This window comes from Rattus norvegicus, chromosome 19 (assembly GCF_036323735.1).
Source record: "Rattus norvegicus strain BN/NHsdMcwi chromosome 19, GRCr8, whole genome shotgun sequence".
Taxonomy (NCBI): domain Eukaryota; kingdom Metazoa; phylum Chordata; class Mammalia; order Rodentia; family Muridae; genus Rattus; species Rattus norvegicus.
The window spans coordinates 52101454-52204538 of record NC_086037.1 but is presented as its reverse complement, the minus strand read 5'-3'; the positions used below and the strand labels follow the sequence as shown (position 1 = coordinate 52204538).

The following is a 103085-nucleotide window of genomic DNA, read 5'->3' as shown; positions in this document are numbered from 1 at the left end:
ACCATGTGGTTGCTGGGATTTGAACTCAGGACCTCTCTGGAAGAGCAGTCAGTGCTCTTAACCACTGAGCCATCTCTCTAGCCCTCATATAGGTCTTATTATCTACAGTAAATAATTTTAAGACTGTGTGTGTGTTGGTGTCTAATGAATAGTCTTACGAATGTGAAGCTAGCATCCTACTGTTGAACTACATTCTGCGTTCCCAATTTTGGCATAAAATTAAGTGTTATTTAGGTGTGTGTGCACGCGTGAGTGTGGCATGCCTGTAGAGACTAGAAGGCAGAGTCACATCTCCTGGCTGGAGTTACAGGCATTTGTAAGCCCTGTGAGTGCTCAGAATTGAACTCCACTTGGTCCTCTGCTAGAACAGCAAGGGCTTTTAAATGTTGGGCCACCTCTCTAGCCGCTCGATTGAATTTCTTGAAATGCTTGCTGGGAATGCTGGTGGCACGTGACTATCATCAGACATTTAAGGTCATCCTGAGCTACATAGTGAGTTTGAGGCTATCTTGGGCTCTATGAGACCCTTTTTCTACAAACCTTGAAGGGTGTCTCTTTCCAACCTGGGTGCAATTCAAGGAGACGACAATAGTGCGCCCTCTTGTGGCAAATGGGAAGAAAATATACAAAATTAGGTGGCCAGGAAATCTGCAGACCTAACAATGCTGATTGCTTTGGAATTTATTTTAGCAAACCAACTCACTTCGTCTGGTAACAGGGTGATTAAGTCAGGATTATTTAGAGGAACAGAATTTATAGAATGAATCTAGGGGCTGGAGAGATGGCTCAGCGGTTAAGAGCACTGACTGCTCTTCCAGAGGTCCTGAGTTCAGTTCCCAGCAACCACATGGTAGCTCACAGCCATCTGTAATAAGGGAAGCCAGTTCCCTCTCCTGGTGTGTGTGAAGACAGAATGCTCATATCCATAGAATGAATCTAAATGGATGGATGGATGGATGGATGATGGATGGATGGATAGATAGACAGACAGACAGACAGATAGAAAAGGGATGTACTAGGTTGGTTTGCAGGCTGTGGCCCAGCTTCTCCAACAATAACTGAATTTTTGTCCGTGACATTAGATATTGTTAGTCCCACAGGTTGAGAATAAGACCACTGTCACAATCTTCTAGCCAAATTTAAGGCAAGCTTTAATTAAATAAAGGTTAGAGGCATTTCTGTTTCATTGATCTCTTAGGAACAGTAAGTTAAAACATAATTTTGGCTCTCACAGCGTCTCAGCTAATCTTCGGTGTACAGCAGAATTCCAGGGAAGGAATGGATTTGCCAATGAGAGTGAAGGCAGGCAGAAAAGAAAGCAACCTTCCTCCTCCTGTGTCCTTTATGTGGGTGCCAGCAGAAGGTGTGGCCTAGGAGGATGGATCTCCCTATCAAAGATCTGGATTAGGGGTTGGGGATTTAGCTCAGTGGTAGAGCGCTTGCCTAGGAAGCGCAAGGCCCTGGGTTCGGTCCCCAGCTCTGAAAAAAAGAACCAAATATATATATATATATATATATATATATATATATATATATATATATATATAAATCTGGATTAAAAAGGGGTCTTCTGGGGCTGGAGAGATTGCTCAGCGGTTAAAAACACTGACTGCTTTTCCAGAGGTCCTGGGTTCAAATCCCAGCAACCACATGGGCTTTAGTTAATTCCAGATGCCACACAGGCTGAAGGAGAATCCCCTGGGAGACCAGTTTAGAGATTCAGTAACAAATGATAACCAGGAGTTGGTAGCCTGAGCTAGCCCAGCAGGGCTGCTTCATATTAAAGCTCCTATCCCTGGTACCTAGATGGTGGAAGGAGAGAAATGACTCCTGACAGCCATGCTCTGACCACACACGTACCATGGAGTATGTGCTTGAGAGAGTGCAAACACACAGATACATAATGCAGTGAGACGTTTTAAGAGCACTGGGAAAGAAAGTGGTATAAAACTACAGGACGCAGAGAAAGCTGAGCGATAGATACCCCGAGTCGGGGTGGGGTAGTGCTGACTCTGACATACCTAACCAATGGGCCACTCTTCCAAGTGCCGGGCACACATCACTATGGGAAGCATGCACCCTTGAAGAATTGTATCATTGTGAAAAATAGCAGTTACAGACACCTATGCTGGGTGTTAGAAAATGCCAGGAAGAAGAAAGATTAAAGGGACAGACTTGGCACCAAGGTTGATTTCGTTTTTGTTTTTTTTTTTTTGTTTTTTTTTTGTTTTTTTTTTGTTTTTTTTTGTTTTTTTCCGGAGCTGGGGACCGAACCCAGGGCCTTGCACTTGCTAGGCAAGCGCTCTACCACTGAGCTAAATCCCCAACCCACCAAGGTTGATTTCGTACAGGCCAACCAAGAAACTGTCCGTTAAGCTCATACATGTCAGAGAGTCCAAGTGAGACTGCTTATCAGGAGGATGAACACGCCAGGCACTGGGGTGCCTTGAAGTAAGTTCAAGGATAGGAAAATTAGGAAGCAGGGCTACAGCGAAGAAGCTGGGAGACTGCCGGGTCAGACAAATGGGGCTGTGCAGTCACTGCTCTCATGATAGACCCTGGAGACTTTGAGCAGAGGTGCGCTAAGGCTTGTTTGAAAAGGGGAATCTGGTTGATCTGTGGGCAATGGAGTCTGAGAGAGGAGGGTGGGCTTTCCCTCCCAGGATGCTGTTACAACAGTAAAGGGACCAGGTATGTTTGACCAGATCAAAGGTTAGGCTTACCAGGGTTTGGTGATGAATCAGAAGTGGGTGCAGTCTAACCCTGCAGAGGTCGATTGGCTACGCTGCAGTGAAGAAGGATCTGGAAGGGGCATTTGGGATGCGGATGGGGAGGGACAGCGGTGGGACTAGCATTTGGCTTCCCTCATGTTATGTTTGAGGTGTCTGCTAAGACAGCTGAAGCTGACACACAAAGAGGAGGATCCCAGCAACATATGTAGCAGTTAAGGAATTTACTAGTTAGTGGCACACAGAGATGGTCCTAAAGAGTGCACACTGGGGAGATCTAGAGCTGTGTTCGGAGACCCGCTGACTGCTCTCTAAGGCTCGTCAATACTTGAGGTCAGGATGAGTTTGAGAAGAGGTTTGCACAAAACACAGCTCTCCCTCAAGTTTATTCTAGAGCCAAATTTGATTGGATTAAGGGTATCTCAGACTCCCTGTTCCAATACACTTTCGTCAAGTTCTAAAGTTTTTACGGTAACAGAACAGGTTATAGATCGAGGCATCTCAAAAATACACTGGTAGAAACATGAGGGAGGTAGATCACAGCCAGGCAGAGGGATCTCAACTGTAGGCCTCAGATGCTGTTTTAGCCCTAAGATTGGTGGATAATAGCGTTAATACATTCCAAATGTTGTTGTTGTTGTTGTTTTTAAATCTGTGTGCCAGTTAGTTTTTTGTCAACCTGACACAAGCTAGAGTTATCTGGGAAGAGGGTATTCAGTTGAGGAGTTGCCTCCTGCAGACTGCGCTCTAGGAAACTTGGGGTGGGGTGGGGTAGGGAAGCGGTGAACATTTTGTGTGACGATTGGTGTGAGAGGGGGCCCAGCTCACTGAGGGCGATTCCACACCTGGGCAGGTAGTCCTGGGTCGTTTAAGAAAGGTAGCTGAGCAAGCCAGTAAACCTCATCCCTCCTTCAGGGTCTCTGCTTTTCACTCCCGCCCTGGCTGCCCAAAACAGATTACAAGTGTAAAGCAAAATTAACCCTTTCTGCCCCAATTTGTTCTTAGTTGTGGTGTTGTATCCCAGCAACAGAAAGCAAGCAAACCCAGGCATTTTTTTGTTTTTGTTTTTTTGTTTTTTTTGTTTTTTGGAGCTGGGGACTGAACCCAGAGCCTTGCGCTTGCTAAGCAAGTGCTCTACCGCTGAGCTAAATCCCCAACCCCAAACCCAGGCATTAGTTATCAGGACGTTTCATCTGACAAGAGGTGGGTAGGGAATGGCTTTTTAGGGAGCTGAAGATAGTCCAAGAGAAACTCTGATTGGGTTCCCAACCTGCACCAGTCTCCGACAGTCACTGAGGTTTGTCTTCAGACAGCCTGGGTAGACACGGGACTTCTTCAGACAGCCTGGGTAGACACGGGACTTCTTCAGACAGCCTCAGTAGACACAGGAATTCTTCTTCCCATGGGGGAAGCAGAAAAGCAGACTTAGGCTGTCCTGAGAGCCAAGTGAAGAAAGTGTCAAGGACAGAGGCATCGAGTGTGTCAAATGCCAAGTCAGTGAGGTCTGAGGACCGACCAGCAGACTTGGCTACTCCTTGGAGATTTGGACAAAGGCTATTTCAGTACAGTGGAATGACACATACCAGGTAGGTTCAAGGAGATAGAGAAAGTGAAGACTACACAGAAGGTCTGTGACCAAAGAGAATTACTCATCTAATGTTGGACCAGACTATTTTCCAGGCCAAACTATCACCATCTTCAGTTCTGCTGGGCCGGCTCACAAGAGAGCCTCACAAGCGGGCTTGTGGGCTACCTTCTTTCATAGGAAGGCTAAGAGGAGTCATGGGACCTCACCTGAGTATCTAGCTGCCCCTCCCACACAACTGTAAATGATTCTGACTTAACTGCAAGTGGACCTGGAGAGGCTACAGGTTGCAGACCAGGGACAGGGGGCAGGGGAGCAAGAATGAGGGGGAGGGGTGAATTCATCTATGCAGCCCTGGGGTAAGTGGTGCAGACCTTCCAAAATGGCTACTTTACAGTCACCTATACTGCCCCCGTGACCCACTGCTCTGTAAGTAAGTCTCATAAACACATTGATTTCCCTCACTAAACCCCCAGGGACTCATGCATGCTGGGAACTCAGGGGAAGGGTTGTGCGTTGTTAACATCTCACCAAGGGAGGGGATTTTATTATTTATTTTTGATTTAGAGAAGTCTGTTATAGATTTCTAGATGAGGGGAGAGGAACAGCCATACCATTTGAGTCATGCATGGTAGTCAAGCTCTGACTTGAGCTGAATGGCAAATGGGAGGGGGAACTTCAGAGACAGTAAGGAAGCTGGAGTATTAGGGAAATATGTATGGCTAGGCTCCAGGAGAAACAGGCAGAAGGAAAGCATACGCAAAAGTTCCACCTGAGTCAGGACTCAGAACGGAGGCCGTGCTGGCTAGTTCTTATGTCTTCTTACCACAGGTTATCGTCACCTGAAAGAGGGAACTGCAACAGAAAATATCACCAGAATGGCTAGGCAGGAAGCACATGGTGCATTTTCTTAGTGATTGATGTGAGGGACCCAGTCCACCATGGGTGGTGCCATCCCCTAGGCTGGTGGTCCTGGGTTCTATAAGAAAGTAGGCTGAGCAAGTTGGTAAGCAGCACCCTCCCACGGCCTCTGCATCAGCTCCTGCCTCTAGGTTCTTGCCTGCTTGAGTTCCTGCCCTGATTTTCCTCAGTGATGCATTATAAGCTGTAAGCTGAAATAAACCCTTCCCTCCCTAAGTTACTTTTGGTCTGGTGTTTTATGACAGTAATAGGACCAAACAGAACTTGGTTCCTGAGGGTTAGGGTTAGGGCCCGGGAATTCTTTTCCTGATGTTTTAAGAAAACTGCACACCAATGAGACAACAGCCTTGGCGCTAAGGATAATTAAAGGACTTTATCTCTTTTAACAAATTAACCTTATTCTTGAGAATTTCATACACACATACAATGAAATATCACACCCACTCCAATTTCCACCCTCCAACTTTCTCCCTATGACACCCAACAAATCCGCCCCCTCATAATTTCCTGCCTTGTTCCATTTTTGTGATAAACCACTAAGTCCAATTAGTGTTGTTTTTGCATGGGTGTGGAGCCTTCCACTGGAACACAAAATATCTACCAGGGAAACACCCTAAAAGCTAATAGCAACATAGTAAGGGGTGAGGTCTGAAGAGTACCTCCCCCCATCTATGCTAGAACTTTGGCTGGCCTGATTTTGTGCAGATAATCTTAGCTGCTGTGAGTTCATGGTTTCCATATTGTGGGACTGGAAAATGGTACCTAGTGTATGGGACAATAGAGCAGGGTGGCATCAGAGCTAGTAATGCTAATACTGGTGTACTTACTGTGAACCAGGAACTTAAGTAAATTAATACACACATTACTGGCTTAGCTCTGGTGACAGCCCTAAGGGGACAGCCTCCTTTACGGGAGAAGTATTTGTGTACATACCAATTGGTGTATGGTTGCAAAATGTGCAAGTCAAGGCTCCACGCAGGAGCAAACTCTGGAGCCCCTGCTTTTGTCTTGACATTTGTGTTGTGTGCACGCATGCCACGGTGCATTTCTGGAGGTCAGAGGGTAACTGTACAGAGTCAGTTCTCTCTTTCCATGTTTTCCTGGGTTCAGAATTCAGATTATCAGGCTTATGAGACAAGAACCTTTACCGGACAAACCATCATGGTGGTCCATATTTTCGGTTTACAAAGACTAACTTTATGTGTATGTGTGAGTTGGAAACCTCTAGTTTCTTTGGAAAGTTGGTTATGTCAAATGATGTTTTTGCTGGGTACACAGGTGAAAGGACTTTTTGTTGGAGCAGACACAGGAGGAAGGATGTTCAGATACAGCAAATACATGAAAGGACCAGGGATGAAGGAAGTATATGACCCCAGATAGTGAAGACAGGTACTGAGCATTGGTTGTTTGCTCCACCTCACTATTCTTCGCTAACAATATGCATGTATTGGTTTGCCTTGCATAGCGTTGTTGAGCTCAACTTGTGGTAACGCCACTATTGAAAGAAACTCGCCCGGGTTGGGGATTTAGCTCAGCGGTAGAGTGCTTGCCTAGCGAGCGCAAGGCCCTGGGTTCGGTCCCCAGCTCCGAAAAAAAGAAAAAAGAAAAAAAAGAAAAGAAAAAAAAAAAAAAAGAAAGAAACTCGCCCAAGAATTGCCTGCAGCACTTTGTCACTTCTGCAGCTTCCCCTCAGGCCACTTGTCGAGCCTTGGGGTTTCTTCAGGATTGAACTACAGCTGCTGGTTCATGCCTGGTGTCTACTTGCTTAGAGGTATGGATTGAAGCAGCAGGCTCTGGTGTGGTGTCTACCTGCCTAGAGGACTGGTCTGCAGCTGCTGACTTGTATTTGGTGTTTGCTATGGGACGGAATGGCTGCCAAGGAAGATCGAGCTTGCCCCGGAAGAACTATTGCTGAACAGGTCCACTTCCCCCACATCCTAAGTTTTCCATTACCTAGGCTGAGTAGTGGGCTAAAGGAGAGGTTGAACCCTTATTAAAAGTAGGTTGCAAAAAATGTATGCCTACATATGTATGCATGCTCAGAAGCGCCTGTAGAGGTCAGAAAAGGGTGTCTCTGCATAGAACTGGATTTACTGGCAGCTGTGAGCTGCCTGATATGGGGCAGGAACTAAACTCAGGTCCTTTGCAAAGAAGTATGAGCTCGTGACTGCCGAACCAACTTTCCAGCCACCTTTTCATCTTGCTTATTATACCTTTTCCATGCTATTTAAGCTTATCAATGACAAATGTTTACATTTCCTGATCTTAGGTGTACATGTGTGGTGTTTGTACATCTGTGTGTATATGCAGGTGCACCTATGTTTGTGTGTGGAGGGCAGAGGTTGACTTCAGGTCTGTTTGGATTGCTTTGCACCTCAATCCCTTATTATCAGGTTCTCCACGGAAGCTGGAGCTCAGAGACTCAGCGACGCTGGCCGGCTGGTCAGTGAGCTCCTGGGAAGTCCTGTTCCCACCTCCGCAGGGCTGAGGGCAGGTGCCCAGCACATCGGACTCTCTCTGAAGTGGTGGGATCTCAAGGAAGCTTTTCATTTTTGTTAGCACCCATGCTTCTTACTGGCTTGCCTTGAAACCTCAGAGCTCTGCCCACTTCTGCTCACAGTGTCCTTGTAACACCTGTACTACTAACTTACTGTTTGCCTTTGATTCACTGGTTCCCACATCTGGTTGGTAGACATATTCTTTTTGAGATATTGTGACCTGAACCCAGGGCTTAGCCCCTGCTGAGTGAGTAATCAGAGGCTCCAGGCTGGGCCCTCACACACGGTTCCTTCCTATCTCTTCCCTAGTTGTCTCCAGTCTCTGACATTTCCCCACATTGCTGATACATTCAGGCCAAAGTCTGAGGAAAAAAGATTGACACTCACTGCGAAATGAAAACTTTCAATGTTTTATTTTTGACTGCAGCTGTTTACAGAAATATAATTGCGAGTATACAAATGTTCCAATAGAAGCAAAATATCTTTTTAATATTTAACAAGTTATCACAGATAGCTAAAAACATAGATGCAAATGAAATTCCCCCAGAGAACAAACTGAGAATATCTGGTGTCAGTGCTCTGAAATTCCAACTATAAAGCCATATACACAATGTCACTCTTACGTCATTGCAAGACAATGCAAGAAGGCAGGTCAGTGGTTGATCAGTGTGCTCAAGCAGATAAAATTAAACAAAAACTCAAAATGGCAGAATGGCAGCTAAATCACTTGAGAACACGTTAATGAAATATTCCAAGTTACTCATTAAAACAGGGAGGAAAAGAAGAGAGTGAAACTCAGTCAAGTTGTCAGGAAAGCAGCAATCACTTGGAGCGCATCCTTAAAGGGAACAAGGTGAACAGGTACATTCACTAGATACAAGGAGTCAGTTCAACTGCACTGCAGACCCCCACTCCCCACTTTTCTCTGGTTCCGGGGACTGCATCTACCTTGGGCCTTGTGTATACGAAGGCCTATCACTGAGCTCTTACTTCAGCAGGACAGGTTTTTATCTGTCACAGAAGTTTGATTCTAAACTCACTCTCAAGCATCTGGGGTTATGTGTGAGTGTAAGCTTTCTGAGGCACGCTAGCTAAAATAACAATAGGCCACCCCTACACACCATGCATATTATTACTGCTGGGTGGGTAGGTGCTGGGTAGGAGAAGGGCCAATGAGAGAGGACAGGCAGGGGTGACGTGGGTTGAATGCAGGATCTTTAAAGGTGGTATTGCAAACCTGGGTTAATAAATTGTGTAGAATGCTCTGGATCCAGTGACGGAAGGGGAAGGGAGGGTCTCCACAGCGTCCCAACAGCCTGCCTACTTACTTTCCAGCACCAGTGTGTAGAGTAAGCCACTTAGCACTGCTAGTGTGGGACAGACAGCAGTGATTCTCAGAAAGCAAGTATTCATTGAGTTTGATTCTGAAAAGTGGATCTTTCTTTCATGAGTTAACTCAGTGATTGTAAACAGAGGAAGAAGATCATTGATGGAAGTGCTGAACTGTAAGGAGACCAACAGCCCTGCTTGCTTGTACTTATTAAGATGCACACAACTGAGAGGGGAGACACCCACATTATAAAATGTGCTGTCCTTTTATTTTGTTAAGTACTTCACCTGGAGTGTGAGTTCCAAGAAGAACCATCACTTGACTGCAGTGTTCAAATGCCAAGTAAGCTATTTGAAAAGAATCCTTTCTATTAAGAGAAGAAAATAAACAAGGTGCTATGTTGGTCTGGCCAGCCATCTATCTGAGATCTCAGATACAAGAAAAATGGTATGGAATGGCAATTCTGTTCTGAGAACTGGTCTAGCCAGAGCAAAACCGTGGTCTGCTGCTAAATTAAGAGGCAACAAAGAGAAAGCTTGTATTATACTGCCCACAATGTACCCATGTTATGCATAAACAGGAGACTGTAGCACCCATCAATTATTTTTAGCTAAGTAAATGTCACAACAATTAAAGAAATTCAGAACATTGCACCTATATATTGAAATCAGTCAGTTAATGTAAACTTTTTAGTCAGTGGCAGGGAAATGCCAAATGAAGTTAAATGAATTATTAATAACTATACTGTATATACATAAAACACATGCATTTCTTAGGCAGTACTGTAAATAAATTATTGTTGATAAATGACCACAGATAACCAGTTAAGGCTGAACATACATAAAGAAGAAATAATTATCTCAAGAGTAGGGAAAAAATTCCCTAGCTTTCACTAGATAAGAACTCAGATCAGTGACTCTGAAACTAGGGGTGCATTGGCCTCCCCTGGGACTTAGGGCAGACAGATAGATTGCAGGGCCTCACTTCAGATCCAATTCAGTATGCCTGGGCTAACGCCCAAGAACGTGCACGTCTAACTAGTTTCCGGTTCATAGTGATGCTAGCTGCGGGGTGGAGGACCATATTAGTTTGCATAAACCACACAAGTAGAAACTATACACTATAGCATTCTTATATAAGGGACATAAAATACACAGAAAGGGGAATGGTTCTAAGTAGCTCTCCAACACACTCATCAGTCAGTCACTTTACTATTTCTAAAATGGTCTGCAAAATGTAGTCATTTTCCTACAGCTACATTTCAAGGTCTTAAGTCCTTTAGAAAATAACAATTTCACACTTATTGTAAGTTACTTTAAATAAGCAGGCACCTTACACACCAAGCCATCTATCTGGAATAAATGTGCAGTATTCTGAATAGTTAAGATGTACTCTTGTTTTTTTTTGTTTTTTTTTGGAATGATTAAAGTGCACAGTAGAGTATGAAAAACACTGCCTAAGCATGCCATCTTCAGCCCACCAACAGCTATAAACATACTTGCATGGGGAGCACAGCTCTGCCCAGAGTTTAAGTTACTACTGTCCTTTGTCACTGATGTTCCTTTCTTCAAGCACCACCATAAAGAGCTAGATCAGAAACAAAATGGACAAAACCCAGTGGTATCTGACACCAAGACCTTAGCTTTCCCTCAACTCAAATGACTTCTGAGGGTTTTGTGACATTAAGTTTTCCAAAGTCAATTAAGTTCTGATAGATAAGAAATAAACTACTTTGCCACATTTAATTAGGGAAAAAAAAATCAATGTCACCCCCAGGCCTTATAAAACCTATGTTTTAGATACTGCTCTTCTCCCCAGCTAATTAGGATCAGAGAAGAGGCTGTGAGTAGTGCCTTTATAACATTTAACACACATTTTTGTGCATGAAGTCTTGCAGACAGACACATTTTTATTCTTATTCAGGTGAGACCCATCTATAATTTGTTGGGATGAGAGAATGAGACTTGATTCATACAAGCCTAAACAGTATGCACTTGCTTACCCAAGCTACTCTGCCAAAGCACTTTCTCTGTTACTTTTAAGTCAAAGGAACGACAAAGCCATCTTCTATGGTGACCAAGAAATGAAGAAAAGAATGGCCACACGGGAAAAGTACAAGTTAGGACTTGATAAAACCAGTTGTTTGCATACTTTTGGCAATAGTGGAAGGTGGAGTTTTAAGAAGGGGGCACTGGCATGGTAAAAAGGCACTTTTCCATAACATTTCATCTACATATAAAATATTAATGTAAAAATTTGCCTGAAAAAGCAAGAGCAGTAAAAACAGAATTTTATTAATATATGAGGCTTAGAATGACAAGAAAATAGTTAAAAAGTAATTAGGGTATCGGGACAATTTGAAAATGATACTGTAGAGAGTCAATCTCCTGCATCATGAAATGTCACCTCCACAGTTTAGTTCTAATGACAAAAGCAAGCAGAAGGGGAAAGCTCTCAGTCTATGTGATGGATGTGTAAGTGCTACTCCTCTTGCTAGTGTGTATGCCCAAGGTGTGTGTCTCTCTCTCTCTCTCTCTCTCTCTCTCTCTCTCTCTCTCTCTCTCTCTCTCTCCCTCCCCCTTCCCTCCCTCCCTCCCTCCCTTTTGGTGGTGCTGGGGATCAAACTCAGGGCCTTGCACATGCTATGTAAACTCATTACCTCTGTGCCACACCCCCGGCCTGGGTTATTTCTCTAATATGTCTACTGAATTACAGTTTTCTTTTCACTGAGCCCCTCCAGGTAACCAAAAGCAGACATAAGACGGCATCTCAGTTAGAGATGGAGCCTGTGTAGAGATGCAGAGTAAAGTCACCAAGTCTTCCACAACTTTCAACTAGTTAAAAATAAGAAAATAGAGATAACAAAAAATTTTACTAGGAAATGAAAAATTCTCAGGCTAACACCTGTAAATAAGTATAACTCTGCTGAATTTAAGAATTATTCAGGGGCTGATGAGATGGCTCGGCGGTTAGGAGCACTGACTGCTCTTCCAGAGGTCATGAGTTCAATTCCCAGCAACCACATAGTGGCTCACAACCATCTGTAATGAGATCTGATGCTCTCTTCTGGTGTGTCTGAAGAGAGTGACAGAAAAAATACAAAAATAATTTAAAAAAGAGAATTATTCAGTTGTGGTTATTTGCTGACAGGTTTCATTTTCCCAAAACAAGCGTTTATACTGGTTTAAAAAGGGGTCCAGGTAAGGTGCTTCATACCAGCAGGCCCAGGACTTGGGCAGCATAGTGCAACTTTGCCGAAAAAAATAAAAACAGACATTCAAAATGGTCAAAAGGAATTATCCCTTTCATTCTGAAGGGACAAATGCACAATTTCTTCCTTCTATTTTTTTCTGGGTACATTAGTCAAAATTCTGATAAGCAATAAATCTACGATAATGCAATTTTAAACTATAACACAATATTATAGAAAGAGGGGGCAAGGAAGGATGGGAGAATGGGAGGGAGGGGAAGAGGCCTCTTGTTAATACTGCTTCTATAATAAAAGCCCTTTAAACACTTGGTCTAAGGAGATGGTGTAAGACAGGTAGGACTACATTGGCTAAATACCAAATAACAATATGATGCTAGAATCAGAAAAGCCCACAGCAAAGCTTAGGAACAAAGTGTCTAATGTCTTCTCCTTGGTGTGAAATGACAAGACACACACACAGGTGTGTGTGTGGAGAAGGAGGGAGAGAGGGAGATTAGAAGAGAAAGGAGAGAGGGAGGGAGAGATAGAGATAGAGAGAGAGAGAGAGAGAGAGAGAGAGAGAGAGAAGAGAGAGAGAGAGAGAGAGAGAGAGAGAGAGAGAGAAAGCTCCAAGCATTTCTGTGAATTGCTGAAAGCAAGAGCCAAATGTAACAAAGGAATAAAATGTAGTTCACAGTTTATTTAGGTCCTTCTGCCAGATATAAATTTAATAAATCATGATTTCCAAGGCCTTTGTTGGCTCATTGAGTCTTCCCATTGGCAGCTGTAACTTGTAACAGTAACTGGGAAGCTGCATTCTTAGCACAAATATCAACCACTGAGCTAACTCTTCAATAAGACGACAAACACTTTTTGTAACAAAATCATATATTCAGAACATTGTACTTAACATGGACCTTTAGGGGCAAGGAACAATCAACAATGTAAGAAAACAAACTCCATCGTATTGAGCAGGAATAGGTAGCACAGCACAGCCCTTGTATAAATAACCACACAAGTGATGAGACTGAAGTGGGGGTTTCTACCTCCATCCACTCAAAGCACTACAGTTCAGGTGATGTTCTGTTCTAAACTTAAACATTATAAAACAGAAATTGGTCCCGGTGACTTGGCATTGCCAATCAGCATTTTATAAGGATAAGCTGCGAGTATACAACGAACAGAAGCCACCACACAAGCCAGACTTCTTGCTGCCACTTCATCTACAGCATGGTAGTATCAAACATTTTAATTTGATCTTGGTGAACAAACAGATTTCCTGAGTCACCTACATGATCTCAGAAAATAATTCGGAAAACTCAGAAGTAAATGGTTTTAAACTTTGACTTCTGTTTTCCTAACGTCTGCTAGGTCTGCTCTCTATGACGCTTCAGACAACACTCTGGCATCCACTTTACCTTTTCAAACTGAAGCACTGAATTGTGTGGCTGACTCTTACTGTAACCCGAACTATGTTGGGTGATTTTTCCCTATAGGAACTGGGGGAGAAGGAAGATATCAAGGAAAATACTTTTGGCTTAGAGAATTTATAAAGTAGCTCTGGATATTAAAAGATGGGGAGATGTTATTAAAATTACAAACATGGTTTTTTTAGTGTCTTTATAAATAAAAGGCATAGGATACAGAAAGCCAATTAACAACAACAATAATAAAATATTAAATATATAGTGAACGAAGACAGAGTGGCTCATTCTTGTCAAACACCATTTGACACACTGCCTCAAATGAATTTCCGTGCTCTTTAACATCTCACTGAGTGAAAGATCCAGCAAACACACAGTAAGTCGCCTTCAGCTCCCTAGTAACATCGAGGAACTGCCTGATGGAATGGCTACAGATAAACAGGCCATTTACTTCAAAAGGTGCTTAAATACTCAAGAAAGACATAACAAACCCCCCTCACTGTTATCAGACGCCACGTTGTGGTAGAACATCAGACAAACTCACAAATTTACCACAAAAATGTGTGGCAAAAAAGAATAGTTTATATATGTATATATATATATATATAAATTTCTATATTTATGCCAATGTACTCACTTAGTACAAGTAGCAAAATAGTATACCATTTCCTAAATATAAAATATAGCTTTCCAAAAAAATGAAACACACATTAGATATAAACCATCCAAAACTTGAACGATTGAAAACTGTTTTCAAAATTAAATGACCAGAGTAGGTCTCTTTCTGGAAAGTTCCCTTCATATTGGCAAGAAGCCTGTACTACTGAAAACGTAATCCAATGCCTCTCAGAGAGAGAAAGGAAGGGCCAGGGCAGAGGGAGAAGGACAAAGAGAAAGCAAATGACAAGAACCACAGACAAATAACAAAGGAAGAGTCACAAAGGGGGATCTGGCTATATAAACTAAACCAACACCACAGCTCCACACCATGTAGGACGGGGGAGACAAAAAAAAAAAAAAAAAAAAAGATAGGAAAACTAAGGAAAAAGGCAACAACCATGAGCTGGTAATTTTTAAAAGCTTAGAAAGTAAAAGAATTAAACAGGAAACCAAAACATATCGACATACGGAAGCTGCATACATGACGGCCTAATGCTGCATTGACACTTTGCACATGCCAAAGATAGAGGAGACCTAAGCACGTGTCCGGGTGTGGGTGGGAGTGAGAAGCAGGCATCCCATGGGTGGCAGCACACCCAAAACTCTACAGCTAATGCTACAAATGCAAGTTCTGGAGTGTGTAATTTTGCTCTCTGTAGATGTAACACAAGTAAATTCTTCCTGTGAAATCAATGATATGACCCTGTAAAGCCCAAGGCTGTGGAAACCATCAAGTCAGTGACCACTTCAACTGTAAAGCACTGAGGTGACCTGTGAATGGTCACTGCGGCTCAGGGAGAAGTCATAGTTTGAGAAATGTTTGTCTGTCTTGTCTGTAAAATTAAAATTTGTACTATTTATCATCAAAGCGAGAATTTTGGAGACTTCAGAACAGCACCGTTCATGGAAGAAAAAAGAGAACTGTTTTTTCCCGGGAATCAAATCCCAATAACTCCTGAAGGAGCATTCCTGGCCCTGTGCTGCTGACTGCCAGGTCACTGGGTCAACGAGGCTGCCTTCTCTAATTACTACAGGGTCATAAAGCCAGTAGAATAATAACAAAGCTAAAAAGAAAAAAATGAGAACAACAGTACAGGTGAGGCATATAAGAAGGGAATACTAGCCTAACGCTGGGTAAGAAAACAGACTGAAGTACTGTCAGTTTAAACTGCCGGAGGAGAATATGCAAATGTAACACGTCACACATCACCCCCTTCATTTTCATAGAACAAAATATTTTTATGCAGTTATGGCTAAATCCCTTAGTAGAAATACAGAGAACTAACACCTCTCTGAACAATGAACTCAGTAACACACCAGCTGTACCCAGGCTGTAAGCATGTCATCTGCCTGTGTGTATGAGGAGGAGTCCTCGTATCTGCAGAGTTCTTAATACAGCTTCTTTTCAGTCAATTACTGCTTCAGCTTCTCCATGAAAACTGAAAGAAATTCTTCACTTTGGCCAACAGCCATGTCTTTATTTTACATCAACAAAAGCACAGCCTTAGTCACACTGAACTTTACTTTGTCCTAAGCCACTACTTGACTAAAATAATGCAGGAAGGGAAGTAAGAATGTAAGTAAACATGACAAATATGATTTCCTAATAGCAAGAATAACTGAGAGGCCAGCCTTGCATTTAAAAACAGAGGACAAAAGCAACAACTCTGTCAGCTGGAAAATCACAGACTCTCAGTCATCACTGTTATTAGAAACGAAAAGCACATTGGTGGCAAATCACTGCAACAGGCAGCATGGGTGCATTCTTACAGTCAGGAAATCTATCCATTTACTCAGATGTCGTTCTTCATAATGGTTTAATAATCTTCATGGAGCCACAAGTTCTCAGGATATCTTGGAATCACCATTACTTTCTTCAGGGAATTTCTGAAGAAAAAAAAAATCAGTTATCTCATTAGGGAAAAAAATTTTGTAAAGTGTCTATCACCATGAATGACTTCAACTGTCCTATGTAGGGAACATCACCATATTCAATCTTCCTCGCTTTTTTGGTGGTGCTGCGTACTGAACCTAGGGCATCAAATATGCTGGGCAAGTACCCAACTGAGATATAGTTCCAGATTATAAGATTTATTATTTATAGAATTTTCTCTTTGTTTTCTTTTTCTACTATGATTGGATCTAGAGCCTTATAGGCTACCCTGATGTTCTGTCACTCTAAAGGAAAGAAGCTCTCAGCCAGAAGGAATCCCCAGTATTTCCTACCTAACCTAAGCTATCATTCAGAGTGAAAGTCCTTTCTTAATTAACTGTAAAGGCTAAACAGTGTTATTAAAATTGAATAGAATTTAGTAATGCTTTTCACTAAGAGACCAAAATGTAATACTTACATATCTCACTAAAAGGAGCCGGTTAAATTGTTCCCTTGGCTTTGCAACGAAACAAGCAAATCGATCTTTTCCATGTTCTGACTGTTGTTCACCGAGGAGGCCAGTGGGGCAGATTCTGGCATTTGCTGAGAAAGAAGTGTTGTCACAGAAGATTGGCCCTCATTTTGTGGTTGGCCCGGCTGATTTATGGCCATCAGCTGCTCTGGCAATGTAGCTGGCCCAGAAGTTAACAGCTGACTACAATCTGAAAAGACAGCGAGATCAGAAAACAGCTGATTAGTTAAGATTTCTAAACTAACACTTTTTAGTGGCCAGGAGAAATGTATTACTATGCTGAGCTACATTAATAAAACTAAAGTACTTGACAGTCTAACAAAATGGTTTTCACGGGACAACACTGGAGTCTGTCTTGGGATTCCTCTAAACATATACAAAGGTACTACTGAGATTGGGCATGGTAGGCACACCTTTAATCTCAGCATTGGGAAGTAGAGGAGGTGAACCTTGTCAATTCAAGGCCAGTTGGTCTACACAGTGAGTTCCAGAACAACCACAACTAAATAGTGAGACCTTACCTCTAAATACATAATACAAATAAAAGTATCACTAATTACTTGACATAACAGATGAAAAATGGGTGTCTACATCTTGTTTTTTTTCTAAAGATTTATTTATTTATTATAGATGAGTACACTGTAGCTGTCTTCAGACACACCAGAAGAGGACATCAGATCCCATGACAGATGGTTGTGAGCCACCATGTGGTTGGTGGGATTTGAACTCAGGACCTCTGGAAGAGCAGTCAGTGCTCTTAACCGCTGAGCCATCTCTCCAGCCCCCGGGTGTCTAGATCTTTAGAAACAATTTATTTGGCTAAGTTATTTTCTGTCACTCTTCATTTTCTTTTCAAATTAATGTCATAATTTTGCACATCATTTCATTTAACATCTTAACATCTTTGTGAGGTATAAAACTATCGCTTTTTTTTTTTTTTTTTTGGTTTCTGTTTCTGAAATAAAGTCTCCTGTACTCTAGGCTGGCCTCAAACACACTATGGAGCCACAGATGACTTGAATTCCCAATCCTCCTGCCTATACCTCTCAAGGGCTAGGACTACAGGCATGGACCATTATGACTAGTCTAAAATGATTACTTTTGAAAATATGGAAATTTATGCCTATAAGGGCCTCAGTCTGTAGCTGGTGGAATTCCACTCTGCTTTGAAACTGCTGTGCCTTGTGCTTCCTCATAATGATCTGAATATTTCAACTGAGCACTGAGAAATTTGAGTTCCTTACTATTTTGAATGCCAAATAAGAACATTCCTGAAGTCTGCTGAGATGAGCCAGGAGAATTTTGTAGTTGGTTTATTGTGCCTCCTGTAGTGTTGTGAAATAAAGCAGCCTGTGGCTGGGGTGAAGAAGTGCTTCCTTGGATTCCAGGGATGTTGTTCTGTGGGGAATAAAGAGGAGACTGCTGCATGTCTGGTTGGTTTATACTGGTTTGCAATGCAGACATGGATGCTGGAGAGAGGAAGAGTGTTACTTGTTGCTCTTGAGAACTAGGTGACCCTTGAACCAACTGGATCTGAGGAGAACTATGGAACAAGGAGGTCTGTGGTGACTCAGATGGCGTAGGACCTGGGTTCTGAAGTGAGGAAACCGTAGGCTGATTCTGAAACTGCATGGGCTGCTGCTCTTGGTTCATTGGGGCCATATTACTTTGCTGGTGAAAAATTGACTGGTTCTGCTGCTCTTGACTAGCCATCGGGTTCTGGTTTGGGCTAAATATCATGTTTGGTGGTGGCTGCTTCTGGGAGGCCATTGTAGCCATGGCATTCTGATTACTAAATAAAATGCTCTGCTGCTGCTGCTGCTGCTGTTGTTGTTGCTGCTGCTGTTGCTGCTGCTGCTGCTCCTGGGATGGAGAGTTACTCTGCATGCCAACTATTGGGCGCTGTGTCTGGAAAATTGGGCCTTGCTGGTTCTGAGGCATTGGATTAGCAGGAAGGGAGCCCAGGGCCACCTGAGGCTGAAATAAACCTTGCTGAGAGGGCTGTGCCTGTTCCTGGGAAAGAAGAGGGGTCTGGATGTGCGAGATTGGAGGCTGCTGTTGAAAAGCAGCTTGCTGCTCAGTGTTTGATGTTGACTGAAGTGGAGAAATTGAGTTCTGTGCTGAAAAAAATGAAATCTGCTCTTCTTGGGCTACTGTGTTAGTTTGAAGATTACTGATGGAACTTTGGGAAAGATATATGTTGGGTGACTGCTGGTCCTGAGGGACTGAAGAGCCCTGTAGTACAGCAATGGTACTCTGCGAGTGAAACATGGAAGGCTGCAGCTGTTCGGAGGATGCTGTGGAAGTCTGACTGTGGACGATGGGATTGGCGCTATGAAACATTGGACCTTGAGTCTCCTGGGAAAGGCTCTGAGCATCAGCAATAGGGTTCTGAGGGTGAAAGAGCTGAGCCTGGGAATGAGAAGACTGCTGCAAGAAGCTCCCAGACTGAAGTGACAGCATCTCGCTCCCCTGCTGGAACAAGCTATTCCCTTGTTGCTGGGTACCATTACTCTGAACACTCATTATGTTTTTTGTAGATGAAAAGAGGTTTACTTGAGGTTGGCTGTCCCCACTGTGCTGCATCTGGACCATTGTCTGAAAGACACTGCTCTGAATCTGTTTTGCTTGTGCTCCCGTTTCTTCTCCATCGCCTGAATTTGGCGGCTGAAACATAGTAGAGCCGGGGGTTGCCACCTGCGGTGTGGTGGTGGTGGATGTTTCATTTCCAGAAACTGCAGGGGGGGAAGAGAACAATTCACACTGCATTTGCATGTCCTCGCTGGTAGGCAGGGCGCTCATCATGTGAGAAGGCTGCTGGTAAACTGGAGACTGCTGAAGGCTTCCATTTGCTGAAGCAGCTGAAGGAAACAGTTCTGACTGAATCTGGGCTGCTGCTTGGCAAATGCTCTGCTGCATCTCCATCACCATGGCAGCTGAAGACTCTATCACTTGCTGCTGCTGTTGCTGCTGCTGCTGCTGCTGTTGCTGCTGCTGACTAGACAGTGTGTTTTCAGTCTGCTGATGGACGCTGTCGGCCCTCCCAGGTAGTAAGTTATCTGGTCTGGTGTGAACTGCAGACTCTGTTGAGGAAAACATTCCAGGGCTTACACTATTTTGAATTTGACTGACTTGGAAAATGTCTGCATTCAGCTGTTCTTGAACATTCTCATTACCATCTGGAGTAGAAAACAGAACAGACGATAACTGTTGTTGTGCCTCTAAAACCTGCTGGACCAAGTCAACACTTCCATTGCTGCCACTAGCAGTGCTGCCTGTAAAACTTCCTGCTTGCAGCTGCTGAATAGTACTCTGGAGCTGGCTCACACTATTTGGCGACGGAAAAATATTTGATGGTATCTGTGCTTGTTCTTGCAGTGGGGACTGCTGCTGCTGTGGTGCCTCAGTCAACTGTGACAAGTTAACCACTGAGTCTGACTGCATTGTGTCTCTGGACTGAGCGTCTCTTGTCTGAAACTGTGCCGCCTGCTGCAGCAGTGCATCGCTGCTGGGCAGCTGACTAGAAGCAGAAACCGCTGGAAAAGTCCCTGGCTGTGAGATGTCTTGCGTTTGGATAGTTGTCAGAGTCTCCGGGTTGTATGCCTTGGGCTGAAGCTGCTGCTGATTTTCATTTTCAGGAGATAAGTGAGAAGATGATGGTGATGAAAAGGATGCATTTCCCGCTATGTTAGAAATAGTTTCTAAAGTTTGCTGGGTTGATCCGACTGTCTTTGTAGTCTAAAAAATAAAAAGCCACAAATAATATGTATATATAAATATTAAATAACCACATATATTACTCCAAAAATTATTTCTAAGGACACATGCAGAATAAGTTTTCTACTCTACAATATTAGTAGAAATCAGTGGGGCTGGAGAGATGGCTCAGCTGTTAAGAGCACCAACTGCTCTTCCAGAGGTCCTGAGTTCAATTCCCAGCAACCACGTGGTGGCTCACAACCATCTATAATGGGGTCTGATGCCCTCTTCTGGTGTGTCTGGAGACAGCTACAGTGTACTTATATACATAAAATAATAAATCTTTTTAAAAAAAGTAGCTTCCCTTCCCTCTCTCTTCTCGTGAGAATTGAGCATATCCAATTCTATCAGATCTTACTCTGACTTGTCACTTAAAAAAAATAGAAGTCAGTGTAAGACTGATTCTTTATGACAATGTCTGACTTTCAGTATTGTAAAGATAGTCAAACAAGCAGAATAATCAGTTATTGATATGGTTAGCCAAATTAAAAATAAGAGAACATTCATCTGATAGCTTGTGTGTAACCAAGTTCAAGACACTTCCGTATTGTAGATCATCAGTGACAGTGACATTGCAATGGGGAAAACAAGTGAAGAGGAGAATTAAAAAGATGGTAGAGAAGGAACCACAATCAAAATGTTTCTACTTCTGAAAATTCTAAAATTGGTGCTTTAATTAAATCAACTAAAAATTAAATTTTGGGGGGCAAGGTCTGTCTCTGTAGCCCAGGTTGGCCTTAATCTTACATCTTTGATTCCTCAGTCCCAAAACCAACTTGTAGTCCTTTTATAAATACACCTCATTTCATAGGGATGAATTCCTCCTCTTGCCAAATGTGACTGAAGTTACTTTGTGAGCAATTTTACTGACCTATAAAGCATTTGCTCTGAAAAGCAAAATTCATTAACCGTATCTGGAATGGAAAAAACAATAAAGGGGAATATAGCAATTTTTTTGTATGTGGGATAGATAGAGGGCATTTGTTACAAAACTCACCTGAAAAATTGGGGAAGATCTTTTCTCTGATGTTACTTCCATTGGAGTAACATCTTCAGTCTTAATCATGCTGCTCGATATGAGTGGAGTGATCAGGGCATTAGGAAGGATAGTTACCTTATCTACGTTACAGCCAGTCGTTTTCATTGCTACGCATATAAAAAAGAAGAGTTGTAAAGTGTAAGAAACAATCTATTTACTGAATGCCATGGTTTAAATCTAGTTTGTTTGACGTAGTCTCTCTCCACAGCCTAGGCGGGCCTCAAACTTGTCATCTTCCACCTCATCCCCTAAGAGCTCAAAGTATAGGTGTGCTATACCACCATACCTGGGCTAAATGTCTATCCTGGATAGATTATATCATGATTATAATGCATGATACATTTACTCCTACCCCATTTTTGAGAAACTCTCATGTAGTCCAGGCTAGCCTCAAACTAGATATGTAAGATATGTAACCTAGGATGACCTCAAATTTTCAATCCTCCTGTCTTTACTTGGAATTACATGTGTGGGCCACTATGCCTGATATATGCAGACAACGATCGAGCCCAGGGTTAATGTATCCTATGCAGGCATTCTGCCCGCTCTGCTACATCCGTACTCCTACCTAACCTCCCTTTATTGAAGTGTGATTGGCTTGAAGATTCTTGTTATGGACTGAGAAGGCAGGCTTATTTATGTGGTACCACGTTGGGGAATGAAACCTAGTGTCACCTGCAATCCAGAGGAGAGCTCCACCACTCAAGAAATATCTACAAGTAATAAACCGAATTGGTTCAGCTATCGGCTGTATCCCACAAGCCACATCTAAGTGTCTGGAGCTATACACCAATGCAACAGGGATAATATTTTAAGAGTATTTAGCATACAGAGATTGGTAATCTCTAAGAGGTTAAATACTCAGGTATAATCCAGCATTCCAACCTTTTGAAGACTGAGATTACTGACATATTTTTCAGCAAGAATTCAAGCATATATAAAGTAATTTACATTTTTTTTCTGAACCAATGTTTTACAAACTTGAACGATTATTTAAGGTGGTACATTAAATGTATTTCTAAACCATTTCACTTCCACATTCAAAAGCTATCTATCAACTTACAGTTAGAAGAGCCAATTACTACCTTTCCACTTAGCCCCCCATCCTCCCTTTGACTCTTTTTCTTTCTTCTTTTTAACTTTTACTTGAGTTTGCCACTGGTACTTTATGGAGCCAAACTGCTCATGCAGCTAAAGCCTGACTGATGGACAAGTGTGAGGCTCAAACTCTTATTACTGTGAGACTACGGAAAGAAGCACAGACACCTATGATGGGGTTTTGCTGTTGCACAGCTCATGCTGGTCTCAGACACTGCGTCTTCCTCTCTCAGCCTCCAGGGTGCCAGCATTCCAGTTCACATACCACTGCGCCTAGTGCCTCACCAACTTCAAATGCCATCATTTTCATCTTTTCATCAGTTTACTTCCAAATTTCCTTTTGATACCTCTGTTCTCTTTAACAAATATTTATTCATTTTTTTACTTTATTCATATGATGTTCTGCCTGCTAACAGGTAAACACACCATGCAACCATGAAGGTAAAGAGAGGGCATTGGATCCCTTGAACAAATGATTGTGAGCTGCCATGGGGTGGTGGAATGGAACCTGGATCCTCTGCAGGAGCAACAAGTGCTCTTAGTCACTAAGCCACCTCTCCCGCCATCTGCACTCTTCATTGAGATACTCTCATGTTTCCCAGTGTGGCTTAAACTCAAAGCCAAAGACAACCTTGATACTCCTGCCTTTACTCTTCAAACACTGGGATCTACATCATACCTGGTTTACGCAATGCTAGAGAGCCAACCCAGGGCCTCATGCTGTTAGCAGGCACTTGCTTACTACAAGCCGCATTCTCAGCTCAAAATTTTCTTTTGCCTCTGCTTTCTGAGCGATGGGATTAAAGCCGTGTGCTACCACCGGCACCACCGGCGCCGCCGCCGCCGCCACCACCACCACCACCACCACCACCACCACCACCACCACCACCACCACCACCACCACCACCACCACTACCACCAGGCTCAAAACTTTCTCTTAATGTGAAGATTTTCCTATTCTCTTTATTGCTGATTTCTTTTTTTTTTTTCACCCTTCCCTCCTTCCCTTGAGACAGGGCCTATGTAGTTCTGGAACTCACTATCAGACCAGAGTGCCCTCAACCTCACTCAGATCCTCCTTTCTCTACCTTTATTGCTCATTTCTTTTTTTTTTTTTTTTTTTTTGGTTCTTTTTTTCGGAGCTGGGGACCGAACCCAGGGCCTTGTGCTTCCTAGGCAAGCGCTCTACCACTGAGCTAAATCCCCAGCCCCTATTGCTCATTTCTTATTTGATTCCATTGTAAATTGGAAGACATAATTTCCCCCAGCTTCAATAAAATATAACTAGCAACAATAAAAAATTTGTAGTTTTCTGTTCTGTAATTTCTATTTGGTTCTTTAATATCTCCCCTTTCTTTACTAAAATTTTCTATTTTTAATTTCAACTTTCAAGAAATTTAGAATTATCCATTGCATTAATTTCATGGTCTAGCTATTGTTTTGTTAGATAGTTCTAATACCTTTCTTAATAATTCATATCAGTTATCTTTTCTCATTCAAACTGTAATTTTTTTCTTGGTTCCTAATTAACAAATGATTTAAAAAATTATTTCAAGGCCATGTTGGATTTTGTGTTAAGAGACGTAGTTACACTTAAACTACTTTAAGCATGTTTAATGTGCTCATTTTTTTAATTTGCTCAGATTACCTAAGTATACTGTAGTTTCAGTGACAACTTAGTTCTATTTTGGGTTATCTGGTCTGGCTATTCCTAACTACCTGATCTGTGCTTGATACTGCCTACCTAGTGGAAAGTGCTTCCCTGGGCTGTTGGTGTCTTTGGTGAAGTGAGGAAAGGATTTTTCCTGAATGTTTCTTTGGTAACACAGTGCCAACAGCTTTCTAATCTATCACTGCTGGTGTTATTAGGGTAGAGAATCATCTGCATGGGCTGCCTCTGTTACCTCTGGGTATGTGTGACAAACTGGGACACTCATGTCTAGTTGGTTTTCTGACACTAGGCTGACATTTTTATTTGTGTTTTTAATTGAGGTCTCTTCATAGCCCTGGCTGTCTTGGAACTTACCATGTAGATTAGGCAATTCACAAAGATCCATCTGTCTCTGCCTTACAAGTACTGGCATTAAAAGTGTACATGGGCTTCCACCCCTGGCTCTAATCAGCTTAGACTGGGCTTTTGTCAGTAGGAGGAGAGCTGTAAGATTCCTAGCTTTGATGCTCTACTTAGGTGGAGTGCTAGGAGTTGCTGGGCTGGGTAAGAGTAAGGAAATACTGAGCCTGCATGCACCATCAGTACAGAGAGGCTGACTTGCTGTTGTGTAGTCCCAATGAATGATGCATTGGGATCCACTATTGCCATCTCTGGAGGAGACCGACTCATGACTCAAGGAACTGTACCATTATGTAATCTGTATCTTCATAGATAAAGGCATAAAAGCACCATCACCACATACTTCAGTTGTGGACTATAATCTGCCTTACCACATTGTAACAAACCTAAGTCAGTTTGTCACCATCGCTTCTTTTATACTTGGGCTTTTTGAGATAGTCTTAGTATCAAGGATGGATGGGTCCTGAGCTCATGAAATTCCTGTCTCAGACACCACAGTATCAACACTGTAGGCATGTGTTATCACTCCTAGTCTTCAGTGTTTTGTTGTTTTTTAAATTGGTAGGGAAGTAAAGAAATATATCAGATTTAAGAGTGGTTAGATCCGGGGGCTGGAGAGATGGCTCAGCGGTTAAGAGCACCCGACTGCTCTTTCAGAGGTCATGAGTTCAATTCCCAGCAACCACATGGTGGCTCACAACCATCTGTAAAGAGATCCGATGCCCTCTTCTGGTGTATCTGAAGACAGCTACAGTGTACTTATATATAATAAATGAATAAATCTTAAAAAAAAAAAAAAAAGAATGGTTAGATCCTAACCATTAGGTAATTCTTCGAACACCTACAGTCCATATTTCAGTCTCATGAAAGTACAAACCTTTAAAGAAGGAAGCATCATAATCTCTGCTTCCCTTTTTTTGTATGACTTATTCTCATTACTTTTACGGGATTTGGGCTTTATTTTGTTTGTTTGTTTTTTTCTATTTATATATTTATCTTGTGTGGGTACCCAAGTGTCATGGTACATGTGACGGTCAACGACTTGTGGGAGCTGGTTCCCTTATTCCACAATTCCCATGGTTGTTTTAGGGATTAAACCCCTGTCATCAGGACTGGTGGCAAGTACCTTACCCACTGAGCCATCTTGAAGGCCCATCAGGGTTAAACTGAAGAAACTGAAGAAAACAAACTCCTCTACTCAAACATATTAATTGTTATTTTGAGATACGGTCTTGCTACGTAGCCCTCGATGATCCTGAATTCATGGTCCCCTTGCCTCCCAAGTGCTAGGATTACAAGTAAGCACCATCATGTCTGGTCTATTATGGCTTTTTTTTTTTTTTTAAAGTATACCTATATGCTAGATGAAAGGAAACATCAAGTTGAACAATAAGTCTCTGCATCAGTAAAGTTTTAAATATTTACTTTATAGTTGGAAAACACCTTGCTAAGTATATTACATCAGAGAAAACAAAGCATTAAGGTTTTGCTAGTAAACACCAAAGAGGACCAAATGAGAACAATCAAATTGATACCTTTCAAGGCTTCTTCAAAAGAGCAAGGTCTTGCTGGACTAGATATCTCCTTTTTCACATTTACACTCAAAGCACCAGCTGCTGATATTAAAAGCAAAAGTCATATATTTTGTTCAATATATTCATCTTGGTAAAATACATATTCTAATACTCTTTAATTGGAATAATTTCTCAGCACATCATTGACTTGTTTATTAGAACCCTAGGTTAATTTTTTATAACCAGCAGACTACCCTCTAAAATATACTCATCTCCAAGTAGATAAAATATATAATCACTTACCAGGACAGAAAACTTTAAGAATCCTTTTAACACATGAATGGAAGACTGACACAAATATCAGACATTTAACACTGAACAGCTACATCAGAGCACTAGCAAGAAAAAAAGGCTATCATTTACCTATATACATTTATTAAAAAGTACCAACTGGAAAACACTTGTCCATATTTAAAGTGAATGAGAACACATATGATGAACATACTAGGTCTATAATATTATGACTATTCTTCCAGTAAAACTTAGAAAAATATTTTTGCTAGCACTAACAGAGAACTACATAATATAATATAATATAACCTAGTCATATTGAGTAAATCTTCCATAACAGCTCTTGACTTAAGGAGCTGAAGAACAGAGGTCATTTCTAAATAATAATGTTAAACTGCAAATGAATAGGTTCTGCTTCAAATGGCCATTGCTTTATTATTGTCATATTTTAAATTTCATGGATTCCCCTCCACCTTGTTTTTTTGAGACAAGGTTTCCTAAGCCTGGTGGCTCTCAGTCTATGGGTAGGGACCTCCACAGGGGTCATAATAAAATATTCTGTATATTTATTTACATTATGATTACATAATGTAGATATTTACATTATGATTCATAACAGTAGCAAAATTACAGTTAAGAACTAGCAGCAAAATAATTTTATAGTTTGGGGTCACCACAACTTGAGGAAGTGTATTAGAGGGTTGCAGCGTTAGGAATGTTGAGAATGCTGTGACCAGGTGCAACCAGAAGGTCATAGATTTAGTCAACCTGGCTGGCTAGTAAGCCTCAGAGATCTTCCTGCCTCCATTTCCCCAGTGCTGTGATTACCACTGTATTTGTGTGAACCACAATGTGTGTGTGGGGAATTGAACCTGGGTTTTCTGCAGGAACAACAAGTGCTCTTAACCACTGAGCTGGCTAGTCTTATGTCAACTTGACACAAAATTAGAGTTATCTAAAAGAAAGAAACCTCAATCGAGAAGATGCCTCCGTAAGATCCAGATGTAAGGCATTTTCTTAATTATGATTGATGGGAGAGGGTTCAGCCCAACTGGTTGTCCTGAGTTCTATAAGAGAGCAGGCTGAGCAAGCCAGAGGAAGTGAGCCAGCAAGCAGCATTCATTCCTCCATGGCCTCTGCATCAGCTCCTGCCTCCAGGTTCCTGCCCTGTGTGAGTTCCTGTCCTGACTTCCTTTGATGATGAACAGCAATGTGGAAGTGTAAGCCAAATAAGTCCTTTTCTCTCCAACTTGCATTTTGGTCATAAGATTACATTTACTTATTGTTTATGTGCATGCATACACAAGTACAACAGCACATATGTGGGGGTCAAATTGGTTCTCTTCTACCACATGGGATTCAGGAACTGAACTCAGGCTGCTGTGTCTTAACCACACTGAGCAATTTTGCTGAATCTAGCCTGTTACATTTATCTAAAACACATTCTAATTTTTATTTGTCAAGGCTTGTTTGTTTTGTTATGAAGTGGCCCAGGATGTCCTCAATCTGGTAACCTTAATATATCAGGCTCTTGACTGCTGAGGTGACAAACTGGAATCACTCAGCCTGGCTTTCAGTGTTTTAAGCATTAAAAAAAAATTATTAGGGCTGGAGAGATGGCTCAGCGGTTAAGAGCACTGACTGCTCTTCCAGAGGTCCTGAGTTCAATTCCCAGCAACCACATGATGGCTCACAACCATCTGTAATGGGATCCCATGCCCTCTTCTGGTGTGTCTGAGGACAGCGACAGTGTACTCATATACAAAATAAATAAATAAAAATTAAAAAAAATTATTAGTGTGGGAGTGAGCAAGCCATGGTCCTCAACTTATTTACTTTGCATTCATAAACATATCCAAGATGGATTTGAGCTGGTTTACTTTTAATGCATTATTTCTCCTAACAGTATTGAGATGGTTATTTCTAATTGAATAAAAAGACAAAGTTCGGGGCTGGAGAGACGACTTATTAAGAGCATTTCCTGCTCTCACAAAGTACTCACATTCAGTTCCCACCATCTACATGGCCACTCCCAACCTATTGTCTAGAACTCCAATTCCAGGGGACTCCACACCCAGGACAGAAAGTGCTAATGACCTACTTGTCACTGCCTCCCCAGAACTGGGCTCACAAGAGTATGTCTGGCTTTTTATGTGGATTCTGGGAATCAATCAATCCTTGTGAGGCAAGCACTTTCCAGCCTGAGCTATCTCCTCAGTTCTGCCCTTTTTTTTTTTTTTGTGCAGGAGCTTTCTTTCTTAATCACTTTTCCTCACCTTCTGTTTCACTGGGTTCTGAAGTATGTGGGAATCACATTATCAATAAACTGCAGAAGTAGAACTGCTAATTCTGAACTAGTCCTCACGTTAGACAAACTGAACCAATAACAGCTACAGCAGAGACTGAGCCTCCTGGCAATGCAACAAGCCAACAATGTTCATTTCCAAAGCGGTCTTCCCATTTTGTCAGAGCTTTGTTAATTCTGCAAGTAACTAAACAAAATAGGCAAGTAACTTAGCAGTCACATTTTGCCTAAATAAATAAACTTTAAACATTTCAGTTGCTTTTGGGGTGTATTTCTAAATCACTAAATGCTTAAAATTATATTTAAAACATTTATCATTTCTGGGCAATGGTGGCACACATCTTTAATCCCGGCACTAAGGGGGCAGAGGCAATCAGATCTGAGTTTGAGGCTAGCCTGGTCTAAAGAGCAAGTTCCAGGACAGCTATGGCTATACAGAGAAACCTTGTCTCAAAAAACAAACAAACAAACAAACAAAGGGGGGGCACCAAAAATTTATCATCAGTCTGATAGTTTTATGTTATCATTTATTACTGCAATTATGTTATCATTTATCACTGCAACTTCCTCTTTTTTACCTGTTTCACAATGTCTACTGGGACCAGAGGTATACAGTCAGTGGTCAAGCATGTGGCTAGCATACACAAAGCCCTGGAATCAATCCCAACATGATGACAGGGGGTTGGAGGACAGCCCCACAAACCAGCCAAACTTTAGCAGTTTTCCAGTTTTGAGTTTCACCTTCCCGCATTTAAAAGGCACTCAGTAACAGTGATAATCACTAGAGAGTGACCTGGGCTAACTCTGGCGCATCAGAGCTTAAGCACTCACAGCTCTCTTATGAGAGAACAAGTGGAAATGATTCTCAGAGTAACAGTAGTATTTGGTAGCTGTCTTTTTATAAAGTATTACTCATCTCCAAATTAATAGGAATTTATGTTTTGGCTGTCTAGACTTCAAATTTTTTCAAAGAAATAGAATTTAATTACTCACTTTAGTTCAGAATTGTGCATTTTGACATACCTGGATCTGGAGTGTAAGTAAATGGCTGAACATCATGAGATCTTCCAGCATTGGTCACAACATATATTCCCACTGATACAGGCAAAGTTATATGTTGGTCATGATATGGAGGAACTTTCACAATAAGATGGTTCTAATCAAGGAAAAGTGTAAGAATCAGAAAGGAAGTCAATATTTAAGCCAAAAAAATTTAAGTAAATTTCCTGTTATGTGTATAATTTAGAAGTTTGATTAGAAAACAATGCATTGGATTTTTTGAGTCAGTCTTGCTCTGGAGCTCAGACCTGCCTCAATCTCCAGCTCTTCCTGCTTCATGTGTACTCTCAGGCCGGGACGAGGTGTGGGTCACTACACCAAACAGAAAAGGACGCTTTAAAGCTCAGGTTGACACATGCATGCCATTCATCTCAGCATGCCTGTCGTTCATGGTAAAGCCCCAATGCTCACAACAGTGCACAAGGTTCCTGCTGAGCCCACCTCATCCATTCCCACTCTCACCGTGGTCCTTTTAATTACTAACCTCAGCTTTATCTCAGGCTTGTTCTGTCCAGCTATAGTATTCTCATCCTCTCAGATGGCAAGTTCCTTACCTGTGCCCAGCTCTCATAAATAAATGCCACCTTCTCAGAAGTCTTCCATTCCCTGTCCACTCTTTTAAAGTACTATTCTTCAACTGGTCACATTTATTTTCATAACAGAACTTTTTAACCACTTGAAATTACTGACTGCTTTTTTCTCTCTCTTGAACAACAAAAACAGAAGCTCCACAAAGATCTAGGATGTCTATCCCACAATCTGTCAAGATAATAGTATCATACACAAATGTACTCAGATGTCATCTGTGAATTCTTACCAACTGGGCCTCAAAGGCTTACTCCTGCTTCAACCTCTAAATGCTGGATTTTACAGGTAGGTGTGTGTGTGTGTGTGTGTGTGTGTGTGTGTGTGTGTGTGTGTGTGTGTGTGTGTGCGCGCGCGCCACCATACCCAACTCCAAAGTTTTGTTTATTCCAACACCTTTTCTTCTCTGTAATATTTCACTTCTGTTTTCCATTTATTATGAGCTCTAGGTCAGTTCTCAAAATGCACTTAACTCATTCCTCTCTCTTTGAAAAAAATAAAATTTAAATATGAACAAAACCACAGAACCAATGACCTATCATGCTATGATTTAGTTTGTTTATAAATTCATTTGCAAACAAAATGTCCAAGTCTGGGCTGAGATGGCTCACTAGGTAAAAATGCTTGCTGAAAAAGCCTGATGATTTAATGTGATCCTGGAACCTATACAAAGGTGGAAGGAGAACTGACTACACAGAGTTGTCCTCTGACTGCCACTGCACACATACACCACACCCATCTATACCCTATACAGTAAACAAACAAATCCAACCCTCTAAGGACAATCTAGCATTGCACTTGTCACATAAACCTGATGACTTGAATTTGATACCTGGATCACATGGTGAAGAACAGAGTCAAGAGTTCATAAATCTGTCATGATTTACATATTACATGTCATGTATGCCTACACATACACATAATATATAATAGTAAATTTAAACTTTTTTACTATTTAATTATTCATCATTATCTTTTAAATATATTATTTATAAGTATAACATTATAAATTTAATTGTTTAATTATTATTTCATTATTGGACTAAAGATGGACACAGTTCAATTGGTAGTGTGCTTGGTTAGCATGCATGAATCCCTGGGTTTAATCCTCAGTACTGTAGAAACCAGGTTAATGATACATGTTTGTGATCCCAGCACTTGGGAAGCAGAGGCAGAAATTCACGGTCATCCTTGGCTGTATAGCAAGTTTGCAACCAGCCTAGACTACATCAGACCTTACATCAAAAGAAAAGAAAGGACATGGGGTAGGTAACATCCTCTTCCTCAGAAGACTAGACAAATGGATATAAGGGAAGGAAGGGGATATGGAAAGGACGATAAGGGGAAGAGAAGACTAAAATAAAGAGAGATTAAAGCACGTTCACAGCACACGAAAGTATTCTATGAAGGCTTCAATTGGTAGTGAAAACAGGTACGTAAGAAGTAAATTAAAACTACAGGTTGCTTAAGGACCCCAAAAGAACAGAGTTGAGATCAGAGTCCTTCCCCACTCAGCGAGAGTGGAGTAAGCTGGCAGCCTTCGATGGGCATCTTCACAAGCTTGGTACTGGGGTCTGACTGACAACAGTGCTCTAGAGGTCATGACTGCTCTCATGCATTATTTGAAGAAATAAATAAAGTCTCAGGACTGGAAGGAATCTCAAATAATTGAGCTAAGTTATCTGAACAAAAATGAATTAATTGCTGAATAAACAACAAAATTATTAAAAAGTTTAAATTGTACCTGATGGAACAATTCCATGTCAATTTCAGCTTCTGATTTCCAAGAGTTTTCATCTGATGGAAATAAAAACAGTGACTTATACATTTTTTTAACTTTTTCATTTTGTAGTTATGACTCTATTTTTATAACAAATAAAACATGGAACACTCCCTACCACTTATATGCCTACTTACCAGAAACATTTTCCTGGAAAATAACTTTAGTTCCTTTCAGAAAGTTCTTCCCAATTAAAAACACTTCTTCCTCTCCTTTCACTGAACAGCTATGCAAGCTTTTCTTTAAGATCTCAGGAACTCCTGCTGGCTGAGCTGTGGATATACACATGTAAGTTTTCCATAGAAGAGCCACCAACCCCTTAATTCTTCTCTGAAAACAACTTGTAATCATGAGTCCACTTTTATGAGTTGTTTTTGTAGATCATTAATTTTTTTTTTTTTTTGGTTCTTTTTTTCGGAGCTGGGGACCGAACCCAGGGCCTAGCGCTTCCTAGGTAAGCGCTCTACCACTGAGCTAAATCCCCAGCCCCATTAATTTTTGTTTTATCACCCAATTTTATTTATTTTAGATCACCTCTCTCTGTGAGTATGTGGGTATGTACACACACCACAGTGGGTGGTCACAGAACAAACTGTGGGAGTCAGTTCTTCTCTTCCACTATGTGGGTCCAGAGTATAAAACTCAAATTGTCAGGTTTAATTCCCAGCACCCACACAGCAGTTCACACGCATTGTGCTGTACAACCACAACTTTAACAAGAAATGTGACATGCCATTCTTTACAAAGTTTCTCCTCGTTTTACTTTAGTGTTCCAATTTGGTAAAGATGCTTGGAAACCCTAGAGCTTGGCAACTCACTTCTGGCATTCTATTTAAATGACTTATTTGGGGACACTGCTTGGAAACCAATCCAGGCCACGTTAAGTGTTACAATTTCCAGGTCAAACTACATAAAGTATTTTTAAAATTGCATTAAGGTTTATTTATTCAGTATATGTGCATTACGCCTGTGGGAGTCAGTTCCCTCTGCCACGTGGGTTCCAAGGATCCAACTCAGATCATCAGGTTTGGCAAAGAGTGCTTTAATTTTGTGAGTCATCTCGACAGCCCTCAAATTACTTAAATGTTTTTAAAATTTAATTGTATGTGTTTTGCTTGAATGTGTATCTGTGTACTACATGTTTGCAGTGACCATGGAGATGGCATAGGGCATCAGATTCCCCAGAACTGGAATTACAGACAGTTGTAAGCTGCCCTGTGGGTGCTAGGAATCAAATTTAGGTCCTCTAGAAGATCAACCAGTGTTCTTAACCTATGAGACATCTCTCCAGCCCTCAAATTACTTTTAAAATCAGTGTATGATAATAGGAAACTATAAATAGCTAATATCTTTCCAATGTATTTTAATATCTTTATATTCTGAGATAGATTTCCAGTAGCCCAGGCTGTCCTTAACCTCACCATGTAGCTAAGGATAAAGTGCACTCCTGATCCTTTTGCCTCTACCTCCCAAGATCACTTTTAGTTTTGCCTAAAAAATAACACAACTAATTTTTGTTAGTTTTTTCTGAGACAGATTTTGTCTTTCAGAGTAGGCTGGCCTACACTCATGGCAGTTTTCTTATTTCTACTCCTAGTCTCTACAAGTATAGTTTGTGCCAGCACCCCCAGCTTACTACAACTTTATTTTTGGTCAAAGAGACCGAGATTTGCTCTTTTCCCCAGCCTAGACTTTGATGCCTGGGTTCACATTATCTCCATGTCTTAGCATTCCAAGTGGCTAGGAGCATAAGTGCTTGCCACTCGTGCTGCCTTCGTGCAGCTTTTAAAATACTTCAACTTAAACATGACCATGTAACCCGAAGTATAACATTAAACTTTACAGATATCTGAAAAATTGACATGATAAACTTAACTCTTCATATATCTAGCATCTTCATATTTTCTTACTTACTGCATAAAATTGGGGAAGAAGGTGTCTGCAATGTCAGAGTAGAGCCATCTTTCCTCGTGATATTAACTCGAAAAACCAATCTGGCACGAGTGCTCTTTTTCTTAGAACCAGCAATTCCAATTCTGGCCTCAACATCAGCATTTCTCAGCTTCAGTATTCCTACACAGTCCACTCTAAAACAGAAAAAATATACCAGTGATACTGTTGTACAAACAGTAGAATAATGATTTCTGCCCCGAAACAGGGATTGTATGGTCTTGTTCTGGAACTTGTTCTGTACACCATGCTGGCTTCAAGAGATCCACCTGCCTCTGCTTCCTGAGTACTGGGATTAAAGGCCATCACCTGGCAATAGTCAACATTTTATGACAAATTTCTTTTTTAAAAAGGCTGACTCTTGGCCAGACATTGGTGGTGCACACCTTTAATCTCAGCACTCAGGAGGCAGAGGCAGGTTGATCTCTGTGAGTTCAAGTCTACCAGTAAGTTCCAGGATAGTCAGGGCTGTTACACACAGAAATCCTGTCTCACAAAAAAAAAAAAAAAAAAAAAAAAGGCTGGTTCTTATTAATTCTTTAAATATGTAATAGTCTTAAGGTTCCAAACTCCCAAATTACCAAAGGATAAATTTTAAATATTCAAAGCCCCTAATCTTGTTAATTTTCTGTTTAGGATACAAAAAAATCAGTAAACAAAATTATTTTTAAAATATGAACACAGTAATGGCCTATGATATAAATATAAGAATAAGACTTATTCTGTGCTTTTAAAAAATATTTATTGGGGCTGGGGATTTAGCTCAGTGGTAGAGCGCTTACCTAGGAAGCGCAAGGCCCTGGGTTCGGTCCCCAGCTCCGAAAAAAGAACCAAAAAAAACCAAACATATATTTATTTTTGATAGGCATGGTGTTGCATGCCTTTAATCCTAGCACTCAGGAAGCAAAGGCATGAGGATCTGAATTTTGAGGCTAACCTGGTCAAGATAGTGAGTTCCAGGACACCCCAGTTACATAGTAAGACTGTCTTGAAAAAAAAAAAAAGGACATACTATATGTATTTATCATATATTAATTAACTAGTTGATTGATTAATTTTACGTGTATATTTGCTTGCACGTGTGTCGGTGCACCACATGTGTATCTGGTGTCCCTGGACCTAGAGAAGGGCATCAAATCTCTTGGAACTAGAGTTAAAGCCAACTGTAAGCTGCCATGTAGATGCTGGGACCTAAAACCTTTGTCTTCTGGGAGAGTCACAGCGCTCTTAACTGTACACTATCTCTCTAGCCCCTGTTCTGTATTCTGGTGCTTAAAAAAAAAAAAAAGACTTTCTTCATGCAGCTAATTCAGGTATTAAATAAGAATGAAGGGGTGGAGAGATGGCTCAGCAGTTAAGAGCACTGGTTGCTCTTACAGAGGGCCTTGGCTCGGTTTCTAGCACCTGCATGAATGCTCACAACTGTCTATAACTCTACTTCCAGAGGATGTGATGCCCTCTTCTAACCTCTGTGGGCACCAGGCATGCAAGAGGTGCACAGACATACAGGCAAAACTTCTATATACATATAGCAAAATGTTTTAAAAAAAACCAGAATGGGTTATGCTTTATTTTTTTTAAATTAACAACTAGCTCCTGCATTAGAATATTATATAGGTATTAAAAAGTATTAACAGCTAATGAACTTGTAAAACATTCCTAAATTAACTAAAAAGCAGATTACAAAATAATTAACATCTCAATTTGTCAAAAACAAAACCAAACAAAAACCTGGAAAGATAAACATTAAAATGGTAGTTTGCTGGTTATGACAGTGCATACCACCTTTAATCCTAACACTCAGAAGGTAGAGCCAGAAAGATCTCTGTGAGTTCAAGGCTGCAGTCTACACAGAGAAACCCAGGGTAGCCAGAACTACAGAGAGAGACCCTGTCTGTCTGTCTGTCTATGTGTCTTCTTTCTTTCTTTTTTTCTTCCTTCCTTCCTTCCTTGAAAGCCTGTTTCAAAACAAACAAACAAACAAACAAACAAACAAATATAATGGCTATTATTTGTAGAATTTTTAAAACATCGTTTATTCATCCATTGTTGGGGGCATGTAGAGCAAGGTATGTGTGGGGCTCAGAAGAAAACCTTTTGTGACTCAGTACTCTCCTACCATTCGGGTCCTAGTATCAAAACCAGGTCATCAGGCTTGGTGGCAGGTGCCTTTACTCTCTGAGCCATCTGTCTAACCTCAGGTCAAATTTTGAAGGGTATATTTTTTCTGTTTTCTTTTAGAAACAGGGTCCCAAACTTATTATATAGTCAAGTATAACCTTTAACTTCTGGCTCTCTTGTCTCCACCTCAGGGTGCTTGGGCTATAGACATGCACCATCATACATAGGTCATATAGTATTGGGGTCCAACCTAGGGCTTTACTCATCCTAGACAAGTACTATCCCAACTAAGCTATACCCCAGGTCCTCAACTATGTAATTTTTATTTTTAGTACTATATTAAAAATTTCAATAAGTCAGTCTTGATGTTAGCTTCCAAAAAGCCAGCATTTTCTTTGGCCTTCATTTCCCTGCCTTGGGAATTATTTATTTATTTATTAGATTTATTTATTTATTATATATAAGTACACTATATATAGCTGTCCTCAGACACACCAGAAGAGGGCATCAGATCCCATTACAGATGGTTGTGAGCCACCATGTGGCTGCTGGGATTTGAACTCAGGACCTCTGGAAGAGTAGTCAGTGTTCTTAACCACTAGCCGTCTCTCCAGCCCCTTGGCAATTCTTTAGGAAAGCAAATCATGAATACAACTTAGTCCATCACCATTCTGGAAGAACACCTTTTGACGTTTTGGAGTGATTCTAGCCCTTAATAGCTGAGCCACCTCTATCGTCCTGTAGGAACCTTTATAAAAGATGTTCTATTTAAAACATTTAATAAGGCCCTCAAAAAAAATAGTGGTGGTGCACACCGTTAATCCCAGCACTCAGAAGGCAGGGGCAGGTGCATCTTTATAAATTTGAGGCTAGCCTGGTCTACAGAGTGAGTTACAGGACAGCTAGGACTATACAGAGAAACCCTGTCTCCAAAACAAAACAAAATTACCATATGCACACACGCACGCACGCACACACACACACACAGCTCTCAAAAATTTCTATTTTCTAGAACTAGAAATATTTTCATGATTATCATAAATGTATAATATAATAAAGTTCAGAGGCTAAGAGCACTTGCTGCTTGGTTGGGTTCCTAGCAGCTATATAGCTTGGTTCTAGTTCCAGGAGACCAAATATCTTCCTCTTTTCTCTAAGGGCAATTGCACACACATAATACACAGAAACTCACATAGGATACCCACATACACATAAGTAAAATAAATCTATTTTAAAATTTGCCAAGAGTCAGGTGTGGTGATGCACATCTTAAATTCCAGGACTCAGAAAGGCAGAGTGTGGTCCAGTGGTCTACACAGTAGTTCCAGGACAGCCAGGGCAATGTAGAAAGAGCCTATCTATAAAAAACAAAAACAAAACCCAAAATGAAACAAATAAGCAAACAACCCCCCCCAAAACAACAAAAACTCAAACAAATAAATAAATATAAATAAATGAAATATAAAATGTTGCCAGGCACAGTGGCCCACATCTTTAACTCTAGCATTCAGGTGGCAGGGCTCTGTGAATTGGAGGCCAGCCTGGTCTACACAGAGGGCCCTAGGCTGGTCAGAGTAACAGATAAAATACTGTCTCAAAAAGGGGGTGGGGTGGAGTGGAGAGATGGCTCAGTGATTGAGAGGCTGGTTGTTCTTCCAGAGGTCCTGAGATCTGGTGCCCTCTTCTGGTCTGCAGGCATGTATGCAGGCAGAACGCTGTATACACAGTACATACATCTTAAATAAACAAGAAGGGATAGGTTACTAAGCACTTACGCCAGCGTCATGTTGCTGCTAGGGTCGAGGCCAACCTCTATCACAGTGGTGCCTTCGATGTCCACTTCTTTGCACGGAGTTGTGTTTCGCCCGGTCACTCTGCAGGCCTGATAGAATCCGTGTGGCTTTACTCGACCAGAGTCATTGCCCACAAACACCTGCAACACCACTGGCTCATTATGACCTTCCAGCTGGAAACAGATGACACGCACCATAGACACTAGTCAGCCAGGCCAGTACTCTACCCACGCCACACACCTAGGCCAAACACTTTTGTATGAAGAAAAACAAGTCAGGTGCGTGGCATGCACCCCTAACCACAGCAGAGACGGGTAGATCTGTGAGTTCCAGGACAATATGGTCCTGTCTCAAAAAACAAGCCAGCAAGCAAACAACCAACCCTAAGAAATGAAAAAGGAGTGGGGGCTTGGGGAGCACTGCAGAGATGGCTTAGTTAAAGGCTAGGCTTACAACAAAAATTAAAGAAAAACTTTATAGAAAACTACTGTATTAGTTCTAAATAACTACATTTTAATTAATTTAGATGTTCTAATGCTAAACTGTCACATAACCTGTTTGTTTAAGGAATGGGAATAGACACACGATTGCCCAGACAGTATACAGATTACTCAGGGTCTGCTACCACCACTGGATTGTTAATGGCGACATCTTCAGCATCAACGAGAATATATGATACAATTTACAACTTAAGCAGTTTGAGGGAAAAGTATGCAGCCATACCGATGATGGGAAAATGGAGTTCAAAGACTGGATCATTAATCCAGGGCCAGAACATCATCTATGGTCAGAAGTGCTTGCTTAAAGTAAGATATGTGATCATTATGGACCTCCAACTAAACTCTCATAAATAAATGACAGTTCATATTCAGAATAATATTTATAATAGAAAATGTTTTTAATTTTGATTCTTGATATATATCTTACAATAAATGCAGATTCAGTTGTTGACAAAGGATGCAAGAAAAAAATTACAAAAAAATCACATCTTTTCTATCCCATTATATTAGCATATTTGTGCAGTAATTATGGTAATCAGGCAAATAATTAAAGAAATAAGAAAGTGTATATCCATTGTGGCCTCCTTCTACAAATGGATTATGTAATAGTTTAGCAGAGAACATGTAAAGTTTTAATGGAAATGTAGTTACTACAGAACTAGTTGGCAGTACCAGCACTTAAAGGGGACCAAGTGTCTGCTGAGTGAATGAACAAATGAACTGTTGAGGGCAGTCATTTCATTCCCTATCATAGTCAGGCAATCAATCAATAATATAGGTTAATGTTTAAGTACTTAAACCAAGCAGAGCTTAAAGGCAGGTAATCAGATTAAAAATATTGACTAAACTATAAAAATATCCAGCTAAATATATGTAAAACAAAACTTGAATTTCTCTCTCACCTGTTACTTGAGTCTTTTACTGGACTTGAGGGATTGGTTGCAGATGGATTAGTGTGGTAAGATGGGGACAAATGCTCAAAGACACATTTCCCAATAAATAATGATTTCATTCAAGTATGAAATGAATGGCAGTTCTTGTTTGCTTATTTTTTCTATTTTCAAATAATACTCTTTATAATAAAAGTACCAAGTGATAAAATTTTACTTTAAGTCAGAGTTCTGAAAAGGTAATTCTAATAATTTTAAGAATCTTATTTCCCAAGCTGAACAGTAGTGACACACACCTTCAATCCCAGCACTTGGGAGGTGACTCTGAGTTTGAGGCCTGCCTGGTCTACAAGTAAGTTCCAGGGCAGCCAGGGCAACACTGAGAAACCCTGTCTCAAAAAACCAAAAGAAAATAAACCTTATTTTCATGTTCTTATGTTTTGAGACAAGTGCTCACCGTGTAGTTCTGGCTAACCTGGAATTCTCTATGCTCTCTATGAAGACTATGCTTGGCTTCTAACTTATATTGGAGCTACCTGTCTCTGACTCCTAAATGCTGGAGTTAAAAGCATGTGCCAACATGCCTGGTGAAGTTCTTAATAATTTCTACTATGTTTTTTTGCATTTACTTTAAAATTTTTTCTTAAATAAAGCATTTTGGATGAATTTACTATCACTATTAAACAAAGGAGGAAGATAATTAATGACCTGCAGATATTTTTTTCTTTTCAGAACATACTCTAATCTCTCAAACTAAAATTTACCCAGGCATGCTAGTTCACATCTATAATTTAAGCACTCAGGAGTCTTGCCATGAATTCAAGGCTGGCGTGGACTACATATTGAGTTCCTGGTTAGTGAAACATATCTCAGAAAAACAAAGTCAACCAGCTAAAGAAACAATTCAAATGTTATCTAAGTATCACTTGACTTATGGCTCAATTAACATTTGTTTTCTATTATACTGAGCTAATAATTCTACCCTTCTATTTTAGGAAGCTTTCCCTGAGTTTAAAATAATTGAAGGAAATCATCACATGGATAAGTATTATTTTTACATGTATTTGATGGTTATACATGGAGAACATGTATGTGGGGCATGTGTGTGCCATGGTGTGGTTGCTGTGGAGGTCAGGATAACCATGTAGGGCCAGTTCTCTTATCCCAGCATTGACCAGGTTCTGGGGATAAACCTTCACCTACAAAGTCCCCTCATGGGCCAGTCTTCATACATTACTAAATAAAATGAGTACCTTCACCGTAGGAAAGCCTTGCTGTGTTCTATCTTTTACGGAGCCTCGGCTGCCCTCTGTCAGGTACCGGGCTCGGTGTTGGGTTTCAGGCTGTACCACTATCTTCAGCTCCTTCCCCTCACTTTTAACCGGATACTGTCCACACAACATAGGACTCTTCTTTACTCCAGTTCCCTTTTGGCTGTCCAATGTTCTGAGAATCCAAAGCACAACATGAAGGAAATATCAAAAACAGTCCTCTCTAAAAGCTATCTTAGATAAAGGAAGAAACAGAAGGCAATAATACTGAAAACAACTGCTTAGTCTATGGATAAAATAGAACACAGCCTAGAGGAGGAAGAAACATCTTTTATAACCAAAGTACCTTTAAAATATATATATATATATATATTTTTTTTTTTCAGAGCTGGGGACCGAACCCAGGGCCTTGCGGTTGCTAAGCAAACGCTCTACCACTGAGCTAAATCCCCAGCCCTTTTAAATATCTTTGAACCAAGTGTAACTACATGCCATGAAAAAGAAAGCTGGACAGGGAACAGAAAAAATACAGTTGGGTGGCAGGAGAAAAGACAGTGCAATAATTGTTTCCTCACTGCAATTCAGTTAAAATAAGGTATAAAAGTTACACATATCAGTCACATAAAACTAAAAGACTAATTACAATTACTTTTTAATCAGACTTGCAAAACCAAAGGAAAAAAAGGAATTAGCAAAAACAACCAAATCAGCACAAAAAGGAATTAGCTGAAACTACCTAAAGATTCAACAGTGAAGGTACATGTAGTATATTCTTTTGGACTGCTTTCTCGGTAAATTAAGATGAGAAATTTATAATAAAAAATCAGTGATTCAATTTTTATTGGGAAATAAGGTAAATAATGAGTGTGGTTTTTTTTTTAAAAGATTACTTTTATCTGTGACAGGTTAAATGATTAAAGTAAAAAAAAAAAATCTTATAACCTGAGCTCCATAGTACTGGTAATTCTATTTGGTTTTATTTTTTCAATTGTGGAAGTTTTGTTTTGTTGTTTCTTAGAGACAGGGTCTCATATACCCCAGGCTGTCTTCAACCTGCTGTATAGCTGAGGATGGCCTTGAGGTGCAGATCCTCCCACTGTCCCACCTACCTAAGCAACATCTAAGATATGTTAATTTAAGCATTTCTTTGCTTATAATACAATATCCAAAATAGTGTTTAGGACTTCTATAAAGTAGCTAATGTAATGAAAATACCTTATAAAAATAAGCAATATATCCCTCCCAGTAACATGAAATAGATTTAAAATTATCCATGTATGTTCTTGAAAAGCCAGGGCCAATCATGCTTTTTTATTCCCAGCAAGGTAACCAAATCCCCAGAGGAATATTATGATTTTAAAAACAGAAGGACAGCTTTAAACCTGGCCTTAAAATTTACCAATGCAGTTGTGCCCAAGTTGTTGCCTCAACCATTAGAACAAAGGGAAGGTGGTAGTCACTCAGCTGAAATGACTCCCCAGGAAAGGGGCAGAAGAATGGGGATGGGGGAAAGGACAGCACTGATAACTGACATGGGAATCCAGTGGGATGGACAGGGCAAGGTCATACGAGATATTTGCTGATGAAGACAACCAGGAAGGACAGATGAGAAAGCAAGGAGGAAAGGGAGTTTTTATAATGGTAAGAAGGGCAGGACCAGACCTTACTTGGACAAGAAACATCATTCACATAAGTGTGACAAATAGTTCAGTCAGAGGTAACCTGTATGTGTAAGTCATTTTAAAGGTACTAGCGCACTAAATCCATTAACAAAAGTATCAGGCTGAAGTAGAATAATGGGGGAAATGACGTTTTTCTTTTAGCATAATGAGTAAATTTAAATGTTAGGGTTGAAGAGTGTACAATTTCTTATACATGAGATTCTATAACCATCTGGTTTGTATTCATCTTATTACCAAAGCAAAAAAGAGTATAAATATCTCCCACATGTAAAAGAAACTATAGTGTAACGATAATAGCAGTTTACACGAGTGACTAGATTATGGGCTATTTACTTCTTTTCTTGTATTTTTCCAGATACTTATAATTCATATGTATTGAGCATAATAAAAATGAAAAATTTGAAACTGAAGTACTAAGAAAACTTGAATGACATAACTTATTTCATCAGGTGAGTCTTTTATATTTCATTTATACTAATCAACCTAATATTTTGAGAGTAAATCAAAATGATTCCTGTAAAACAAGTATCTTATTTGGAATAAAATTTTGTTGAGTGAGTTAATATACATATATATATTCATATATAATATATATATGATATATATCATATATACATTTTACACACACATATATATATATGATATATATACACACACTAAAAAGACCACAGGAAATTAAATAATTTCTAAAATATTGAAAATGTTCCTGCTGGGTTTTTTTTTTTTTGGTGGGGGATTCTTACCACATAGCTCAAACTGGTCTTGAACTCACTACAGGTCAGGCTGATCTCCCTCTCATAAACCCATAGCCTCAGCTTCCCAAGTGCTGGGCTTACATGAATTTACCACCCACCATACCTGGTTCTGAAACTATATTCTAATCTCTTTATTCTCTAAGATTAAATGTAAAAGTGGAAAAATATATATTTATATCTACAGACAAGTAAAACAATGAAATCAACTAATTCTTAGAAAAGTAGTAATTCAATTGATAAACTGTTAAGGTAAAACAGCCTCAGAAAAAGCAAGAAAATAGCAGTTCATTACATGGGGATTAACTGATTTATTTTTGCAGGGTTGGGTATCAAAGCCAGGGCTTCCTTGGGTTAGAAAGGGACTCCGTCACTGTAGTCTTATATCTAAATGACAACTACCAGAGACAATGTATTATGGCATATTCTACTTAGAAGTCTTAGAATGACATTCATGGTATTTTGTACTAGATATTCCTCCAGGTTTTCTGTCAAGAAAATAATTTTAACTAGAGAAAGGCTTAAAATGACTTTCCTATCCATATGGTATCATATTTAACCTGGAACTTTAAAGGAAATAGGGCTGCTGGTTCCCAGGTCACCAGTGAGGAATTTAAGATTGGCATAATCACCAATACTGACAAACAAAGAGGCTTTAAAAAAGATGGTTCCTTAACAAGCCCTAACTTTTGAGTTGTAAAAATAATCATCTTTCCGTTCATCAGTTATCAAGGCTTCAAGCACCATGAAGATAAATGAACTGCTTGTATATGCAACACATTGCAAGCTCACTTAATATTTAGCATTATATAAACTTCAAATTGTGTCACATCATATTGAAGACTTTAAAACTCATCTCTCAAAACATTTCAAAATTTCTTGTTTCTAGCACCTTTCTCATCATTAAAAAAAAAAAAGAGGCAGTTAGCTGCAGCTGAGGCTGTGTAAGGGAGGTCGGCTGCCCACGTATTTTACATTTGGTTTCATCTTTTCCTCAGTGTATCTTTTTTGTTTTTGTTTTTTTAAAGATTTATTTATTATATATAACTACACTGCAGTTGTCCTCAGACACACCAGAAGAGGGCATCAGATCCCATTACAGATGGTTATGAGCCACCATGTGGTTGCTGGGAATTGAACTCAGGACCTCTGGAAGAGCAGTCAGTGCTCTTGACCACTGAGCCACCCTCAATATATCGTATGAATTCAAATTTTAAATTTCTTTATCATTTCCATATACTATTGTTAAATAATTTTCCATTACCTAAGAAGATGGGTATTTCTTCTGCTGCTTGATGGAGTTTCTGCTTCATGAATTATTTCATGAAAGTTTTGTCTTGACCAATGTCATTCTACTTTCCCTGGTAACCTCAAATCATTTCTAAGATATATCTATCATACAAAAGCAGAAGCAGAAAAGATGTAGGTCAAGAAATCTCTTTAATCAGCAACAGTAAATCAGTGTTTGACTATTCCCAAGTCAAAACTTTACTGTTCTTAACTGGAAACTTTAATAACTACTTCAGTACAAATAGGAAAATATCTTTTACTGTAACTTGATAAAAAAAGACCTTTTTCACTGCAGCTACATATATCTACTGCCATGCATGCACCTTTCAGATCTATTCTATCAGTCACACTTCTTTACGTGACTTGGAGTGTCTACAACATTTCTGAGTCTTAATTTTATCTTTGAATAAATACTCCTTTCTAGCGTTCCTGAATGTGGAGCTGTAACATATTAGGAAAGGCTGAATCTTGTTTTCTTTTGGAAATTACCTTAATCTAGACTTTTTGAAACTTTAAAGCATTTAAATTATTTAACTATAGCATTCTAAAGTAGTTTTGATGAAAGTATAAAGAAAAAAAGTAGGCTAATTTTTTTTCAAATTTTCAGGTTCGACTATAAGAATATGAGTTTTATTATAGCTTTGAGTATAGACTTACTAATTTAAAATGTTCACAAGAAATATTTAAGGACACATTTAATCTTTATTATAATAAATGGAATACTGAGTTGGAATTTTAATGTAACAAATCAAAGATTTCATCACAAATTACACCAATCTAAGCTCTCAGACTATTTCTTTTTGTGACAGGAAGAAATTATAAATGACCCTGGATCACCTAAAGAGTCACACTCAGTGCCTCCTCAAAAACTAATTCTCAAAATCTAGTGAGTTAAATTTTATTGAATATATTGTAGAAAATTTTATTTTCAAAAGTCTAGCAACTAAATATTACAATTAAAATACTATAGGAATCCTAAGCCAGGCAGTGGAGGTGCACACTTTTAATCCCAGCACTTGTGAGGCAGAGGTAGGTGGATCTCTGAGTTTGAGAGGCCAGCCTGGTCTACAAAGCAAGTTCCAGGACAGACAGGGCTATACAGAGAAACCCTATCTCAAAAAAACCCCAAAACCCCTAAAAAAAGAAAAAAAAAGGGGGGATGCCCCACAAAACCACCAAAAAAACTGTAAAGGAATTCTAAAGCTATAGCAGACTATTTTTGGCATGGACTAGCGCGCCAATGGCGCAGATGAACAGGAAGCTCAATGTGTGCCACAACCCTGTTTCGTAATCCTTCAAATAAGAAACAGAATCAGAAGGAGAAAAAAAAAAAGGGTAATAATTTTTTTAAAAGTCCTAAACTGGCACAGTGTAGGAAAAAAAAGTTCACATGAATCTAAATGAGAACTGAGTCATCTTTTTTGTTTTCTTGATTTCATCAAGTAAAGATGAAAAACAAAAATAAAATGTAAAATTCTCTGAAAGATCTAAGGGAATGGCCCATGAAACAAACTGGTGGAAGAAGAGAGCAGCTTCCGGAGAGCACTTAAGGTGTTAGCTAGCATCATTATACTGTTCCTTGTTTCTGCAGGTAAAGGTATTTTAAAATATTTTTAAAATATAACTTCATTTGAAGTTTAAGTTATTTGAAAACAGATTATCTTTTTTCTACTATACCTAACCATACCCATAAAAGATTCCTTTGTTATAATCTACTGCTATTTTTGTATTATTTTTCTAGTAAAATTTGATTATTTTAAGTTAAATTTCTCATGTACTTCAAGGATAAAATTAGCATTTTTTGCTTTATATGCAAACTTGAACTGAGAATTAAGAAAATTTGGGAATGATTTACTTTTTTGTTTTGCATAATGGTGATAGAACTTTAAAAATGTGGATACCAACCCATTTCCAGCTTTTGAGTTGCCTTTGTTGTCCGTGGTAAGCTGAGAAAGCACATAGTGAGGTGCTTTGGCACTGTCGGCATCAAATATATCCATATTAGATTCTTCACAATCTCGTCGTTTGACCCCCGGCCTCTGCTTTGGATTTCGTTTTCGTGATTTACGAGGTACCTCAGTGTTATCATTGTAGGAACTGGTGCTCATGTTACTGAAGTTGGAGGGGGAATCCTCCATCCACATACTGCAGCTCTGCTCAGATTCCAATCCACACCCCTCATCCTGGCAGGACATCCGACTGTTATCCAGCAAGTCCTCAGGTGGTGGTGAGATGTACAAAACTGTGTGCCTCTTCGGGGTTGATGGATGCTGCTGAACTGTGTTACCGGTTAACTGCTTTTCACTTACCCCTCTGTTACTTACCCCCACGGCTGAGGAGCAGCTCTCCACTTGCATAGCCTTGCTGTCGGTGACTGAGGTAGAATAAATGGTAGGGCTGGAAGAGGTGGTAAAGGAGCTGCAAGCACCGCCCATGGAGGAGGAGGGAGCTGAAGAAGCATCTGCGGTGTACAATCCAAGAGTAAATACACTACACATGCTTTCACCTAGGCTGGCTAGCAGTCCCAATGAAAACGTGATTTGTGAACTGATTGTTTTCCCCAAAAATGAATAATTGGAATTTGGTTACGTTTTAGAATATGAATGCTTTAAGCAATACAAAGCCTAAAAATAGAATTTTTGGAAAATGCCCAAATAGTGTTATTTTACTTTTGCTATATAATTGATAGATTTTTGAAAAATCTAATTTAGTGTTTTAAGCTGTAAAGCAAGAATAAAGCTCTATTGCCTCAGCTGAACGTTCTGTTGAATTTTAATCATTTAAAGTAATACAGAAAACCCCAATATGAAACATATGTTTGTGGTCCACATTCAATGCCAATTAAATAATTCATTATAGAATTTGAAAAGTGGGACTGTGCTTAGCCACAAAATATTAAAATAAGTTTCTAACCTATGAAGCAGAGAACTACAGGTCATTTTTAATGCAGACACTCCCTGCTTCAGAGGCAAATCCTGGAATAAAAATATGAGAAAATAAATGAGAAAAGAGCTGCTGATTATTCCAGATACCAATTATAAAATGAAAAATAGAGAAAAAATATAGATAATTAACTAAAGTGGAGGCAAAATGGAACTGGTACCATCACTAGAACTGATTGTAAAATCCACAAGAATACAGATGAGAAAGGCTTGGTGTGGATTATGGTTGGCCACTGAGAATCTCAAAGTTGGAAATAGCAGATCAAATCCACAAGTAACAAAGAATCCATCCTTTACAAATGAATAAAAAGCAAAAACAGGGTGGCTACTAGGGTGGACTTTTCCTATCAAGTTCTCATGTGCTCAAAACTTGGCTATTCCTGCCCACTACTTCTCTTTCTAAAAGGCTTGCTTAATTGTGACTCTCAGGTCATTTCCCAGTATGGTAGTGAACAGTAAGTTTACTATCCAAGTCTGACAAAAAAGTAAGCACTAAATTATCTAGAATGTCAAAATTACTATAAAAATATTTTTAAAATAAATCATTTAGCAAGCAGAAAAAAAAAAGCAGATTTAAGTAAATCTCTGTAGACCAGACTGCAGCGAACGAGCAGTAGCAACAGCTGAGAACACTGCTGCTTCAGTCCATAGATGCATCGTCACTCAGCCACACAACATTGTTTAGGCTGAAGTTATCTGTGATTTCACAAATATTTTATCATGTTCAAGATATAATGTACATATAAGTAAAATTGGTAATGCTTAAATTAATTTGTACCATTTATGCCACAGTTTTAAAACTGCACAATAAAAATTTAAATTATTGAAATCATAATATGGTCAATTATAGAGCTCAAATGTAAGAAAGTCTGCACTTGGATAATAAAAAGCTATGCTATAAATTAATTGAACCCAACTGAAAGCATGTATCAAAACATGTAGATTACTTGAAATAACAAAAAAATTCTCATTGTTGCCAAGGTTTAAGAGCACAGTCATGTTAGCCACCCATAATGTGATCTATATAAAGCCACACTCTAAACTTTTCTAACTACCATAAGTCAAAGAGCCTGAGGGAGTAGACAATACCAGTTCCACTTTTAGTTTGTATCCTTGTCAAATGCAGTAGCTGAAAGTAGAAAATTCAGTCACTTTTAAACTGCATTCCAATTTAAAGAAAAATTTATCAAATTTGTATCATGCATTAATGCAATGTTTTCTTACTAAATAAATATTTGTAAAGATCTGTAAAAACTACAAAATCTAGATGCTAATCTCAATGACAGTTTAGGAGCTGATTTGTAGCCACTTTGGGTTTTAATATAGTTTTTTTCTTTCTTTTGTTTTGAAAATACTACAATGATCATTTTGGGCAAAAAAGGAAAGATATAGCTAATATTCCTCCATCTGTTCCAACTATTGGCCAAAATGAAACTAAAATGTGTGTGTGTGTGTGTGTGTGTGTGTGTGTGTGTGTGTATTCTTGATTTTCAGAGAAATACTAGTAGATAGCAGTGAATCACACAAAGCATGCAGAATGAATGCTGTGAACTTTTACTTTTATAAAGTACTTTCCTAATCCCTCCTTTCTGAGTCTAAGTACCATGCATATGAGAATGCAGACTACAAACATGTCAGGGATCCCTGTCAATGACAGAGAAAAAGTATATGTCATAATGAAGTCAAGAACAAATTATGAAGTTATGGTAGTTTAATATAATTGTTTTTTTGATTCAAGGTTCTTAGCTTACAGTTTCCAGCAACTTCCTAAGTGGAATAGAACAATAAGTGTTTGTGGTTAAAATTTTGGTCTTCTGCTTCATAGTGATAAGGTGAAGGACGGGTTTTATTTATTTATTTATTTATTTTGGACAGGGTCTTTCTTATTTTTTGGTTTTAATTTCTAACAAGCATATTTCAACCATCTGAGACTGTATTAATAAGGAAGTTTGGGTGAAGTTGTTAGATAACACGGATGGGGGAAGAGGGCTGGTTGCTACAAGAATCAACCATGTCCGCAAAGGGTTCGCATGCACAGCTCCATCTGCCTCTTCCAAGGAGCAGAGGAGCTGGAGTTTAGGTTGATAAACAACTGCCAATGATTTAATCAATCATCTCTATATAATAAAGCCTCTTTAAAAATTTTTTCTATATAAAGATTCAAACAAACTTAATTCAGGTGTCTAGGAAGGTGAACAAAACCACCACATGCCAATAAAGAGGCACAGTTAAACTCCCTCTGGAGGATGAGGCTCTATTCATTCTTTTTTTCTTTTTTTTCTTTTTTTTTCTTTTCTTCGGAGCTGGGGACCGAACTCAGGGCCTTGTGCTTGCTAGGCAAGCGCTCTACCACTGAGCTAAATCCCCAACCCCGGTTCTATTCATTCTTATGCTTTAAGATACTATTTATTATGAACCAGTAAATATGTTTGCTGAGTTCTAGGAGTTGCTGTACTAGTAAAATAATTGAACTTAAGGAGGGGATCATGGGAAGTTTAATTATAAGCAGTCAGATGAATATTGAATTCTATTAAGTTAAATTGGCAAATAATTAGACATTTAAAAAGGATTTAGTAATTAAAATGTGAATGCTTAGATTGCACAGCATTACAGCAGCAGTGCCTGATACAGGCGAACTACTGAGAGGTTAGAGACAACTATTTGCCCTCTCTCAAGAGAATGCTACAGCAGTCTTTCCTAATATGCCTGTGTATGACAATTATTTATTTACATTAACCCTAAATTTACTATGAAAAAATAACTTAATATTACTTCATTAAAATATAGAAACAATATGAAGGACATTTTAGATTTCTAAACACTAACCTGTCAATTTCAAGCATTTCCAGAAAAGTAATACAGAATTATTTCTGGGAATACTATAAATATACTTAAGTTACTTTTAAAGATCTTTCTGTCAAATCATATCAGCCCGAACAACACACACACACACACACACACACACACACACACACACACACACACACACACAAAATCCCACAAGAAACGCCTTGTCATTCTATAGAACTGAAGTGATAACAGAATCCTGTAAATAGTTATTAGGGTGTGTGGTGATGTGTTTGAAGCAATTAATATGTATCTCTGGCTGGCCTGGAACTCAGAGACCTGCCTGCTCTGCCTCTTCAGGGTGGGTTATAGGACTGTGTCACCACCCTCACACTGCTTTGTTATTTTTTTAGGCAGGGTCTTGCTATGTAGTCCAGGTTAGCCTTGTATTCATAGCACTCTTCTTGCCAAATTTTCCTGAGTGCTAAGATTTTGCAGGTGTGTACGACAATCCTGGCCTTGGATATTCATTTATAAGTTTGTATAAATGAAATATGGTAACTACTTCCCTAACCTATTTTCAGTGCAAAGTCTCTATTTTTATCTGTCAGAAATGTTCAGTCTCCGGGGTTGGGGATTTAGCTCAGTGGTAGAGCGCTTGCCTAGGAAGCGCAAGGCCCTGGGTTCGGTCCCCAGCTCTGAAAAAAAGAACCAAAAAAAAAAAAAAAAAAAAAGAAATGTTCAGTCTCTGTTAAACTAACTGCTGCATATTAAAAATACAGAAACCCCCAAATAAGTGTTTTAATAATTTTTTATTTCTTTTAAAAATATTTATTTTTATTTTAAGTATATGGGTTTCTGTAAATGGGTGTTTTGGCTGTTTGAATGTCATTGTACTATGTGCCTGAAGTGCCTACAGAGGCCACAACAGGGCACTGTTTTGTGTGAAACGGGAGGTACAGATTGTTTCAACCCACCGTGTGAGTGCTGGGAATCAAACTCTGGTCCCCTAGAAGAGCACTCTGCTTTTATTTCTTACAGAGCAAAATATTTATAAGGTATTTCCATGATTAACTATATAATTTTATTTGTTCCTTGATTCTCCTACCCATCTTTTATAACGGAAGTTTTTCTGAAAATTATTTTCTCATCTAAGTATCATGTAAATATGTTTTATTTTCTTTTATAAATAACTATTTTGAATTTAGCTTAATTTCTATATGCTAACTATTTTCTATAACACTTTCTGTGAGCACAAAGACTATCTCAAATCAATAGGAAAACTGACTTACTAGTCTGTAAGTTACTAGTGAAAATTTATAACATCAGAAGACTTATTAATTTTAAAATGTAGAAATAAAGGGAATCTGGGTATAACAGTATATGCCTTTAATCTCAAAACTTGGCAGGCAGAGGGCAGAGGTAGAGGTATAGGCAAGTCGATCTCTGTGAGTTCAAGGACAGCCAGAACAATGTAGAATGACTCTCAAAAGACAAAAACAAAAAACCAACCAACCAAACAAACAAACAAACAAATAAACAAAAACCTAAACAAAAAAGGGAATCATCAACATCATGTCTATAATTCTATTCTTTGCAAATTAAATGTCAGCCATGATGAACTGGACATAAGGATTATTTTTCTTAAAGTTAAGATTCATTTTGCTATATTTATTTACCTATTTATTTGTTTTGTCTGTGTTATGTATATGTTCACATGTCACTGCATATATGTATAGGTCATATAACAAATTGTGTGAATCCAACTCAAGTTGTCAGCTGCTTACTGAACCATCTCACTGGCCCTGTATGGCATCTTTTAATTACTGATGAAGCAGCATTAAGATTATAGCTTAGTGCAAAGCAATGCCCACCACTCATGAGGCCCTGGCTTCACATCCCACTTCACAACAAAGAGAACTGACATATCACTAAGCCATTATGACTGTTCAAGGTACTTGGGATAAAAAGATTGTCAGATAGTATGTCAGGAGATACAAATATTTAATTTGTTAAAAAAAATAAATAAAAACCAAACCAGAGGTCGTGGTGCACGACTTTAGTCCCTGTGCTTGGGAAGCAAAGGCAGGCAGATCTCTGTGAGTTTGAGGCCAGTCTGGTCTACATAGCAAGGTCCAGGCCAGACAGGGTTACATAAATGAGTCCCTGCCTCAAAACAAAACAAAACAAACAAAAGGAAAAACAAAATAAATAAAGCAATAAATAAATACTGGACTTTAAGTTTTATCACATAGAGAAACCTATGGATATTTTATATATTCCTCGCTTAAACTATACTTTAAAATGAAGACGTTAATTCTAGATGTCAACTATGAGTTATTTAATGACCATAATATTTTTGTGCTTAAAATGACATTAAAAAGAGCTTACATTTTATCTGGTTCTAATAATACTTAGTTCTGAAATCAGAACTATTCTTTAAGGTCCTCAAAATGAATAAAAATGTTTCACTGATTAGAACACATTTCATAAATGATATGAACCCTGAGTTCAGATTTGACACTAGCAATTAAATGCACACATGTATTTATACGTTTCAATTATCTGTGCAATAGTCGAATTGTCTAAAAGGTCACTACAGCAAAGCCCACGAACTTCTGTAGTGCACTATGTGAGCCAATAGTGGAACAGAGAAGGAGGCAACTGCCTGCCCAGAAATACTCCTAAAAACCAACAAAGGCACTTGGTACTGATCTAAAACATACCGAGACTTGGCTGTTCTTCATGAGGAGTAATATTTGTCTTACTGGTAAAAATGAATTCAAAACTAAACATTTTTGTCTGATAAAAGTCACCATATAAGAACATATTTTCAGATCATAGAAGAAAGACACACAGAAAAAAAATTTAAGAACAACATTTGAGTTGTCACTAGACTGAAACATGGAAGACACAAAGTGGCTGCAAACCTGCTTTGTTAACACCTTACATGCCAACCTTCATTTTCTACATTTCTTATTATAACACTACCGTAAAGTTTAAAACTTTACAAACAGATTTAGTTTTAATCAGTATCAACCCACTATTTAAAAACAAAAACAAAAAACAAAAAAAACAAAAAAAAAGGGAAGGAAGGAAGAAAGAAAGACAAAAATAAGACTTATGAAGAAGTCTGAAAACGAGACCGACCTAGACCCTGGGTGGGACTGGATGGGTCAAGTGTCTCTGGTACTATTTGTCTTCACTATTGACAGACACTGTCACACAACCCACCACACGATGCCTGTCTCTGAATGGCGAAGCTAGAATGCAAGTTAAGTGCATTAATAGAAAACAACTGCATCCCAGCACATAAAGTAAGCAACCCAGATTACTTTACAAAAAACAAAACCAAAAACTGTAGGATTGATCAATTTACATGTTTAAAACACGTTCCATTCCCCCATCTACTTTTCCCCCCAAATAAGTTTACATGCTACAATAATCAATGTAAGATAAACTTTAAAAACTCAATTAACATCAGATAAATGCATGTAAGAAAACTTTTTACTCAAAACATTGGTTAACTCATATTCACCAATTTATTTTACTGTTTATAAATGCAATCTAATCCATAAGCCAGAATACCCCCTCTTATGTGTTTGTTGTATGGCTGTGCCTTCACCCACACAGAAAGACAGAGGAGACAGATTCTGAACAACTCTAAACAAAGCACAAACAGCCACCCCAACATCCCTATCTTTAATTTCTTTGTCACATCAATGGCCACCTATTTCCTTATCCCAGTCTGGACTACATAGTGAGTTCTAGGCCAGCCTGATAGAGTGTGGAAGGGTCTTAACAAAACTGGAATTCAGAGTTCAAGAGACAAAGGCATGCAGACCTCTGTTAGGACAAGGCTAGCCTAAGAGCCATAGTAAGACCCTAACTCAAAAATTAATGTTGAGGGACTGGAGGGATGGCTCAGCGGTTAAGAGCACTTCCAGAGGTCCTGAGTTCAACCCCCAGCAACCACATGGTGGCTCACAGCCATCCTTAATGGGATCCAATGCCCTCTTCTGCTGTGTCTGAAGACAGCTAGAGTATACTCATATACATAAAATAAATAGTTAAAAAATGCTAAAACAAAGATTGCCAGTTCTGTGAATAAAACATAGTTTAAAGACATTTCTTAACTTTTCAGTCAACTTTGCAAAACTATCATATTTTTTTAAAAGAGAGAGGTGTCTTATTGTAGCCTAGGCTAGCCTCAAAGTCATTGTGTACCAAGGGTGACCTAAAATTTCTAATCCGCTGACCTCCACCTCCAAAATTGTAGGATTAAAGGACGCCACTATGCCCAGTTTATGTGGTTCAGGGGAACATACTACATAAGCCCTCTATTGAACTAAAATATAAAAGAGCCTTAAAATAAATTTGAGTTGTTATCAGTAAATATTTGCACTTAGTATATATAATCTGTTCATGTATCTATATAAGGTTAAGTAAAAAAAATTCTCTTCAGTCTATCATGGATGTGAGTGAAAAAAGCTTAAGAAACTTTGTCCTACCATACATCAAGGAGTAAAAGAACCTCATCAAGAAAGATAAAAGGTAATTGAAGCTAGAAGGATTGAGATGTAATTACATTCAATGATATACACACTGTTTAGTACAATTCTAACATTTTCCCACCTCCTTCCTATTTCTTTTGTTCTTTATTTTTGGTACTAAATATTGATCTCAGATCCATGTGTACATTAGGTATAACTAGACCACTGAGTTACATGTCAACTTTTGTTTTTATTGTTTAACAGTCTTACATGTAAGCTGGCCTTGAATTTGAGATTCTCCTATCTCTTCCTCCCAATTACAGGTTTATGCCAGGATGCTGGATGGCTAATTAAACAAAATTTTATTTTTCTCCCTGAGACAGAATTTCTCTGTGTTGACCAGGCTGGCCTCAAACTCAGAGATCCATAAAGATATGCCTCACCACTGCCCAAATTCCTATGGTTTTAATTCAGATGACTGGTCTAAAGTAATTTAAAGCATAGCTGTTCTCCTGTTACAGACCTTTAATTTTCTATTGTCCTGTCCTATAGTATAGGTAACACTCACTCAACAGGTTGTTTCAATGTAGAAAATATGTGTTAGCTACTTGAAATTTATCAAGTGCCACAGTATAGAATTCAAATCATTATCTAGTAAGGTTCTTTCAAACGAAGTTTATATTGTAAATGTTATATAAAGTTACAAACCTACATTACACATACTCTGGCCCTTTCCATGACACTGCCTAGAACTCTGCTTCCTCAACAGCTCCCCACCATGGCTGAGGAAGACAGAGTGGCTGGGGGTGTGATGGATGCTAGCATTGCTTCATCAGAGGAGCTGATAAAGTTGTCCTCATCTACAAGATCATGATTTGTCAAAGCCTTTAAAGCCTAAGACAAGAGCCAACGCCCACCTCTGTGCTAACATACAACTGAGATGAACCTAGGTATGCCAAGTTGGTGGAGGCCCTTAATGCTTAGAACCAAATAAACCTGATTAAGGTTTATGTCAAGAAACCTGGGGAATGGGTAGGCCTCTGCAAAACTGACCAGGAGTAAGAACCCATAAAGTGGCTGGTTGAGGTTGTTGCAGGGCTTAGGAATTTCCCAAGTCAAGGATGTCAAAGAGAATTTCAAATATAAAAAACAAACAAATAAAAAACCTTTGGCCTCTGTTACGGACTGTATTTGTCTGATGTACTGGGAGGAAGTGCATTCACTAGTGTGGGAGTGTATAGAGAACAGCCATTGACATAGGATTAGCTTCCTCAATCACTTCACTTTTTTTTTTTTTTTTTTTTGAGGCTTAAAAAAAAAAAAAAAAAGAACCTGAAACTTGCTGGTTTTGACTCCACTGGCTAGACATGGAGCCTCTGAGAAATCCACCTGTCTTTGCACACCCCAGGGCCAGGGCTACAGAAATGTACCACTGCACCACGGGTTCTACAAATCTGAATTCAGGTCTTCAAGCACTTTACCATCTCCCCAGGCCTCAAGAGATTCTACTGTACATGTTTTATGGGTGTAGCCACCCATACATGTTTTAAAAAGCTGCTTTAGGTATGACTGTACTGAGGCTATATTGAGTCTAAAAAAGACAAACTTGTAATTCCAGAACTTGAGAGGCAGATGCAGGAAGATCTGGCCAAGGTAGGCTTGTCTATGTAGAGAATTTAATATCCTGGGCTACATATTTAATATCCTGGACAAACAAATGCAAAATAAATACTAACTTAATTATACAAAGTAAAATACCAATTTTATAAAAACAAAGAACTGTATTCTAGTTATTAAGTTTCTTCCATTGAACTATAAAACCTACAGTTTAATCTATTCTTTGGTATCTTTTTGTTATTTTGGGTTTTTTGTGAGACAAAGACACTCTTAAGTAACCCAAGGCTGTCCTCAAACTAGCAGTCATCCTTGCAGGCAGACACAGATTCTATAGATTTTTAACTCAAATTCTTGAGCTAAACAATGAATTATTCACTGGATATATGGCACATACCTACTTTAATCCAGCACCCTACAGGCAAAGGCAGGAGGAGCCTCTGGAGTTTGAAGACAATCTATCCCAAAAGTAAACTGCGAGATATAATGCCAATTAAATATCCTCAAATGAAAAGACAAGTTAATTTGATTTTTTGGGGGGGAGGAGCAGGCTCATGTAGCTAATGCTGGCTTCAAATTCACTGTGTAGCAGGGATGACCCTGAACTACTAATCTTCTCCTGACTTCTCACATGCTGGTATTGTAAGTACACTACCTGGTTTCTCAAATAGATGAATACTGATCTCATGTAAATTTATTACTGTAAACAAGTAAATCTCAGGATTAAAAACTCTAAACGTATAACTAAAATATTTGATTGCTTTAACTTTTATTTCTCTTGGTCAACTCCTTATTTTGCTAATACTATTAGTTCATTGATATGTTTTTGATTTTTTAAGAAAATGGCCTATTTACAGAGCCTGAAACACTGTTTAGAAAGTTTTTATTTCTGAATCTATCATTCATTGACATACTGAACTTCAAATTCTTAACTATTTTCCCAAGAGAATTCTTAAACAATATGCAGGTAGACAAATTTCAAGCTAATGAAAGGCTCTGACCTTGTCTTCATACACAAGAGAACCTGCCTCCTGCCCTCATCTTTCTCTATCCTAACCTTGGGACTCACAGAGCAGAAGGAGTATGTAAAGGTATAATAGTACAAAACCCAAATCCTAACAATTTAAAGGGGCTGAGCAGCATCCTTTTACGCAGGATTCTGGATTCTGGATCAGCAGCATCACGTTTATTTATGTCCTCAGTAATGTGCGAGGCAAGGAGAAGAAAAACTACATTGGTGAATTTGAGAAACACATTTTTAATAATTAAATAACAAAGAATGTCATGAACATACATATTCCCAGTCTCTAAATTGTTTTTTAAAAAATTTAAACTGATTTAAAATGTGTGACACAAACCTTTATGGCAGAACTAGAAGTCTGTTCCCACCAGGCCCTCATACCTGATGGCAGCCAATCCAGCTCCTTCAAAACTCTGAAGAATTAACTATAGCAAAAGTCATCATTTTTATGCATTTCACATGTAAACAGCAAATGCTACAGATTTTTGTTTTTAAAAACATCAGATATTTAAATTATGTGGATTTCCCTAGCTATATAGCTTTTGGCCAGAAGCCAAACACGGTAGAATACTTCCAGCTTTCTTTTTGATAGTTGTATCACCAAGGCTATCACTGTGATAAATCAAAACGTGACTCCAATGATACATACTGATGCCCCTACGCTATTACTCTAATTTAAACTTTTATCTGTAACAGTATATAGTAAAGGAGTCTTCTCTATTAATAAGACATTAGAAAATAGAATAAACTATGTTGGCTACTTAAAAAGTAGATATGTAAATTAAAAGATTATTAATTATTAGGGTCACAGAAACTTTCTGTGAGAAGGAAACTTTAAAAGTTGCCTTTTCACTCTCCACTACTTTTATAATGTCAATGCTATCAAGACAATAATAATAATAATCTGGGATGCAGATGTGTCTTGGTAGTAGAGCACCTGCCTATCATGTGTGAGGTCTTGAATTAAATCCTCAGAGCCACAAATGTAAATACATTTATGAACATATATAGATAGCTTTAGAGCATTTCCTTTGGTCAAATTTTCTATTTTCATGTTTCAACTCATAGCTTTTAATCTAATTTACCTGTAAAGACTTTCTCAACTATACAGGAAGAGCAAAAATTTTCATTAGTGTCCCCAAATCAAAGACTTTAAATATTTATACATAAGAATTTCTGAAACATGTGGTATTATTTAAAGGAAACTGTTCTTTTTCTAAACTTTGCTATTTTTTTTCAGCTTTTAAAAGGAACTGGATCTACTGTAAACAAATGTTAAAAAAAAGCACAGAAGAAACAGACTTGTAGTTCTATGCAGATTCAACATGTCCTTACAGAAACAATCTCAAAACACAAAAGGAATCAGTTAGTCAATTTCTACATGTGGATTTAAAGTGAAACAATACTTTTTAAAAATATTTTCTATTTTATTATATGATTAAAGTCTTTAAAAACTAGACTTAAAGCTCCAAATTTCACAAAAATATTCAGAGCCATTTTACCAGAGAATCTGGTAGATATGAGGTGAACCAGATCATCTTATCAATTTGATTACTAAAAAGCTCACTAATTCACAGTTAAATCCACAGATGCTGTTAGAAAATGTCTGGCCACACATGAACAGTGAGGAGGGCCAATATTCTTTGCCATGTTTAAAGTTTTCCTGTCCTCGAGCAAGAAGGCTTCATACTGCACTCTTTAGCATGTAATTGGTATATAATGTATATAAGATTAATGTATATAAGAAATTAAATACCTGCAGCTAGAACACAGTACCAATACTGTCATTTAGACTACAGCCTTCTCTCTTTATTTCTCTTGGTGAAATTAAAAGAACTTACTGGAAATGATGTTTTGATGGACTTTAAATACCATTTAAAAAAATGATCAGTATCATGGGGCAAGAAACCTTTACAGGATAGATAAAACTTCAGAAAAGTAGACATAATGTATTCGTTTTTCTAAAGCAAATACATTTAGTAACTTATAATCCCAACTTTAAAAAAAAGTACTATAGTTGGGCAAGCTATTATTGTGGGAAGCATTCATACTAAATTATTACTAATCAAGACTACAAAGTGTATGATTTGAGAGCTGAGTAAAAATAAACTTAATAAATTTCAAACATTATTTTTAATATGTTTCATTGTTATAAGAGACTATAATAGAATGTATTTCATAAAGATTATATTCAACTTGGTCACTATTTTTCAGGAATTTAAAATAAGTATCAGGCTATATATATATATGTGTGTGTGTGTGTGTGTGTACATATATATACACCCACACATACACATATATACACATATACACATATACACACACATATATATACACACACACACACACACACATATGTGTGTATGTATGGGTGTGTATATATGTATGTATATATGTGTATATATGTATGATATATATATCACATCACTATGTAACTCTGACTGTGCCAGAGTTTTTTTTAATTGTAGGAGAAAGGCTATAGTTACATGCGATAAAGAGAAAGGAGACTTAAGAACTTGAGTCCTTTTTTTAGATCATGTAACATTTTTCCCTTTGGGCAAGTCTTTAAAAATATTTGTTAAGGGCTGGTGAAATATCAGTTAAGAGCACTGACTACTCTTCCTGACGTCCTGAGTTCAATTCCCAGCAACCACATGGTGGCTCATAACCATCTGTAATGGGATCTGATGTCTTCTTTTGGTGTGTCTGAAGACAGTGACAGTGTACTCACATACATAAAATAAGTAAATAATTCTTTTAAAAATTGTTAAATAAAAGGTCAATATAATTTTCTAGCCATAGCTTGGTGTTTATTATCTTTTTTTATGTGCACTCAACAAGGTCACTTTAAACTGGGTCCCATATTTGAACACAAGGTCCACTTTAGGAGATAGCATTTACAAATGGACCAAAATGTAAGATGTGTATGTGTGCATGCACGTATGTATATTTTTAAAAAAACACTGAAAACCTTTCAATGTAAAGGGTAAAATCTTTAAATCCTCAAATCATACTCTTTTTGATATGAACTTTGCCAAGACTGTTCATGTTGGCCAGAGAGTTCCCTAGTTTTCATTAATAAGTAAAATGAAATGCATACCGGCAGCAACTACAGCTGGAGGAGGCGAGCCTGCCTCGCCACCGCTTGTCTGACTCATTGATGCTGCAGATGTTTCTCTAGGTGGAGGTAACTGTAACTCCTTTGGGAGAAGATCATAGACAGATTCTGTAGGGAGGAAGAAAAAATTTTGGAAGAAAGTCAGTCAATAACATGTTCGAGAAATGAGTATGTTTCCTCTTTTGAGAATTGTATTTTCACAAAAATAACTGCATCATGAAGGCTGTAAATACTTATTAGCAAGTATTTGTTCTTTTATTATATAATATTTTTAAAACATTAACTTATTGTTTCTTCTATTACACCCTGGCCACCGTTTCCCCTCCTGCCTCCCCTATCTGCTCCCTCATCTCCTCCATCAGAGGTCTGCGCAGGAGCTCTAACACTAGAGGGCGCCAAACACCACTGTTCTGGCTTGCTGGCTGCCACCTCAGTACTGTCACACACAGGGACACCAAAGCTCAGCCCACAAAGTGCTTCTTCTCCTTGCCTACTTAAGATTTCTATCAAGGTAAAAACAAAAGGTCCCCCCAGTGTGATGACTGGAACCAGGGCACAAGGAAAGAAAATCAGCAGAACAGGGAGCATATTCAGAAGACTAAGAATTTGCTGTAATGGCCCAGACCAACTGGAAAGAAGGAATGAAATCAGTGTTTTCAGATACTGAAAATAATGTCTCTAGTTACAAACCCAACAATGTCAAAATGAGCTGGCTGGCTTGATCCTGTTCTACAAATTCTAATTGATCCACTTTTGTTACTGATTATTTCTGGGTCAATTCAGTTCTTTTTTCTTCAATGCTGCTGTGAAGAGGTTGAAGAACTTTCACCACAGTGCATATCAAGCTCAAAATAGAAATCCTACCCTGGGGCATACACAGTAAGAGGGGAAGAAAAACTGTGATTTTGTTTGTTTATTGAGACAGTATTGCTCTACATAGCCTGGAACTCACGATATAGACCATGGTGACTTTGAACTCACAGAGATCCACCTGCCTATGTCTCTCAAGTGCTGGGATCAAAGGCATGGACCACCATGCCTGGTTGAAACTGTGGTTTGTAAAATGGTGTGTGTGTGTGTGTGTGTGTGTGTGTGTGTGTGTGTGTGTGTGTGTGTGTACTTGTGAGCAAGCATAAGTGTGTGTACATGAACCATGTGCATACAAGAGCCCACCAAAGTGAGAAGAGGGCATTGGAGTCCCTGGAACTAGAGTTACAGATGGTTATGAGCCACCTTGAGGATATTGTGACCTGAACTCAGGTCCTTGCAAGGAGAACATCTGTAATTTTCAAGTGCACTTTCCCCTTCCTAGGTAGAACATCTGTAATTTACAAGTGCACTTCCCCTCCAAGGTAGAAGAACATCTGTAATTTACAAGTGCACTTCCCTTCCTAGGTAGGAGAACATCTGTAATTTACAAGTGCACTTCCCTTCCTAGGTAGGAGAACATCTGTAATTTACAAGTGCACTTCCCCTCCAAGGTAGGAGAACATCTGTAATTTACAAGTGCACTTCCCCTCCTAGGTAGGCATTCTGTGCCTACAGCTTTAGTTGGTTATCACTCATTCCAGAAAAAGACAAGCCTCCAAGCCCTATGTTCCCTCCTCTCTAGTTGAGTTAGAAAGACAAACCACAGTTGGATAACAACAGATTAGCCAGGCAGGACTGGTAGCTGCGGGATGCACACTTTAAGCCCAGCACTTGGGAGGCAGAGGCAGGTGGATCTCTGAGTACAAGGCCAGCTTGGTCTACAGAGTAAGTTCCAAGACAGCCAGGGCCACACAGAGAGACCCTGTCTAAAAAACAAACAAATAAATAAGTGATGAGATAAGAGGCAATGGTGATAAAATCTAGGACGTTAGAGTTTTCCTCATAAGAAACACGGAGATAGGACAAAGGAACAAAAAACAAACAGAAAACCCAAACTGGATCAGTCAGACTCATTTGTGCTCTTTTCAGGAGATCATATTGAATACACACAATAAAGGTTGTACGTGAGGATGGAGCACAGGTCACAGAACAGATCTGTTCTTAAGAAATAGGTTTATTAGTCTCCACTTCGCCTTTACTGACCTCAGGAATTTGTCAGAGAGTTCATTTCCTCTGTAACTTTTCTCAAGAATCTCTGATTTACTTTCAGGTAATCAAGTTGAACAGAACTAATATTGATTTATGTCTATGAAGAAATGAAAAGGGGGGGGGAAGCACAGTTTCTGTGAAGTATTTCTGACCAGAAGGGCATGCACACATACTTGCACACACACAGCATTTTTGTTTAATTGTAAAGTAAGCAACTAAATAAAAACACTGTGGTAGAAAGGATGAAAAAGGGAGGTCTCTGTGAGTTAAGTGTCATCCTGGTCTATACTAGGGCTACAAAGTGAGAATCTGTCTTGAAACAGGGTCTCTCTGTTGTGTATGTAGTTCTTGCTATCCTAGAACTGGCTATATAGATCACTATGGCCTTGACCTCATCGAAATCCATCTGCCCCTGCCTCCTGAGTGCACACTACTGTGTCACGGAAAGATGACACTTTGGGTTGAGAACACTTTTAAAATCTGACTAAGATGCCTCCATGGGTAAGAGCACTGCTGTTCTTACAGAGGACCAGGGTTCAATTTCCAGCACCCCATGGCAGCTCACAACAGCCTATATATAACTCTAGTTCCAGAGGACCCAATGCTCTCTTCTGGCTTCTTCAGGAACCAGGACACATGTGTACAGACATACATGCAGTCAAAAACCCATACACATAAAAAATTTAATGTACTTTAAAAATGTAGCAAAGCAAAGTCAGGCAGTGGTGGCACATGCCTTTAATCCCAGCACTCAGGAAGCAGAGGCAGACAGATCTTGACTTCGAGGCTAGCCTGGTCTACAAGGCTAGTCTAAGACAGCCAAGGCTACACAGAGACCCTGGCTTGAAACAAACAAACTAACTAACAAAAAAAGAACACCCCTCCCCAAAAGCAATACAGCATGAATTAATGCCCCAAGCAGGTACTACTACAGGAATAATACAAGTTCTCACAGTAGAAGTTGATTATCAGGTATGGACACTGCCATGACACCTGAAATGCCTAATCATCAGGTATAGACACCACACTGAAAAAAACCTACTTATAAACACTTTCATTTTGTTTAAGTATGAAAACAAAATCACATCTGCCATCCTTATAAATATGAAACTACCTACCATTAAGCATAGAAGTTTCCTTAACATGTCCCCCTTAAAAATGCTTAGAAAATATGTCTTACTCTTCCCTTCCTCCGCTCACTGCCTCAGTAAGCAGGTGAAGCTCCAAGCTAAGGTTTCCTATCAGACATTCTATGACAAAGTCCTAACAGCTCCAGTGTGCCAACAGTTAGTTCTACACTGAAGAGTTAGCATTCATTTTGTCTAAAAACAAGAAACACTTCACCCTTGACAGTCATCATATTTGGCATCTCCACTGGAAAAAATGTACTGGCTGCAGGTTCACTGGATATTTTGTTTCTCCAAGATTATAGAGTCCAAGAATAACTGGTAGGTGAACTCTGTTTTAACAAATTATTCTCAGTTTTAAGTATAAGGCAATTTACTAATTTGCTATCAAATATGTATTTATTCATATTATTTTTCCAGATTATATTGTTTTTTCCAAACATACTAGTGTTATATTTAGGTAATATAAAATAGTTTACTTTATCCAATTGCGTGGGCGGAGTTAGAAAACTGAAGTGTTCCATAGACATTACCTGGCTTTTTAATTATCTGTTATCTTAGGATGGGGATGCAGTTCAGTTAGTACAGTTAGGGTACAGTCGATCTCCAAGGCAGTATAAACCTGGCTTGGTGACACGGTAATTCCAGCACTCTGCAAGTAGAAGCAGGGGACTCAGGAGTACTAAGCCAGCCTGGACTAGAACAACAACAAAAACAAAAAGAAACCCACCTACACTTTAAATCTGCTGTTATTTTGTGTGTTTTACTAAGTGGCAGTGAGGGAGAAGTTGTATGTGTTCACATGTGTCTATGAACCTGTGGAGGCAGAGGTAATGTTGGGTGTCTTCTTCATTTGCTCTCCATCTTTTTATTTATCACATCTATTTATTTTGTATGTTTGTGTGGACACATCTTGATGAGTGTGTGAAAGTCAGAGGACAATTTCTGTGAGTCAGTTATCTCCTCTTCCTTGTGGGTTCTGAGGATTAAGCTCAGGTTGTCAGGCTTGGTGTTTTTAGGCCGAGTCATCTACTTGGATCCTTCATCTTTCACTCATTTAACATGGAGCTCCCTGATTCCTACTCCACTAGGCTGGTTAGCAAGTGAGTCCCAGGAATCTACCTTCTCTGCCTGCGGCGTACTACTAGGATTACAGGTACATGCTATCACACCTAGCTTTTTATGTTAGAGATCAAGCTTATATCTTTATGCTTGTGTGGAAAGCACTTTACCAATCACAAGTCACCAGGCCCCTTTTTATTATTATTTTTTAACTTAAGTTTATACCAAAAGAAACAAAAGTCTTAATTAATGGAGTCATAAAATGACTTATGAAACATTTCAGGCTTAGTTATAATTTCTAAAAATTTTGCATAGATACTTTTGTAAGGTTATTCAAAGTATGAACTTCACATGGAAGCACATGCCTATAATCCCAGCACTCAGCCTGCTGAGGCAGGAAATCAAGGATGCTAAGTCAGGACTGCTATATGGCAAGACTCTGCCTCAGAAAAGAACAACCCTGCCCCTCAAAAAGCAATAAAGCCAAAGTAGAGTGACGTAGAGTCCAGAAAAGGGTCAGATGACCCAGAAAAAGATATCAGAAACTTAGCAGGGAGAGGAGGTATCTAGGGGAGAGAGATCCCAGCAGTTTAAACGCCTAAGACAGAAGAAGAAAGCACCAGGGAAAAGAGAGATATCCAGGTACAGGCAATGTCTGTGTAAGAGGATAGCATGTGTAGTGGGGGTGTGTTAAGAACCCAAGCAGAATGAATCTTTATAGATGATGCAAATATTGGACTCCAATATCTACTGGGAATTGACATAGTGGGCCCAGGTGGTAAAGCAAATGCCTAAGCAGCATGAGAAGGATATATATGGGATTGAGTGTGAAAAGCCCAGCATGGATATCAGAGAGAGAACAGCATTAGGAAGTATGAATGTTGGGGTACCTTACATACAGCACCAGAGCCTAAACAGTAATAAAATTGCTCAAATATTGAGAGCTATGAAGACTGCGCCCATGTGAGAGCAGTGAAATGTAGCACGGAGAGTTATAATACATGCAATTATAGAAGCATTTATCAAAGACTATAGATCCTGAGAAGAATGAGGAGGGCATCTGTGTAAGAAGCACAGCACATGTGGGATTATCAGAGATCGGCTATATGCCTAATAGGACTGTCCAAAGTGAGAAATAAGAATAAAAGTAAGGTTTAATGGCACCCACAGGTGAGCAGGAGGTTTGCTCTGAGTTTTAAGAGCCTCTATATTAGACGACACAGTGTTCAAGCTGGGTAATTAATGTGTTAGAAGGGGGAAGACTAATAACATGAAGAGTGACCAAGTTAGCAAACTATTAAGATCAAAGGGAGCCAACCTAAGCTACATGATGAGAGAAAACCAGTTTCAAAGCAAATTAACGAATCAAAGGAAGCAAATTTAAATGTCTCCAAATTTGAACATCTGGCCTTAAAAAATAATACAGGCCAGAGAGATAACTCACTTGGTAAAGTGCTTGATGCACTTGGGTATCTAGCACTCACAGAAAAAGTCAGATGTGGTGGCATACAACTGTAATCTCAGCTCTGGAAAGGCAGAGAAGGTGGATCCATTGCAGCTTACTGAGCAGATAGCCTAACAGAATCAGCACCTCAGGTGCTGCTGAGAAAGCTTGTCTCAAGAAACAAGACAGACAGCTCCTGAGGATGACCCTGAAGGTTGACCTCTGTCCTCCACTCCCACATATACAAATATGCCCACAAAAACCCTTACATTGTTCTTTCATTCCTTTGTCACAATACCTGCCTAAAATCAAATCCTATAAAATCAAATACTTTGGTGGAAAAATGTATCAATGTTTTAGCTTAAGAAAAAAAGTGGTGTTCAATGCTTTAGATCACTTGCTACTCTTGCAGACAACCTAGGTTCAGTTCCCTGTGACCACCATCAGGAAGCTTTTAGCCACCTATAACTCCAGTTCCACAGGATCAGATGCCATCTTCTGGCACCCATGGGCACCTGTATACCTTTGATGCAAATACATATATATCCAGATGCATATGCACCTATGTGGGTGCAAAACACACACACACACACACACACACACACACACACACACACACACTCGAACACACACATACACACAAAAATTAAATTAAAAAAATGAATTGGATTCCATATTCTGGCCTCTGCAGGTACCAGGTACCACACATGGTACACAGACATTCAAGCAAAACATAACAATAAAAAATAGATTATTTCTTGATCAATTTCTTTGTTGCCAGCATTCTTAGGCTCAGCTTATCTCAAAATGTATTATTTCCTCCTTACTCCTATCTGTAATCCGATAGAATATAGCTTAAACATCATTAAACTAACTCCTATACTGGGTTGGGGCAGTCATATAAAAAAAATCACGGGGTTGGGGACTTAGCTCAGTGGTAAAGCGCTTGCCTAGCAAGCGCAAGGCCCTGGGTTCAGTCCTCAGCTCAAAAAAAATTGAAAAAACAATTGAAAAAAAAATAACTTAGACAATTGCAGATTTTTTTAAAAAAGAATTGTTTAAAATAATAAACCTGGCACATGAGTGGGAAGGTAGGAAAAACATGAGTCTGAAGTCAATCATGACTACAGAGGGAATTGGAGGCCAGGAACAAAAAGGAAGAATGGAAAGAAGGGAGGGAAGGAGGGAAGGAGGAGGCAATCATATAGCAGTAGGCAAAATAAGGAACTCAAGACACTAAAATCTTGCTTTGATTGCGCCTAACAACAGTGAAGATTGGGCTATTAAATTCTATAATTAGGTTGGCAATATAGCTATCCAGTAACATGTGAGTACTGATTAAATATTTGTTGAGTATTCACTTATGATGCCTATTCTTTCTTTTCCATTTTCACCTTTCCCTCAACTCAAGATACAACGATTTTCAATTCTTCATCCATGTATTCTTACCTTTGTAAATGTTCTGTTTTTCCTTGAAACACAGACCCCCCCCCATATCCCCTTTAAACCCATTCATGATCCTTCCAAGTGGCTCTTCCTGACCACCTCAATCTTTGACGGTCTCACTGTGTAGGCAAGGCTCACTTTTTAGAAAGAGGGAGGTGGCTCTTTGTGAGTTTGAGGCCAGCCTTTTAAGCTTCAGGAGAGCCAGGGCTACAGAGACTCTGTCTCATGACAAGTTAAATAATGATAATAAATATTAAGTATCAGATAAAAAGTTTCAGAAAGAAGAATGTTGAGGACTTCCAAATGTGAAAATGCCTCAGCTCAAGTAAGAAAGAACCTGAAAGAATCCATTATTTGATGTGGAAAAGGGTACTTCCTGTTACTTTTACCAAAGAAGGGAAAGACTGAGGCAGAAGAAGCCAAAGGCGGGGCTGAAGTCCAGGTGGAACAGAGGAAATAAGTGAAGGGTAAGGTGAAAAATAAACTACTATTCTACAACCTTTCCAAGGAGAAGACAAAGGATACTTGAGAAGACAAGGCTACAGATGAAAGGTTTGTTTTATTCCTCTTGGTGAAAAAAGACTGCATATACTTTGTATCTACTTAAAGTTTGTACATACTTGAGGGTATAAAGAAAAGTAACAGATAATAAGAAAAAGCCTGACATACCAGAGAGAAGAAGAAATTCATTTAAGAAAATACAATCAAGCTACCACTGTGGCATGTGATTGGAATCACAACTATTCAGGAAACCAAGCCACCCTTATTCTACTTACTAATGGTTCCAGTGGGTAAGAGAAGTGACAATGGCAATTTTACTAAATTAATAGTATATTTTTTAGTTATTCTGCTTTTATTATGAGCTATTTTTGCTAATCTCTTACTGACAAGTTTGCAAATTTCTTTTCTTTTTCTTTCTGTCTTTTTTTCCTTTTTTCTTTTTTTTCCCTTTCTTTCTTTCTTTCTTTCTTTTTTTTTTTTTTTTTTTTGAAACAGAATCCTACTATGCATCCCAGGCTTACCTAAAAGAAAAAAAAATCATGACATGGACCAAGCTGTCCTTGAACTTAGAGTGATCAAGCCTCTTGCATCTAACTCCTAAGCATTTGGAATTCCAGGCATGGCATCACACATGGTCATATAAAGTACTTTTTATCATGGGTATATGCATATAGAAAACATACCATGGAGGGAACAGCACTATCAGTGGTTTCAACCACCTGATGGGAACCCTGGATTTGGGACAATTGGAGACACTGCTGGATACCAGCATCATTCTAATAATTAAGTGGTAGGCAGCACTGTGTAACCTTATGCCAGTTACTCAAAAGATGAAGACTTATTTTAAATAATTAAAACAGTGGTGATACCTATCTGCCTTGAGGAGCTGCGAGAGCTAGCAGTGATGTAAAAGACACCCCAAACTATTACTATGTAGTAACTGCAGCTTCTAGGAACAAATGGCAGCTATAGTTCCTGCCCCAAAGGGTATGCAATAAGTAGTTACCGAGATACTGTTTAGACATTCTCTTTTACTGTAAAACTAGTATCTTCTGTCCATTCCAAATGATTGTGATTTCATGTTAAAACACTGCTTTCCTCACTATAGGTGCTAGATTTCCTAGCTAGACTTGCTAGCTAGCCAGTCAAAATGAATTGGTGAGTACCAGGTCCAGAAAGAAACTTCAAAAAAGAAGGTGGAAAGCTATAGACGATTAGTACCAGATGTGAATCTCAGGCTTAGGCAAGCACATCTTCACATACACACGTAAACTGCACCCACATGCATACAATTTACACAAAGATAAAATAATAAAAAAAGGACTGTTCCTCTTGGCCTATTTGTCAAATGTTAATACCAAACAACTAGATTTTACATAAAAATACAGACTTTTGGCCTCTTTTGAAAAACCACAAGATCTGACCGAGTCAAACCTAGACAGCTGTCTGATCCCTTAAGAATGTTCAGGTGCAAAAAGTACCACTCAGACAATCCCAATGAGTTGTATTACACAGTTAGTGCCCATTTTGCACCTGAGTTTTCAATCCTGCACCAGGGTTACAAGATTGAGGTATTTTTTGTGGAATAGGAGAAAGACAGACAAAAGATCTCTTCCCTAAAGAAAGTTTTCAAGCTTAAAGACTAAGAGAATAAATGAGTGGTCTTAATTTTCTTGATTAAACACCTTTTGCCATAGGCAAAACTCAAAAGATACTGCCTATGATAGCCGTGGGCTGTGTTTCTATTATCTTTAACACAAGAACAAAATGCTTCCTGTTTTTTAAAAACTGAATAAACTTTCAGAGACTTATCAGGTTCTTGAGTTTGAAGATTTAATGATGGCTTTTTATTTTAAGCTAAGTAAGTGTGGTTGCTCAGATCTCAGAATTTGGGAAGCAGAGGCAGAAGGATCAGGAGTTCAAGGTAATCTCTGGCTGCACTGACAGTTTCATCCTAGGATATATGACACCCTGTTTCAAAAATTAAAACAAAGCCCTTTTTATACATAAGAACATTAAAATTTGGTACTCAAATTAGCTAGGTCTGGTGGCTCAGGTCTAAAATACCAGCTGCTAAGGAGCCTAAAGAAGAAGATGACAAATTCAGGACCTGCCTGGAAAACTTAGTAAGAGTCCATCAAAAAATAGAAGGGATAGGGCTATAGCTCAGTGGCTCAGTGGTAAAGAACTTGGTCTAACAGGTGCTAGGCCCGAGATTCAATACTTGACACTGCTTCCCCCTGCCCCCAAATACATGTACACACATGTTCAAAGCATATGGTTAGCAGCGTTATTTACAATAGCCAAAGGAAAGGAACTCGAATACCAACAAAACAAATGGTAAGGTTCATATGATTCAATTACTCAACTATAAAAAAGAATGAAATAATAAATCAACATTCTGAACTGAGGGTATAGATCCCACAGGAAAACCTGTCTAGCATTATGTTCAAGGCCTTGGGTTTAGTCCTCAGAATAAACAGACAAATTAATGAAGGTTCACTGGTAAGGGATCAGGGAGAGTTTCCAATATCAACCTCTGACATCCACACAACTGGCGCAGGTGTGTGCATGGTTACAGGGGTGTAGAGGGATGGCTCAGAGGTTAAGAGCACCAGATTATTCTTCCAGAGATTCTGAGTTAAATTCTTAGTGCCCACATGGACACTCACAACATCTATAACTGTAGTCCCATGGAATCCAATGCCTTCTTCTGATGTGTGCACAAAACACCCATACACATTAAACAAATATATACATCTTTTTAAAATGGGCTGGAGCAATGGGTTAACGGTCAAGGGCACTTACTTTTCTTTCAGAGGAGCAGAGTTTGGGTCCTACATGCCCAGAGATACATGCACATATATACACCCAGTATATGTACACGAAGTAAAAGGTTTTTAAAAAATTAAGTGTAAGAAACTTCCAAGGATTGGGAATTCTAACTTTTTAGCTAATTTTTGTTTCTTTGTTTTGTTTTGTTTAGAGAAACAAAGCTGGAAAGGTGGCTTGGTGATTAAGATCATTTGCTGCTTTTGGAAGGAACTTGGTTTGGATCCCAGCATCAACATGGCGGCTCACAAACATCAAAACTCCAAATCCAGGGAATCTGACACTCTTCTGACCTCTACAGGCACCTATATAAACATGAAGGCAAACATTCATATGCATAAAATAAGTACGTCTAAAAAATTAATTAACAGGAAAGATAGTTCCACAGTTAGAAGAATGTATTGCTTTTCAGAGAACATAGTTCAATTCCCAGCATTCACATCATTTCGGGTAGTTTACAACCTCTTGTGTGAACTCCAGATTTAATGCCTTTGGCATCCATGGGAATTGCTCCACCCAACCCATGATTAAAAATAAATGAATAATTTTTTAAAGGAAAAATAAAATAAAAATAGCATTCTAGGTTTTCTGTTTGTCTTCACACATTCTATGCAAGGTAATGAACTCTATGCTGAACTACAACTGCAGCCCAGAGTCAGTTTCATATCTTCCTTCTAAAAACTTATTTAATCAGGAACATTTTCTTCTATCATTAAATATTCTTTGAATAAATGGTATTCATTTAGTTTTGCTTGAGAAAGGGTTTGGTTACATATGTAGATGATGCTGGGATTACGGATAGATCATCATACCCCAAAAAATACATTGTTTGTAATAGTCAAAATATTTAATCTATGGAGGTTTATTAAATAAAAGACAACAGTGAAGAGTCCTCTTCCCTTAATCTAGAGAAATAATTCAACTATGCCATGAAGGATTTTAATTAGCTAAATAAAACATTATTATTGCTATTATTATTACTTTTACAGGTGTATGCATGAAGTGTGCACTGGTGGTACACAAGCTCACACTACATGTAAGGTCAGAGGACATCTCTATAGAGTCAGCTCTCCTCTCCCCTTTAGATGGGCCCCAGAGCTTATTACCAGGACTGCCCAGAAAATGTCCTTACCTGCTGAGCTATTTTGTGGGTCCAACAAAACTTTTAAAATCAGTTATTTTGTCTTAGTTATAAACATTCTCCCAGTGAAATAGGTCTTAGGCTTTAAATGTTCTTTAAACTAGAAAATTTAAGTTTAGATTTATACATCTAAAAATACAGATGAAGAATTTGAATTCAGATCTGTTCTAACTCCAAATCTTAAACATGAAACCATAATATATCAAAAAACGATCTAGGTGTGGTCTTATCTATTAACATACAATTTATCTGACTTATGTATGGTCTTCCCTAAATAAAGCTAAAAGCACAAGTTAGCACCATACACTGGAAAGTACAACAGCAGAAGGAATGTAGGACACACAACAAAAGGTATCCAGGAACAGTGATAATCATAGAAAAATCTTGCGTGATCAGCAGCATTACCTCTCACAGGAAACAACAGTGTTCATAATGGCAATTTGTAAATTATATTAAAAGTGAATTAAGTCTCAAAATGGGAGAAAAATCAGTGGTCAGAAGAGAACTGTGGATCACGGCTGTTACTCCCAAGATGTAGGAATAAGGCAAGAGAACTTCTGATTCTGAAGCCACCTTAGCCTACAGTGGGATACTGTCAAAAAGGAGATGGATGGAAGAAAGGGCTAGGGCAGGCAGGCTGGCAATGCAGCTCAGTTGGAGAGTGCTTGGTTAACGTGCATGAAGCCTGGTTCATTCCAAAAGAATATATAACTGGGGATAGTGGCCAACATAGTAAAGTTGTGAAGCACAAGGATCACAAACTCAAGGTCATGAGAATGTTGCAAAAAAACAAAGCAAAACTGGAACTGGTCCCCATCACATACAGGAAAAGGGAAGGAGGTAGAGAAAGGTGGGAAAGAAGGCAACAACTGAGGATACAATGAAATGAAGCTTGTGTCCTGAAGTACACTCCTTTACTCTGTCCATACTGCTTTTCATCCTGTTAATAATGCCCAATCCTGAAAAACTAAGCGCTCATCTTCAACATTCCTAAATCCACAGCTTCAGGTTTTGATGCAGGAAATCAAAGATTACAGACTAGAACGTCTATGAACTCATAACCTTCCTCCAAGCAACCTAGAAGCCTTACATAAAAATGTATTCCTTGTCATCCTGTCATCTTTCCTAACGATTCCTCACAATGGTTCTTTGAAAGCCACTCCGGTGTGTCTGTCACTCTTGGAAGTTCATTTTTCCATGGTCACGAATTCTCAAACTTCTTATCCTCATCTCTATCTCTCTATCATCCATACATTTTTGAGACAAACTCACTGTGTAAGTTTGGTTGATCTAACTCACTATGTAGACCAGGCTAGCCTCAAACTCACAGAGATCCACCTACCTCAGTGGGATTAAAGGTGAGCATATCCATGCATGACATTACCTGTCCCTTTAAATTCAAGAGAAGCACCAACTCTAAATCCCAAATCCTTGTTTTTGCCTTGGGTGCCAAAACTTTCTTATATTTGCTTATCTGTCTGCAGACACTAAGGGTTGAATTTAGCACCTTGTACATGCTAGGCAAGTATTCTATCACAAAGATATATTCCAAGATCTGTGTCTGTCTGTCTGACCGCACCCCCCCCCATGTACGTACGTGTGTGTGTGTGTGTGTGTGTGTGTGTGTGTGTGTGTGTGTGTGTTGTCCTTGCTAACTCTATCTATAGACTATGTGACTATTAAACTTGGGATTCTCATGCCTCTAACTCCAGCAGAGTCTGGATTAGAGCAATACTGTGCCACTAGCCCTGCCCTATCTTTTGTTATTCCTTTTATCAGCTCTATTGCCCCACCAAATACTACTGATCTCGAATTTTTCTACTTTCCCTCAGGAGCTTCTTGTCAGAACTCTTCATAAAGGCTTATTTAGCACAGGTAAGTTATCTGTGCTGTCTGCCTTTTGTTAACTAAGTGTAAACTCAGAACTTCATATATGCTGTGCAAGTTTTTACACTATATGTGTGTTTGTGTGTGGAAGGGGAAGAAGGAGAGAGGGGAGAAGAAGGGGGAGATTCAGTAAATAATCTTATAGAAAGTTACATTTTTTTTCTTTTTCCTTTTCATTCATTCACTGATTCTTTGTTTTTCCCATTTGTTTTTCAAGACATAGCTTCTCTATGTAGTCCTATAACTTGCTTTATAGACTAGGCTGGTCTTGAACTCAGAGATCCACTTGCCTCTGCCTCTACCATTCAGCTCTTTTCTTTTTTCTTTCTCTTCTTTCTTTCTTTTATTATATATAAGTATACTGTAGCTGTCTTCACACACACCAGAAGAGGGCATCAGATCGCACTATAGATGGTTGTGAGCCACCATGTGGTTGTGGAATTTGAACTCAGGACCTCTAGAAGAGCAGTCAGTGCTCTTAACCACTGAGGCATGTCAGGATCTTATTATGTAGCTCTAGTTAGCCTAGAACTAGCTTTGTAGACCAGGCTGACCCCACTCACATTCACAGGGATCTTCCTGTCTCTGCCTCCAAAGTGCTGTGCCTAAAGGTGGTAAAGGTGTGCACTACCATTCCAGTCTAGATTTGTTTTAAAATATATTAAAGAAGGATATGTTTAAGAATATATGTTTAAAATACATATACAGCCACCCAATTAGACAAGATGGATGAAGCAAAGAAGTGCAGACTGACAGGAGCCGGATGTAGATCGCTCCTGAGAGACACAGCCAGAATACAGCAAATACAGAGGCGAATGCCAGCAACAAACTACTGAACTGAGAATAGGTCCCCTATTGAAGGAATCAGAGAAAGAACTGGAAGAGCTTGAAGGGGCTCGAGACCCCAAAAGTACAACAATGCCAAGCAACCAGAGCTTCCAGGGACTAAGCCACTACCTAAAGACTATATACATGGACTGACCCTGGACTCTGACCCCATAGGTAGCAATGAATATCCTAGTAAGAGCACCAGTGGAAGGGGAAGCCCTGGGTCCTGCTAAGACTGAACCCCCAGTGAACTAGTCTATGGGGGGAGGGCGGCAATGGGGGGAGGGTTGGGAGGGGAACACCCATAAGGAAGGGGAGGGGGGAGGGGGATGTTTGCCCGGAAACCGGGAAAGGGAATAACACTCGAAATGTATATAAGAAATACTCAAGTTAATAAAAAAAAATATATTAAAGAAGGATATGTTTAAGAATACTTTTTTGAAAAAGTATGTACATGTAGATGGTAAAGAGACTTATAGAAAATCCAGTATTTGTTAATTCAATTTTTTAAATTAAAAAAAAAAACAAAAAAAAACCTGGGGCTGGAGAAACTACTCAGCAGTTAAGTCCACTTGCTGCTCTGCAAAGGACTAGAATTCAGTTCCTAGCATCCATGTTGGGTGGCTCACAACTGTCTATAATTCCAGCTGTAAAGGATCACTCTATAGCTAGCACCCTCTTTTGGTCCCCATGGGCAATTGCGCACACATATGAATATTCATTCACACAGACACATACACATCAATAACAAAGAAGTGTCCTCGGGACTGGAAAGAGAGTATGCACTGCTCTTCCAGAGGACTGGACTTTGGTTGCCAGCACCTATGTCAAGCCTATTATTTCAGTTCCAGAAGGATCTGTCTTCTCTGGCCTCTATAGACATACATATACATGTGCACATACCCACAGACAGACAAACATACACACATAAATAAAATTAAAAATTTTAAATCTTAACAAAACAACAAAAAGATAAAAATGCTGGGCATGGAAGCACAGCATTAGGGAGGCAGAGACTAGTAGACCTCTGAGTTCAAGGCCAGCCTGATCTACCTGGAAAGTTCCAGGACAGCCAGGACTACACAGAGAAACCCTGTCTCAAAAAAAAAAAAAAAAAAAAAAAAAAAACCAAACCAAAACAAAACAAAACAAAAAACCCAAACCAGCCAACCAACCAAATAAATAAATCTTAAGAGGAAAAAAAAGAGGTGTTAACTATATTTCCCCAAAATTAAATTTCTGAGCATCATTTTAATAGTCATTAAAAGACTTTAGACGTGGCTTGAGATTAAGACAATTTCCAACAATTTTTGAAATGGTAAAAACATAGTTTTACTATTTTGTACTATGTATTATGCCAAGGTAAATTCTCAGCATTAAAGATTACAAAATCAAAATATCAATCAACTATGAAAAACATTGAATGGGTTCTACACCCTGCGGTATCAAAATTCAGCCAAGATTTAACTCTTAGGTAAGGATAATAACATTCATCTCATTAGTATGCAAATTTGCTTCTGTCTTTAATAAACAGTAAAATTATAAGACATATACCAAATAGTTTTTAAAAGATATCTAGGGGCTGGAGAGATGGCTCAGCGGTTAAGAGCACTGACTGCTCTTCCAGAGGTCCTGAGTTCAAATCCCAGCAACCACATGGTGGCTAACAACCATCTCTAATGGAATCTGATGCCCTCTTCTGGCCCGTCTGAAGACAGCTACAGTGTACTCATCTATAATAAATAAATAAATCTTTAAAAAAAAAAGATAAATCCATTGTTTATTATCAGTAAATGTTAGCTCTGTATATTGACTTCATATACGTATAAAGTCATGTAAAACTTTCTCAAGCCTACGAAGTTATAAGTAGAAAAGTTTAAGAAATATTAATCTAAACAATCCTACTTGTTAATACAAAGTAACTTTCCTCAAATCAAAATCAACTAATTTGGCAGATACACTAGAAACCAAATTCCAGCTCCTGGCAGTTTCAACTAACAAGTGATAAATTACTGTGAACTTGCTAAAGTAGTCAAGTACAAATAGGTTAATGAACAACTAGGAAGACTGAAGTAAATTCAGTACCCCATTAATTATAGCTAAAATCAGCATCTAGAAAGGAAAAAAATGGCTCTAATAAGGGACTAGGGAACAATAAAAATTTCTGACTTCAGTTTGATCTCCAGATGTCAAATAAAAGAAGGGAAGAACTGATTTCAAAACATTGTCATCTGACTTCCAAATGTGTGCCATGACACAGGTTCTTCCTGCCGTTATACACATAATAATAATGATAACAATAACAACAACAATGATTTTACTTTTCAGAGCATTGATTTTGGTGACAAAATCTCATACAACTCCTGCTGCTCTTAAACTGACTATGTAATTGAGGTAAACCTTGAACTCCTGATTTTCCTGCCTCTGCTGGGATTATAGGCATGAATCATGAAGCTTGGAGAGTATGTGTTCTTTCACTATACAAAACGTAATCTATATAAAATGTTTTAACGATTGGAAAGATGGCTCAGTAATTAAGAGTACTTAATAGTTTTTCCAGAGGACCTAGGTTCAATTCCCAGCACCCTGGTGGCTTATAGTCATCTGTAACTCTAGTTCCAGAGGATTTGAAGCCCTTTTCTGGACTCTTGCAGGCACCATATATATACAGTATACAGTGCACAGACTCACATGCAGGCAAAACACCCATACATAGAATTTAAAGGTGCATTTTCTTCCAATAATGAACTTCTATCAGCTTACCTCTAATTCTACATACTAACCAGTTTTAGGATCAAACCAGTCTTGTATTCTCAGATTTACTGGTGGCATTACTAGAATACTGGATACTTTAGTGGTGGAAACAGGAGTATTCAAAAGTTTAAGGCCTGACTGGGTCACAGCGTGAGTTCTAGAAGAGCCTGGACAATCCACTAAGACTGTCTCAGGATAATAAGTGAAAGGAGGGCTGGAGAGATGGCTCAGCGGTTAAGAGCACCCGACTACTCTTCCAGAGGTCCTGAGTTCAATTCCCAGTAACCACATGGTGGCTCACAACCATCTGTAAAGAGATCCGATGCCCTCTTTGGGTGTATCTGAAGAGAGCTAAAGTGTACTTATATATAATAAATGAATAAATCTTTAAAAAAAATAAGTGAAAGGAGAGGTGGCACTTAGGTCAGGGCTAAGCACTCACAGTAGTTCCCAGGAGCTGTGCCTACAATACAGTGGTGAGTCAAGGTATCTATTTGGCCAAGGTCATTTCATTTCCGCTACCTCCTCAGGTAGTTTACTATAACATGGGAAGAGACAACTAGACAAAGATCACGTTTAAAAGTTGATCAATAAAATTCCACTGCCCCAAGGACAGCTGCCTAGTCACATACTCAGGAATCAGGTGACTTCACCAGAAACTTCTCCCCACTGAATTGTAAAATACAGGTGAGGGGCAGGTACAGGATAGGAGCCTTGTCATTGGAGGAGAAGGAAGGATGGGTGGGAGAGAATTTTGAAGGAAGAGGAGGAGACTGGAACGGAAAGGAGGAGAGGAGAGGGAGGAGGAGAGAAGCTGTGGCAGGACAATGGAGGCTGACATAAAGATCTCGCTCTGTGTATTTATAGGTTATCAATGTTCCTAAGGGATGGATGGTACCAGGCTTTGTATGTTTAAGTGGGCAATTATATCTTATCAATTGGATCTAAAAAAAATAACATTTGTCAGTTATTTCATGCATTCATATTTAGGAAGTACACATATACAATGTTCAAATTATATCAAAAATCTAGAATTAGTTTGGTTTGGGCAAAAATATAACTAGAAAAGTATTTATTGAACCTGGAATTGTCTCCCCCCCCCCTTTTTTTTTGTTGAATGGTCTCACTCAATAGCTGAGGTTCTCAGGGAACTCACTGTTAGGCCAGGCTGGCTTTAAACTTTAAATCCTAATGCTTCAGTCTCCTGAGCAGCTGTATTTCAAACCTATGCCACCAGATCTAGCCATTTATAAAGTTAAATTAAGGAGAAAATACAGTTAAATACACATGTAAAACTGCTCTCTACAGCACTGTTTATAAAAAGAACTGGAAACACCCTAAATGTAAATGTCATCAATGCAAGAGTGTTAAATAATGACTCAAACATAACATGATAGAATGCAGTCATTAGAAACACAGATTTGGACCACATCAAATCTCCACTCTGTAACATTCTGTTTAGTTAAGTGGGCTATAAACAGTGTAAAATTTTACCAAAAAACCCCTAGGGATGGAAAGATGACTCCCAGGTTAAGAGTACTTGAACCACGTACAGCTCTATCAGAGAACCAACTTCAGTTCCCAATACCCTGGTTGGGTGTCTCATAACCATGTTAACTCCAGCCCTAGGGAATCTGACTTTCTCTACTGGACCCCAGTGACACCTGTACACACATTCACATATCTCCACCTCCCACCCATACATGTAATTTGGGAGGCAGAGTCAGAAGAGTCACTAAAATTTCAAGTTCAACCTGGTCTACACAGTGAATTACAAGCCAGCAAGGACAATATGAGATCCTGTCTCGAAAATAAAACAAGAATCCTATTTATATAACACACACACACACACACACACACACACACACACACACACACACACAGAATATATTTTTTTTTCTTTCTTTTTTTTTTTTTCTTTTTTCTTTTTTTCGGAGCTGGGGACCGAACCCAGGGCCTTGCGCTTGCTAGGCAAGCGCTCTACCACTGAGCTAAATCCCCAACCCCCAAAGAATATATTTGAGAAGAGATTTTTACCTTTTTCTTAGTATTTTCACATTGTCTAAAGGTTGTTTTGTTTTGTATTGAGATGGGGGTCTCAATATGTAACCCTAGCTGGTCTACAATTGCTTTATAGACCAGGCTAGCCTCAAACTCAAAGACCTGCCTGCCTCTGCCTCCCAAATGCTAGGATTAAAGGTATATGCTAGCATGCCCAGCACATCTAAAGATCTATAATAAATATCTTCCTTTTAGTAAAAAGTACAGTTAAGTTATACTCCCTTAATAACCTAGAGGATGTTCGAATATACAAAGAAGGGGGGAAAAATGCTTTTAGAATTCAGTTATTTATTTATTTTTTTTTGGTTCTTTTTTTCGGAGCTGGGGACCGAACCCAGGGCCTTGCGCTTCCTAGGTAAGCGCTCTACCACTGAGCTAAATCCCCAGCCCCGAATTCAGTTATTTAAGATTAAATCAGTATACAGCCATTAATGAGCAGAAATAAGGGAACGGAATAAAATGAACTATCACATAAAAATGTTAACAATGGTTATTTCTGTGTGATAGGATTACATATTGTCTCTCCTACTTTATAATTTTCACATAATCTTTCTGCAATAAAATAAAATGGAAAACTTAAGAAGCTGAAGCAGGAGGACAGTCTAAAAAAAAACAAACAAAAACAAAAACAAAAGAAAAAAAACCCAAAAACAAAGCAGGACTGGGTAAGATATAGCTCAGAGGTAGACAGCCTGCTTAGAAGGCACGAGGCCCTAAATTCAGCCCCCAGTACCAAGAAATAGAAATGAAAAGTCCTAAGTTCAATTCCTAGCAATACTCTGCCCCCCACACAAAAATGTTCTTGGGGCTGAGAACATAAGTGGTAGAAGCATTTGCCTAGCACATTTAAGGTTCAAATCCAAGCACACACATAACAGCATTTAAAACTTTAATTTGGAGGCTGGAGAGATGGCTCAGAAGCTAAAAGCACTGGCTACTCTTCCAGCAGACCCTGGTTCAATTCCCAGCATCTATGTGGTAACTCACAACTGTCTGTAACTCCAGTTTCAGGAGATCCAACACTCTCACACAGACATACATGCAAATAAAATAGCAATGTGCATAAAAAAAGAAAACGGAATCATCAGAAAATAGCTTTACTTATAGTTTAAAATTTTGAAAGGCTTTTCTGTTAAAAAATATTAACTAAAAATAACTTACCCTCCAAATTGTATTTCCTTTGAATATATCAACTTTTCTTTGAAATGCTCAGAGCAAAATACATTCATTTAAAAATATCTATAGGTATTAGCATAATGTAAAAAATTATGTCAGACATAATAGCACAAGCTTGTCATCTTAGTACTCAGGAGACTTAACCATGAGTTAAGAGGCCAGCCTGAGTTAAAAATTGGGGCCTTGTCTCTGAAAAACACAAAAACTCATATAAGCCTCATATAAAATTATGTCATAGAAATTAATGAAAATTATTTTAGTGTTCATATAAAACAAACATTAAACCACCCAACAGTAGTGCCCTTTAACCAAGACCTTCAATGAATATAATTATAGCTCAATTTAATTTAACAATTATCCAAGGTCCTTATTAACCACATCAATGTCTAATTAATAATATAAATACAAGCACAGGAACACCCTTTTGATTCAGTAGAGCTTGACGTTTCCATAGCTACAAAAGTATGTCTCACTTCACTAATGTAGCTTTTCTTCTTTCCGGCTCACTGCCACAGTTCTGTGACATTTATTAGATAACAGCAATCCTCCTGCTATTATAAATATAAACATTTGCATTCTACAAATCAACAAAATGAATCAACCACAAGATGGTGAAAAACATTACTTTATCCCATCTAAATGAGGCTAATATACCTACTCATAGATTTTTCATGAAGACATCTATCTGGCTTCTCAAACTTTAGTTCTGATTATCAAGTATGTAGTACAGGAACCAAGGCTCATGCCTGCAGCCCCAGAAGTGAGAAGGCAAGACTCAGGAGGACCAAAAGCTTAAAGTCATCCTCATAAATAGTGAATCTGAGATCAGCCTGAGCTACCTGAAACTCAGTCTCAAAAGAAAGAAAGAAAGAAAGAAAGAAAGAAAGAAAGAAAGAAAGGAAGAAAGAAAGAAAGAAAGGAAGGAAGGAAGGAAGGAAGGATGGATGGATGAGTATGTCTCAAAGCTTAAAGATTATGAACATTTTTATGGTAAAAAATATGTATTAAATTTATATTATCAGCCATTTTTAAGTGCACAATTCAATGGCATTAAGTAACTCACACTAATATGCAAATGTAACTTTTAGCTATACTTTGTCTCTTTTTGTTTGGTTTGTTTCACTTTATGGTTTTTGTTTGTTTTGGTTTTCTGGGGCAAGATCTCTGGTAGCCCAGCCTAGCCCTAAATTCACTATGGATTCAAAGCTAACCTTGAATTTCTGACCCTCTTTCTGTGTCCACCTCCTAAGTGCTGGATTTATACACATAAGCCATTACTGGCTTACTTTGTATGTTTTCAAAGTTAATAAACACTGTGGGAAGAATCAAAATTTCCTTTATTTTAGGGTGAATAATACTCTACTATTCTCTCATGGAACATACTTTGTTTAGCCCTTACATGTATTCACAGATATCAGCTGTTTCCATCTTATTTTCAATTTTGAGCCAGTCTCGTTGTGTAGTACAGATTGGCTTCAAACTCATATTCATTTTCTAGCTACTGAGATTACAGGTTATGTGCTACTCCTGCCAGGCCTTCTGTGTGAGTGAATGAACTAGAGGCTCGTGTCTGCTTGACAGGCACTCTACCACTGAGCTACATTCCCATCCTTTTCATCCTTTAGCTATTATAAATTTTAGCTATTATTTTAATCCCTGTTCTCATATATGTAACCACAAGTAAAATAGATGAATTGTCTGAGAATGATGCTTAACCTGTTGAACTGTAGGTTGTACATAGCAGCTGCATCAGTCTATATTCCCACACTCTAGTAATTTATATTCCACAATCAATACTTTACTATTAGAGCTAGCCTTCTACAAAAAAGTATACAAATCCTATTGTTTTGATCACATTACTTTAACTTTTCCTATTCATGTTATGAATGTATGTGTGCAGTGATATAATTCATACACGATACAAATTTACCTATTTAGGGGGATTTTTTATTAGTCACTTTATTCATTTACATTTCAAATGATATCCCCCTTTCTAGTTACCTTTCAAATGATATCTCCCTTCCCGGTTACCCCTCCACCAACTCTCCCATCCTATCCCCCTTGACCCCACTTTGCCTCTATGAGGGTACTCCTCCACCTATTCACCCATTCCTGCCTCACCCCTCTAGAATCCCCCTATGCTGGTGCATCAAGCCTCCCTCCTCTCCCATTGATGTCAGATAAGGCCATCCTCTGCTACATATGTATCTGGAGTCCTGGGTTTCCTCCATGTATACTCTTTGGTTGGTGGTTTAGTCCCTGGTAGCTCTGGGTGGTTCAGTTAGCTGATGTTGTTCTTCTTATGGGGTTACAATCCCCTTCAGCTCCTTCATTCCTTCCCCTACCTCTTCCATTGGGATCCCCGGGCTCAGCGATGGTTGGCTGTTAAATATTTGCATCTGTATTGTCAGGTGCTGGTAGAAACTCTTAGGGAACAGCCATATCAAGCTCCTGTCAGCAAGCTCTTCTTGGTATCAGCAATAGTGTAGGGGTTTGGTGTCTACAGATGGGATGGATCCCTAGGTAGGGTGGTCTCTGGATGGCCTTTCTTTCAGTCTCTGTTCAGTTTTGTTGTCCCTGTCTTTCCTAGACAGGAACATTTCTGTGTTAAAAATTTTGAGATGCATGGGTGGCCCCATCCCTCTACTGTGAGGACGTGCCTCTCTACTGGAGGTGGTTTCTACAGGTTGGATCTCCCCTTTGTTGGGTATTTCAGCTAAAGTCATCACCATTGGCTCCTGAAGCCTCTCACTTCCTGGAGTCTGGGACTTTCTAATGGCTATCCCAGTTCCCTATGCTCCTTTGCTGCATGTTTCTATTTAATTTCCTGATCCTCTGAACGTCTCTTCTGTCCTGGTCTACAAAACAAGTTCTAGGACAGCCAGAGTTACACAGAGAAACCCTGTCTTGAAAAACAAAAAACAAAACAAAACAAAAAGATGTATTCTTACTTCACATGTATGAGTGTTTTGCCTACACGCTTGCACTACACGTGTACTTGGTACCCCTGGAGGCCAGAAGAGGGTCTCAAATGCCCTTAACCGGAGTTACAGATGGTAGTGAGCTGCCATGTCAGTGCTGGGAAACAAACCCAAGTCTTCTGAAAGAGCAGCCAGTGAGTGCTCTTAACCACTAAGACACCTCTCCAGCCCAACATGTTTAACTTTTTGAGGAAATAGCCAAATTCCTCCTACTTCAATCTCCTGTGTAACTGGGACTACAAGTATATACCACAATGCTTGGCTCATCTTTTTGATCACAGCCATCCTTGGAAGTAAAAGTTGTTTCTGGGGTTGAAATTATTTCCCAGTGTTAATGATGCAGAACATCTCACATGTATGTATTAATTATTAATAACATTATTAAAATCAGAATGCTCTTTTTTTTTTTTTAGTATAGGATAGAGTTTATTCAGGATGGGGAAGGGAGTTAAGAGGGTACTAGGGGCAGAGAAAGGCAGAGAGAGAGAAAGTAAAAAGTAGAGGCTGGCCATGAGTATGTGGAGAGAGAGGGGGGAGGGAGGAAGGGAATGGGGACAAAGGGAGAAGAGGGGAAAAGCAAGAGCATCAGTATGCTCTTAAATATAAGTAGTTTATTAGTACTAAAGCCAGCGTGTCCCTAAATAAAAAGTGCACTGACTAGTACCAGTAGGATTTTGCTTTACTATATAGAAATAGTTGCCCTAATCAACGAAACAAACAGTCAGACTTTACTCATTCCGTATTGGTAAACGCTTGCTTCATTTGACTGACATTTTATTTTATTTTATTTTTTTTTTTCGGAGCTGGGGACCGAACCCAGGGCCTTGCGCTCGCTAGGCAAGCGCTCTACCACTGAGCTAAATCCCCAACCCGACATTTTATTTTTAAAAGGATTAATTCCTAGGGTGCAGCTCAGTGGTAGAGTATATACTGAGCATTCAAACATGAGGACTTTGGTTCAATATGAAGCAACACAAAATATCAAGTAAGTTTCTTCAGGTTACTTTCTTACTTCCATACATGTATTCTGTGGCACACCTGTCCACATATATAAACAATTAGTTAATGTATATAGAAACAACATAGTCCAAGACTTCTCGTCATTACCCATTATAAAAAACAGTAACTTGCTAGCTTAAGCCTACATTTGGTTTACAGCCACTGCCACAGGGCACAGTTAAACATGTCCTATCTTATTAATTTTAGAGATGACTGTAATGAAACTTTAAGACAAACATACCTGTGTAATAAAGCCTCTATGGACAGGCATGGGAGTGCATTCCTTTAATTCTAGCACTTGGGAGGCAGAGGCAGTTAGATCTCAGTGAATTAAGGCAAGGTTGTTGAGTACCAAGATAGCCATAGCTATGTAGAGACCCTGTCTCAAAATAAATAGACAGATAGGTAGATTGATACATAGATAGACAGGTAAAGTCTCTACTAAAAAACATGTTTATTCATATTTTTAAAACTTATTTTAATATCTAACATCCTAACTAGCAGTATAGAATTTAGTATGTGGGGCCGGGGATTTAGCTCAGTGGTAGAGCGCTTACCTAGGAAGCGCAAGGCTCTGGGTTCAGTCCCCAGCTCCGAAAAAAAAGAACCAAAAAAAAAAAAAAAAAAAAAGAATTTAGTATGTATGATTATGAATCAAATTTCTATTTTCCTCAAAATCAGAATTTTCTACATACAGTTAAGCAAAAGACTTTAAGTACACATGTAAGGAGCCAAAAAAGAACTCAGATTCTGTGCTGAAAATTTAGGCTAGTTGGTACAATGTGTGCTTAGCTTGCACGGGGCTCTGAGTTTGTTCCCCAGCACCACATAAAAGTAGCTGGGGTGGGGGGAGAAGCCTATAACCCCAGAACTTGGGAGGTAGAGACAAGAGAATGAGAGTTAGCTCAAAGTCATCTTCAACTACATAACAAGTTCAAATCAAACCTGGACTATAAGATATCCTGCTTCAAACAAAAACCCTTCATACTGTTTTACCTTTATGAAAAGGAGAAGTAACTTAGCTCCAAAGAGAGTACCCTAAATGAAATAGTGAAGAAAACCGCTGTGATTTCCCTCAGGTGGGTTCTCAGGGCCACACTAGCATTAGAACTGAAATATTCTAATAGAGTTCAGAGAACTTTCAGGAAGGTTCAGGAAACAAATAAAAGACCCAGCAAACCCAGCAAGAGAAAGAACTAATTTTTGAGGCTTCTATTCTGTTGCCCATCTCTTCTCAATTTCATTTTGTCTCTGACACATACCAGCAGAAATAAGAAGCAGCAAAAACAGATCCTATGATGCTGTCAAAGTTCTGCCAAAGAAATTGAGTGCCCTGGCTCAGCAAGACTAACAGCTTGGTGATGTGGGCTCCATCCCTGGAACCCAAGGTGGAAAGAGAGTCAACTCCAGAAAATTGTATCCCAGTCTCCATGAGCAATGCATCCATACACTTCGTACACGAAGACAATAATAAAATTAAAGTGAGACAGAGAAGGGGGGCAGATAGAGACAGAGACAGACAGACAGATAGACAGACAGAGAGAACTCAAGTGCCTTAAGCATCTCCCATTCCTGAATGTCTCTATAGGAGATAGCTTCTGCTTATTTCCCTTCCTACTTTTCACTCCTAAGCCTGATTTCTATTTTTCATACATCCCTACCTTTCTTATTCTATTATTTCCCATTCTACTATATAACTAGGAAAACCTCATTGTTTGTTTATTTATTTATTTTTGTTTGTTTGTTTTTTGAGACAGGGTTGCTCTCCATAGCCCTGGCTGTCCTGGAACTCTATAGACAAGCTGATATCAAACTTAAAGAGATCCTCTCGTCTCAGCCTCCCAAGTGCTGGGATCAAAGGTGTGGGCCATCACACCCACCTTCACCTCTTTCTTAATCTGTTTACTTTCATTTCTTAGGTGTTTGTTTGTACTGAGCATTAAACCTACAGCCTTGAAAACACTGTACAAACGGTATACTCCCAGCTCATCTCTCAGACTCTTTTTTTTTTTTTTTCCAGAGCTGGGGACCAAACCCAGGGCCTTGCGCTTGCTAGGCAAGCGCTCTACCACTGAGCTAAATCCCCAACCCCATCTCTCAGACTTTTATTTGAGACAATGTCTCATGAAGTTGTTTAGGTTGGCCTTGTTACTTAACATCTCAACTTCTATAAGCCACTAGTTCATTGGGATTCAGCACTCAAAATGATGAGACAGGAAGACCAAAAGTTCAAAGATAATCTTGGCTATGAGACCATGTCTCCAAAAAGAAAGGCTGGAGTAGAAACCTCAGTAGTTAAGAGTACTACTGGCTGTTCTTCCAGAAAACTCAGGTTCAATTCCCAGCAACCATATGGTGGCTAACAGCCATCTCTAACTCCAGCTCCAGAGGAGGATCCAATACCCTCCTCTGGCTGCTTCATGCACTACATGTATGTGATGAACAAGACATTCATGCAGGCAAAACACCCATTCATGTAAGATAAAAACAAATTAAATCTAAAAAGAAATTTATTGAGAGAAATAAATGAACATGAGTGGGTTTGGTGGCTAGGGAATTGGCTCTACAAGAGTGCTTTTTATGTAAGCATAAAGACCTAAGTTTAAAGACCTAGCACCCACTTAAAAAATTACCTGTGTGTATAATCTCAGCACAGAGAGGCCTAGCCAAACTAGTTAATTTTAGGTTCAGTGAAAGTAGGGATAGACTGACTTCTGGGCTTTATACAGAGATACACACATGCATGCATACATACACATACATGCACACACACAGAGAAAGAATTCAGTGAATCATGGGGCCAGCAAATGGCTTAGCAGGTAAAGGCACTTGCCACCAAACCTGTCAACTTGATGTGATTCCCTAGAATCACATGGTAGAGAGCCAAGAACTGATTTATGAAAACTGTTCTCTGAACCCCACATAGGTACTATAGAACACATGCCTACACAATATAAAATAAGTAAATGTTTTTAAAAAATTCAGTGGTAAGCTGTTAACATGCAGCACTCTGCAGAGATTTATGCTCAACAATTTTTTTCTCACCATATTTTTTAATACAATTTCACACTCTGCAGCCTGGAGCCCACTAGCTTTGTTTCCATCTCTGCAACCTTCCTGCCTCACCCACCTTGCCTGCTTGGACTGCAATTTTAGTGCAGATTACAAGATACTTATACACCAGAATCAACAGCCTCCTAATATTCCATCTTGCAAAGACAGCAAAGGAGAATCAAAAGAATGAAGTGAACTAGAATATACACTTCTTAGAATAAAACAGAGTATTTCAAAAATTAATAAAAAGCTGGGTGGTGGCAGCTCATGCCTCTAAGCATTTCAAGACAGAGGCAGGTAAATCTCTGTATGTTAAAGGCAAGACTTGAACTCTGTGCTACAGAGTCAGTTCCTGGACAGCCAAGGCCATACAGAGAAACCTTGTCTGGAAAAAACAAAATCAAACCAAAACAAAATCATTAACACAAGAAGCCAACGCTGGTAGAATATACCTTTAAGGCCAGCACTCAGGAGGCAGAAGCAGGCCATTATCTTGAGTTCAAAGCCAGCTTGGTCTACATAGTAAATTCTAGGCCAGCCAAGACTACATGGTAAAACGCTATTTTAGGGCCGGAGAGATGGCTCAGTGGTTAAGAGCACCGACTGCTCTTCCAGAGGTCCTGAGTTCAATTCCCAGCAACCACAAGGTGGCTCAGAACCATCTGTAACAGGATCCGATGCCCTCCTCTGGTGTGTCTGAAGACAGCTACAGTGTACTCATATATAATAAATGAATAAATCTTTAAAAAAAAACAAAAACAACTCCCCCATTTAAAAAAAAACAACAAAGGAAGAAGAAGAGGAAGAAGAGGAGGGGGAAAAGGAAGGAAGAGGAAGAAAGAGGAGTAAGAAAGTAAAAAAGAGGGGGGAAAAGAAAAAAGAGAAAAGAAAAGAAAAGAAAAGAAAAGAAAAGAAAAGAAAAGAAAAGAAAAGAAAAGAAAAGTCGCCATGAGGTTGGAGCTAGCTCGGCAGCTGGAAGTACTGGCTGTTCTTCCAAAGGAGCAGAGTTTGTACCCACAACACATGTGCCTCACATGGCTCACAATTAACTCTAACTCTAGCTCCAGGAGATATGATGCCCTCTTCTGGTCTCCTTAGGGACCCACGAGTATATCTGCTTACTCGTGCACACTTAAGTAAAAATGTTTTAAAAATAAATAAAACCGGGGTTGGGGATTTAGCTCAGTGGTAGAGCGCTTGCCTAGGAAGCACAAGGCCCTGGGTTCGGTCCCCAGCTCCGAAAAAAAGAACCAAAATAAACAAACAAACAAACAAACAAATAAAAATAAAAATAAATAAATAAATAAATAAATAAATAAATAAAAAAAACCTTGGAGTTGGAGAGAAGGCTCTGAGGATAAGAGCACCTGCTCTTCCTGCAGAGGGCTGGGTTGGATTCCTCATGCTGCCTGCATTCTGCCTGTGAGAGTACTACACACACCATGTGGAAATGCAGGCAAGACAATCATGCACATTTTTATCTTTTATGTTACTAATAAACAAAACCTTTTAAAAAGGAAGAACTCACCGTAATGTTAAAGTGTTTATATATGAAATGATTACAATATTTGGTATTTATTTTAAAATAACCCACTTATTTTAAAGTACGCTTGGGAAATAGAAGGTAAAAAGAAGACACTGAAAACTGTTAAAGCCTGGCGACGGGCATACAAGACCTGGCATTCTGTTGTCTCTGCTTTTATACATTATTTAAGATATATTTCTCACAGGCCAAGATAGCTCTATAGGTAAAGGCACCTGTCACAAGGCCAGACGAGTTAAATTAAAATTTCATATAGTGGAGAGAATTACCTACAATTGTCCTCTGTCCTCCATGGCAGTGCATGTATATACGTGTATATACACAAATAAATGTAAAGTTTCTAAATTAAAAGTTAAAGTTAACGATGGGCAATATAAATGTTAAATATTGTTTAAAATATTAAACAATCAAATTCATGATGTATTGAGTCAAAAATCCAATATATATAGCTGTTAATGAAATATTATCTGTAAAAGGGTGATCTTTTTAAGATATCTTCTCAACTGAAGTTAAAAATTAACACATAGGTACATGCATGTAATATGCATATTAAATGGTTGTATTTCTATAAACTCATTAAAAATATCTCTTAAAGTTGGACAATGATCAGGTGGCAGTAGCAGCAACGGCAGGCACAGTGGCAGCAACCCCAGCATTTGGGAGGCAGAGACAGAACTCTCTGAGTTCCAGGCCAGCCTGGTCTATGGCATGAATTCTAAAATAGCCAGGGCTACAGAGAGAAACCTGTCTCAAAAACAAAACAAAACAAAAAACAAAAAAACAAAAAAGTCTACCTCCTTAAATAATTAACACATTTTTCCTTTTTTCATCTTGCCTTGTAATCTGATTATGATATTCCCCAGGAAAGATAGAACAATGCAGACATATATGGTCTCATATCACCATAAACAATAAGAACAAAACCTAAAAATCTCCCTCAATAAGAAATACTTCTACATGCCTTTAATCCAGCACTTGGGAGACAGAGGCTGGTGGGTCTCTATGAATTTGAGGTCAGCTTAGTCTACAGAGTGAGTTCTAGGACAACAGGGGCCACCTAGTGAGACTGTCTCAAACAGAACAAAACAAAATAGCCACAAACAGCAATAACAAAAATATTAGTCTTGAAAAACAAAAATAAAAAAAAAACTTCTAAAAATGCCTCTTCTATTTGGATTGTACTTTTTAAAAAAGTATCGTCATACTAATATATTCTCTCTCTCTCTCTCTCTCTCTCTCTCTCTCTCTCTCTGTACAAATATAACTGGTAAATATTTGAGGATGTTTTATATGTTCTAAATCATATTGCTAAAACAATATAGCTGATGCTAAAGTTAAAAAAAAATAACTTTTAGGGGACTGGAGAGATGGCTCAGTAGTTAGGAGCACTGGCTACTCTTTTCGAGGACCTAAGCTTGATTCCCAGTACATACATGACAGCTCATAACCATCTGTAACTCCAGTCTCTGAGGATCCAACACAGATCTTTCTGGGCTCTGTGAGCACAAGATACACACATGCTACACAGACATATAGGCAAGCAGAACACTCACACACTCAAAAATAAACCTCAAAGACAACAAAAAAAACCCTTACATTTATAAAATACCTTCTTAAATAACACATTTTCAGTATCTTTCTACTTCCTGATAATCTGATTATGATACCCCTCTGCCAAGGCTCAGTTGCCCCATTCTTGAAAACCCCAGGTTAAATCCCCAATACTGCTGGGCATTATAGCATACCCCTAAATCTCAGCACTCAAAGAGGAGGCAGGCAGATCTATGTTCCAGATCAGTTTGGTATATAAGGAGTTCCAGGTCAGAGATGCACAGTAAAACCCTGTCTCAAAACCCAAAAATAAGTAAATAAGTAAATCCCTTGTCTGCCCAATAATATAGTAATAAATAAATAAATAAAGCCAAACACTGTAACTAGGCATTTTAATACACATTACCTCATTAAGGAGATACCTACTTTTGTAGAAAGAATAATGAAGTTTAGAATAGTAAAATCACTTGCCTCAGGTCACAGCGCTGAAGAAGTTGCTAAACTGGTATTCAAACCTAAGCTGAATTACAACACCCACTTCCTCCACTGTATCTACAGGTCTACCTACCTCTAAGGGAGAAAAAAAAGCTATATTGAAGTCCTATGAAAATATTTAAAGCCTTTTCCAAAGAGATCATAAAGTACTTGTTATGTCACTGGATACATATATTTCACAGTAGCGCTTGGCTTTGTGTAAGGAGTACTGACTATAACACAGAAAGCATTGTTTCTGCTGATGTTGAACTTTCCCCCCACGCCTCTTACTTTCAGCTTGTTTCTCAGCTCTATACAATGGAGAAATTAAATGACTATCCTTGATAACTAACACCAAGTCCCTAAAACTCAAAGTGTAAAGTCTAAAAAATAAATCTATCGAAACAATGCAGAGTTAAAATATTTATTACAATGAAAAAATGGTTTGTTTGGGTTTTTTTTAAGCAATTGTCAGCTATTTAAGGTACATATCCTATTAACTTTCCCAGAACTTTCCTGGGGCCTTTTTTTTTTTTCTAAGCACCATTCCTATATGTAGCTTTTCTTATCCTTACATATAATGAAATAGAAATAACATCAATACTTGGTAAATACATTATATATTGTTTTGAAATTTACAACATCCAAAAGTTTTCTGTTTGGAATTTTCAAACTAAGTATGTGTTTGGTGTCACTGCTGCATTTATTAATTTATCATCCTTATGTTTCAATCTTTTCAAATTTAGTTTGTGTTTAAGAACAATTTAACGGAAATACTATAAAATAGAACACCCAACACATAATTTTAAATGACCCTAAGGGGTTTTCCCAAGGCCTCTCAAAGCAGATACAACGGCCTACAAGCAATTCAAGCACAGCAATGAAATCCACTGAAACATTTAGCTGCTCTAAAAGAAGGATCAGGGTCCTTAGCAAAAAACCTACATTGTGTGAGTCTGCAAAGTTTCCCACTTTCCCACTTCCACTTCATCAGAGAGAGCCTTTGCACACTAACACAATATGCTGTACAGTGCCACTTTGCTGACCTTCCAATAGTCCAGCTCTATGAAAATTCTGTGATGGGTGTAACTTCAGAGAATCTGAAAAACACAAAAAGCATTAAGTACTTTTTATGCTGAATGAGAAAAAATGCCAAGGATAGCATACATCTCTTACATAACTATTATGTATTTTTAAGAGCCTAAGCCCATATTAGTTTAGTCTGTTCTCTGCAAAAGGAAGGTTGGGCTGCTTCTACACTGGTCTCTAAAGCTAAACTTAGATTTTGATAAAGCATTTGTTTCATGGAAAATTATCTGATGATTACTGCCCAAATGGTATTACTGTGTTGACTATTTTTAGCATCAAATTGTGCATTAGCCCTATTCTAAGGAACATCTCTTGATATTTTCTCTTCCTTATGACACTTCAAACTTCAATATTTCTAAACTTCAGGTAATATCTGAAAAACGTCTACAGGATAGTGACTGCCATCTAAAGTCATCAAAGCAACAGACAATGGCCTAACAGTTACTAAATAGGACTCTGTGTACAAATTCAAAAGTCTATAAAGTCTGGCACCTTCCAGGGTAAACCATATCCCTCTGATTCACTTAATATAAATACACTAATGCCAGGCTGAAGTCCTCCTCCACCCCGAAGAGATGAAATTTTCTGGTAAAACCAAAAATAGGAGAAATGATGGATTTCTCGGGGAAAGGGTTCACCATGATATATTTTTAAAAAATATAATAGAACGGTCTTTTGCCTTCTCTCGCTGGTATAAGAAGTAGCAATGAGCACAGATGGGGGTGTTTTTGATTTGATACCCCTTGGAAAGGAAACCTGTTCTGACACATTCTTGTGGTGTCCAGTATAGGAATTTAACCCCAGCAGAGATCACCTCAAGTATTAATGTTTTAGATGCTGGGAATCCCCTGCAGGCCTTGGCCAAAATAGTTTTTAATGGGAATCTCTGTTCATTGCCTTCTCTCTGCACGAAGCTCTTGAACAGCAAAGAAGAGAATTTTTCTTAAAGGGCAGGACTGAGCCTGGTACTCCAGGGAGAGGTATACAAGTAATCCAGGGAGGGCATCCCTATCTTTGTAAAAGAGGAGAAGTAATTAGAATGTCACGGAGGTGGAAAGAGAGAAAGAAGATCGGGGCCTTTTCCAGGCAAGAAGATGACGAGGAAAGGAAGAACGCCTGGCCGAGGGGGGCCGTCCCGACATGGGGAGGGAGTGGACTAGGCCGGGGAGGGGGGGGGTAAGGACGACCGCGCACAAACAAGACCAGAGGGAGAAAAAAATGGTGACCCTGAGCTCGGAAGCCCCTTGGGGCCACGCAGCCCGGCGTGGGGCAACTTTGCCAAGGAGAAGAGTCGGGGGTACATGAGCCGCGGCGCCCCGACCCCCCCCCCGGGCGGCTCCAGCAGCGGGACCAGTGGGGTGATTCCCTTGCCGGGGGAGGACTGGACCAGCAGTCCGCCGAGGGTGGTGGAGTCCGGATCCGCCGACCGGCAGGTTGCGAACCTCTGGGGCCGCAGAGGACTCGGGGCAGCGAGGAACCTGAGCCCCCTGCCACTCTGCGCTGCGCTGGGGAGGGGGCGCCGCTCCGCAGCTCCGAGATCACTCCTGGCCCTCGCGGCCGGCCCAGGACTCTCGTGAGGGGCAACCTCGCCAGAACCCGGCCCCGACGGGGACCCCCCGGGACTCGACGCGCTCGCGCTCCCCGCCCCCACGCCCCACCCCCCACCCCCCATCTGACTCACCTCGCGAGTACAGGGACTTGGGCGATTCCAGGTCTAGGTCCGCGCTGAGCAATGAGATGAAGTCCGAGGGCATCGCAGCTCGACCCAGCCCGGCCCGAGGGCAGCGGGAGGGGGGGAGCGGCGGTGGCGGCGGCACCTCCTCTCCGGGATCCGCGGGCACCGAACCGGGGGCGGTGAGACGAGGGCGGCAGCCGCTGCCTCCTCCTCCTCCTCGAGGGCAGTCACTTCCCACCCGGCCGAGCGACGAGAAGGGCTTCGGAGTGGAGAACAGCTCTGTGGAGTGGAAAACTGACTCTCGGTGAGTCCAGAGAGAAGAAGGTTCGGACGGGGAAGGGGAGAGGGAGAGCCAACGGGTCCGTTTCGGGCTTCTCCTCAGCGAACACTGACGGCCGCCGCCACCGCCGCCGCCGCTGACAGGAATCTGAGCCCCGCCCCCTCGTGAGGCACTGCGCACGCGCGGAGGGGGGAGGTCCGGGAGCCCGGAAGAGCCTGGTGGCCGACGGAGGGCGGACAGGCGCGCCACAGAACAGCATCAACAAGGGCTTCGCTTCCTGCCGTCGCTGCCGCGGCTGCTGCTGATCCCGGGCTGGGAAAGGGCCCCGCCAGGAGGGAGGGAGGAGGGAGGCGGCCTGGCTTCTGGGGCCCTGAGAAGGGAAAAGATTTTTGCCACGACCTGGTGGCGGCGAGCCTGAGGCGGCCGGCCCTACACCGTGCTGTACTTAGGAGGACACAGACCCTCGGGACCTAGATGTCTGCAAGGAGCCGCAAAGACCTCCAGAGACTTGCAGCCATCGAAGCCCGCACGCTTGAGCTCGCACAGGGGAATAGAGTTCCATGGCTTGGACAGCAACCCAGCCCTTCGGGGATTTTCATAGCAGTTTCTGCAGTGAGCTGGCCAAGGACTGTCAGACTCACTTTTTAATTAACAAAGGGCAAACCATGCTCTAATACCCCCCACCCCACCCCCACCAGGAGTTATTGAGTTTTGTTTGTGAATTTTTTTGTTGTTCTTGTTCGTGTTTTTTGTTTATTTTTGTTGGCCCTCTCTGGCTTGGAGCTCACTACATAGATCAGGCTGGCCTCAGACTCAGAGATGTGCTTGCCAGGTTACCCACACCACATTCATGGCAACTGTATTTATTTATTTAGACACGAGATTTTGTGATGTAGGTCTAGCTGGCCTGCAATTCACCAGGTAGATTTAGATTGGCCTCAAATTTAGGGCAATTCTCCTGACTCAGCCTTCCAAATGCTGGGATTACAGGAGCGTACCACCATGCCTGGCTTTAATTTTTTTATTTTATGTGTAATGATACCCGAATTTTATGTGATAATGAATACCCGAATTTACTCCGGAGTGGAAAATAAAAGACGATTTGAAAATTGGATCATGTGCTGTGTGTGTGTGTGTGTGTGTATGTGTGAGTGAGTGAGAGAGAGAGAGAAGCAAACATATTCTTCCAAACAGGTTTTCATTTTGCACTGTACTAAGGGAGAATGGAGGAAAAACATGTAAATGAGTTTTTTTGGCTGCTCTGTTCATGGGGGCTAAAAGTTTCCGTTGCAAAAACAAATCCTCACCTACACCACAGACTGTTTCCTGACTCTAATAGACTTCTGGGAAATTTTTAATCGAGTTATTAAAATATCAATTGGAGCACAGGGTGTGCATCTTGGAAAATAATTTTTAATTTTAAGTGGGATTTTTTGATGCCAGCAGCCACATGGGCAGTGTTTTTGAGGTATTCGAGATGCCTTGATTTATAGTAATGGGTCTACAAAGCTAGTCACAAATCCTAAAACCCTGCGGATTTATAAATCTTTCACAAGGTTTTGACTCTGTGAATTTGGGCACTTCACCTGGACTCAGAATGCTGGTATTGGGGAAGAGTCTCTGAGCAAGAGAGGCCCAGCGCAGGCATCCCTGGGGTGGGCCCCTGACAGAGCTTAACCTGCAGACCTAGAATTTACATCTGTGTCATCAGCAGCCACCGATCCTTTCATCTGAACATCTGATACAGGTTGCCCAATCATCTTCAGTGAATTCTTAGTGGTAATTAACAACGAACCCTGTGAGCATTTTCATCTGTCCAAGGGAAGAAAGGTTTTTAGAGCCACCCCAAGACATAGCAGAGCAAAACAGGAAACTACCCTCAAATTTCTATGGCCACTGTACTCTGTTGTAACAAGTCCCAAGGAAAATCCCTTCATAACTGCTACCCTCCTCATTTGATAAGAGAAGATTCAAGCCTCCTATTGCCCAACTACACTAAGGACAATTGAAATCCTATAGCTTTGAGTTGGAGTACAACATTGGTTGGTGACCTAGCCCTTCCATTAGTCACTACATAATACATGAAGAGGAAATTACAGTGTACCAGGCTGAGCCTTGGTACTGAGGAAGCGGGGCGAGTGGCTGAGCATATTCCTTTCGCCAAACCTATGAAATTGAAACACACTTAGGGTCTAGGAAATCCCCTTTCTGACCCTACTTAACAAGTCAAGAAGGGACAAGGCCTCTTCCCCTTTCTTTCAGCTCTTCTCTGACCTTTACTGAATTTTTCCATTATGCTTTCTTGTTGATCAAATTTCCTCTGCTTAGAGAATAGCAAAAAGAAGAGGGATCCTCCAAAGTGTGACTAAGTGTGACTTGGCTTTGACAGTTAATTCTCTAGACTGACATTCTATAGGCCCAGGGCCTACCACTCCAGCCGGCCCTGCATTAAATTCCCCCTCCCTCCCCCTCCTCCTCTGCTTTGCTTCCCCCTCCCTCTCTGTGTAAAATTTTGACTCAGAGTCTCTCTGTTGCCTAGGTTGGCCTACCATTCAGTAGATCAGGTTATCCTCAAACATCCAGTGATCCTCCTGTCTCAGCCTCTAAGTGCTGAGATTATACACATGAGCCACCATGCACAGCAAACATTTGCTATAAGGAAATGAATGAAAATCCACTGCCCCTCCTTCCACAGAAACATCCTTCAAAGAACTGTTTCAATTGAATCTTTAGATTGTATGTACTACTGTATGCTCATAAACCTAGTGTGGGCAGATGTACCCCGGTGCACATTTTGAGTCAGAGGAAAACTTTGCGAGATGAGTTCTCTCCTTCTACCTTTACATTGAGTTTCAAGGATCATTGAGCATCTCACCAGCCCTGAAAAACTATTTAGAAGGAGAATTTTTTTTCTTGTGTCCATGCTTTGCAGCAACATAGAAACCTAGATTTACACCAAACATGCTGGCCCATATCTACAGCATAAACACCTAAAGCAAGAGAATCGACGTGAGCTGGAGGTTACGTTTGGACTACAGTTTGAGACCTTGTCTCAAAGAACAACAAAAAGCAAGCAAACAAACAAAGAAACTAGATTTTCATTTTATTCTTTTCAAACTCCGTGACTTAATGAGCCAAGATTGGTGACTCACGCCTGTAATGAATGGTGAGCAAGAACATGCAAGTTTTCAAAGATGGCTCGGGCTATGCAGTGAGTTCGAGGCCAGCCTGAGCTATGTAAAGAGATTCTGTCTCAAAAGCAAAACAACAAAAGGCTCCTGTGGCTCAGTAAAGTGTTTGCCCCGCATGGATGAAGCCCTGGTTTCAGTTGCCAGCTCTGCAAACACTTAAGTGATGATAGGTTAGTGTCACAACCTCAGTAGAGGCAAAAGAGCAGAGGTTCGAGATCACCCTTGGTTATGTGCCCGGTGTGACCCTAACCTAGAATTCAGGAGCTCCAGTCACAAGTGAGTAAGTAGATATGACCTGAATGCAGGGGAAGGGTCTGTAACCCCAACACTCAGGAGGTGAAAGCAGGAGAATCAAGTACATGGGACCCTGTATCAAGAAGAAGAAGGGGGGTGGGATGAGGAGGAGGAAGAAGAGGAGGAGAAGACAAAACCCAGTTAGATATGGAGGCATATGCTGTCACCCCAGTGCTTGGGAGTTCAAGACCACACTGAGCTACATGAAACCGTGCTTCACTACAAATCAAAAGCAGCTTGATGAAATGGTTTATACATTTGACCCCCTATACTTGAGAGATAAGGCAAGCAGATCTCTGTGAGTTCTAAGCCAGCCAAGACTATGTATTGAGACCTTCTCTCCCCTCCCCCCCCCAAAAAAAACCTTTTTTTGATCATTATATACTTTGTAAGTTAAATGTGGTTTCTCGGGGTTGGGGATTTAGCTCAGTGGTAGAGCGCTTGCCTAGCATGCGCAAGGCCCTGAGTTCGGTCCCCAGCTCCGAAAAAAAGAAAAAACAAACAAATAAATGTGGTTTCTCATTCTCATGGTACTCTCCTGTGTGTTCATGAATGTCTCAATTCTGTTCCCTTTCTCTGTAATTCTTGTAATGATACATTTTAGACACAGCCCACTGCCAGTACTTCTTCATAAAATAGGGAAGACAAGGAAGAACGACAAAAATTAAATCATTTAAACATCCTAAATTTGGAGATTGCTTCTTGTAAAATAAAAAGATCACAATAGGTTCATGGGACAGATATACAGATGTAGCAGTGTGCATGGTTGTTTTATATTACTTCCCAATCAAATACTGTATTCCCTAGTCATTTGATAATCTCACCAGAGCCCAGATTCAACTCCAAATTGTACAGATTACATAACAGAGTGGCAGTTTTTATATCAGCGTTCTTTAACCCCTCCTGGACCTGCTTAGGCACTGTTATGAACAGTGGTAGCCGGATCTACTGTAAATGAAAGAGTCTCAAATATCAACCGCTGAAAAGAAATTAAATGAACTCATACAGAAGAATGTGTTGTCACAAGACCTACAGAACCATTGCCCTTGTAATACAATTAAGGCTGTTAAAATGATTTTAGTCACACATATATTGTAAGGAATCTGGCTAAACAAACACAAAACCTGAAAGGAAATTTTCCAGAGTGATTTAAGTAATCGGCCGAAGAAAGTTTGGACCGCAGATTCTTTTGGCCCCGCCCTGGGAAGTCCTTTATAATAAAAGAGAGTCCATAGCGGTGGGAAATGGCGATGACCTCATTGTGCTGAAATTCTAATTAAATTTATATTTGGTTATGTTTATGTATCAGTATCACACTGAAAACATGTTCTAGCAAATATTCCTGAAGGCGAAACTAGACTGTACTATTTACATCAGGTCTAGAATATTCCCCTATCTTCCAAAGTGCCTTTGTCTTATTATAACCAGACGTTTAATTCTATAAAATACCTGTTTCTTGTTATGAGTTTGTCCAAGTCAGTTTAGACCTGATGCCTTGTTTAGAGGCAGTTAAGTCTCTCAAGATTGTGCTGGGATGTCCAGCCTTTTGACAGTGAATCACAAGGTCGTCACCTACAACCTTGAGGTTTAGGGGTAGGGAATAGAGGTCTCGGTGAATGAAACGGTTGCTAAAGTAAGCATGAGGACTTGAGCTCAGATCCTCAACAGCCCGGTTGAAGACTGAACACCATGCGTGTGAGTGACCGAAGTGCTGAGTGGCAGACACAGAAAGATCTGCAGAACACACCGGCCAACAGTCTGGCTAAGAAGGTGAGCTCTCACATCACTGAGAGACCCTATCTCAAAAATACGGTGGGATGCAACAGAAGAATCCAGAAGGCCAATCTCTGACCAGCACACACACATTGGTGTGCAAGTGTATCCAAAAGCAAATGTAAACAAATGCAGGGATGCCTTACACACTTACAAGTAATAATAAAATAAACTTTGCTAGATGCGGTGGCACAAGCCTTTATTCCCAGCACTCAAGAGGCAGAGGCAGACAGGTCTCCATGAGTTCAAGGCCAGCTGGATTTACATTTAGCCCTACCAAGGATACACAGTGAGACCCTGCCTCAAAATAAAACATAGTAATAATTCTAAAAAGTTAACGCTTGGGACCTGTGTAGTTTAGCTACCAAAAAAAAAAAAAGGCAAAAAAATTATAATTTTTTAAGTAATTTTATGACCTTACGTTGGGTTGTAGTAAGGGCTATCCTTGTTCACGTTGCCCTGCGGTATTGCCCTATTAGAGTAGACTCAATCTGAGTCTGCAGATCCAATTCAATCAACTTGAATCTAAAAGACAAGTAAACAATGAGAAAAAGAGTAAGTGCTCTAGAATACAAAGGATGGATTAGTGGGAAGAAATTTCAATGAGAAAGTATAAACTCCTGGACCCATTAAACCAAGAAAGGAAGTAAGGTCTTTAAACCCTCCCAACTCTAGGCTAGTCAAACATATGCAAACTGCCTGCAAGTCCTACTACTGGCTTTGAGAAGGCCTTTCCACCTCTAATTACTTACTGAATGTAGCTAGTACCCACTTCTAGCTAGCAGTGACAATAGTTTGACCAAGCTTATGAACTCGTTGAGGTTTTACAATTTCCTATTTTTCCTCTTGACCTTTATACTATGAGTTTTATCCAGAGGTCCACTAGTTTACTTCGGGGGACTTGTCAACTCTCTAAACTGGCATGTGATTTTTTGTTTGTTTGTTTTGTTTTGTTTTTTTACAACCTTTTTACCTGTTAGGCCTCAAACCCAGGGCAAATGGCTAAGTCAGGTGCTCTTTTAACAAATCAAAGCCGACACAACCTCTAGGTTCTCCCAGCATCCCTCAGTCCCTACGTAGGGGGAGTACCCTGCCCCTACCCTGAACTCAACATCACACTGACTGGGCTGCTTTACCCCATATAATCCAGCCATTTTGGCTCCGCTGTCCCGTTTGCTCTTTTTCCCTCCTGGCCTCTCCATCTTCTGCCCCACCCCCCGAACCCCACCCCAGCCGGGCGCCCCTATCACCTCAATGACCGGGCTCAGGGTCATGCTCACTTTAGATTCTCTCTGATGTCTCTGCATCTGGTTATGCTCTCTCTTTTTCTTTCTTTCTTTTTTTTTTTTTCCGGAGCTGGGGACTGAACCCAGGACCTTGCGCTTGCTAGGCAAGTGCTCTACCACTGAGCTAAAATCCCCAACCCCAGGCTCTCTCTTTTTATATATGATTAATCATCTTCTCCCCCATAACTAGGTACAGTCATGTCCTCCTTTCCTTTCCTTTCCTTTCCTTTCCTTTCCTTTCCTTCCTTCCTTCCTTCCTTCTTTCCTTTTCTTTTCATTCAGTACATACACGCATCCTTCCCTTAAGAAACAAAGGTTAAAAGTTGAGCCTTCATAAGTTTTCTGCGAGAAAGACATATAATCCAGAAAATATATATATTAAAACAAAAACTCCTCTGCATGAAGCAAATCTATTCTCCACAAATGGAGGGTTATCAGGGCCATAGCAGGGTGGGAGAGGACAGATCTAAGAAGCAAACTTAGCCCGGACGTTTACTCTGTAAACAAATCCGGATGCTTCGATAAGTACCAGGAAAGGAATCCTTACGGGCATCTGCAAATAAATTATCTGTTTGCTTTTCCATCCATTTGAGAAAGGGATAAAGGAAAGAATGTGGACTCTGCACACCACATTGTTTCTCCTCCTACTCTCTCGCCGAGCATAGCCACATCTCTTCACTCCAACAGCATCTGTCTAAGGAGCTGGGAAAAGGCGAGGTTTGTGCAGGGCAAAGCCCCTGCACACTTCCGTTGGCAACGTAATGCACCAGAGCTATGATGTGTGGATGCAAATATGCCAAGAAATACCTGAGCTTCAGTGGACTTTGTCAGCAGATGGCTGGAAAAACAACAGGTGTCTTTGTTTCAGTTTACTGAGGATTATGGGCCTAAAAGCTCAGGTTAAGGATGCAACCATAAAATAGTTGAACTGGTCATCCACAACTAAGCCCCAATTTAAGGGCTGAGTTGAAGTTATTGGATAAACTGGACTTACTTTAGAAATGACGTATTCTGCCTCAGAGGCATTTGTTTTGGCTGAGTAAAAAAATTAAAAAACCGAGACTGCCCCAAACATGGGAAGAGATTCACAAGAGATCTGTTAATTGTGTCAGAATTCCCTTATAAAACAGGAAACTGGAATCTTTGTTTATCCATTAATTCACTTTCTCCAACTATAAAGAAAATCCCCTTTGCCCTCAAAGTGTAGCTAAAGTAAAATATCCTATGTAAATCCATCCTGAGCTCTTCGACATTTTAAAGCATTTTTATGTATTCATTTTGGTTTTTGAGATAGGGTTGTCTTTGGCTAACCTGGAACTCACTATGTAGACCTGGCTGACCTTAACATCACAGAGCTTCATCTATCTCTGCTCTCTAAGTGCTGGCATTAAAGACATGTGCCGACACACTCAGTCATTTTATTTGTGTGTGTGTGCATGTGCGCATGCAATCGTCCCCCACACGCTTGTATGTACCCACGTGCTATGGCACAGGAAGACAACTTTTGGAGTCAGTTCTCTCCTTTCACCTTCTTATGGGCTCTCAAGATTGAACTCAAGTTGTCAGGTCTGTGTGGCAAGGACCTCTATTTACTTGCTGAGCCAACACACACACACACACACACACACACACACACACACACACACACCCCACACACACACACCACACACATATACCCACACACACATTATTTTTTTTCTTGAGACAAGGTCTTATTGTTAGCCCAGGCTGGCCTTAAACTTGACAAAATCCTCTTTCTCGCTCAGCCTCAAAAATGCTAGGATTACAGGTATGAGTTACCAGGCCTGGCTTTCGAGAATGTTAATTGTTCTGTCTAATGGATTTCAGTAAGACTGGGCTCAAATTGCTGGCACAGCAGCATACATACATACGCCCTTCAGATGAGGAAAATAGGTGAATCGTGGTGGTGAGGTCGAGGGGCTCAGTGGGAGAGTACATGCCTAGCATACTTGAAGTCCTGGGACAGACTCAGCATCAAAATAATGATGATGATGATGATGATGATGATGATGATGATGATGATGATGATGTCAGGCAACCCCTTCCTTAAATAGATTATGGTGAGCACA

At 39.6% G+C, this 103085-nt stretch overlaps 1 protein-coding gene across 14 annotated transcripts; it reads right to left on the bottom strand.

The window, feature by feature from the left end:
- Positions 1 to 8120: 8120 nt before the first annotated feature.
- On the bottom strand, positions 8121 to 95557 carry Nfat5 (nuclear factor of activated T-cells 5). Of its 14 annotated transcripts, none has more exon segments than NM_001107425.1 (15): positions 8121 to 16224; positions 16689 to 16932; positions 17987 to 20480; positions 21499 to 21647; positions 26245 to 26325; positions 29843 to 29975; positions 32208 to 32260; positions 32381 to 32515; positions 34158 to 34330; positions 38090 to 38280; positions 40751 to 40943; positions 46398 to 46953; positions 60450 to 60575; positions 92454 to 92507; positions 94178 to 95056. In NM_001107425.1, coding segments are annotated over 14 exon segments (4647 nt in total). In that variant the 5' UTR covers positions 94251 to 95056; the 3' UTR covers positions 8121 to 16224; positions 16689 to 16696.
- Positions 95558 to 103085: the final 7528 nt, after the last annotated feature.

Excerpts from the sequence above, each read along its gene's own strand:
- Nfat5 (XM_008772503.4), bottom strand. The coding sequence starts at position 94,250 with ATGCCCTCGGACTTCATCTCATTGCTCAGCGCGGACCTAGACCTGGAA. Across the intron at positions 60,576-92,453 it reads TAGAGCTGGACTATTGGAAG|AATCTGTCTATGATCTTCTC; the intron begins GTCAGCAAAGTG and ends TCCTCCCTACAG. Across the intron at positions 32,516-34,157 it reads TTCTTCCCCAATTTTATGCA|CTCAGCCAGCAGGAGTTCCT; the intron begins GTAAGTAAGAAA and ends GTATATCCACAG.